The 143251-nt window shown below is 45.8% G+C and overlaps 2 protein-coding genes, 3 long non-coding RNA genes and 1 pseudogene across 16 annotated transcripts; 3 read left to right on the forward strand and 3 right to left on the reverse strand.

Moving 5' to 3' along the window:
* Window positions 1-3135: 3135 nt before the first annotated feature.
* LOC138440997 (uncharacterized) lies at window positions 3136-13037 on the reverse strand. Its single transcript, XR_011257190.1, has 3 exons — window positions 12897-13037; window positions 7990-8140; window positions 3136-5446 (listed from the first exon to the last, which is right to left on the reverse strand). It is a non-coding gene; the product is annotated as an uncharacterized lncRNA (long non-coding RNA).
* Window positions 13038-15959: 2922 nt separating this feature from the next.
* LOC138440999 (uncharacterized) lies at window positions 15960-18098 on the reverse strand. Its single transcript, XR_011257191.1, has 2 exons — window positions 17733-18098; window positions 15960-17427 (listed from the first exon to the last, which is right to left on the reverse strand). It is a non-coding gene; the product is annotated as an uncharacterized lncRNA (long non-coding RNA).
* LOC138440998 (complement C3-like) lies at window positions 16734-53468 on the forward strand. 2 transcript variants are annotated; one of them, XM_069591333.1, is made up of 42 exons: window positions 16787-16981; window positions 17303-17376; window positions 17802-17994; window positions 18923-19085; window positions 19191-19261; window positions 21063-21157; window positions 21261-21343; window positions 21445-21535; window positions 21650-21752; window positions 21883-22009; window positions 22503-22618; window positions 22719-22865; window positions 23783-23992; window positions 24124-24330; window positions 25695-25853; window positions 26390-26519; window positions 28219-28290; window positions 28457-28654; window positions 31103-31214; window positions 31509-31594; window positions 34993-35132; window positions 35231-35443; window positions 37852-37918; window positions 38018-38104; window positions 38839-39042; window positions 39608-39683; window positions 39940-40099; window positions 41072-41170; window positions 44460-44616; window positions 46188-46351; window positions 47823-47981; window positions 48129-48188; window positions 48311-48401; window positions 48542-48593; window positions 49143-49230; window positions 49354-49440; window positions 51408-51513; window positions 51936-52025; window positions 52204-52287; window positions 52786-52869; window positions 53050-53185; window positions 53267-53468. In XM_069591333.1, the coding sequence occupies exons 3-42, from the start codon at window positions 17809-17811 to the stop codon at window positions 53406-53408; spliced, it is 4902 nt and encodes a 1633-aa protein (XP_069447434.1). In that variant the 5' UTR covers window positions 16787-16981; window positions 17303-17376; window positions 17802-17808; the 3' UTR covers window positions 53409-53468. The 2 variants fall into 2 exon arrangements, with proteins under 2 accessions (XP_069447433.1, XP_069447434.1); XM_069591332.1 differs by lacking the exon at window positions 17303-17376 and having other exon boundaries at window positions 16734-16981.
* A 17932-nt stretch (window positions 53469-71400) lies between these two features.
* On the reverse strand, window positions 71401-71935 carry LOC138440667 (C-terminal-binding protein 2 pseudogene; annotated as a pseudogene).
* An 8960-nt stretch (window positions 71936-80895) lies between these two features.
* LOC138441000 (tumor necrosis factor ligand superfamily member 14-like) lies at window positions 80896-88151 on the forward strand. 11 transcript variants are annotated; one of them, XR_011257192.1, is made up of 6 exons: window positions 80935-81289; window positions 83316-83352; window positions 83641-83682; window positions 84313-84780; window positions 86707-86851; window positions 87295-88151. XR_011257192.1 is itself a non-coding variant. In XM_069591336.1 (5 exons), the coding sequence occupies exons 1-4, from the start codon at window positions 81071-81073 to the stop codon at window positions 84738-84740; spliced, it is 726 nt and encodes a 241-aa protein (XP_069447437.1). In that variant the 5' UTR covers window positions 80908-81070; the 3' UTR covers window positions 84741-84780; window positions 87295-88151. The 11 variants fall into 11 exon arrangements, 7 of the variants coding, with proteins under 7 accessions (XP_069447436.1, XP_069447441.1, XP_069447437.1 ...); XR_011257193.1 differs by having other exon boundaries at window positions 87333-88151; XR_011257194.1 differs by having other exon boundaries at window positions 80938-81289; window positions 83646-83682.
* Window positions 88152-95751: 7600 nt separating this feature from the next.
* On the forward strand, window positions 95752-101563 carry LOC138441001 (uncharacterized). The gene is made up of 2 exons (XR_011257196.1): window positions 95752-97099; window positions 101148-101563. It is a non-coding gene; the product is annotated as an uncharacterized lncRNA (long non-coding RNA).
* Window positions 101564-143251: the final 41688 nt, after the last annotated feature.

Consider the following 143251-nt stretch of genomic DNA (forward strand, 5'->3'; position numbering starts at 1 on the left):
ATCATTTTGCTACTTTTACTGTGCTTGTTTCCACCAGGGGCTTTAACACCTCAACAGAACCGATAGACATTCATAATGGAATACATATGTCACTATGTCCTGTTAACTTTTTTGCTCCTTCTCTAGAATCTTTGGAATGGGAACGTTGCCGAGGTCATCGACCCTTTAAAGTCATGAATTATTCTGGGTCTATCATTGTAGATTGGAGTCCAGATCATGGGCAATTCTTAGAAAAATGGTCAAATAAATCTCTTAGGTGGCATCGTGCAAATAGCACTTTGATGGGCAATGGTAATGAAACAGTTAAATGGCAGCAATTTGCACTTGTCCCTCCTCAATTACAATTGCAGGGATATCCGCACATTCAAGGGGATATTTGGAAACTGGGCAGTTTCTGGTAATCTCACTATCTGGTCAGGAAACTACTTTGGATAGTGGTGACTCTTCGGGTCCATTTCACGTTAATTTACACGTTAATAAATCTTATTCCGCAATGGCATGTGTAAAATATCGTTTTGCATTGTTATATGGGAATTGGACCTGGAATGATACTGTGGGGTCTATGTCATGTGATTATTGTAATCTAACTCAATGCGTAAATCAGTCTTGGTGGAAAGAATTTGAAAGATGAGCCTGTAACTCCAATTTTTCGTTAGTAATTGTTAAAACTTGGACAGAAGTATGGTTGCCTGTAAATCTGACTAGGCCATGGTCAGATTCTTTTGCTGTTTCTCATCTAGTAACCACTGTACAGACTTTGCTACATCGATCTCGACGTATGCTTGGTGTGGTCATTGCTTCGATTCTAGCGGTTGCGTCAGTAACTGCAACAGCAGCGGTGGCAGGCCTCGCATTACACCAAGGAATTCAAACAGCTGATTTTGTTCGGGACTGGCATAAAGACTCTCATTTGTTATGGCAACAACAGCAAGATTTGGATGCACAACTTGCTACTGATGTGCTCAATCTTCAACACACCGTTTCCTGGCTTGGAGATCAATTAGCTGTTTTATCTACACGAAGCGTGTTGAAATGTGATTGGAATTCTTCTCAGTTTTGTGTAACACCTGTACCATTTAACATGAGTGAAGGATGGGATAAAGTAAAACGATCCTTGACTGGACATCAAAATCTCACTATGGAGATTATGGACCTGGAACGACAAATTTTGTCTACTTTTAGCAGGACTTTACCTAACATTACGGGGTCTGATTTGCTGAAAAGTCTTCAAGAGGGAATGAATAACTTAAATCCATTAGGGCATGTATCCTTACTAATTGGGACTACCTTTGAGAACACTGTGTTTATATTACTTTTATGTTGTGTTGCTTTTCTAGACTTCCAGCAATGGCAGGAAGGGAAACAACTAAAGTGCGAAGCAGAGAAGATCCAGACCATGCTACAATTTATAAAAGCAAATAAAAAAGGGGGAGATGAAGGGTTAATGCAGCCACAATAGGGAAGCGAGATGCGCCTGCAAACGGGGCTCTCTGCTCGGGCTGAATGCGCTTGCAAACAAGGCGTTCTGCCAAGGAGTCTGGACACAGCCTTGAGTTTAGTGGTCCCTTGCAAACGAGGGAACATTCCCTTCCTGTGATAAGGAAAAAGAAACGGCTCTGGACAGACTCTGCAGTAAACATGAATTTCACTCCCTTTTGCTGTATGATAACATTTATGCACCTGCGCAGTACTGAAAAGGCTTAGCCATGCAATCTGGAACTCCGCCGAGGGGGCTATGTAAAGAATAAACCGCAAGCTTGCGCAGTTCTTTTTCCTCCGGCCGGAGTGGTGGGTGTCTGTCTCTTGTGTGTGTGTCTTGTCTTTGTGTCATTTCACTTGCAATCTCCAACACAAACACTTGCTCAAATTCATAAGAACGTTTGCATGTGAGTTCAAGAGTGAGATTGATCTCTAATTTTCCTGTCTCATACAACTTTACTGGGGCTTTATTTCAAGGTTATGCTGGTATCACAAGATGAATTAAGAAAAGTTCGTTCTTCTCCAAACACAGGGATAGTGCGTGTGATATTGGTGCTATGTCTTCACTCTTAGCAGAAACCACAGTGAAGTCATCCGGGCTTGTAGTTTTCTTGGGGCCAGTTCTTAATTACAAAGACACTTTTTAAAATATGTGCAAGATTATTTACATTTTCTATTTCTTTTGTTTGTTTTTAGTTATGGCATGCAAACTCTTAGTTGCAGCATGTGGGAGATAGTTCCCTGACCAGGCATCAGACCCAGGCCTCCTGCATTGAAAGCATGGAATCTTAGCCACTGGACCACCAGGGAAGGCCCTCTATTTCTCTTTGTGCCCATTTTAGTAAGTTGTATTTCTCTAGAAAGGTCTCTGCTGCTGCTGCTGCTAAGTCGCGTCAGTCGTGTCCGACTCTGTGCGGCCCCATAGAAGGCAGCCCACCAGGCTCCCCCATCCCTGGGATTCTCCAGGCAAGAATTTTCAAAGCTATTAAAATAACATTTTCAAAAATCCTCATATTTTAATAGGACTTCCCTGGTGGCTCAGACAGTAAAGGATCTGTCTACAATGCGGGAGACCTGGGTTCGAGCCCTGGGTTGGGAAGATCCCCTGGAGAAGGAAATGGCAATCCACTCCAGTACTGTTGCCTGGAAAATCCCATGGACAGAGGAGCCTGGGTACGCTACAGTCTATGGGGTCAAAAAGAGTCGGACACAACTGAGCGACTTCACTTCACTTCACTTCATATTTTAATGACTATAAGACATTATGTATGTATGTAAGACAACCCTTTATCGTTCCTAGTATTGGTTATTGTGCTTTCTCTCTCTAGTTACTCAATGTTGCCAGAAGATTATCCATTTGTTTTATTTTACCCAACAACTGGTTTTGTCGATTTTATTGATTATTTCTACTGCAGTTTTTTTCCTATTTCATTAACGTTTATTCTTATCTTTACTATTTTCTCCTTTATATTTTCTTTGGACTTAATTTGGTCTTTTTTAAAACTTCTTTAGGTGCTTTAAGTTATAGTTAATTTTCAGTCCTTCTTTTTTTCTAATGCATGCATTTAAGGCTATAAATTTCCCCATAAGCAAAGCTTTAAACACATCCAAATTTTTCCATGTTACAATTTCAGTATCATTCAGTTCAAAATAATGCAGGATTTCCACTGTGATTTATTTATTTATTCTTTGGGTTGTTAAGGAATATATTTCTTAATTTCAAAATGTATAAGTGATAAAATTAAACAAAGAAACTATGGTTCATTCACAAGAAAAAAGATCTCAATAAAAACTTCCCTGAGGAATTACACATTGGAATTACTAGTCAAAGACAAGAAATTAACTGTCTTGGATATGCTTAGGAAAACAAAAAACTAAATAGTAAATCAGGAAGATGTATACAAACAAAAGGAAAATATCAATAAAAAGACAAAAATTATGAAAATGAACCAAGCAAAAATTCTGCAGCTGTAAAACACAATAATTGAAATGAACATTTCAATAGAGGGGCTCAACAACAGATTTGAACAGGTAGGAGAAAGGATCAGCAAACTTGAAGATAAGGTAGCTGAAATTAGCAAGTCCAAGCATCACGTATAGCAACATACACATCATAAACATAGTCCCATAAGAAAAGAGAAAGTTACCCCCAAAAGACTGAGAGAAATAATGGTCAAAAAATTTCCTAAATCGGATGAAGTACATGAGTACGCAGATTTTAAAAGTTCAAAAAACTAAGCAGGATAAATTCAAAGATAGCATGTTATAGTCAAATTCCTGAAAGACATATTATAGTCAAGTTGCAGAAAGACAAACTTCTGAAAACAGTAAAAAAAAGAAGCAATTATCATGTACCAAGCATCCTCATAACAGTTGCTAAGACTTCCCTGGTGGTCCAATGGTTAAGAATCTGCCTTTCAATGCAGGAGACACAGGTTCAATCCCCAGTCAGAGAACTAAGGTCCCACATGCCACAAGGCAACTAAACCCACATACCACAGCTACAGAGTCCACAACTAAAGAGAAGTGTGTTCCTAGCAAGAAATATTGAGGCAGCCAAATAAACACAATTTTTTTTAAGATAAACAGCTGAAAGGAATAACAACTTTCAACTAAGATTTCTTTACCCAGCAAACTATCCTTCAGAAAGAAAGGAGAAATTAAGATATTTCCAGATAAACAACAGCTGAGAAAATTCACTACCAGTAAAAGAAATGCTAAAAGAAGCTCTTGGAGCTGAATGAAGGCACATGAGATAGTAACTGGCAGTCATAAGAAGAAATAAACACCAGCAAAGGTAACTACTTCAGTTCAGTTCAGTTCAGTCGCTCAGTCGCATCCGACTCTTTGCAACCCCATGAATCGCAGCACGCCAGGCCTCCCTGTCCATCACCAACTCCTGGAGTTCACTCAGACTCACGTCCATCGAGTCAGTGATACCATCCAGCCATCTCATCCTCTGTCTCCCCTTCTCCTCCCACCCCCAATCCCTCCCAGCATCAGAGTCTTTCCCAACGAGTCAACTCTTCGCATGAGGTGGCCAAAGTACTGGAGTTTCAGCTTTAGCGTCATTCCTTCCAAAGAAACCCCAGGTCTGATCTCCTTCAGAATGGACTGATTGGATCTCCTTGCAATCCAAGGGACTCTCAAGAGTCTTCTCCAACACCACAGTTCAAAAGCATCAATTCTTCGGCGCTCAGTCTTCTTCACAGTCCAACTCTCACATCCATACATGACCACAGGAAAAAACACAGAAGCCAATGTTATCATTTTGGTTCATTTGTTGTTGTTTAGTAGCTAGGTCATGTCCGACTTTTTTTCACGGGACACCATGGACTGTAGCCCGCCATGCTCCTCTGTCCTCGGAGTTTCCCAGGCAAGAATACTGGAGTGGGTTGTCATTTCCTTCTCCAGAGGATCTTCCCGACCCAGGGATCGAACCCATGGCTCCTGCATTGCCGGCAGATTCTTTACCACTCAGCAAACAGGGAAGGGCATTTTGGTTCATAACTCCTCCTTTTTTATATATTATTTAAAAGGCAAATGCACCAAACAATCATCATAAACCTATTTTAAAGGGAACACAAAGTATGAAGATGCAGCCCGTGACACTAACAATATAAAGCGGACTGGCACGCCTGAGACGAGGCCTGCTCTCCAGGCTGTGCGCCGTGAAGGCCCCACCTGGCAGCGCGGCCATGCCTCACAGCCGCCAACGTGACCTGCATCCACACCGCACAGCCCCCACGTGCCCAGACCCAGGCCGCAGCTCCTCTGCCAGCACCTTAAGCATCAGCGACCACCGCAGCCTCATGGAGTCCACAGGCAAACTGAAGCCGCCACCATTCTGCCCCGCTGCAGCTTTCTCTCCAACTTTGATGGACAGTGAGGTCGGTCTGCGGCCACCAATCAGGGGTGTGTTGAGGGAGTCAACCAATAGTCGGCGTCGGGAGGCAGGGCCACTAGGCTGGAAGGATAGTACCCCAGGAGAGCACCCAGGTAAATCAAATAAATGCCCCCAAGCTGGGAATGAAAGGATGAAATAAAAGGGGAAAAAATAAATGACAAAGGGAGATTTTAAAATAACTCCCTCTTGGAAATCCCCGGCAGTCCCGTCATTAGGACTCTGAACTTCCCTTGCAAAGGCCACAGGTTCAATCTCTGGTTAGGGAACTACGATCCCACAAGCTAGGTGGGACATGGCCAAAAGAAACTTCCTGTTTCCAGGAACCTCAATATTTGGTGTGCATGCGAATCACCTAGAGAATGTAAGTGTTCATCTTTAGGTCGCGTTACCTAGTATGCTTCTCTGAGGCTAGGAAATACTAGCAAATACTAAAATGAATAGTGGCGATGCTGAGCCCTTGTTTATTGAGAACGATGGAGAATTGAGTAGAGAGGTAAGGCTAGAAAGAGCGACAGGGACAACCGGTAAAATTGCCCTTTCTTTTATTACTATTTTTATTTATTATACTTTAATAACATTATAAAATAATTTTAAAATTGATAAGATATATCAAACTTCCCTGGTGGTCCAGTGGCTAAGGCTCTGCACTCCTAGTGCGGGGAGCACCGTTTCAGTCCCTGGTCCAGAGAGATCCCAGTGCCTGAAGGGCAGCTAAGCCCCTAGCCACAACTACTGAATCCCGAAGGCCACAGAGCCTATGCCTGACAACAAGAGACGGTTCCTCAAAGAGAAGCCAAGGGAAGTCAACTAGAGAGTAGCTACAGCTACCTGCAACTAGAGAAACCCCACCGACAGTAATGAAGACCCAGCACAGCCATAAATGGATACATAAAATTTTTAAAGTTAGTAAGATATATTACTATAATTCTTCACAAAAGAAATGTTCATTGTAGAAAATTTGGAAAAAGAAATCTAGTATAAGAAAAAAATGGTGAAAATCACAGAGATATCTATCCACTGTTAATGTTTGAATGTATTAGCATCCAGTCTTTAAAATATATTCAGGTGAATATATATTTTTATACACAAATTGTTTGTATATTGCTTTCACTTAATAATAATAATACATATATTTCCATATCAACAAAAAAGAGGGATAGTGACAGGAATGTATAAGAGCAAAATGTTTTTATACTATTGAAAATGTTAGTACTATTAAAATAAGTTGTTTTAAGCTTGCTGTGTTAATTGCAATCCCCAAGACAACCACTAAGAGAATAATTTTTGAAAACAAAAGAAAGACGAAAAAGAAGGGCAGTCAAAAATGGTACACTTCAAAAATACACTTCAATAATACCAAAACCCGGCAGTAACGGAGAAAATGAGCAACAAAACATACACAGAAAACAAACAGCCAAATTGCAGAAGGAAATTCTTACATATGAATAATTGTTTTAAAAGCAAATGGATTAGGGACTTCCCTGGTCTAGTGGCTAAGACTCCCAACGCAGGGGGCCCAGGTCCCATTCTTAGTCAGAAAACTAAATCATTCTTAGTCAGGAAACTAGGGAACCACATGCTGTAACTATGAGTTCACATGCTGCAACTAAAAAAAAAAAATCCCATATGCCACCACTAAGACCTGGCACAGCCCAATAAATAAATAATAAAATAAAAGTAAATGGATTAAATTTTCTTAAAAGGCAGAGGTTGGGATATTGAATAAAGAAACACAGTTCATCTGTCCACACGAGAGTTACTTTAGCTACAAAGACACAGACAGGTTGAGTGTAAAAAGATAGAAAAAGATGTTTCATCTAAATAGTACCAAAGGAGAGTTGGAGAGGCTATATTATTGTCAGACAAAATAGACTTTAAAGTTAAAAAAAATTACAAAGCACAAAGAATGTTACATATTGGTGAAGGTTCAATGTGGTAAGAAGATATGACAATTATAAGCATATACATACCTAACAGAAACAAGACCAAGAGCTAACTGTGGCTCAGATCATGAACTCCTTATTGCAAAATTCACTCTTAAATTGAAGAAAGTAGGGGAAACCACTAGACCATTCAAGTATGACCTGAATCAAATCCCTTATGATTACACAGTGGAACTGACATATAGATTCAAGGGATTAGATCTGATAGACAGAGTGCCTGAAGAACTATGGACAGAGGTTTGTGACATTGTACAGGAGGCATTTATCAAGACCATCCTCAAGAAAAAGAAATGCAAAAAGGCAAAATGGTTGTCTGAGGAGGCCTTACAAATAGCTGAGAAAAGAAGAGAAGCTAAAGGCAAAGGAGAAAAGGAAAGATATACCCATTTGAATGCAGAGTTCCAAAGAATAGCAAGGAGAGACAAGAAAGCCTTCCTCAGTGAACAATGTAAAGAAACAGAGGAAACCAATAGAATGGGAAAGACTGGAGATCTCTTCAAGAAAATTAGAGATTCCAAGGGAACATTTCATGCAAAGATGGGCTCAGTAAAGGACAGAAAAGAAGCAGAAGATATTAAGAAGAGGTGGCAAGAATACACAGAAGAACTGTACAAAAAAGATCTTCACGACCCAGTTAATCACCATGTTGTGATCACTCACCTAGAGCCAGACATCCTGAAATGCAAAGTCGAGTGGGCCTTAGGAAGCATCACTACGAATAAAGCTAGTGGAGGTGATGGAATTCCAGTTGAGCTATTTCAAATCTTGAAAGATGATGCTGTAAAGTGCTGCATTCAGTATGCCAGCAAATCTGGAAAACACAGCAGTGGCCACAGGACTGGAAAAGGTCAGTTTTCATTTCAATTTCAAAGAAAGGCAATGCCAAAGAATGTTCTAACTAGTGCACAATTGCACTCATCTCACACACTGGCAAAGTAATGCTCAAAATTCTCCAAGCCAGGCTTTAACAGTATATGAACTGTGAACTTCCAGATGTTCAAGTTGGGTTTAGAAAAGGCAAAGGAGCCAGAGATCAAATTGGCAACATCTACTGGATCATTGAAAAGGCAAGAGAGTTCCAGAAAAAAATATCTACTTCTGCTTTATTGATTACGCCAAAGCCTTTGACTGTGTGGGTCACAACAAACTGCGGAAAATTCTTCAAGAGATGGGAATACCAGACCACCTGACCTGCCTCCTGAGAAATCTGTATGCATGTCAAGAGGCAACAGTTAGAACCAGATATGGAACAACAGACTGTTTCCAAACTGGGCAAGGAGTATTTCAAGGCTGTATATTGTCACCCTGCTTATTTAACTTATATGCAGAGTATATCATGCAAAATTCCAGGCTGGATGAAGCACAAGCTGGAATCAAGATTGCTGGGAGAAATATCAATAATCTCAGATATGTAGATGACACCACCCTTATGGCAGAAAGCAAAGAAAAACTAGAGAGCCTCTTGATGAAAGTGAAAGAGGAGAGTGAAAAAGCCGGCTTAAAACTCAACATTCAAAAAATGAAGGTCATGGCATCCAGTCCCATCACTTCATGGCAAATAGATGGGGAAACAGTGGAAACAGTGACAGATTTTATTTTGGGGGGCTCCAAAATCACTGTCGATGGTGACTGCTGCCATGAAATTAAAAGACGTTTGATCCTTGGAAGAAAAGCTATGTCCAACCTAGACAGCATATTACAAAAGCAGAGATATTACTTTGCCAACAAAGATCCATCTAGTCAAAGCTATGATTTTTCTAATAATCAGGTATAGATGTGAGAGGTGGACTATAAAGAAAGCTGAGCACCGAAGAACTGATTCTTTTGAACTGTGGTGTTGGAGAAGACTCTTGAGAGTCCCTTGGACTGCAAGGAGATATAACCAGTCCATCCTAAAGGAGGTCAGTCCTGAATATTCATTGGAAGGACTGATGCTGAAGCTGAAACTCCAATACTTTGGCCACCTGATGCAAGAATTGGCTCATTGGAAAAGACCCTGATGCTGGGAAAGATTGAAGGCAGGAGGAGAGGGGGACGACAGAGGATGAGATAGTTGGATGGCATCACCTACTTGATGGACATGAGTTTGAGCAAGCTCTGGGAGTTGGTGATGGACAGGGAAGCCTGATGTGCTGCAGTCCATGAGGCCGCAAAGAATTGGACACAACTGAGAAACACACAAGCACACATACACGTTATTGATTTTGCAAAAATAAAAAGGGTTATAAGAGAATACTATGGATAGTTCTGGGCTTCCCAGGTGGTGCTAGTGGTAAAGAACCCCTTTGCCAACACAGGAGACATGGGTTTGATCCCTGGGTCAGGAAGATCACCTGGAGGAGGGCATGGCAACCTGCTCCAGTATTCTTGCTTGGAGGATCCCATGGGCAGAGGAGCCTGGTGGGCTATAGTCCATAGGGTCAAAAAGGGTTGGACATGACTGAGGTAACTTAGCACTCACACACGAATAGCTCTATGCCAACAAACTTAATAACCTAGATGAAATGGACAGATGCTTAGAAATATACAACCTACCAAAACTGACTCAAGATGAAATAGAAAATCTGAATAGACCTAGAATAAGGAAGGAGATTTAATCACTAATCAAAAATCTCCCAACAAAGAAAAGCCCAGATTGGATGATTTCAGTGGTGAATTTTATCAAACATTTAATGAAAATATAACACCAATCTCTCCCAAACTTTTCCCAAAAAAATATCGAAAAGGAGGGAACACTTTCAAACTCATTCTGAGGGAGTTCAGGTTTGGTTCCTAGTTAGGGAACAAGACCCCACGTGTGGCAACTAGAGATCCCGCATGCCACAACAAATGCTGTAAGATCCTGAAAACCACAGCTAAGCCTGATGCAGCCAAATGAAGAAAAATAAAATAATTAAATATTTTTAAATAAAAATATAAAATAGTAGCAAACGATATAGAATATCGGTAGCATATTGAAAGGTGCTTCCCGGGTGGCTCCGTGGTAAGGAATTCACCTACAGTGCTAGGGATGCAGGTTGTATCCTTGGGTGGCAAAGATCCCCTGGAGAAGGACATGGCAACCCACTTTTCCCACTCTGCACCCAGACTTGCCCCCAAGCCTCTCGACCTTGCCCGCATTTGCTGTGTAGCCTGTTAAGTAGCTTAACCTCTCTGTTTCCTTTCATGTAAAATGGGGACCCCAGAGAGCTGAGTGTCACACATCATGATGGGAATCTGGCTCAGCACAGTGCCCTGCAACACAGCCTGACCATTTGTGAATTTCCCCCAACCTCCAGGAGTGCAGATTAGAGGTGCACCTGTGCACACATCTGTGCACACACCTGTGGGCAGGCGCCCATGATGCATTTTGCTCCGCCCCACTTCACCCTTCATCTAGAGCACTCAGAACCTCTTCTGGAGCCCTGAGAAATATTCCTTGGTTGGGACTGCAGGCATGGATGGGCCAGGGGGAGGAAATCAGGCTGGGGTCAAGGGTTTCTGCAAGCGGAAACAGGTCCAGCTAGGGCCCAGATGAATATATATAGCCCAGCCAGACAAGGAAGTGGGAAGGCTGAGGAAATTCTGCAGCAAGGCGATGCCCAGAACAGTTTGCAAGTTCCTCTGCAGGTCTGGCGGGGGTCAGGGGGGAGGGCAAGAGCAACTGGCAGAAGCCTAAAGGCAGGCAGACATTGTTGGACTCTATGCTGGGGCCCATGAGAGGCAAGAAGAGTTTAAAGCAATGAGGGACTTGGTTGTCCAGGGATGATGTTTTATTCTTCGTGTGTGTTAGGGCATATGGCTTTCCCAAGTTGTCCCCTCCCTAATCCCCACAGCCTGGAACTATGTCCCCTTACATGACAAGAGGTACTTTCCATGTGTGATTCAATTAAGCATGTTAGAATGAGGAATGATTCTGGATTGTTTGGATGGATGCACTGTCATTACAAGAGTCCCTGTAAGAGGTGGGGGGCGGGGGGGGGCACTTCACAGGAGGCTCAGATGGTGAAGAATCAGCCTGCAATATAGGAGACCCAGGTATGATTCCTGGGTCGGGAAGATCCCCTGGAGAAGGGAATGGCAACCTGCTCCAGTATTCTTGCCTGGAGAGTCCCATGGACTGAGGAGCCTGGTGGGCTATAGTCCATGGGGTCACAAAGAAATGGACACGACTCTGACTAATACTAGGAGGGTCAGGATCAGAGAATGAGATGTGATGGTGAAAAGCGCTGTGGGGTGTTTTATTTGGTTGAGTTTTGCTTTGGTTTGGTTTTTGGCTGTGTCAGGTCTTGGTTGCTGCACGCAGAATCTTCCAATTGTTGTTGCGGCGTGTGGGATCTTTAGTTATGGCTCTCAGGATCTGTTATTTGCTCCCTGTGGGATCTAGTTCCCCAGCTAGAGATGGAACTCAGGCCCCCTGCATTCAGAGCGCAGAGTCTTAGCCAGTGGACTGAAGATAAGTCCCTAGAGTCATGCATTTGGAAGATGGAAGAAGCCACGAGCCCAGGAATGGAGGCAGCCCCTAGAAGCCAGCATGGCCCTAATACAGATTCTCCCCTAGAGCTTCCAGAAGAAACACAGCCCTCCTGACACCTCAATTTCAGACTTCAGCTCTCCGGAACTGTAGGATAATAAACATTGTTCTAAGCCACCAGAACTGTGATCATCTGTTACAGCAGCAATCAGAAACTCTGGAGCCCAGCTGCCTGCTTCAAATCTCAGCTGCTACCAGCCAGAGGCTCTTAACCAAGTGGCCAAAGCCCTCAGTTTCTTTACCTGTAAAATGGGGATAGTAATAGCACCTAATGGGCTTGCCCAGAGGCTCAGTGGTAAAGAATCCACCTGCCAATGCAAGAGACTTGAGTTTGATCCCTGGGTTGGGAAGATGCCCTGGAGAAGGAACTGGCAACCAACCCCAAAATTTTGCCTAAGAAACCCCACGGACAGAGGAGCCTGGTGAGCTCCAGCCCACGGGGTCACAAAAGAGTCAGACACAACTGAGTGACTAAACAGCAACAGTAGCACCAAAGGCACTCAGAATAAACGAGATGTGCAGAGTTAAGATGCACAAAATCAATAAGACGCTGCCACTGAGAGGCTCACAGTCCTTAGCACGCATTCCGCGATTACGCATCATGATTTTGTAGAAGGGATGCAAAGGTGTGTTTTAGAAAAAAATCCCCAGTTGCTATGGACTAGATGACCTGGAAGAGGTGAGTTTACAGCAAGGAGGCCAGGGACCACAGGAGTGGAAAGAAGGATGGATGGGGAGAGACAACCGAGGGGTCCCAGGGAGGATTACAGGGGATGAGGGAGAGGGAGGAAGAGGGAAATCTGGCCTGGAGGCCTGGAGGGGCTGTCACTGAAATAAGGCAAGAGAGAGGAGAGGCAGAAGTTAGTAAAAATAAAAACACAGTTCAAGTACATCTTGCATGCACCAAGTGCTGGGCGCCTGTCTGAGCACTAGCTTGCCTGATAATAGATGCTGTCATCCCAAAACTCAGAGGGAGGTTCCTTGCTCTGTTCTGCAAGGAACAGAGGCTGGGAGAAGGCAGAGCTGGAGTCAAAACTTCTGGCTTGGAACTCACTGGTGGTCCAGTGGTAAGGACTCCACGGTCACTGATGATGGCCTGTGTTTGATCCCTGTAAGGGATCAAAGATTCTTCAAGGGATCATAAGATTCTTCAAGCTGAGTGGCATGTTCAAGAAAAAAAAAACACAAAAACAAACCTTGGCCCCTGTATTCGCCAAAGTGGAGGGTTCCTGGTATCTCTGCTTGCATATGCATGAGTAGGCGGGGGAAAGGAGCCAGAGGGCAAATGGGTGGGTTCCATCAGGTCAAGGTTAACCCAAGTTACTGAGTAACAAGTAGGGGAGAAGGGGAAGCCTAGGCTGCTGATGGGGAGGGAGAGGTGGAGGTGGGACCAGGCTCTAGGTCCTGGAGAGAAATTCCCAGAAAGCAGTGTAGCACCCATCCTGGAATGGGTGGGGGTGAAGGGTGAGGAAGATGGATGTCCGCTGCTCCTAGATGTGGCCACGCCTGTGTGGGGAAAGGGCGGGTTGGGGTGCACCCAGGAGATAACAGTACTAAGGCAAATGCAGAGAACTGAAGGGGAGAGGGGCACCTGGGCTCCTGTCACTCAGAAATCACACCCATTTCTGGCCCCCTCCCCGTTCTATTTGCACCCTAGCTAGGGTTGCCAGAAAAAATACAGGATGCCCAGTTAAATCTGTATTTCAGATAAGTAACAAATATTTTGGGTTTCTCTGGCAGCTCAGCGGTAAAGAATCCACCTGCCAATGCAAACGACTCGGGTTCAATCCCTGATCCAGGAAGATCCCCTGGAGAAGGAAATGGCAGCTCACTTCAGAATTCTTGCCAGGGAAATCCCGCAGACAGAGGGCCCTGGTGGGCTACAATCCATGGTGTTGCAAAAGAGTTGGGCACAACTTAGCAACTAAACAACAACAAGCAAACATATTCTGTTTGTGTAAGAGTCTCCTAGAGGGGCATCCTCTAGGAGGATGGTCCAGTGGTTAGGACTCCAGGCTTCCAGTGCAGGGGTCCTGGGTTTGTTCCCTGGTCAGGAAACTAAGATCCTGCAAGATGTATGGCATGGCCAAAAAAAAAAAAAAATCGCCTAGATATTCCACTTAGAACCTGCCCAGGCAGCCTCACTCCCCCTGGGTCCACACCAAGAATGCCTCCTTCTCTTTCTCCCCTGCTGGTGTATCTTTCCCATCCTCCTCCTCCCAAACTTCTGGATGCAAATATCCATTCCCCTGAAAAAAGCCTGGAAGAATTCCTCTTGTTTCCTTCCCTCCCAGGAGACCTTGGTTCACTTTCCCCTCCATCCCTCTGGTCACCTCCTGGATATCATGGGTAGGACCCTTCTCAGACCTTCATCACTGTGGGCATGAGCCTTCCCTCCAAGCCCAGGACTTCAAGGCATCTGTGTGTAGTCGGTCGCTCAGTGTCCGACTCTGTTGCCCCATGGACTATAGCCCACCAGGCTCCCCTGTCCATGGGATTCTCCAGGCAAGAATACTGGAAGGCATAGCCATGCCCTCCTCCAGGGGATCTTCCCAACCCAGGAATCGAACTTGTGTTTCTCACAGCATCTGGGTTCTCGTAATTGTCAGGACAGCAGGAACTGGGACTTCCCTGGCGGTCCAGTGGATAAGACTCTGCGCTTCAAATGCGAGGGGTGGGGGAGCAGTTTCGATCCCCGGTTGGGGGAGCTAAGATCCCACCTGCCTGCTGCTCGGTGTGGCCAGAATAAAAAAGAGCAGCAGGAACTGCCATCAGCCCCTTTGTTCAGATGGACTAACTGAGGCTCTGAGGGAGGGGCAGGCAACCCCGCGGGGAGAGCGAGGTCAGCAGGAATTCCTTCTCAAATTCTTGATTCCTTGACAAATCACAGAGCCCTAAGGCTTAAGTCTATAATGGAACCAAGAAACGGGGTGAATGTTTTGGCGGGTGGACGGGGGAGAAAGATAAAGAAAGTATTGGGGAGTGGAGGATCCTAGAAGGTGGCCATATCTCAGTTTCAGAAGTTGAACCCCAGTTCTGTAGGGTAAGCAAGTGTTTGCCTCCCCCCACCCCCTCCTCCTCTTCCAAGGAAAGGGTGTCGCAATCAGATCAGACAGAGTCCAGGTTTGTTGTTTCTCCACGCCTCCCCCTACTCGGGGGGAGGGACACAGGGGGCATGGCCAGGAAAAGAGCACGGTTTACAGGAAATCAGAGTGAGGTCCCTGTTAACCCCTTCAAGGAGGCTCTGGAAAACAGCCCTCTGGGCTTCTGAATCCTCCATCTCTTCAGGGTTCTAGATAGATCCCCCATCCTCCCTACACCTGGCTTCACATTCTCCCCATCCCCCAGAGGCTCAACTTACTAGCAAATTATATTGACACTGAGGCAAAAATAGGGTGGTGGGCCGGGGACAGGGGTGGGGGAGGGGGAGGGGCGGGAGTGAGGAAATTGGCAACTTTGTGCAAGACTGGTGAATATGCAAATCAATATAACTATGGAGGGGAATTTAGCGATATCTAGCAAGGTTACTGTTAGAACACAGCCTTTGATCAGAATTATCTTTTCTCATTGTAGTAAGAACCCTTTGAAGTTGCTTGCTGTTATAACCCCTTTACAGGAGGAAACTGAGGCTCAAGTGGTTATCAGTAATTTCCCCTAGGTTTACCAGTTAACAATCATGAGAACTGGGCAATAATGCAGATTACTCTTTGGAGGGAGCATGGTTTTGTAAGAATAGGAAGTCTGTCTGTCCATCAGTAGAAGACTGGTTACTTTCACTGCCTGTAAGAACAAGAAAGCTCTCTGTGCTCTGATAGTGAGACAATCTCTACTGTATATTGTTTATGAAAAAGCAAGGTGTAACCCACGGAGAACAGGAAGAAGAGTGTGTAGAGCTTTCTGATATTTGTTTTTGAAACGTGTGAATGTTTGTAAATGTATAATATACCTCTGGAGAGAAACGTGAGACTTGGTTACAGGGTCATGTCCGAGACCCTGATGGCTAGCAACAAGAGCAGGAGGAAGGTTACCTTTTAGATATTGAACCATATGACTATATTACCAATTCGTATGCAACAGGTTAAATACAATTTTTAACAATAATAATATCCCGAGGATGTTTTTAAATTTATTTTTTAATTGGAGGATAATTGCTTTACAATGTTGTGTTGGTTTCTGCCATACATAAACATGAATCAGCCATAGGTATACACATGTCCCATCCCTCTTGAACCTCCCTCCCCTAAGAAGGTGTTGATGTAACAAAAGCTAGCCATGGGACTTTCCTCAATTATGACTTTTTAGCCACTCAGGCCTCTTGACGAGATTAGGTGAAGGGAATTCCAGGCTCTCCTTGCCCTAGAAAACATTCTCAGTTGGATAGTGAACTCCTACACGTACTTCAAAGCCCAGCTGAAATGTCCCCTCCTCCAAGAAACCTTCCCTGACTCTCCAAGAAGCTGAGTCCTTCTCCAGTGGAGAAAACACTCCATGGGGCTAGGACCATTGATATTGGACTCTGTCCCCGGACCCAGCCCCATGCCAACAAGGAAGATTCTGGAAGTGGGACATGAGATGCTAGCACAGAGATGGACTCACAGGAAGAGTCTGCTGAATAAATGCATGCTTAAAAGTAGACTGTGGGCCAGGCCCAGATATCTGGACTTGGGGGCGAAGGGTGGCTCTCTGCCCTCTGCTTTCATCTACTACCAAGTGGATGTAACCGGGAAAAGTCCCTGATCACCAGCTGGCCGTGACCCGGAGGGAGGCCAGGGCAGGAGGTTGTTGTGACCCTGTAGCTGAAGAACATGGCCCCGGGTTACCTTATGCCAGGCATGCTGGCACTACAGATTGAAAACTTAGGAAACAGTATTGAGAAATCTGGGGCAGTCCCAGGGAGGAGGGAGGCTGCAGGGAGTAAGAGCTGGTCAGGGGAGGGAGGAAGGCAGGAGCCAAATAAAAGGTAGCCTCCAGCAACCTCAGCTCATTGCCCCCACCCACCCCCCGCCTCACCGCCCTCTCCCTCTGTCCCTCCATCCCTCTGTCCCTCCACTGCCCCAGCACCATGCAGCCCACCTCAGGTCCCAGCCTGCTGCTGCTGCTGCTTCTAGCCAGTCTCCCCATGGCCTTGGGGAACCCCATGTGAGTAGTCACAGCCTGACCCCCCAAAAAGGCTGCTTCGGAGACGAGAGTGTGCATTTGTGGTACAAGGCCCTGCGTGTGTAAGGCGTGCACGTGGAATGAGTGATTCTGCAGGAGAGGTGACTTGGAGTCCTGGACATTTGACCGTCACAGATTCTGGGAGTTTGTAGTTTCAGGTTTTAAGGGTCTAGAGACTTCGCGTGGGTGTATGTGGCTGAGGGAGTGGATCTGGGTCTGGGGTGCCACAGGTTTAGGGAGGAGTTTGGGATGGTCTTGGCTGTCCTGGTGGCTCAGCAGGTAAGGAATCTACTTGCAATGCAGGAGACACAGGAGACGCGGGTTTGATCCCTGGGCCAGGAGGATCCCCTGGAGGAGGGCACCAGCAACCCACTCTGGTATTCTTGCCTGGAGAATCCCATGAACAAAGGAGCCTGGCCGGCTACAGTCTAGAGGGCAGCAAAGAGTCGGGCACCATTGACACCACTTAGCACATAGCACACATGGTGTTCAGGGCTGGGTGTTTAGAGACTTGGGGTGTTTAAAGATTTGGGGATTAGAGCTCCCGGAATAAGCGGGTTCAGTGGTGAGTCTGGAAGTCTTGGAAGAGTTGGCACCTCTCATTTTGGTGTTCAGCAGTTGATGGGATGTGCAGCACCGCCCCTGCCTCCCACCCCCCACCCCCGCCCCGCCCCCAGTTGTCTGCCGGTCACCGGATCCCCTGTGAGACCAGGGACTGGGGCAGAGTGCTCACCCTGGGGAAGGGCTGGCAGCTCGGGCTTCCGGGCATGACAGCTCCACGCCCCATGCTCCCCTCCGGCAGGTATTCCATGATCACCCCCAACGTCCTGCGTCTGGAGAGCGAGGAGACTGTGGTGCTGGAGGCCCACGGAGGACAAGGGAATATTCAGGTCTCGGTCACTGTCCACGACTTCCCGGCCAAGAAACAAGTGCTGTCAAACGAAAACACCCAGCTGAACAGCAACAATGGCTACCTGAGCACCGTCACCATCAAGGTGGGCGCGCCAGGGAGCCCAGTCCTGCTGATGCCGCACCGGCTCCGAGAGTCCTCCACGGAGTCCTCCGAGAGCCCTCCCCCTCTCTGAGCCCCACCCACACTGCCTGAGCCCCGCCCCTTCTGAGTCTCCCCCTCGGCCATCTGAGCCCTCCCTTTTCTGAGCCCCTCCCACTGCTTCGTCCAGAGCTTTCTCTGAGCTGTCTCCACCTTCTTTTTCATCTTAAGTTAATTAATTTATTTTGATTGGGAGACAATTACTTTACAATATTGTGATGGTTTTTGCCATACATCAACATGAATCGGCCACGGGTATGCATGTGTCGCCCCCCCCCCATCCTAAAAACCGCTTCCACATTGCTCCCAACCCTATCCCTCTGGGTTGTCCCAAAGCACTGGCTTTGGGTTCCCGGCTTTTAAATTTATACTGGAGGGTAATGTTGCAGTAATTTCAGGTGTGCAGTCAAGTGATTCAGTGATACATATACATATATATATATATTCTTTTCCAAATTCTTGCCTCATTGAGGCTGTTACGTAATATTGAGCAGAGGTCCCTGTGCTATACAGTAGCCCCTGGTCTCTCTCAAGTCCACCTCCTTCCAAGCTCTAGGATCTCTGAGCCCTTTCCCATTTCTGAGCCCCGGCCCTCCTAGCCCCTCCCTCTCTAAGCCCTCCTCTTCCTTCAGAGGCCCTTCCATCTGAGTCTTCTCTTTGAGTCCCTTCCCCTTCTGAGCCCTCCCTCCTCTGAGCTGCCTCTTGCTTCCCCTTCCCATGCCTCCCTCTGACCCCAACCCCCTCTCTAACCCTCCCCCCATCTCAGTACCCCGTTACTCCCCAAATCTGGGCAAACCAGAATTGATGGGCAGGCTTTGTTGTGAAGAGGGGAGGTGGAGCAGACCCCTAATGATCTCTTGGTTCACTCCCAGATCCCGGCCAGCAAAGAGTTAAAATCAGACAAGGGGCACAAGTTCGTGATTGTTGTCGCGACCTTTGGGAATGTCCAGGTGGAGAAGGTGGTGCTGATCAGCCTTCAGAGCGGGTACCTCTTCATCCAGACGGACAAGACCATCTACACCCCAGGCTCCACGCGTAAGGGGCGGGGAGGGGTGGCTGGAGAGGGTGGGATTGGGGAGGGGCAGGGCTGGAGGAGGGGCAGAGTCTCACCCAACTGTCTCTCTCTCTCCCACCCATCAGTCCTCTGTCGGGTCTTCACTGTGGACCACAAGCTGCTGCCCGTGGGCCAGACGGTTTTCATCAGCATCGAGGTACCAGCCAACCGGGGCCCCAGACCTACCCGGGGCTGAGACCAAGGGAGAGACAAAGAGATCGAGACAGAGAAAGAGCCACCGGCGGAGACCCAAAGTCAAAGAGAGGCATATAGAGAGGTCGGGAGAGGGGGCCGGGAGCCAGGGAGACCACGTGGCGCGATGCTTGCTTGCGCCTGAGGATTCTAGCTCCAGATAGACACCCGGTCACTGTGTGACTCTGGACAGGTCACTTGACCTTTGCGAGTCTGTTGCTTCATCCGAGGCTTGGGATGATGACAGACACTAATTCCCTAGTGCCGCCAGAGGGCGCCCGTGAGCACTTGAGTCAGGCCCTGCCCTCTCCTCAGCCCCCAGCCCTCCAGGCCTCCACTTCGCTGAGAACAAAATTTCAAGTCCTCCTGCAGCCCACAGGACTCTGCAAGACCTTCCCCATCCCCTCCCTGCCCTCGCTTCTTCCCTCTTCTTGGCTCGCTCTGCACCAGCCGCACACCGGTCTCCTCAGGCACAGCCCTGCCCCGGGGCCTTTGCTTGGGCTATTCCCCCTACCCAGGAAACCCTCTTCCTGGAAATTTCCGCACCGACCGCTCCCTCACCTCCTTCAAGTCTTCGTTCCCGTGTCCCAATTTTACAGTGAGATCTCACTGAGTGCCCTGTAAAACTGCAACACCCCCTCTCCTTCTGGCATCGTAAATTGGATCTATACATTTTATTAATTGCACCTTCCCCTAACCTTCACTGAACATAAATTCCAAATGGAGAGTAAGGGATTTTCTGTTGACAGCATGCTTGGCGGGTAGTGGGATAAATAAAAAGTTACTGGAAGGAGGGAGGGAAGGAGAAAGGAGAGAGAAGCAGGGAGAGACGGGGAGGGAACCATACATGTAGGGTGAAGGGAGAGAGAAGGCAGGAAGGCTGGGGCATGTCCTCCTCTGGGGATCTTCCTGAGTATTTCCTGAGATTACACAGAGCTAACAAGGGCCAGGTCCTGAGGGCTGTGAGCTGGCTTTAGAGATGAACAGGACACACATCTCCCCTAGAGGCACCGTGCTCAGCTCCCAGCAAATGTCACCCCGTACCAACAGAAGCATGTTATCCACAGTGACCCTAATTTCCAAGAGAAGCCAGAAAACCGGATTTCTATGTGATGTCTCCTGATGTTTAACTGTTGGCAGTGCATGAAATCACATGTGTATGAGGTCGAGCCATGCAACATTGCTATGTCAAAAAGGCAAATGTGGGCAGTTATGTGTGGTATATGTATGTGCTAATCAAATGCTTAGCACAGGGTCCTGCATCACAATAGATGACACGTGCTAGTTATTATCATTTTTAACATCTGTTTATTAGGTTGTGTTGCGTTGTAACTGCGACATGTGGAATCTAGTTCCATGACCAGGGGTCGAGCGTGCAATCCCTGCATTGGAAGTGTGGAGTTTTAGCCACTGGGCCACCACCAGGGAAGTCCCAAATGCTAGTCATTATTTGTCTTTGGAGAGACGCTGATCATCATCAGCTCTTGCCTATATTAACATGTCCCAAACCAGTGGCATAGGGGTAATAATTATCTTTTTCTAGATATGCTCATTGAGCACAGAGAGGCTAAGTAACTTGCCCAAGGTCCCACAGCTTGTAATTGGCTCAGTGGGGATTTGAACCCAAGCTGACTGGCTCAGGGGCACGTTCTTCACCACTGCCCCTGTGGACCTAACACAGAGAGAATGTCCAGAGGTAGACAGGGAGGGGCGAGCCGAGAGGCAAAGCCTTATCTCTGAAGAGCCATTTCTCTGTCTCCCCACAGACTCCCGATGGCGTCCTTGTCAAGCGGGACTCCCTGTCTTCTCACAACCAGTTCGGCATCTTGGCCTTGTCCTGGAACATTCCAGAACTGGTGAAGTATGTCAGGTCCTCCAGGAGGGGGTTTGGGGCTCCCCTACCCCAGGAGAGGGAGTGGGGGGCTGCCAGGTGTGCCCAGATCACCAGCCTACCTTCCCCACAGCATGGGGGTGTGGAAGATCAAAGCCCACTATGAAGATTCTCCGCAGCAGGTCTTCTCCACTGAGTTTGAGGTGAAGGAATATGGTAAGAGGGCCAGGGAGCCGGGGCTAGGGGGAGGGGGGAGGGGGGAGTGCATCAGGCTGGGCCCAGTGCTGGTCCCCCACCAACATAATCTGTCCCCCCAGTGCTTCCCAGTTTTGAGGTCCAGCTAGAGCCTGAAGAGAAATTCTACTACGTTGATGACCCAGATGGCCTGAAGATCAACATCATTGCCAGGTGAGGGGCAGGGGGAGGGGCCAAGTGCGGTGAGGGGCTTAACCGAGGCCAAAGCTAGTTTGGAGGAAGACTCATCTGCAGAAGCAAAAATGTGAGACTGTCCCTGCATCGCAGGTTCTTGTATGGGGAGCACGTGGACGGAACAGCTTTCGTCATCTTTGGGGTCCAGGATGGTGACCGGAGAATTTCATTGACTCACTCCCTCACCCGTGTTCCGGTACCTAACAGAGGCCCTGTCTGGTCTCCTCCACCCTGAACACCCTTCCTGTCTCCTGTCGTCTGAGCTCACCCCCTGGGCACTCCCCCCAGGTCTCCCCTCCGCCATGAACCCTTACTGTCTCCCCCAGATCAACGATGGTAATGGGGAGGCCATACTGAGACGTCAGGTTTTGCTGAATGGAGTACAGCCCTCCCGAGCTGATGCCCTGGTGGGCAAGTCCATATATGTGTCCGCCACCGTCATCTTGCAATCAGGTGAGGCCCAGTCTGGGGGCGGAGGCCCAGAATGAAAGGGGGATCCAATCTGAGGGGGGTCATGCAATCTGAGGGAGAAGGCCAAGAAGGAAGGGGGCAGGATCCAGTCTGACAAGGGAGGTCTCATCTGAGAGAGGAAGCCCAGAATTAAGGGGCGGCGGTCCAGGCTGGCAGAGGAGGTCTAGCCTGAGGGAGGAGGTGCAGAATGAAGAGGGGCATCCAGTCTTACAGGGGAGACCTCGTCTGAGGGAGGAGGCCCAGAATGAAAGAGGGGTCCAATCTGACAGGGAAGAACCACTCTGAGGCATAAGACCCAGTGCAAGAGGGGAGACTCATTCTGAGGGTGGATATTCAGAATGAAGGTGGAATCAGGTCGATGAGGGAGATAGTCTAAGGACAGAGGCCCAGTACGAAGGCAGAGTGCAGTCTGATGGGGGAAGCCTGGTCCTGAGGGGTGGCCCAGGAGCCCACCCTCATGGCTGGCCCCCCTCAGGCAGCGACATGGTGGAGGCGGAGCGCACCGGGATCCCCATTGTGACTTCCCCCTACCAGATCCATTTCACCAAGACCCCCACGTTCTTCAAACCTGCCATGCCCTTCGACCTCATGGTGAGACCCTGGGCAGGACTGCACCCCTTGACACTGGTCCTGAGCACGATCACACCTCTGGGTCTGCCTAAATGCCCTCCACCTGCCCCTGTACCCACAGGTGTACGTGACGAACCCTGACGGCTCCCCTGCCCGCCGCATCCCAGTGGTGACCCAGGGCAGCAATGTGCAGTCCTTGACCCAGGATGATGGCGTGGCCATGCTAAGCATCAACACACAGAACAAACGGGATCCCCTGACCATCACCGTGAGTTCTGGGCCAGCCTCAGGGGACTTAATTTTGTAGAGTGGGGTCCTAACTTATGCACAAAAGGATCCTGTCCTGGGCATAGAGTGGGTTCCTTTCATTTGCATAAAGGGATGTGCCATCCACAGACATGTTTTCATTTGCATAAAAGGGCTCTCTTTATGTTTTCATTTATTTGATTGAAGTAGAATTGACTTACAATGTTGTGTTAATTACTGCTGTACAGCACAGTGATTCAGTTAGGCATATACATATGTACGTTCTTTTTCATAGTTTTTTCCATAATGGTTTATCACAGGATATTGAATAGAGCTCCCTGTGCTGTGCTGTAGGGCCTTGGTTATCCATTCTGTATGTAAAAGTTTGCACGCACAGATGTGTTTCCATCTGCACAGCAGGGTCCTACCTTCTAGATGTCTTCTGCCCAGATGCCTTTTTATTTTAAATTATTTATTTATTCATTTTATTTATTCATCGGTGGCACCGGGTCTTTGTTGCTGTTTGCCAGCTTCTCTAGTTGTGGTGCTTGGATTTGTCACTGAGGTGGCTTCTCTCTGTTGCAGACCACAGGCTCTAGGGTGCATAGGCTCAATAGTTGTGACACACAGGCTTTTGCTCCACAGCCTGTGTAATCTTCCCAGACCAGGGCTCGGACCCATGTTCCCTGCATTGGCAGGCAGATTCTTATCCACTGTGCCATCAAGGAAGTCCCTGCCTAGACATCTTCTATGCACACTTGTGATGGCATTGGGCCCACCTGGATCATTCGGTTTCTTCCCCATCTCCTTAATATCCTTAACCTAATCTCATCTGCAAAGTCTTTCCCCTCACATGAAATGCCTAGTCTCAGGGGTATGGATGTAGATGTCTCTGGGGAGGGCAGGTGGGCATCATGGCGTCTGTCTTTCCCTGACCAGGTACGCACAAAGAAGGACAATATCCCTGAGGAGCGACAGGCCACCAGGACCATGCAGGCCCTACCCTACAACACCCAGGGGAACTCCAATAACTACCTGCACCTCTCTGTGCCCCGCGTGGAGCTCAAGCCTGGGGACACTCTCAACGTCAACTTCCACCTGCGCACGGATCCCAGCCAGCAAGCCAAGATCCGCTACTACACCTACATGGTCCATGGCTTTCTAGAACTCCCAGCATCCCTGGGAGCCCTCATCCATCCCAGATTCCACCTCCCCCAACCCTGACTCCCACCCATTCTCCCACTCACCTTCCTGATCCTTATACTGAACTGTTCCCCCAGATCATGAACAAGGGGAAGCTCTTGAAGGTGGGACGCCAGGAGCGAGAGCCCGGCCAGGACCTGGTGGTGTTGCCCTTGACCATCACATCAGACTTCATCCCTTCCTTCCGCCTGGTGGCCTATTACACGCTGATCAATGCCAATGGCCAGAGGGAGGTGGTGGCCGACTCTGTGTGGGTGGATGTCAAGGACTCGTGTATGGGCACGGTAAGCTCCCTGGCACCTCTCTGTGCCCATCTGGGGACCCTCCGCCTGGCTGTCCCTCTCCCCGTCTTGTGCCTCTGGCTCTGTCTCTCTCCAGCCTTACGAGTCCATGCCTCTCCCCCATTTCAGAGTACCTGCCCCTCCTCCTTTCCCATCTCATTCTTCCGTCTCTTTCAGCCTCAGTTTCTTCATCTTTTTTTTTCTTCATATGGACCATTTTTTAAAGTCTTTAGTGAGTTTGTTACAATACTACTTCTATTTTATGCTTTTGGTTTTTTGGCTGGGAGGCAGGTGGGATCTTAGCAACCCAACCAGGGATCGAACCTGTACTCCCTGAATTGGAAGGCAAAGTCCTAACCACTGGATCACCAGGGAAGTTCCCTTAGCTTCTTTTTCTCCCAGTTTTATTGAAATGTAATTTACACACAGTACTAAGTTTAAGGTGTAGAGCATGATTTAACCGAGGTACATCATAAGTGATCACCACAATAAGTTGAGTGAATACTGGTCATCTCATAGAGATATGAGATTAAAGAAATAGAAAAAAAAATCTTTCCCCTTGTGGTGAGAATTCAGGGTTTCCTCTAACAACCTTCCTATATAATGGCGCAGCAGGGTTAAGTACATGTATTTATTATGTTGTACATTACACCCCTGGTACTTATAGCTGAAAGTTTGTTTTTAACCACCTTCACTCAGTTCCCCCTCCCTTTACCACACATCTGATCTCTTTTTCTATGAGTATGTTTGTTTGAAGTAGAATTGACCTATGGTCGTGGTTACTCGCTAAGTCATGTCCGACTCTTTGAAATCCCATGGACTGTAGTCTGCTGGGCTCCTCTGTACATGGGATTTCCCAGGCAAGAGTACTGGAGTGGGTTGTCATTTCCTTCTCCAGGGGATCTTCCCAACCCAGGGATCAAACCTGGGTCTCCTGCATTGCAGGTGGATTCTTTACTGACTGAGCTACAGGGAAGTGCCTAATTGACCTATGCCACTATGTTAGTTCCTGGTGTATGACATTTCTACAATCCGAATATCAGTATGTGATTCGATATTTCTGTGTTTCAAAATGCTCACCATGACGAGTCCTGTTAGTAACCACGTGTCACCATACAAAGATCCTATGTGGTTACTGACTATCTTCTTCACACTGTGTATTTGATCCCTATGATTCATTTATTTCGTAAGTGGAGGCTTGCACTCAGTGTCTGCCTTGCTCCTGGTTTTCTCTCTTTTCTGCCTGATGCCAGTTTGGCTTGCTTCTTCCCCTCCCCTTTCAGTCCACCTCAAGACCTCCTCTGTCTTGGGCTTCTTGGGGTCTTACAGGGCTGACTTCCCCCTCCAACCTGCTCCCCCTCCCATAGCTGGTGGTGAAAAATGATGGGAAGGAAGAGAAAAAGCATCGACCCGGGAAACAGATAACCCTGAAGATCGAGGCTAACCACGGGTCCCGAGTGGGGTTGGTAGCCGTGGACAAGGGCGTGTTTGTGCTGAATAAGAAGAACAAATTGACCCAGAGTAAGGTATGCCCCAGAGTCGCTGAGGTTGGTTCAGAGATGGCATTGGGTTGAGGTGGGAATGCTGCTTGTTGTCGTTCAGTCACTCAGTCCTGTCCAACTCTTTTTCAACCCCATGGACTGTAGCCCACCAGGCTTCTCTGTGCATGGCATTTCCCAGGCAAGAATACTGGAGTGGGTTGCCATTTCCTTCTCCAGGGGACCTTCCCCACCCAGGGATGGGACCTGTGTCTCCTGCATTGGCAGGCATATCCTTTACCACTGAGCCACCTGGGAATGGTGATGGAGCGGAGCAGATGGGCTGAGCATAGAGGTCTGAATGGATGTAGACACGGGGATGGGTTGAAGTCAAGCTGAGGTTGAGAATGTGGGTGGACAAAGGTGGTACTGGGAATGGATGCAGTCCAGAGTCCAACTCTGGATCGTTCATCGTGGCCTGCCAGCTTGGGGAGCAGGATAGGGTGGGTGGGGTGGGGCTGGATAGACAAGTTGGCCAGAGGGTGGTGGCACTTCTGACCCTCCGCCTCCACTCCACCCCGCAGATCTGGGACGTGGTGGAGAAAGCGGACATTGGCTGCACCCCAGGCAGTGGAAGAGACTATGCTGGCGTCTTCACGGATGCAGGACTCACCCTCAAGACCAGCCAGGGCCTGGAGACCCAGCAGAGGACAGGTGAGGAGGCAGGGAGAGGCAGGGCAGGTGAGAGCGGGGCCTCCATCCCCCAGATACTGAGAGCAGGCTAAGGGCGGGGCTCTGGGGTGCAGGTTGGGATGTTGAAGTCCCACCTCCACCACCATCTCTCAAATCACTTCTTTCTGAGCCTCGGTATGGGCTGCAATAACACTCCAACATCACGGCGGGGGTGGGGGTGAGGGGAGGCAGCAGTAGGAAGGAAACCAAGGACACATCAGTCAGTCAGTTCAGTCGCTCACCCGTGTCCAACTCTTTGTAACCCCATGAACTGCAGCACGCCAGGCCTCCCTGTCCATCACCAACTCCCGGAGTTTATCTAAACCCATGTCCATTGAGTCGGTGATGCCATCCAGCCATCTCATCGTCTGTCATTCCCTTCTCCTACAAGCATCAAGGTCTTTCCCAATGAGTCAAGTCTTCGCATGAGGTTTCCAAAGTATTGGAGTTTCAGCCTCAGCATCTGTCCTTCCAACGAACACCTAGGACTGATCTGCTTTAGGATGGACTGGTTGGATCTCCTTGCAGTCCAAGGGACTCTCAAGAGTCTTCTCCAACACCATAGTTCAAAAGCATCAATTCTTCGGCACTCAGCTTTCTTCACAGTCCAACTCTCACATCCATACATGACCACTAGAAAAACCATATCCTTGACTAGACAGACCTTTGTTGGCAAAGCAATGTCTCTGCTTTTGAATATGCTATCTAGGTTGGTCATAACTTTCCTTCCAAGGAGTAAGCGTCTTTTTTTTTAAATTTTTTTTTAATTTTAAAATCTTTAATTCTTACATGCGTTCCCAAACATGAACCCCCCTCCCACATCCCTCCCCATAACATCTCTCTGGGTCATCCCCATGCACCAGCCCCAAGCATGCTGTATCTTGCGTCAGACATAGACTGGCGATTCGATTCTTACATGATAGTATACATGTTAGAATGCCATTCTCCCAAATCATCCCACCCTCTCCCTCTCCCTCTGAGTCCAAAAGTCCGTTATACACATCTGTGTCTTTTTTGCTGTCTTGCATACAAGGTCGTCATTGCCATCTTTCTAAATTCCATATATATGGAGTAAGCGTCTTTTAATTTCATGGCTGCAGTCAACATCTGCAGTGATTTTGGAGCCCCAAAAAATAAAGTCTGATACTGTTTCCACTGTTTCCCCAACTATTTCCCATGAAGTGATGGGACTAGATGCCATGATCTTCGTTTTCTGAATGTTGAGCTTTAAGCCAACTTTTTCACTCTCCTCTTTCACTTTCATCAAGAGGCTTTTTAGTTCCTCTTCATTTTCTGCCATAAGGGTGGTGTCATCTGCATATCTGAGGTTATTGATATTTTTCCTGGCAATCTTGATTCCAGCTTGTGCTTCCTCCAGCCCAGCGTTTCTCATGATGTACTCTGCATAGAAGTTAAATAAGCAGGGTGACAGTATATAGCCTTGACGTACTCCTTTTCCTCTTTGGAACCAATGTGTTGTTCCATGTCCAGTTCTAACTGTTGCTTCCTGACCTGCATACAGGTTTCTCAAGGGGCAGGTCAGGTGGTCTGGTATTCCCATCTCTTTCAGAATTTTCCACAGTTTATTGTTACCCACACAGTCAAAGGCTTTGGCATAGTCAATAAAGCAGAAACATAGTAGGTGCCTAACCCATCTGGTTCCCCTTCCACCTGCCTTTAGATCCGCAGTGCCCAAAACCAGCCGCCCGCCGACGCCGCTCGGTGCAGCTCATGGAGAAGAGGATGGATAAAGGTGTGCGCCCTCCGCTGGTTCCCACCCCTTCTGGATCCCAGCTAGAGAGGGAAGGGGAGGGTCTGACCGTGGGGAAGTTCTCCCTGGGCTGTGTCCTGAGTGCCTGCTGCTTCGAGGCCGCAGCTGAGGCCGCGCGGGACGTGGGGGGGATTCTGTGTTCCCATAGTGGGTCAGTACAGCGGCGATCTGCGCAAGTGCTGCGAAGACGGCATGCGGGACAACCCCATGAAGTTCCCGTGCCAGCGCCGGGCCCAGTTCATCCTGCAGGGCGACGCGTGCGTCAAGGCCTTCCTGGACTGCTGCGAGTACATCGCTCGGCTGCGGCAGCAGCACAGCCGCGATGGCACCCTGGAGCTGGCCAGGAGTGAGTCCCGGGGAGGCCGGGCCTGTCCGAGGTGGGAGGAGGAGCCAACCGTTCAAGGGCAAGAGGGGTAGAGCCAGTCCGTTCAAGGAGCGGGGAGTCCAGTCCTAGGGGGAGCAGGTGCCTGTCTGAAGGAAGAAGAGGTCCCTATCCAGCGAGCCCCAGGTGGGGAGGAGGCCTGTCCGCAGAGGGAGGAAGGCGTGCCTGTCTGAGGGAGGAGGAGATCTCCAGTGGGGGAAGGAGATCCCTGTCTGAGAGGGAAGGACGTCCTGTCTGAGGGGGATGCGGGTCTGTCGTAGGTGGAAGAAAGTGCCTGCCTGAGGGAAGCCGGACCTAGCCTAGTGGAGAAGACTCCTCTCCTGAGGGCAAGGAAATTTCCTGCCTGGCTGGATTAGCCTGGCCCTGGCCCCAGACACTCTGAAGTTTGACTTTGCCAGTGCCCAGGACACCCCTCCCTCCCACGGTCTGAGGGAACGTTCTAGAAGATAGAGCTGGTCACACTAGTTGCCAGTAGGAAGACATGAGATGGGTTATAAGCTTGCCTTTACCAAAGAAAACTAATTCATGTTGCCTTCTGAAGAGACCTGCTCAACCTTTGCCCAGTCAATGTTCAATCATTCAGTCATCCATTCGGTTCTGGATAGGACATGTACACAGTCAAAATTCTACATCTCAGGCCACATCAATCTTAAGCAAACCCAGGGCTTCTCTTAGAAGCCCCCTTTAAGCAAAATCAGAGTGATCTCACCACAAAGTGGCCTTTACAGAACTGACAAGAGTCTCCACTGCCATCTGTGCTGAGAGACAGAGGAGCCCAGTGTGGCCTGATCCCACCATTATTCAATTTTTTAAATTTTTGGTTATGCCATGTGGCATGCAGAATCTTAGTTCCCTGATCAGGGATTGAACCTGTGCCCCCTGCAGTGGAACTTCAGGACCTTCACCACTGGACCACCAGGGAAGTCCCTCTCCTTTTCTTTTTGTTTTTTAAAAACATCTTTTAATATGTCTTAATTAGAGGACTTCTGTGCCAGAATGGGCTTTGTTGAAACTGAATTATCTGCAGAACCTCTCAAAAGCAGCCATTGCCAAAGTCAAATATTTCTGAATTCCTTTCGCTGGAAAACTAGCAACCCCTTCAACCCTCTACCCCACCAAAAACATAGTGATTCCCAACATACATGAGCACAGAACTCGACCTTCAGTCTCTTTGCAAATTACAATGACTAGGCATGCTACTCTCTGCTCCAGTGACCCAAGACTTTTCTTTTGCAAAGAAGAAATTTAGACAATGTGTGCATGATTTACACACACATGGATGACTTATTTTCCCCCTAGCATTGTGTCATTTCTTTAGCCAACTGGGGACAATACAGAGGGTTGATTAAGAGTTAGTATCCCAAAGGCACTTTGATAGATTATTCCAGAGTATTGGGCTTCCCTTGTGGCTCAGCTGGTAAAGAATCTGCCTCCAATGCAGGAGAAATGGGTTCCATCCCGGGGTTGGGAAGATCCCTTGGAGAAGGGAAGGGCTACCCACTCCAGTATTCTGGCCTGGAGAATTCCATGGACTGTATAGTCCATGGGGTCGCAAAGAGTCGGACATGACTGAGTGACTTTCACTTTCTTCACTTTTATGGGTGGATTTAAGTATCTATGGAATCCCACCTACTCTGTGGTTAGGCAGAAAAGTGAGAGTATTAATCACTGAGTGACTCTTTGTGACTCCATGGCTGTAGCCCACCAGGCTCCTCTGTCTATGGGATTTCCCAGGCAAGAATACTGGAGTGGGGAGCCATTTCCTCCTCCAGGGGATCTTCCAGACCCAGGGACTGAACCTGAAACTCCTGCATTGACAGGCAGATTCTTTACAATCTGAACCTCCAGGGAAGCCCCAAAATCAAATTAAAATCTGTTCATCATTTTTTGAAGAAAGCTCAGCCAGAATTTAACTCTATTCTAGCCTAGCTTTGTGTACTTGCTGATGGGGTCAAGATGGCTTTTAAAAGCCACAGTCTCTTTGGCAATCTCCATCAAGTCCAGGGAATCTCTCAGCTAGCCCCATTGTTTTCAGGATAGACTTAACCATCACATGGTTAACATAACACAGCAGGCTTGGACCAATGATGCCTTTAGAGGCTCATTCATGCAAATGTTTTCATTCCCTTGAAAATCAAAGAAGGGGAAAAAACAAATCAACTCAATGCAGTGTGGCTTATTTTTACCTTTATACCAACATGGCTGTAAAATATGACATGTAATATTTTTTTATGGAGAAAGGAGCCTCTAGGGGCAAATGTGCCTAGGATCCCTGGAAGTGGTCATGTGACCTTGGGCGTGTCCATGTTAGGAATCCCTTTAGGGGATTATAAAGATAAATATCTAAAAGGGACAGTGGAGGGAGCAGGAGGGGGGATTCAGTCTGTTTTAAACCCCCACCCCCACCCACAGGTGACCTGGATGATGAAATAATCCCAGAAGAGGACATCATTTCCCGAAGCCAATTCCCTGAGAGCTGGTTGTGGATCATCATTCAGGACTTTCAACCACCAGACAAAAATGGGTAAGGCTGGGATGGCCTCACTTCAGCCCATCCCCAGGCCAGCTTCTATGATCACCCTTGACTGGACACTGCATTTGCATGCACCTCAGACCCCCTTCTTGCGTGGAATCATGGTGGAAGCACACAACCCAGCCTAGAAAAATCGAGTTGGGGCTACCTAAATGTACCCACCTCCAGCCCCCTTCCAACCCTGTCCCTTGTGGCCCCTGCCTACTTGGTCTCCCCTTGCACCCTGCTAGATGTCTTCTCTTAATCCTCAACCCCCGCCCCCACCCCCATTTCTCCCTGGACCAGAATCTCCACGAATTTCACGACAGTGTTTTTGAAAGACTCCGTCACCACTTGGGAGATTCTGGCCGTGAGCTTGTCGGACAAGAAAGGTGAGAGAGGATGGTGGTCCGGTCCTCGGAGGCCGGGACCCCAGATCCCCTGAGCATTTTCTCATTCCGTCCTGACAGATCTTTTGTTTCTGTTGGCTGACACTTTGCCCTGTTACTAGAGAGGGATTAGAGTGCAGAATGTGAGTGACATCATGACTTGGTAAATAGACTTTATTTTTAGTGCAGTTTTAGTTCAGAGCAAAATTGAGAGGCTGGTGCAGAGACTTCCTATGTACCATTTTCCCGACCACATACACAGCCTCCCTCACCATCAACATTGTAACAATTGATGGACACATCATTATCTTTGCTAGTTCTTAGCTGACATTACGGAGAAGGCAATGGCAACCCACTCCATTACTTTTGCCTGCAGAATCCCATGGACGGAGGACCCTGGTAGGCTATAGTGCATGGGGTCGCACAGATTCGGACACGACTGATGCGACTTAGCAGCAGCAGCAGCAGCTGACATTAGGGCTCACTCTCGGTGTCTTAATGTTTCTGTGGGTTTGGACAAACGTATAAAAACACACAGGCTTCCCAGGTGGCGCAGTAGTAAAGAATCTGCCTGCCAAAGCAGGAGATGCAAGAAAGGCAGGTTCAATCCCTGGATCAGGAAGATCCTCTGGAGTAAGAAATGGAAACTCACTCCAGTATTCTTGCCTGGAAAATTTCATGGATGGGCTACAGTCCACGGGGTCGTAAAGATTTGGACGCGATTGAGCACACACTTGCATAAAGACTTATATTCACCATATCATACAGAATTATTTGCTATGTGATATATTATTCTATAATATCATATAGAATAATTTGCAACAAGAACTTGGTAGGGGTGATGTTGCCATGATAGTGAGTAAAGCAATTAAAAGAGGAGGCGGGATGAAGTGAGTGATTAAAACATCAGTGGGCAGGCTGTGAAACACAACAAAAAGGGGTATGCACACCCTCCCCCTGCCACTGCCACCAAGGGCTGCGTGTGAGACCCTGACAAACCCTAGTCAAGTATGAATGGTTTAGAGCTGGTCTGGGAGTGGGGCAAGGAAAGTGAGGCACTGACTTTGAATGCAAAATTAAGTGGGTGCCAAAAACTCAGTCATCAAGATAAATTATATTTTCATGCAATAGTTTTCTTAGAAGTCAAAATGAATGCCAAAAAAAAAAAAAATCCAGTAAGTACAAAATACCTAGATTTTAAATAAAGACCAGCACCGTGTTGAGCCCTGTTGGAGCTTGAGGCCAAAGGAAAGACGTGGTTCATATACATATTTTCTGTCCATTTTAAAGGTTATTTTTTCCCCCAGAGCATTAAAGTAGTTGAAAAACTATTAAAAACACTAAAAAAAAAAAAAAGATGTATTAAAACTCACAGCATTAAGTGTATTTCATTTATACCACACCCAGTTACTCTAGTATGTTTATTTAGTTATAATTTATCATAAATTATACTTCAGTGTCATTTTACTTTCCTGGTTTCAAGACTTTTAAAATCTGCTTCTTTGCTTGTCTTGCTTTTCATGGAAGGAATTGTGATTTTCGGACAATTTCTCTTGACCAAGTGATGACGGCAGATGAAATCATATACGCAAGGCACATAGTTTTCCTTCTGCCTGGGACTGCAAAGCCACTCAGCACAGTTCTAGTTTGGGGTCCCCATCCCTGTTTCAAATCAGGGCATCTTCATATTTGCCTGTTGTACATTTCTGTATACCAAGGTTCTGTCTGAGGTTTCCTTTACCTAAAAAATGTTCCTGCAGCTTGAAAAAATAAATGTTAAAAACTACCGTTAGACCCTTGCCCCTTAAGCATGGTCCCTGGACTATTTGCAGTCTGGTAAAGGAGTTTTACCTCAGAGTTTGTTAGACCTTCAGTATTTTTTTTTAACTTTTTAATTTTATATTGAAGTACAGCCGATGAACAGTGTTGTGACAGTTTCAGGTGGGCAGTGAAGAGACTCAGCCATACATATCCGTGTATCCATTCTCCCCCAAACTCCCCTTCCATCCAGACTGCCACATAACATTGAACAGAGTTCCCTGGGCTAGACAGGAGATCCTTATTTGTCATCCATTTAAAATATAGCAGTATGTATAAGACATTTAGGCTCCCCTTAAGGCTCAGTCAGTAAAGAAGCTGCCTGCGATGCCAGAGACCTGGGTTTGATCCCTGGGTTGGGAATATCTCCTGGAGAAGGAAATGGCAACCCACTCCAGTATTCTCGCCTGGAGAATTCCATGGATAGAGGAGGCTGGCGGGCTACAGTCCAGAGTGTTGCAAAGAGTCAGACATGACTGAAGAAACTTAGCATGCATGCAACCAATAGAACTTGAAAATTTTAGACTTAAGAGCTCTTATGGGATAAAGAAGGAGTATTGTTAAAAGCAGGGCACTTCCCAAGCCCAAGTCCCTGAGTCCAAATCCCACATCTTTCTCTGGGCAGCTGTGTGGCCTTAATCAAGTTACTCAGCCTCTTGATGCTCATCCATAAAATGGGCACAACTGAAAGAGTAACTACGCAAAGTGTTGGGATTTTATAATTGTTATAATAGTACTGGACACATTGTACATGTTCAGTGAGTGTGAACTATTATTTTTATTATTGGAGTTGAGCATATTTTAGGGGTCAAAGAGTAAGTGCCTTTTGGAGATGTATAGATGCCTCCTTAAATGACAAAAATCAGGTATCAGAAGTCAATTCTTTTTTAAAAGATGTTTCTTTTTATTTATTTATTTGATTGCACTGGCTTTTAGCTGTGTCATGTGAGATCTAGTTCCTTGACCAGGGATCAAACCTGGGCCCCCTGCATTGGAAACCAGAGTCTCAGCCACTGGACCACCAGGAAAGTCCCTTTTTTAAAAATTGAATTATGGTTGATTCACAGTGTTGTGTCAGTTTCTGGCTTAGTCATTTCTTTTTAAGAGATTTTCTTTTTGCCCACACCATGCGACTTGCAGGATCTTAGTTCCTTGACCAGGGATCAAACCTCCCCAACCCCCCGCCCCCGCCACTATGTCCTATCTATGTGTGTGTGTGTGCTTAGTGGCTCAGTCATGTCCAACTCTGAGACCCCGTAGACTGGAGCCCACCAGGCTCCTCTGTCTACAGGATTTCCCAGGCAAGAATCCTGGAGTGGGTTGCCATTCCCTTCTCCAAGGGAATCTTCCTGACCCAGAGAGTGAACCCAGGTCTCCTGTGATGCAGGCAGAGTCTTTCCTATCTGAGCCACCAGGAAAGCCCCCATATTGTCTACGGGCTTCTGCAAAGACCTTGGGATAGCTCCCGCGGTCAAGTGTAAGCACTGAGACATTGGCAGGGGCAAGAACTTGGACCCAGTCCACCCTGCCCAGTCCCCTGGCCCCACTCCTGACACTCTGCGTTCTGTTTCCACTCCTGGCAGGGATCTGTGTGGCTGACCCCTATGAGGTCACTGTGATGCAGGATTTCTTTATCGACCTGCGTCTCCCCTACTCGGTGGTGCGCAATGAGCAAGTGGAGATCCGAGCGGTCCTCTACAACTACCAGGAAGAAGAATTCAAGGTGCATCCCTGGTGCAACAGAGACATGGAGAGAGCGGGGACTCAAGGGAGCCAGTCTGTGGCATGTTCTCCTGACCCCACACGCTCTCTCCCTGGCAGGTGAGGGTGGAATTGCTCTACAATCCAGCCTTCTGTAGCCTGGCCACCGCCAGGAGGCGCCACCAGCAGACTATAACGATCCCAGCCAGGTCCTCGGTGGCAGTGCCTTACGTCATTGTGCCCCTGAAGGTCGGCCTCCATGAGGTGGAGGTCAAGGCTGCTGTCTACAACTACTACATCAGTGATGGTGTCAAGAAGACCCTGAGGGTCGTGGTGAGTCCTTGGAGTACCTGCTGTCCCTTGTCCTTCAGGAGAGGCTCCAGTTCTCCCTGTGTTGTGAACCCAACTTGGAGACCCAGGCACACCATAGGAGATTCAGGAGTTCTGGAAGTTTGGAAGGAGGGCCAGGATTAGGGTGAGGCAAGTGAGGCGTTATTCTTGCGCACAGAATTTTTAGCAGACACCCAAAAACTTAGAGATCAATAATTTTTTTTCATTAAAATATATTTTAATATCAAATATGACATCTTGTAACATTTTAACACAGGGGTTTTCTTCTGACTTTAAAGATCTTGGGGACAGTTCCTTGGTGGTCTGGTGATTAGGACTCAGTATTTTCACTGCTGTGGCCCTGGATTTGACCCCTGGTCATGGAACTAACATATCATAAGCTAAGATATCATAAGCTATCATAAGTCAAATAAATAAAATTTTAAAATCTTGAGAAGATATATTTCACAGAGCAAATATTGCAAAAGAATAATATACAATTGCAAGAACTAGGACACTTCTTTTGTACCTATGATTCTTACCCTTAAAATATGTATTGACACACAACAAAAAAGAAGACCCACAGGAAAAAAAAGACTCAACCCAGAAAACGAGAAATATGCACTAACAGTCAGACAAAATCATCAACCAAAATGAAAGGATTTTAGCATCTTTCATGAATACTTTAAAGCAAAACATAAGATCATAAACAAGATCAAAATTATTTTAATGCAATATTTTAAGAAGTCAAAATCCATTCCAAAAACCCCTGCAATATACAAAATATCAAAATTTTAGAGACAAATTTGATGGTGTCAAACTATGTCATATTGACGCCTAAAGCAAAAGAAAACTGAGTTGGGCCTGTGTATATTTTTATTGGTTATTTTTTCCCAAAAACATTACAGTAGTTGAAAAAATTTTGAAACATTCAAAACCAAATGTATCAAAACCGACAGTAAGATTTCACATTGAAATGTTTTATTTATACCCAAATCATAACTTATTATAATGTTTCTTTCCTGGCTTTAATGGAAGCAAACATATTTTTTCAACTACTTTAATGTTCTGGAATAAATCTAATCATTAAAACAATGTATTTTAAAAATTACATGAAAGTGTGTCTAGATAGGTGCACACAGTTTTCCTCTTGCTGTGAATTTCAATATGACTCAACACAGGCACTGGTGGGAAGAAACCAGTAGTGTGCTGGAGCCTGTGATACCCAGCTCCCTAGATCCAGTATGTCTACCACTTCCCAAGTCTGCACTCACTGATGGTGGTAGCTTGGAATCCATCATGGTGGAGAAATCTACACCAAGGAAATTGGCAGCACTGCTGATCAAGAGCTTTTCTTCCTAGAGAGCTGGATGCCACATACTGATGAATACAGCATAGGCAGGAACTCAGTCTGCAAAGGGAAAGATGGGAATCACTCCAGGCAAAAGGAGAATGGGTTCTGTGAAGGCAAAAGCACCCACTGTCCTCCAGGGAGGCTTATGTGCATATACACGAGAGCTTGTGTTGGGCCTTTGACTCTAATTAAGATGCCCCTATTTTAATTGGGCACTTACTGTCTGCTAGGCACTGTGTTAAGTAGTTATGTACATTGTTTCATCTATTTTTTCTCTTTCCTGTAATATTTATTCTTGTTTACTCGCTCAAATTTTTTCTTTTACTTTTAAATTATTTGTTTTAAATTTTTTTATTTTATTTAGCCCATTAGGAGGCATTGTTTTAAAAACAGACTCTGGAGCCAGACTATTACGTTCAAACGCAAATTCTGTTCTACTTGCTTTCTGAGCTTGGGCAAGTTACTTTACCTGTCTGTTCCTCAGTTCCTCCATCTTTAATGTTTATTTATTTGGCTTAGTTGTGGCCCAGGGACCTTTTTCTCTAGTTGTGGCATATGGGCTCAGTACTTGCAGCACGGGGGCTTGGTTGTCCCATGGTATGTGGGATCTTAGCTCCTTTATCAGAGATCAAACCCATGTACCCTGCACTGCAAGGCAGATTATTAACCACTGGACCATGAGGAAGTCCCTGCCCCATCTGTAAAATGGGAGTGATAAAAGCGGTACCCACTCCAGTGGGTTGTTGTGAAGACTAAATGAATTAACCACAGGAGAGCAATCATCTAGGCACATAGAAAGATTTCTAAAGGTCTTGTTACTTCTTTGTTAATTTATAATTATATTATGAACTTGCACAACAATAGGCATGAGGTAGATGTTTATATTACCTCCTTATATAGAAGGAAGATGAGGCACAGAGAGGTTAAGTAACTGACCTCAGTCACACAGCTAAGATCTCCGGTGGAGGCCCTCATGCCTTATGCTACAGTAATCCCCAGAATATGACTGACTGTCTGTCTTGTTCATGCAACTCCCCCTGCCCCTAACACCATCCAGCCAGAAGGAATAAGAGTCAACAAAACTGTGGCCATTCGCACACTGAATCCAGAATATCTGGGTCAAGGTGAGTCAGCCATGGGAGAGGGAGTGAGGCCTAGGTGGTGGTGATGAGGAGGGGGTGGGAGGGAGCTGGTGCCATCGGTGTCTCCCATTCACCTGGCAGATGGGGTGCAGCGAGAGGAAGTCCCAGCTGCAGATCTTAGTGATCAAGTCCCAGACACAGAGTCAGAGACCAAGATCCTCCTGCAAGGTGAGATGCCCTTGGACCCCAACCCCAGGAGACCCAGAACAGTGTTGGGAGGAGAGTCATGACCCGAGAGTCGGGAGCCCACTTCCATCTGCTCTCACCCCAGGGATATTTAACCACTGGTCTCCTGCCTCCTCTTCAGCTAGAACCCCTCCTCAAACCACTTCACAGAAGGCTCCAGGCAGTAAACAGCTCCAGTTCAGCAAACAGCTTTTGCTGATAAAGAGGTTTACATGAGCAATATAGTTCAAGACCAGAAATTCCAGATCTAATTGTCTCGGGTGGAGAACTGGGGCAAGACGGAGCTAGAAAGGCACCTTGCATCTTGACAGCTGTGAAGTTTGGCAAGGAGACCCTTGGTTTCCTCATCTGTGATAGGAGTGAATAATAGTATTGATATCTAAGGGTTGTTGAGAGGATTAAATGAAATACTATATGGTATTCTCCTAGAACAGAGCCTGGGGAATAGCATGAAGCCTGATAAAAGTATTCATGACTGTTATTACCGCTGGTGGAACCAGAGGAGCCAGGGCCCAGAGTTCCCCTGTGAAGCACAAGCCCACCCCCACCCTCACCCCCCCACAAATGCAAAACCCCCTCCAGCCATTCAGCCATGAAGCATCTCCATTATTCACATGCCCCCAGCTGTCCCTGACCACTTTGGCCCTAGCTGGTCAGAGCCTGAAAAGTCTGGAAGCAGCCGTGGACTTGAGTGCCATCCTCCTGCCGGGTTGCAGGGACTCCGGTGGCCGAAATGACGGAGGACGCCATCGACGGAGAGCGGCTGAAGCACCTTATCCAAACCCCCTCGGGCTGTGGGGAGCAGAACATGATTGGTATGACGCCCACGGTCATCGCCGTGCACTACCTGGACAGCACCGAGCAGTGGGAGAAGTTCGGCTTGGAGAAGCGCCAGGAGGCCCTGGAGCTCATCAAAAAGGGTGCACGTCCTACCGGCCCCTCTGAGCCTGCTTCACCCCTGAACCCCGCCCCTCTGAGCCTGCTCTACCCCCTGAGCCCGCCCCTCTGAGCCCACTTCATCCCTGAGACCCGCCCCTCTGTCCTTGCTCCGCCCCTGAGCCCCGCCCCACTGAGCCGGCTTCATCTCTTAGCCCCCTCCACTCCTGAGACCCCGCCACTCTCGGGGTCCCGCCCCTCCTCTGAGATTGCCCCCTCGCCCCACTCTGAACCCCTCTCTGAGCTCCGTCTCTCGCCGAGGCCCCCTTGCCCCTGAGAACCCATTTTGAAAACCTCTTCTCTCTGAATCCCCTCTCCTCCAAGAATTCCTTCCCCCTCTGATATTTCCACCTTCTGAGTCCCTCTTTAGCTCTTCGTCCTCCCGCACACCCGCCCCCTACCCAGAGCCCCTCTTTGCTCTCTAGACCGCCGTCCCGCCCTTCACAGAACCTTTATCTTCTCTCTAAGCCCCTTCCCTCCCTGGAGGGCCTACACCCACCAGCCACCCCCTCCACTCAGCCTCTGGTGACACGTCTCTCTTCCCTGCAGGGTACACCCAGCAGCTGGCTTTCAGACAAAAAAGCTCAGCCTACGCCGCCTTCCAAAATCGGCCCCCCAGCACCTGGTGAGTCTCCAGGATCAGCTTGCACATCCTCAGCCTTTCACATCCCTGAGCAGGCCCTGGATCTCAGCCTGGGGTGGTCTAGGTAGGTCTCCACCCAGAGTCAAGGTACCAGCCTGCTGAATGATCAGCATACCATGCTGGGTTATGAGCTTGAAGGAACCAGGCCAGGTCCGGCCCCACTCTGCTCATTGGTTGGCTGGGATGCCAGTCTCCGGATCCCAGAGCCAATTGGCTCACGCTCTCTACCCACCCCCAGGCTGACAGCCTTCGTGGTCAAGGTCTTTGCACTGTCCGCCAACCTCATCGCCATAGACTCCAGGGACCTCTGTGAGACCGTCAAATGGCTGATCCTGGAGAAGCAGAAGCCTGATGGAATCTTCCAGGAGGATGGGCCCGTGATACACCAAGAAATGATTGTAAGAGGCAGAGATTCGGGGCAGGCCAGGGGAGAGGGCACCAGAGCATCACAGGATGGACTGGAGAAAGACTCCACCATCCACCCACTGCCCAATTCACAGCGTGCGGGGACAGGGAAATAAGGGCGCTGAGAGTGTCTCTCCTCCCTTGCAAAGATCAGAGACTTGCAGGATCCAGTGCAAAATGAAACCCCCAGGCTTCTTGTTGCTCTTAAACATAGAACTCCTTAGAGCTATGGTCCTGAGTGTGATCCCCAGGCCTGCAACATCAGCAAAATTACCTGCAAGCTTTTAAAAATGCAGAATGTCAGAAATTCTCAGGCTGGACTCCAGGTGCACTGAATCAGAAGCTTTAGGGGCAACGTCTAGGAATCCGCGTTTTAACGCGTCTCCACCCCCGCCAGGTGTGCTTAAGTTGGAGAATGGATGCGTAAGCCTGACCTTTCAGGCTTCCAGCCTCGTGGCCTTACCCACTTCTCTCCTCACTCCATCTGTACTGCTAGGAACCTTGCTCTCCTTTGTACATGCTGTTCCCCCTGCCTGGCATGCTAAGCCCCACCCCCTTTGAGAGTTGACTTCTCTCTGCTCAGATTGTGGTTCCAGCTATCATCCCTCGGGGACACTTTTCCACGACGGAGTCACACTCCCATAGTCCATTCTCAATGCCACATCGCTTCTGCACAGCACTCATCACTTTCTAATTATATATCTGTCGATGAGCTGGTTGGTTCCTGTCTGTCTCCCCTAGCAGACCGCGAGGGCTGGGGCTAGAATCTGGTCTTCATCCAACATCTCATCCACAGCACCAGCAATATTTGCAGGATGAATGAATGAATACTAAAGAGTCCGGCCCTTCTGGAGAGGGCTGGGGAGAGACCCAGCCCTGCCTTGATCCACTGAGCCTACAGGGGGCGTAGGTTGACATGTGAAGACACTGGTGACCCTGCCTTTGCTTCCACGCTTCTCCTCTAGGGTGGCTTCAAGGACACCAGGGAGAAAGATGTGTCCCTTACAGCCTTTGTTCTCATCGCGCTGCACGAGGCTAAAGACATCTGCGAGGCACAGGTCAACGTAAGTGTCCCCACCCTCCCCTCCCCCACAAAGGACACAGCCACCTGAGGTGAGATGTTGCTTTCAGGGCATTTCCAGTGCTCCCAGTGCACTAACAGTCACCACAGTGGCCATAATAGTTTCCAACAGTTATCTAGCAATTAACTAGATCCCGGGTGGCTCAGTGGTAAAGAATCTGCCTGCAATGCAGGAGACGTGGGTTTGACCCTGGGTCGGGAAGGTCCCCTAAAGAAGGAAATGGAAACCCACTCCAGTATTTTTGCCTGGGAAAGTCCACGGACAGAGAGGCCTGGCGGGCTACAGTCCATGGAATTGCAAAAGAGTTGGACACGACTGAGCGACTAAACAACAAAACAAGAGTCTCATATGTTTAATTCCTATAATCCTTGTAACAGCCCAAGAGATAGGCTACTCTTACTGCCCCCAGTTTACAGAAGAGACAACTGAGGCACAGAGAAATCAAAGATTGGGTCTTTTCTGCCTGCTTTACCATTTTCAGAGAGTTGTACCCAAGCCCAACAAAAAGCCCCTTCAGCTTGCTTTCCACAAGACTCCTACATTCATATTCCTGTGTGTTAGTCACTCAGTCGTGTCCAACTCTTTGCGACCCCATGAACTATAGCCTGCCGGGCTCCTCTGTCCATGGGTTTCTCCAGGCAAGAATACTGGAGTGGGTTGCCATTCCCTTCTCCAGGGGATCTTCCTGACCCAGGGATCAAAACTGGGTTTCCTGCATTGCAGACAGATTCCCTACCACCTGCGCCACCAGGAAAGCCCTTTATATCCTTATGGCTTCCCTAAAGAAAACTGAGGACACAGAACTAAAAATGGGAGGAACATCCTTCCTGGAGATCTTTAAGAGGATTCTTAAAGGGACCCATGTCCATGACCCCAAAGAATTGCCCAGTGGCTCAGTAGTAAGAATCCACCTGAAGTGCACAGGAGACGCAAGAGGTGTGGGTTCGATCCCTGGATTGGGAAGATCCTCTGCAGTAGGAAATAGCAATCCACTCTAGTATTCTTGCCTGGAAAATCTCATGGACAGAGGAGCCTGGCAGGATAGTCCATAGCGTCTTCCATAGGTTCACAAAGAGTCATGACTCAGCATGCGTGATCCCAGAAGGGAAAGGATTAATAATGTTGGCTTTTTGCTGTCCCTTATTCCTCTAGTTTTGGTTCTGAAGCAGAGAAGCTTAGAAAGACAGGCTCCTGAGAGCCTGTAATCACTCCATCTGCTTTGCTCTGGGGTTTTGAGAGTGGGTTGTTTGACTTTTAGTTTCCCTAGTGGGGGACTTGAGGATCTCCCTTTCAGCCAGCTGCTTCTTCCTTCTCAGGACCCCAGAAAAGAGATGGAGGGGAGGGGGCTGCTACCATTAATGCCGGTGACCTTTAAACCAGGTTTTCCTGGTTCCAATCTTGGAGATTTGAGAGAAATTATAGTAGAAAAGAGCTTCAGGACTGTGGGGTCAGATAAAATTGACCTCAAATCCTGACTCTCATGTACCCTTTGTCAGGCCTTATGTGTGCGTTTGTAAAATAGACATAATAGTTTTTGCATTTTTTAGGACTCTCTGAGTTGTCTCAGAGGCCACATGTGTGTCCTAGCTGTCATATGTGTGACTAGATTGTGCAAAAATAAATGGGAAATTTATTTTAGGGATCTAAGAATTTACAGAGTTCAAAAATGAAAGTAGGAATCTGGTGGTCCAGCGGTTAAGACTCCTTGTTTCCACTACAGGGAGCATGGGTTCATCCCTGGTTGGGGAACTAAGATCCTGCTTGCCATGCGTTGCAGTCAAAAAACTTAAAAAAAAAAAAAGAAAAGAAAGTAGCTTCAAGGACTCTGCCAGAATTCTTTGTTCTTTATGTTCTCCCATGTCTTCCAATCCTTTCTTGCCCTATAATTCTCCTTTGCCTGTGACCCAATCTGCCTGGCAGAACATGGCTGTCTTCCTTGAGGAAATAGTCAGACCAAGGCTAGAACTTTTGGATTCCCAGTGAAGGTCTCTGATTGGTTCATCCTGGGTCAGGTGATCACCCCTGAACCAATCAGCTGAGACCAGGAAGTAGGTCTCAGTGGGCAAATATGGCTGCTTCCATTGTGGCCATGTGAATGAAAGGGAGGAGGTGTTCTTACAACAGAGGAGGATAGTTGTAGGAAGGCAGTCAAAAGGGTTGTTTCTACTACAACACAACATTTTCTACAATACAGCAACATTAAAATAAAGTATGGCATAGGCGGTGGAGCCAGACTGATGGTGTTTAAATCAATAGGATACTACCCAGCTTGGGAAAGCCAGTTGTTAAATTTCTAGGAATTTGCAATCTGGTTGCTGAACACAATCATTGTTAGAAATTAAATCATATAAATTCACACTGCAAAGATTAAACACTGAAAACAAGTGATAAAATGTATCACTTCCTAAATATTTTGCTACTTTTTATCATTATTTTCAGGGTTATTTATGTCTATTGTATCTCTGTATTGGAATATTATATCATGTTGTTCCACTGTTCCTCTCTTGCCAAATCTACAGTCAGCAGTGCCACACTGGTGGGTTGAAATCAGGGATGATAGTATTGACACCATGGAAATCAGCAAACACTTCAAATCATGTCTTCCCCTGGTCCCCATCTTTGTGTGTCACTGTATTTAAGCTGTGCAGTAAGATAATGATGAAAGTAATGCCTGCCTCATAGGATTTTATGAGATTAAATGAGCAGCTATATGACTGGGACATTGTAAGAGCTAGCTGATAATGATTGAATAAGAGGTGTTCCCTTGGAGTGCTGAATCTGGCTCATACTAGCTCACGAATGCCTGTTGGGAGTATGTCTTTCCCATTCTATGTTCAAGGACATCACAGTGGTTACTTGAAATTGACCCTGGTGGAAGTTTTTATGCCATTGTAATGGGCAATTTATTGGGTTGGCAAAAGTTCAGGTTTTTCTATAACATCTTGCAGAAAAGCCCGAATGAACTAGTACCACACCCCTGGCCCCCCACCCAGTCCTGTGCCTCCACTAGAGAGCTGGTTCTTAAATATTCACCAGCACACCACTTGGTATTTAGACACACACACCACACACACACCACCCCACACACACACACAGAGCCCATAGTAGGTACTCAGCAACAAAGCAACTCAGAATGGAAAACCCTCAAACATAGATCCAAGGCAAACAGGTCCCAAGGACAAAAGCCACCTGGTCCCAGAAAGTGATCTTCATCAGTTGTCTGTAACAGAAATGCTCCCCTGACCAGAGTACCCAATCCTCTTTGTCACAGAGCCTGGGCCCCAGCATCACTAAGGCAGGAAACTTCCTTGAAAACCACTACAGAGAGCTACGAAGACCATATACTGTGGCCATTGCTGCCTATGCCCTGGCTTTGTTGGGCAAGCTGGAGGATGACCGCCTCACCAAATTTCTGAATACAGCCAAAGGTGAGGGGTAGCCTGGAGGAGTACGGAGGGACCCATGGCTGGGGACTGAGGGTGGCCCTCTCGAGCTGGGGTGCATGGCTCTAAGCTGCACTGGGATGGAACTCTCCAAGCTGAACTGCAATGAATGGCTCTGTGGTGTGATAATTTCTCCTCGTAAACCACATGAGAAGGCTCACTGCATAATTCATTCAACCATGTTGAATGCCATGTGTTGAGCATTTGCTGTGACCCAGCAGTGAGGTGTGATTAAGACCATGAGCATGGACATCAGACAGATCTAAATTGAAATCCAACTCTGCCACTTTCTCACTGTCTGACCTTGTACAAGTCGCTTAACCTCTCTGGACCTTAGTTTCTTCATCTTCAAATGATACCTAGGGCTTCCCTAGTGGCTCAGTGGTCAAGAATCTGCCTGCCAGGAGATTCTTGGGTTCAATCCTTGGGTCAGGAAGATCCCCTGGAGAAAGAAACGAGTCCCATGGATGGAGGAACCTGGCAGGCTACAGTTCATGGAGTCATAAAAGAGTCAGACACCACTTAGTGACTCACAGCAACAACACTGTAACATTATAACCATCTAAAGGGTAATTAGGATTCAGTAAAATAATACCATAGGGAATTTAGCACAGTGCCTAGCACATAGTGGGCAGCTAATCATTGATTCCAGTGATGACACTGTATCATGTTTGTACTCACTGATAATAAGGTATCTCAAGTTTCATATAAATACCAAAGTGGTTTAACACGACAAAAGTATGTTGTTGGTGGACAGCTCTCCTCCATACAGGGATGCAGGGATCCAGGTCTCTATCTTTCCATGGCTCTGCCATTCTGGGGCCTCAGAATCCTGCTCTTTCAGGCTGAAAAGGAAATAGGAAGATTGGGCAAGGGACTAGACTGCTGTGCACATTCCATTGGCCAGAGCTTAGTCATGTGGCCATATACCTGCAAAGGCTTCTGGGAAATGTAGTCCAACTGTGTGCCCAGGGACAGGAGGTCATCCTCCTCTTGGTTCTCAGTGACAGTTTCTGCCACCATAACTTTCTTAGGCACTTGGGACACCACCATGAGTACAGCACAGCCCTTGCCATTATGGCCTCACACTCCAATTGAAGAAAGAAATGAGTTCATAGATTACTATAGAGTGTCAGAGTGCTGGGATCAGAGAAGCACAGGATCCTTTGAGAGACAGGAGGAAGAGGGACCTCCACTCAGTCTTGGGGTGCCCACTAATTGTGCACGGTGGGTAAGATTTAACAAAGTAGATGGAGAATAGGTACTCTATGTAAAGGGAACAGAATATGCAAAGGCTCAGAGGTAAGAATGTGTGTTTCAAGTTTAGGAAATCTCCCACAGTGGGGCTGCAGTGCAGAGCTCATATGGAGGAGTGAAGGTGGATGAGGGAAGAGAATGAGGCAGGAGCCAGCAGATTGAGGCCCTAGAATGTGGGCCAGGACACCTGAATGCCAAGTGGTTTAGGCTATGAGTCTTTTTTTCCTGAGTTTTCTCTGAGCTGTTCACAGGATGGACAGGGTTGTGAGCATTGGGGGTTGGGGGGGTTCTCCCTGCAGAAAAAAACCGCTGGGAGGAACCCAACAAGAAGCTCTACAATGTGGAGGCCACATCCTATGCCCTCTTGGCTCTGCTGGCACGCAAAGACTTCGACACTGTGCCTCCTGTCGTGCGCTGGCTCAACGAGCAGAGATACTATGGAGGTGGTTATGGCTCCACGCAGGCAAGTAGTCCACACATACCTCACCCCGGTAACTGCATCCCAACCTCCTCTGGCCTCAGTCTTCTGAAGAAAGTACCAAGACCAAGAGAGGCAGTGTTTCTCTTCCATCAGCCAGGATGAATGGAATGAAGTCAAGAATCTTTTTTTTTTTAGTTTCAAACCCATCTGTGGATTCTAGACCACATTCTGGATGCCCTGAGCTGTGTTTCAAGCCTCCTTTTCCCTCTTGGTGTCTAGACCATGTTCTCAGGGCCCAGGTCCAGGTGTGAACCTCTCTCTCCTACTGTGGGTTCTAGACCATGTTCCCAGTGCCCCATCTTACTCTGTCTCACTGGTGGGTTCTCGATATAATGTTCATTTCACCAGGCCCCCAATGTTACTCTGTCTCACTGGTGGGTTCTAAATTAGATTGTTAATGACCCTACCCCATTGTCCAAACCTCTCTGTCCTTCTGGTAGGTGGTAGATCATGTTCGCAGTTCCCTATCTTATTCGTCTCACTGGTGGGTTCTAGTTCATGTTCATTTCACCAGCCCCCAATGTTACCCTGTCTCATCAGTGGGTTCTAGACCAGGTTATTAATGACTCTACAGCATTATCCAAGGGGCTTCCCTGGTGGCTCAGTGATGAAAGTATCTGCCTGAAATGCAGGAGACCTGGGTTCGATCCTTGGGTTGGGAAGATCCCCTGGAAAAGGGAATGGCAACCCACTCCAGTATTCTTGCCTGGAGAATTCCATGGATAGAGGAGCCTGGTGGGCTACAGTCCATGGGGTCACAAAGAGTTGGACACAACTGAGCAACTAATACCTCACACACCATTATCCAAGCCTCTGTCTCCCACTGATGGGTTCTAGACCACAGTCTAAGTTCCATCAGGCTCCCAGTGTTACGACATCTTATTGGGAGTTCTAGACCAGGATTTTAGTTATTCCAGTCCCTGATGGGTGCTAGACCAGGGTTCAGTAACCTCAAACTCCAGGAAGCTCAGGCTCCAGTCTAACCACTTTTCTTTCTGGTGGGTTCTCAATCACACTCTCAGTGTCACTTTGGGGTTCTAGATCAGATGGTCAGTGTTCCCAGATTCCAATTTCATTCTTTTATTTCATGAGTGGGTTCTAGACATATTCTCAGTGCCTCTACCAATGTTGTCTTAGACTCTCTCCTCTGGATGTGTCTGCAGCAGCTTCTCAGTGTGGCTGAACTTTCTGTCTTATGTTTGTACACTCTGGTGGATTCTAGCCATGTTCCCAGTGTTGTTCCTAAGCTCTTGTCTGACCTGTCTCACTCAGAGAGTTCTAGGACATGTCCTCAGTATCTGACCAGCCCCCAGTCGTATTCTCACCCTCTCTGGTGGGTTCTAGGTCACCATCTCATTGCCCCAGGTCTGATATGAGTCTCTTCATCCCTCAGTGGTTCTCACCACTTTCTCAGTCATCTAAATCCACCCCCTTTCTCTGTCATGGGTAACAGGCCACTTTCATGGTGTTCCAAGCCTTGGCCCAATACCAGAAGGATGTTCCTGATCACAAGGAGCTGAACCTGGATGTGTCCATCCACCTGCCCAGCCGCAACTCTTTGGTCAAGCATCGTATCCTCTGGGAATCTGCCAGCCTCTTGCGCTCAGAAGAGGTAAAGTCACCTGGCCACACCCTCATCACTTTCATCCTCCATGCCAGCCGGACTTTCTAGGAGGCAGGAGGGAGGGTCGATGACCATCACAAATGGGGGAAGGCTTGGTTCCAAATACTCTCTCTTCTCTCTCCCCACTCCTTGCAGACTAAGGAAAATGAGCCTTTCACAGTGAGAGCTGAAGGGAAAGGAGAAGGCACCTTGTCGGTAAGGAATGGGAACCTACACTTTCTTGACCCACCACCTTCTCTAGGCCCCTCTGCTCCAGTATCCCCTTTCCTTTCTGAGTCAAATGGACTGACACCTCATCTCCCCTTCTACTTCATCAGGTAGTGACCATGTACCATGCCAAGCTCAAAGGCAAAGTCTCCTGCAAAAAGTTCGACCTCCGGGTTTCCATACGCCCAGCCCTCGAACCAGGTGAAAGGAGTGGAGACCCTGTCTGTTACTCTTCCCCCAACCCTGTTCTTCTGTCTGCCTCCCTCCTGGATCAGAACCCGGGAACTACACCCCTCCCACTTCCCCACCACCATCCATCCTTCTGTTTTCTGTGTTTCTAGTCAAGAAGCCTCAGGACGCCAAAGGTTCCATGATCCTTGACATCTGTACCAAGTAAGAGATGGTTCACTGGGATTCATCTTGGCCATCCCTCTGTCTCTAGCAAGACTTCTTACAAATAATAACTGTGATGCTTAACGCTTTCTGAGAGTATATTGTGCATCTAGTCCTGTGCTGAATACAGACAAGAAGTCCTCCCTTTGCTTGGCAGTGTGAGATTAGCAACGTGGTCTTGATGTCCAAACATGGTGCTGGGGGACTGGTGACATTAAATTAGACCATGATAACGGAATCATACAAAGTGAGACCTGCCCACGTTCATTTCCCAGAACTGAGGCACACAGAGAGGTTAAGTAACCCCTCAGATGTTACAGAGAGCTGGGATTTGAACCCGGGCCAGTTGGGTTCCAGAACCTGAAAAATGAATCACCTTGATCATTATGTAGCTTTCCCTGTATTCCCTTTAGGAGAATGTTTCCTACATTTGAACCTCCCTCTATGCTCCTATGTGGGAACTAGAGGCCTCGCTCTTTCATATGACCCCCTTGTCTGGGCACTGATCCCACCTTGGGGGCCAACCCCCTCTCCCTCTGCCCCATCTAGGTACCTGGGAGACCAGGATGCCACTATGTCCATCCTTGATATATCCATGATGACAGGCTTCTCACCTGATATTGATGACCTGAAACTGGTATGAAGGCCTTGGGCTCAGGGGCTGGGATCCATGGGCAGGAGCCCAGGGTCTGGAAGAAGCTAGAGTGGCAGGGGGAATGGGGATGCAGGAGGGATTTTTACAAACCACATCCTTCCCCAGCTGAGCACTGGTGTCGACAGATACATCTCTAAGTATGAGATGAACAGAGACTCCAACAAGAACACACTCATCATCTACCTGGACAAGGTAAGGCTTCCATTGGGATCCTGAACCTCTACCTGGCTGACCTTTCCTTCTCCACTGGCCTCGTGCCCAGGTGGGGCCAGGGAGACAGGGTCTGGACTGCTGGGTGTGGGAAGACAGGGGCATGTAAAACAAGGCCAACCCACTTTCTGTAAGCATCTCAACCTTCTGACCACTCATGTCCCAACCACATTTTTCACTTGTCCCCTCCAGCTTCTCACCAGAGTCTTAACCACTGAGTGGAAAAAAAACCCACTTGTGGTTTTTAAAACAGCAGTGCTTGATGGAGAGAAAGAGCTTCTCTTGTTCCCCAGCCCCTAGCATTTCTCTCTTCTCTTATTTTCCACCATTCTTCCCTTGTTCTGTTTATTTATATGACGGAGCTGGGTCTTCATTGTGGTGCATGGGCTCTTGGCTGTGGCATACCACAACCACTGACCCACATGCCATAACTGGAGAAGTCCACATGCCGATTTGCAGGCCGACCAACAGTGCACAAGGCTTCCCAACATTTGTTATTTGTGTTCTTTGTGATGATAGCTATTCTAGCATCTGTAGGGGCTATCTCACTGCAGGTTTTGGGGTTGTTGTTGTTTTTTATTTTTTGGCTGAACTGGGTCTTCTTTGCTGCATGTGGGCTTTCTCTAGTTGCGGTGAGTGGGGGCTACTCTTCGTTGCAGTGTGCGGGCTTCTCATTGTGGTGGCTTCTCTTGTTGCTAGAGTGTGGGCTCTAGGGTACAGGCTCAGTAGTTGTGGCGCACGGTCTCAGTTGCTCCGCAGCATGTGGAATCTTAGTTCCCCAACCAGGGATCAAACCCGCATCCCCTGCATTGGAAGGTGCATTCTTTTTTTTTTTTTTTAATTTTTTATTTTTTAAATTTTAAAATCTTTAATTCTTACATGCGTTCCCAAACATGAAGCCCCCTCCCACCTCCCTCCCCACAACATCTCTCTGGGTCATCCCCATGCACCAGCCCCAAGCATGCTGCACCCTGCGTCAGACATAGACTGGCGATTCAGTTCTTACATGAAGGTGCATTCTTAACCGCTGGACCAGCAGGGAATTCCCTGCCCTTGCTCTCTTTCTCTCTACTATGACTTTTCTCCAAATATACGTGTCATCACATATACACCTGTGTATGTATCAATATGGGGCTTCCCAGCTCTCTCTGTGGTAAAGAATCCACCTGCCAATGCAGGAGACTCTGGTTTGATCCCTGGGTGGGGAAGATCCCCTAGGGAAGGAAATGGCAACCCACTCCAGTATTCTGTCCGTGGGAAATCCCATGGACAGAAAAGAGCCTGGCAGGCTACAGTCCATGGGGTTGCAAACAGTTGGACGCCACTTAATGACTAAACAACAACAATGTCTCAGTACATATATGTGTATATCTGTCTCCTTCCTCCCTCCCTCACTCCCTTTCTCCCTCTTTTCTTTCTTTCTCTTTAATTTTTCCAATTTTATTGAGCTGTAATTGGCGTATAACACTGTGTAGTTTTAATGTGCACAATGCAAGGATTTTATATATTTATATACTGAGAAATAATTACCACAATAAGGTCAGTTACATCCACCCCCTACATAGCTATAATGTGTGTGTTGGTAACTTTTTTAAGACCTACTCTTTTGGCAACTTTCAAGTGTCTAATGCAGTCTTGTTAACCACAGAATGTTTTTAAGGACATATATAGCAGTCCTTGGCCAGAGCTCAATCACGTGGCCACAAGGAACTGAAACATGCTGAGAAGTACAATCTAGCTTTAGCGAGGGTGGGGTGGGGTGGGGGTGGGGTAATGGATTTGATGAACTGCTTATTAATCTTTTGTCAAAGATTCCTGCCCACTGCCACCCGCCCCCCATCTTCCCCACCTAGATCCCTAAGCTTCTCCACCACTTTCCAACCCCCAGAATCCCATGCTGGACTTCCTTCCATGTAGGCCCTGCCACTGACCAACCTCCTTCTTCCCAGATCTCACACACACAGGAGGACTGTCTGTCCTTCAAAGTTCACCAGTACTTTAATGTCGGACTTATACAGCCTGGGGCAGTCAAGGTGTACTCCTATTACAACCTGGGTGAGCAGCCATCCTACGACCTGGGATCTGGGAGTTAGACTCTGGGGGTCTTGGGGATCTGAGGGTTAAGAGTCTGGGGGTCCCAGGTCTTGGAGTTAGGGCTCTGGGGTCCCCAGGTGTGGGAGTTAGGGGTCTGTGAGTTAGGGATCTGGGGGTTAAGGGTTTGGGGGCCCCTGGGATCTGAGAGCTAGGAGTCTGGGGTTCCTGGAAATCTGAGGATTAGGAGTCTGGTGGTCCTTGGGTCTGGGAGTTTAGGGATCTGGGGGTCCCCAGGTCTGGGAGTTAGGAGTCTGGGTGTCCCAGGGCTGGGGACCTGGCATCTGGAGGTCTGACCAGCTGGAGTTGGATAACTGAGCCTCCAGGTGTGGTGTCTGGGGTGGAGGCCCTAGCCCTCTGACCCCTCCCCATCACCTCTGCCACAGATGAAACTTGTATCCGCTTCTATCACCCGGATAAAGAGGACGGAATGCTGAGCAAACTCTGCCACAAAGATACCTGCCGCTGTGCAGAGGGTGAGTGCTCAGGCGCCAGGAGGGTGCCCATATCCACTGGACCCCGGCTCCCTTGGAGTGGGGGATTGACCCAAGAGGTCTGAACCAGGGGACCAGGCGTACCCCTGGGTAGTGGGTGCCCTGAACAGGAAGTGGGTCTTAGACGGTGTCCCCACCTCGCCCCCCACCCACCCCTCAGAGAACTGCTTCATGCACCACACGGAGGAGGCGATCACTCTGGAGGACCGGCTGGACAGGGCCTGCGAGCCGGGCGTGGACTATGGTGAGTGGGGCGCCAGGCAAGAGGCGCGGAAAAGGTGCACGCATGCGTGCTTGTGTGTGAGCGGCAGTGTGAAGGCAGGTGTGGTCCTGGCTGCGTGTGGTGACTGTGGTTGTGGGTGACTGGTGTATGTGTGTGTGTGTGTTGTGAGGGGCTCTGATTGCACGGGGAGACATGGTCATGAGTGGGGTGGGTTTGTGGGCGTGTGTGTGACAGGTGGTTGGGAGTGGATGTGGTTGTGTGTACCACCATGTTGTGGGGAACCTGTGGGTCACGGTGGATAGGAGTCGCTATCATCGTGCCTCTGACAGTGGTTGTGGAGGGCTCTGATTGTGTGCATGGCTGTGAGTGTAGCCCGGTGTGTTACACTGCGGTGACGGGAGTGGCTAGCAGGGACGTGGGCATGCCTGGCTGTGATCGTCGCTTGGGAGGAGCCAGGTGAGGGCGCCCCACAGAGAGCCCTGCCCAGGAAGCCCCACTGTCCTCCCCACCCCTCAACAGTATACAAGACCAGACTTATCCAGAAGAAGCTTGAAGAGGACTTTGACGAGTACATCATGGTGATCGAGCAAATCATCAAATCGGGTTAGTCCTGTGTCTACCTCCCCGTTCCCCCAGCCCCTCCCCTTCTCCTCCCCCCACTCAGCTTCCCTTGCCCTCCCCACCCTCTCCCTCTCCCAGCTCATCTTGCCTTCCCCTCCGTCCTCATACCCAGTCCCTCCCCTCCCCCTCCCCCAGTTCAGCTTCCCTTTCCCTCCTCTCCAGGCTCCGACGAGGTGCAGGTTAAACAGGAGCGCAAGTTCATCAGCCACATCAAGTGCAGGGAAGCCCTTAAACTGAAGGAGGGGGCACACTACCTCGTGTGGGGCGTGTCCTCTGACCTGTGGGGCGACAAACCCAAGTGAGTTCCCGCCCCGTGCCTTCTGGAGGCTGCCTCCTCCCACCCTCCGCGCCCCCTCCTGACCCGTCTGTCTTCCCGCAGCATCAGCTACATCATCGGGAAGGACACCTGGGTGGAGCTGTGGCCCGGAGCTGAAGAATGTCAAGATGAGGAGAACCAGAAACAGTGCGAGGACCTGGCCAGCTTCACGGAGAACATGGTTGTCTTTGGCTGCCCCAACTGATCCCACACACACACCCTCTCACACACACTGTCCACCCAATAAAGCTTCACTTCTGTTTCACATGTCTCCCAAAGTCTGGAGGTCTTTGAGAGGGGGACAGAGGCAGCTTCGACCCCCCACTGCCTCACTTGCCAGCTCAGCTCCATCCTGCAGGAACTTGACCTGATTCCCACTTCATTCCGTCCTGCAGTTCACCTCCACATTCACGGGCTTCCTCATCTCCAGTTCCCATGCCTGCCTCACCTGTTCCTAACCAGAAGTGCATATGCCTCTTCCCCATATTGCAGGCGGATTCTTCACCATCTGAGCCACCAGGGAAGCCCAAGAATAGTGGAATGGGTAGTCTATCCCTTCTCCAGGGGAACCTTCTGACCCAGGAATCCAACCAGGGTCTCCTGCACTGCAGGTAGATTCTTTACCAGTTGAGCTTCCCTGACCAGGGATTGAACCCTGCATTGGGAGCATGGAGTCTTAGCCACTGGACCACCAGGGAAGTCCCTCTTCGTGTTTTCTTACCAGCGTCCTTGCCTGCATCTTCACCTGGGTATTTACCTGGCTTCTTGCTTGCACCTCCCCTGCATCTCTACCTGTGTCTTCAGCATCAGAACCCTCCGTCCTTCTCTGCCTTCTCACCCTCATGCTCACCTGTATCCTGAGCTCCCATCCTCACCTGCTGGGACCTTCTTCGCATTTGCCCTCCTCCTCAGCTCACTTTCACTCCATTTCCAGTCTCACCTGCACCCCGTGTGCCACCCTCTAGACTCACCCTGCTGGTCACCATTTTGTAGATGGGCCTGAGCAGACTGTTGGGACTGTGTGAGGCGGCTGGGCCTGGAGGGGGCGGTCACAGGCAGGTCAGCCTGATGTTTCCGCCTGGAGCCTGAGGGACCAAGTCAGAGATCCGACTCATCAGCCAGCGACTGAGGAGGGAGTGCAGGGGTTCTTGTGGTCACAGCTCATCAGAAACACAGAGGCTGTGGCAGCAGCCACAGAGGATGAGGCCACCGGCTGCCCAAGGGCCCTAAGTGCCTATCCACCTGTGGCCCCTTGAGGATGGTTGAAGGTGAGATCCAGGCTCCAGCTCTGGGTGAGACCATCACAGGAAAACACCTCTGAACCTGGAAGTCACCCCTGCACAGCCCCCTTCCCCTAAGACCCCAGGTTCTGGAATTCCCCACCCCCTTAACTCCAGGAGTGTGAGGGGAAATTGACTCATAGCCCATCCCTACTCCCTCCAGTCCCTGATTGCCAGAGACTCCTGTCAAGGGGACACTCAAAAATCCTCCTTAATCACTAGGTGTCCCAGCTGATGTCTACCGGCCACTCCCCTCCCCATCACTCTCCTTCGTGGACAGTTTCTCATTTCTTTTCACATTCATTTCTCCTTCCTTCTGGCTTGGAATTCAAGTTCCTCGTTTCTTTAATGCATTGGCTGTTTTTGTTTTGTTGTTTGATTTTTTTTTTCCAGCATCTATGGTTCGAGGCTGTGAACATAGGGTTTGAGGATCTCACGTTTCTAAAGCTAGCGTGGAGTTGATCTCAGACAGTGAGGGTGTCCAAATAAGAAAGGGCAGGGCGCTGTGGAAAGCCTGCCTGTGATGCAACCACCTTCAAAGTCATTTAGACTGAGGGATGGTTCAGTTTACATGTCACTTTTTGCTAGGCTATGGTGACCAGTTGTTGGGTTAAACACCAGTCTAAATGTTGCTATGAAGGTGTGGGTTTTTTCCCTTGAATTTTTTTTTTTACTTTTTTTGAAAACTGGGCAGAACACTAAATATCCACCTTTACAATAAGCAAATACAGTAACAGTAACTCACACTAAAACAAACCATATTGGAGAAGGAACTAGCAACCCACTCCAGTATTTGTGTTGAAAAATCCCATGGACAGAGGACCTTGGCAGACTGCAGTCCAAAGGGTCACATAGGGTTGGACAAGACTGAGCAACTAAGCACGCACATGGCTGATTTGTGTTGCTGTATGGCAGAAATCAACACAACATCGTAAATCAATTATCCTCTAGTTAAACATAATTTTAAAAAACATATTCTGATAGCCATATTTTTCTGTTTGGGACTGTTCTCAAGTTTTCTTTTGTTAATATTTATACATTTATTTGGCTGTGCCAGGACTTCAGTGGCAGCATGTGGAATCTAGGTCCCTAACCAGGGATGGGCCCCAGGCCCCCTGCACTGGGAGTGCGGAGTCTTAGCCACTAGACTACGAGGGAAGTCCCTGTTTTCAAGTTTTTTTTGTCTCAAAAACATGAATGTCCCAATCCAAAGGCTCAAAATAGGCGATCTTTTAAACAAAGAGGCAATGATTGACAAAAAGCTATGAATACAACATGTAAACAGTTGATACAGACCTAATAGGATTTGTCAAAATCAGTCACATCTAATAACACACCTGAAGTGTTTTTGTATAAAATACCATGTGAAGAAAAGAAGACTTTATCAATGTCTAAAAAAAGTGGGTTTGTTTATAGACATTCTGACAAGTTGTCTTAAGAAGTGTTTCCTGAGACTTCCCTGGCAGTCCAGTGGTTAAGACTCTGTGCTCTCAGTGTAGGAGGCACAGGTTTGATCCCTGAACAAGGAACTAAGATTCCACATGCTTTCCTGAGACATAAGTTAACGCAACATTATTCTTGAACCTTTTCAGTTCAACTTCCCACTCAATAAAATAGCAGAGGATCTGAAACTGAGAAAGTATATTTGAGTACAAACAGCTTGTGAAACTTAATAAATTTTAAACTTTTTAAATTTATTCTTTAATTGGAGGAAAATTGCTTTACAATGTGGTGTTGGTTTCTGCCATGTGTGCTTTAGCGCTCAGTCATGTCCTACTCTTGTGACCTCATGACTGCAGCCCGCAAGACTCCTCTGTCCATGTGGATTCTCCAAGCAGTAATACTGGAGTGGGTGGTCATGCCCTCCTCCAGGACATTTTCCCAATGCAGGGATTGAACCCAGGTCTCCTGCATTGCAGGCGGATTCTTTACCATCTGAGCTACCAAAGAAGCTCTGTTTCTGCCATACAACAATGCAAAATTGGCCATAATTATGCATATATCCCCTCCTTCTTGAGCCTCCCTCCTCTTGCCCCAGCCCTCCCCTCTAGGTCCACAGAGTGCCAAGCTGGGCTCCCTGTATTATACAGCAACTTCTCACCAGCTATCTGTTTTACACATGGTAGCAGATATACATATGTATGTCAATGCCTCTTTCTCCATTCATCCCATTCTTTCCTTCCCTCCCTGTGTCTACAAATCATTTTTTTTTCTTTTTTGCATTATCAGCAGGTCTTACTGAACTACCAACCAACTTGCCCACTCCATATGCATTTCAGATGGGTGAGGCTTCTCTGTAGAGGAGCCTATATTGTCTTTGATCCTGTGCTCAATGTTGTCTAACAGAACAGTTTTCTCCCCATTTTGCAGTACTTTAGCCTTCCTATTAGCAAAAGAGGTGACCAGCCCCATAGACCAGAGGGACTACAGTCACAGGATGGGGATTTCCTCTTACTTTTTGTTTTCTGACCGAGCTCCATGGCATATGGGAGGGAGCTTAGTTTCCAGACAGGGATTGAACCCATGCCCCCTGCATTGGAAGTGCAGAGTCTTAACCACTGGACCACCAGGGAAGTCCCTCCTCCTCTTACAATTTTTTAGTGTGATGTTTGGAATTCTTTTGTTGTTGTTTGAGTTTTTGGTTTGTTTTCTTGCTTGTTTGGGGTTCTTTTTGTTTCTTTGTTTGTTTTTGATTGAAATAAGAGCTTCCCAGGAGGCGCTAGTGGTAAAGAATCTGCCTGCTAATGCAGGTGACACAAGAGACGTGGGTTCAGTCCCTGGGTGGGGAATATCCCCTGGAGGAGGAAATGGCTACCCACTCCAGTATTCTTCCCTAATGAGGAGTCCCATGGACTGAGGAGCCTGGGGGCTTACAGCCCACGGGGTTGAAAAGAGTGGGACACGACTGAGTGACTGACACTACTACTCTACTAAAGTTGACTTACAGTGTTGTGTTCAGATGTTTGGGACCCTTGATGCCAAGTCTATTTACTTTATTGTTTGGGGTTCAAGTTTATACACCCTTTCTGTGTTTCTGGTCTAGAGAAGATCCTTTAACATTTGTTGGAGAGCTGATATGGTGGTGCTGAATTCTCTCAGCTTTTTTTTTTTTTTAAACAGAACTTTATTTTTTAAATATAAATTTATTTATTTTAATTGGAGGCTAATTACTTTACAATATTGTATTGGTTTTGCCATACATTGACATGAATCTGCCACAGGTGTACATGAGTTTCCCATCCTGATCCCCCCCCCCCACCTCCCTCCCCATCCCACCCCTCTGGGTGATCCCAGTGCACCAGCCCCAAGCATCCTGTATCATACATTGAACCTGGACTGGCGATTTGTTTCACATATGATAATAGACATGTTTCAATGCCATTCTCCCAAATCATCCTAGCCTCGCCCTCTCCCACAGAGTCCAAAAGACTGTTCTATACATCTGTGTCTCTTTTGCTGTCTCACATACAGGGTTATTGTTACCATCTTTCTAAATTCCATATATATGTGTTCAGTTCAGTTCAGTTCAGTCACTCAGTCATGTCCGACTCTTTGCGACCCCATGAGTCGCAGCACGCCAGGCCTCCCTGTCCATCACCAACTCCCAGAGTTCACTCAGACTCCCGTCCATTGAGTCTGTGATGCCATCCAGCCATCTCATCCTGGGTCATCCCCTTCTCCTCTTGCCCCCAATCCCTCCCAGCATCAGAGTCTTTTCCAATGAGTCAACTCTTCACATGAGGTGTCCAAAGTACTGGAGCTTCAGCTTTAGCATCATTCCTTCCAAAGAAATCCCAGGGTTGATCTCCTTCAGAATGGACTGGTTGGATCTCCTTGCAGTCCTAGTATACTGTATTGGTGTTTTTCTTTCTGGCTTACTTCATTCTGTATAATAGGCTCCAGTTTCATCCACCTCATTAGAACTGATTCAAATGTATTCTTTTTAGTGGCTGAGTAATACTCCGTTGTGTATATGTACCACAGCTTTCTTATCCATTCATCTGCTAATGGACATCGAGGTTGCTTCCATGTTCTGGCTATTATAAACAGTGCTGTGATGAACATTGGGGTACACGTGTCTCTTTCAATTCTGGTGTCCTTGGTGTGTATGCACAGCAGTGGGGATTCCTGGGACATATGGCAGTTATAGTTCCATTTTTTTAAGGAATCTCCACAATGTTCTCCATAGTGGCTGTACTAGTTTGCATTCCCACCAACAGTGTAAGAGGGTTCCCTTTTCTCCACACCCTCTCCAGCATTTATTGCTTGTAGACTTTTGGATAGCAGCCATTCTGACTGACGTGAAATGGTACCTCATTGTGGTTTTGATTTGCATTTCTCTGATAATGAGTGATGTTGAGCATCTTTTCATGTGCTTGTTAGCCATCTGTCTTCTTTGCAGAAATGTCTGTTTAGTTCTTTGGCCCTTTTTTTTATTAGGTCATTTTTTTTTTCTGAAATTGAGCTGAAGGAGTTGCTTGTATATTTTTGAGATTAATTCTTTGTCAGATGCTTCGATTGCTATTATTTTCTCCCATTCTAAAGGCTGTCTTTTCACCTTGCTGATAGTTTCCTTTGTTGTGCAGAAGCTTTTAATTTTCATTAGGCTCCATTTGTTTATTTTAGCTTTTATTTCCAATATTCTGGGAGGTGGGTCATAGAGGGTCCTGCTGTGATTTATGTCAGAGAGTGTTTTGCCTATGTTCTCCTCTAGGAGTTATACAGTTTCTGGTCTTACGTTTAGATCTTTAATCCATTTTGAGTTTATTTTTGTGTATGGTGTTACAAAGTGTTCTAGTTTCATTCTTTTACAAGTGGTTGACCAGTTTTCCCAGCACCACTTGTTAAAGAGATTGTCTTTTCTCTATTGTATATTCTTGCCTCCTTTGTTGAAGATAAGGTGTCCATAGGTGTGTGGATTTATCTCTGGGCTTTCTATTTTGTTCCATTGATCTATATGTCTGTCTTTGTGCCAGTACCACACTGTCTTGATGACTGTGGCTTTGTAATACAGCCTGAAGTCAGGCAGGTTGATTCCTCCAGTTCCATTCTTCTTTCTCAAGATTGCTTTGGTTATTCGAGGTTTTTTGTATTTCCATTCAAACTGTGAAATTATTTGTTCTAGCTCTGTGAAAAATACCTTTGGTAGCTTGATAGGGAGTGCATTGAATCTATAGATTGCTTTGCGTAGTATACTGATTTTCACTATAATGATTCTTCCGATTCATGGACACGGTATTTTTCTCCATCTATTAGTGTCCTCTTTGATTTCTTTCACCAGTGTCTTACAGTTTTCTATATATAGGTCTTTTGTTTATTTAGGTAGATATATTCCTAAGTATTTTATTCTTTTCGTTGCAATGGTGAAAGGAATTGTTTCCTTAATTTCTCTATTTTCTCATTATTAGTGTATAGGAATGCAAGGGATTTCTGTGTGTTGATTTTATATCCTGCAACTTTACTACATTCATTGATTAGCTCTAGTAATTTTCTGGTGGAGTCTTTAGGGTTTTCTATGTAGAGGCTCATGTCATCTGCAAACAGTGAGAGTTTTACTTCTTCTTTTCCAATCTGGATTCCTTTTCTTTTTCTGCTCTGATTGCTGTGGCCAAAACTTCCAAAACTATGTTGAATAGTAGTGGTGAGAGTGGGCACCCTTGCCTTGTTCCTGACTTTAGGGGAAATGCTTTCAATTTTTCACCATTGGGGATAATGTTTGCTGTGGGTTTGCCATATATAGCTTTAGTATGTTGAAGTATGTTCCTTCTATTGCTGCTTTCTGGAGGGTTTTTTGTCATAAATGGATGTTTAATTTTGTCAAAGGCTTTCTCTGCACCTATTGAGATAATCATATGGTTTTTATCTTTCAATTTGTTAATGTGGTGTATTACATTGATTGATTTGTGGATATTGAAGAATCCTTGCATCCCTGGGATAAAGCCCACTTGGTCATGATGTATAATCTTTTTAATGTGTTGTTGGATTCTGTTTGCTAGAATTTTGTTAAGGATTTTTGCATCTATGTTCATCAGTGATATTGGCCTGTAGTTTTCTTTTTTGTGTGGCATCTTTGTCTGGTTTTGGTATTAGGGTGATGGTGGCCTCACAGAATGAGTTTGGAAGTTTACCTTCCTCTGCAATTTTCTGGAAGACTTTGAGTAGGATAGGTGTTAGCTCTTCTCTAAATGTTTGGTAGAATTCAGCTGGGAAGCCGTCTGGACCTGGGCTTTTGTTTGCTGGAAGATTTCTGTTTACAGTTTCAATTTCCGTGCTAGTGATGGGTCTGTTAAGATTTTCTATTTCTTCCTGGTTCAGTTTTGGAAAGTTGTACTTTCTAAGAATTTGTCCATTTCTGCCAAGTTGTCCATTTTTTTGACATATAGTTGCTGATAGCAGTCTCTTATGATCCTTTGTATTTCTGTGTCATCTTTTGTGATCTCTCCATTTTCATTTCTGATTTTGTGCATTTGATTTTTCTCCCTTTGTTCCTTGATGAGTCTGGCTAATGGTTTGTTAATTTTATTTATCTTCTCAAAGAACCAGCTTTTGGCTTGGTTGATTTTTGCTATGGTCTCTGTTGTTTCTTTTGCATTTATTTCTGCCCTAATTTTTAAGATTTCTTTCCTTCTATTAACCCTGGGGTTCCTCATTTCTTCCTTTACTAGTTGCTTCAGGTATAGAGTTAGGTTATTTATTTGACCTTTTACTTGTTTCTTGAGGTATGCCTGTATTGCTATGAACCTTCCTCTTAGCAGTGCTCTTACAGTGTCCCACAAGTTTTGGGTTGTTGTGTTTTCATTTTCATTCATTTCTATGCATATTTTGATTTCTTTTTTATTTCTTCTGTGATTTGTTGGTTATTCAGCAGCGTGTTGTTCAGCCTCCATATGCTGAAAATTTTAATTTTTCTTCTGTAATTGAGATCTAATCTTACTGCACTGTGGTCAGAAAAGATGTTTGGAATGATTTCAATTCTTTTGAATTTACCAAGCCTAGATTTATGGCCCAGAATGTGATCTATCCTGGAGAACGTTCAGTGTGCGCATGAGAAAAAGGTGAAATTCACTGTTTTGGGGTGAAATGTCCTATAGCTATCAATTAGGTCTAACCGGTCTATTGTAGTATTTAAAATTTGTGTTTCTTGTTAATTTTCTGCTTAGTTGATGTATCCATAAGTGAGTGGGGGTATTAAAGTCTCCCACTATTATTGTGTTATTGTTAATTTACCCTTTCATACTTGTTAGTATTTGCTTTACATATTGCAGTGCTCCTATGTTGGGTGCATATATAATTGTCATATCTTCTTGGATTGATCCTTTGATCATTATGTAGTGTCCTTCTTTGTCTCTTTTCAAGGCCTTTGTTTTAACATCTATTTAATCTGATATGAGTATTGCTACTCCTGCTTTCTTTTGGTCTCTATTTGTGTGGAATATCTTTTTCCAGCCCCTCACTTTCAGTCTGTATGTGTCCATTGTTTCGAGGTGGTTCTCTTGTAGACAACATATATAGGGGTCTTGTTTGTTTGTTTGTTTGTTTGTTTGTATCGATTCACCCAGTCTTTGTCTTTTGGTTGGGGCATTCAACCCATTTACATTTAAGGTAATTATTGATAAGTATGATCCCGTTGCCCTTTACTTTATTGTTTTCGGTTCAACTTTAATACCCTTTCTGTGTTTCCTGTCTAGAGAAGATCCTTTAGCATTTGCTGGAGAGCTGGTTTGGTGGTGCTGAATTCTCTCAGCCTTTGCTTCTCTGTAAAGCTTTTGATTTCTCCTTTGTATCTGAATGAGATCCTTGCTCGGTACAGTAATCTGGGCTGTAGGTTTTTCTTTCATCACTACAAGTATGTCCTGTGCCATTCCCTCCTGACCTGAAGAGTTTCTATTGACAGGTCAGCTGTTATCCTTATGGGAATCCTTTTGTGTGTTACTTGTTGTTTTTCCCTTGCTGCTTTTAATATTTGTTCTTTGTGTTTGATCTTTGTTAATTTGATTAATATGTCTCTTGGGATGTTTCGTCTCGGGTTTATCCTATTTGGGACTCTCTGGGTTGCTTGGACTTGGGTGATTATTTCCTTCCCCATTTTAGGGAAGTTTTCAACTATTATCTCCTCAAGTATTTTCTCATGGTCTTTCTTTTTGTCTTCTTCTGGGGCTCCTATGATTCAAATGTCGGGGCATTTAACGTTGTCCCAGAGGTCTCTGAGGATGTCCTCATTTCTTTTAATTCGTTTCTCTTTTTTCCTCTCTGTTTCATTTATTTCTACCATTCTATCTTCTACCTCACTTATCCTATCTTCTGCCTCCGTTATTCTACTGTTGGGTCCCTCCAGAGTGTTTTCGATCTCATGTATTGCATTATTCATTATATGTTGACTCTTTTTTATTTCTTCTAGGTCCTTGTTAAACCTTTCTTGCATCTTCTCGATCTTTGTCTCCAGGCTGTTTATCTGTAACTCCATTTTGTTTTCAAGATTTTGGATCATTTTCACTATCATTATTCGGAATTCTTTATCAGGTAGATTCCCTATCTCTTCCTCTTTTGTTTGGTTTGGTGGGCATTTATCCTGTTCCTTTACCTGCTGGGTATTTCTCTGCCTTTTCATCTCGTTTATATTGCTGTGTTTGGGGTGGCCTTTTCATGTTCTGGCAGTTTGTGGAGTTCTCTTTATTGTGGAGTATCCTTACTATGGGTGGGGTTGGACGGGTGGCTTGTCAAGGTTTCCTAGTTAGGGAAGTTTGTGTCGGTGTTCTGGTGGGTGGAGCTGGATTTCTTCTCTCTGGAGTGCAGTGAAGTGTCCAGTAATGATTTATGAGATGTCAATGGGTTTGGTGTGATTTGGGGCAGCCTGTATATTGAAGCTCAGGGCTATGTTCCTATGTTGCTAGAGAATTTGCGTGGTATGTCTTGCTCTGGAACTTGTTGGCCCTTGGGTGGTGCTTGGTTTCAGTGTACGTGTGGAGGCATTTTGATGATCCAGCAGATGTTGGAAATTTGGTCTCTGGTTCCTCTGCCTTTCCTAAAACCAGCTTGAACATCTGGAACTTCATGGTTCACGTATTGCTGAAGCCTGGCTTGGAGAATTTTGAGCATTACTTTACTAGCGTGTGCTGCTGCTGCTGTTGCTGCTAAGTCACTTCAGTCATGTCCAACTCTGTGCGATCCCATAGACGGCAACCCACCAGGCTCCTCCGTCCCTGGGATTCTCCAGGCAAGAACACTGGAGTGGGTTGCCATTTCCTTCTCCAATGCATGAAAGTGAAAGTGAAGTCACTCAGTCGTGTCCGACTTCGTGACCCCATGGACTGCAGCCTACCAGGCTCCTCCATCCATGGGATTTTCCAGGCAAGAGTACTGGAGTAGGGTGCCATTGCCTTCTCCGACTAGCCTGTGAGATGAGTGCAATTGTGCAGTAGTTTGAACATTCTTTGGCATTGCTTTTCTTTGGGATTGAAATGAAAACTGACCTTTTCCAGTCCTGTGGCCACTGCTGAGTTTTCCAAATTTGCTGGCATATTGAGTGCAGCACTTTCACAGCATCATCTTTCAGGACTTGAAATAGCTCTACTGGAATTCCATCACGTCCACTAGCTTTGTTCATAGTGATGCTTCCTAAGGCCCACTTGACTTTGCATTTCAGGATGTCTGGCTCTAGGTGAGTGATCACACCATCGTGATTCTTTGGGTCGTGAAGATCTTTTTTGTACAGTTCTTCTCTGTATTCTTGCCATCTCTTCTTAATATCTTCTGCTTCTGTTAGGTCCATACCATTTCTGTCCTTTTTTGAGCCCATCTTTGCATGAAATATTCCCTTTGTAGCTCTAATTTTCTTGAAGAGATCTCTAGTCTTTTCCATTCTGTTGTTTTCCTTTCTTTCTTTGCATTGATCGCTGAGGAAGGCTTTCTTATCTCTCCTTGCTATTCTTTGGGACTCTGCATTGAAATGGGAATATCTTTCCTTTTCTCCTTTGCTTTTCACGTCTCTTCTTTTCACAGCTATTTTTAAGGCCTCCTCAGACAGCCATTTTGCTTTTTTGCATTTCTTTTCCATGGAGGTGGTCTTGATCCCTGTCTCCCATACAATGTCACGAACCTCTGTCCATAGTTCTTCAGGTACTCTATCAGATCTAGTCCCTTAAATCTATTTTTCACTTCCAGTGTATAATCATAAGGGATTTGATTTAGGCCATACCTGAATGGTCGGGTGGTTTTCCCTACTTTCTTCAATTTAAGTCTGAATTTGGCTTAAATTCCTGAATAAGGAGTTCATGATCTGAGCCACAGTCATCTCCCGGTCTTGTTTTTGCTGACTGTATAGAGCTTCTCCATCTTTGGCTGGAAAGAACATAATCAATCTGATTTCGGTATTGCCCATCTGGTGATCTCCATGTGCAGAGTCTTCTCTTGTGTTGTTGGAAGAGGGTGTTTGCTATGACCAGTACGTTCTCTTGGCAAAACTCTATTAGCCTTTGCCCTGCTTCATTCCGTATTCCAAGGCCAAATTTGCCTGTTACTCCAGGTGTTTGGGCGATAGTTTTAAAAGGTCTTGTAGGTCTTCATAGAACCGTTCAACTTCAGCTTCTTCAGCATTACTGTTTGGGGCATAGGCTTGGATCACCATGATATTGAATGGTTTGCCTTGGAAACGAACAGAGATCACTTTGTCGTTTTTGAGATTGCATGCAAGTACTGCATTTTGGACTCTTTTGTTGACCATGATGGCTACTGCATTTCTTCTGAGGGATTCCTGCCCACAGTAGTAGATATAATGGTCATCTGAGTTAAATTCACCCATTCCAGTCCATTTTAGTTCGCTGATTCCTAGAATGTCGACGTTCACTCTTGCCATCTCCTGTTTGACAACTTCCAATTTGCCTTGTTATTGTTCTTTACAGCTTTGAACCTTGCTTCTATCACCAGTCACATCCACAACTGGGTATTGTTTTTGCTTTCACTCCTTCCCTTCATTCTTTCTGGAGTTATTTCTCCACTGATCTCCTGTAGCATATTGGGCACCTACTGACCTGGGAAGTTCCTCTTTCAGTATCCTATAATTTTGCCTTTTCATACTGTTCATGGGGTTCTCAAGGCAAGAATACTGAAGTGGTTTGCCATTCCCTTCTCCAGTGGACCACATTCTGTCAAACCTCTCCACCATGACGCGTCATCTTGGGTGGCCCCACACAGCATGGTTTAGTTTCATTTAGTTAGACAAGGCTGTGCTCCACATGACCAGATTGGCTAGTTTTCTATGATTATGGTTTCAGTGTGTCTGCCTTCTGACGCCCTCTCGCAACACCTACCATCTCACTTGGGTTTCTCGTACCTTGGGCATGTGGTAAAACATTTATTCCTGCTTTATTGACTATGCCAAATCCTTTGACTGTGTGGATCACAATAAACTGTGGAAAATTCTGAAAGAGATGGGAATACCAGACCACCTGACCCGCCTCTTGAGAAACCTGTATGCAGGTCAGGAAGCAACAGTTAGAACTGGACATGGAACAACAGACTGGTTCCAAACAGGAAAAGGAGTACGTCAAGGCTGTATATTGTCACTCTGCTTATTTAACTTATATGAAAGTACATCATGGAGAAGGCAATGGCACCCCACTCCAGTACTCTTGCCTGGAAAATCCCATGGACGGAGGAGCCTGGTAGGCTGCAGTCCATGAGGTCGCTAAGAGTTGGGCACAACTGAGTGACTTCACTTTCACTTTTCATTTTCATGCATTGGAGAAGGAAACGGCAACCCACTCCAGTGTTCTTGCCTGCAGAATCTCAGGAACGGGGAGGCTGGTGGGCTGCCGTCTATGGGGTCACACAGAGTCGGACATGACTGAAGCGACTTAGCAGCAGCAGCAGAGTGCATCATGAAAAACGCTGGGCTGAAAGAAGCACAAGCTAGAATCAAGATTGCCAGGAGAAATATCAATAGCCTCAGATATGCAAATGACACCACACATATGGCAGAAAGCGAAGAGGAACTAAAAAGCCTCTTCATGAAAGTGAAAGAGGAGAGTGAAAAAGTTGGCTTAAAGCTCAACACTCAGAAAACTAAGATCATGGCATCTGGTCCATCACTTCATGGGGAATAGATGGGGAAATAGTGGAAACAGTGTCAGACTTTACTTTTTTGGGCTCCAAAATCACTGCAGATGGTGACTGTAGCCATGAAATGAAAAGACACTTACTCTTTGGAAGGAAAGTTATGACCAACTTAGATAGCATATTGAAAAGCAGAAACATTACTTTGCCAATAAAGGTCCGTCTAGTCAAGGCTACGGTTTTTCCAGTGGTCATGTATGGATGTGAGAATTGGACTGTGAAGAAAGCTGAGTACTGAAGAATTGATGCTTTTCAACTGTGGTGCTGGAGAAGACTCTTACGAGTCCCTTGGACTGCAAGGAGATCCAACCAGTCCATCCTAAAGGAGATCAGTCCTGGGTGTTCATTGGAAGGTCTGATGCTGAGGCTGAAACTCCAATACTTTGGCCACCTCATGTGAAGAGTTGACTCATTGGAAAAGACCCTGATGCTGGGAGGTATTGGGGGCAGGAAGAGAAGGGGATGACAAAGGATGAGATGGCTGGATGGCATCACTGACTCAATGCATGTGAGTTTGGGTGAACTCTGGGAGTTGGTGATGGACAGGGAGGCCTGGCATGCTGCGATTCATGGGGTCACAAAGACTTGGACATGACTGAGCGACTGAACTGAACTGACCTCATGGAGGCGTTTGGTGAAGTCCTATCAATTAATGTTCCATGGAGTCAGGAGTTCTCTGGAGTCAGGAGTTCTCTAGTGTTCTCAGGATTTGGACTTAAGCCTCCTGCCTCTCATTTTCAGTCTTATTCTTACAGTAGCCTCAAGATTTCTTCATCTATACAGCACTGATGATAAAACATCTAGGTTAAAGATGAAAAGTTTCTCCACAGTGAGGGACACCCAGAGAGGTTCACAGAGTTACATGGAGAAGAGAAGAGGGAGGAGGGAGATAGAGGTGGCCAGGAGGAAAAATGAGGGGATCAAAAGAGGAGAGAACAAGCTAGCCAGTAATCACTTCCTTATGTGCTCTCCACAGTCTGGATGGCTCAGAGATGTTCACGGAGTTATACAGAGAAGAGAAGAGGGAGGAAGGAGACAGAGGTGGCCAGGAGGATAAAGGGGGGAATCAAACGGAGAGAGACAGATCCAGCCAGTAATCAGTTCCCTAAGTGTTCTCCACAGTCTGGAACACACAAAGAGATTCACAGAGTTGGGTAGACAAGGGGGAGGAAGGAGATAGAGGCGACCTGGTGGAGAAAAAGGAGAGTCCAAAGGGGGAGAGAGCAGTCAAGCCAGTAATCTCACTTCCAAGTAAAAATGGGTACTGAAGATTGGGTTCTTAAAGGCACAAAATTGATAACAAATACCAGAAAGCAAAGATTAAATATCTAGAGTAGAGGTTGGATTCTCAAAAGTACAATATTAAAGGAAAAAACAAAGTCACAAAAATTATAAAATATATATATATGAATTTTGCTTTAAGAAATAGGATCTTTTTTTGCAAAGTAATAGTAGGTTATAAAAATGAAAATTAAGGAGGGAGGTGGGAGGGGGGTTCATGTTTGGGAACGCATGTAAGAATTAAAGATTTTAAAATTTTAAAAATAAAAAACTAAAAAAAAAAAGAAGAAGAAGCTAGCCACTAAGTACACTAATTAATAATGCCTTGATGCTTCCCTTCTCTTGAAATCACTCAATAAACAATGAGTTGCCACTAAAAAAATAAAAATAAAAAAAATAAAGGAGGAATAGAGGACTTAAAAATGAAAAAGAAATTTGTAAAAATTTAAAAACAATAATAGTAAAAATATATCTAGGACTTGCTCTGGAGCTGTTACAGACAGTGTCGGGTCAGTTCATTTTCAGATAGTTCATTGATAGTTCGGCTTATGCTTCTCAAGATCTATAGGCCCCTTCCTATGTAGTCGGTGCTAACTACACGGTTTTAATCTATTGCACCTGTCATTTCCAAAGTGGCTCCCTCTGTTTATTTTAGCCTCTTCTGTTTGCTGGTGTCTTCAGTGTCTAATTTCTGCCCTGACACAAGGGGGGCGGTGGTGGTCACTTTTTTAGGCTCACTTGTTAAGTCGTGCTGTGGGGAGGGAGGAACACTGCAAACAAATATCACTGGCGTCTGTGGAGAGTGCTGGCAGTGTCTCAGCCACACTGGGTTTGCCCCTGCTCGCGGTCTGTGTGCTTTCCCAGTCTACACTGCTCAGGCTCTAGGTTGCTCTGCTGGGAACTGTCTGATGTGGGCCCTAGGTCGCGTGCATTTCCCAGGTCTAAGCCGCTCAGGTTCAGGTTCTTGGGTACTCCGCAAAGGCACAGACTTGGTTGGGCCTGCGTTTTGTGCCCTTCCCAGATCCAAACAGCTCAGGTAACCAGGTGCTTGTCAAGTGCAGTTGCATCTTATCACCTCCCCTGTCCCAGCTGCTCGGGTTTCTGGGCGTACAATGGGCACACCTTCTCAGGTGTGCCATGTGTCTCTTCTGGGGAGCTGACCTCTGCCTGCGACCCTCCCAGCGGATGTCAACCGTCCAGAATCCCAAGAAGTCTTGGTTAGCAATGAAGTTTGCTTACAGCTTGGTATAGGATGCCTCTCTGGGGCCACAATTGCCCCCTTCCGGCTCTTGGTCCCCTCACCTGCCTGTCTCCGGCTAGCTCTGCTCACTCCTTTGTTCTGAGAGTGGGCCTGGCAGTGTCTTAGGTTAGAGCTTTTCACAGGATAGCTATCCCACAGTCTGGGTTGCTGTCTCAAGCTAGTTCCCTTAGATTGCCCTCGGGGCATTCAGGCCGGGTCCTTACTCTAAGCAATGCATCTCGCGCCTCCCTGTCCAGGCCCCCCCCCCCCACACACACACACACACACCGCTAGTGGGGGATGCCAGCGTCTGGACTGTTGCTCTTCTGGGAGTTTCTGTTAGGCAGGTAATCTGTGGGTTTTAATTATTTATTTATTTTTCCTCCCGGTTATGTTGCCCTCTGAGATTCCAAGGCTCGCCACAGACCCACCGGAGAGAGTGTTTCCTGGTGTTTCAGAACTTCTCTCTTTTTTAAGACTCCTTTCCCAAATGGATCTCTGTCTCTACCTCTTTTGTCTCTCTCTTTATCTTTTATATTTTGTCCTACGTCCTTTCAAAGACAATGGGCTGCTTTTCTGGGTGCCTAATGTCCTCTGCCAGCATTCAGAAGTTGTTTTGTGGAATTTGCTCGGCGTGCAAATGTTCTTTCGATGAATTTGTGGGGGAGAAAGTGGTCTCCCTGTCCTATTCCTCTGCCATCTTCTGTGTCTCCCCTGATGCCAAGTCTAGAGCAAGGTGTTCAGGACCTGCTGTGCAAAAGGAACAGATAAAGGACTTCTTGGTGACTGATGCACAGATGAAAGACTTCACATACAATAACAGAAGTTGGTTGTTACTAAACCACATCCTAGACTTTTTCTGTGCTTCCACAAGCAGATAACATCTTCTTCAGTTTGCCCACGCCTCCAGCTCTTTCGTAGTTTTAACTCTGCAACATCCATGGTGTCTATGTACAGAATCAGCTAAAAAGACTGTCAAATTCCTTTCCTCTTGAAAGTGAAAGTCACTCAGTTGTGTCTGACTCTTTGCTGCCCCATAGACTATACAGCTCATGGAATTCTCCAGGCCAGAATACTGGAATGGGTAGCTGTTCCCTTCTCCAGGGGTCTTTCCAACCCAGAGATTGAACCCAGGTCTTCCACATTGCAGGAGGATTCTTTACCAGCTGAGCCACCCAGGAAGCCCAAGAATACTGGAGTGGGTAGCCTATCCCTTCTCCAGTGGATCTTCCTGCTCCCAGAATTAAACCAGGGTCTCCTGCATTGCAGGTGGATTCTTTACCAGCTGAGCTACCAAGGAAGCCCCAGAGCAAGCAGTTGACCCCGACATGATCAATTTTTTAAAAAATTTTTATTGGAGTAGAGTTGATCTACAATGTAATGTTAGTTTCAGGTATACAACAAAGTGAATCAGTTATATGTATACATATAGTCGCTCTTTTTTAGATTCTATTCCCATATAGGTCATTCATTACAGAGTATTGAGAAGAGTTCCTTGTGCTATACCGTAGGTCCTTACTAGTTATCTGTTTTACATACTAGTGTGTATGTTGATCCCAAACTCCCAATTTATCCTTCCCTTCTTTTTCCTCCCTGGTAACTATATGTTTGTTTTCTACATCTGTGACTCTATTTTTGCTTTGTAAATAAGTTCATTTGTACCATCTGTTTTAGATTCCACAAATAAGTGATATCATATGATATTTGTCTTTGTCTCACTTGCTGCATTCAGTCTGACAATCTCTAGGTCCATCCATGTTGCTGCAAATGGCATTATTTTATTATTTTTATGGCTGAGTAATATTCCATTGTATATATGTACCACATCTTTTTATCCATTCATCTGTCAATGGACACTTAGATTGCTTCTACAACCTGGCTATTGTAAATAGCATTGCAATGAACATTGGGTGCATGTATCTTTTCAAATTATAGCTTTCTCCAAATCTATGCCTAGGAGTGGAATTGCAGGATTTTATGGTAGCTATATTGTTAGTTTTTTAAAGAATCTCCATACTGTTCTCCACAGTGGCTGTACCAATTTACATTCCCACCAAAGAGTGTAGGAGAGTTTCCTTTTCTCCATACTCTCTCCAGCATTTATTCTTCATGGATTTTTTGATGATGGACATTCTAACCAGTGGATACCGCATGGTAGTTTTCACTTGCATTTCTCTGATAATCAGTGATGCTGAGCATCTTTTCATGTGCTTTTTGGGCTATCTGTGCGTCTTCTTTGGAAAAGTTCATCTATTTTTCACCTGGTCCCAGGTGTATCTGAAGGATTACCTTTTGTCAGTCTCTGCTATCGCTTGTAGGGGGTGTTCTGGATCATCCCTGTGTTTTGCGGGTTTGTTGGGAGAGGGAGCTTGGGGAGGCTGTGCCACGGTGGAGAGGTTGTGGGTTCCAGGAGGCCTCCAAGAGCTGGTCCCTCCCATGGCTGCAGGAAATCATCCTGGAGCCCTGCCCATGATGCCTGGCGGGCATCTGCAGTGGCAGCACAGCACTCTGGATGAATTTCTTGCTGCTCTATATGGACCAGGCTGCTGTTGTGACCAAGAACTCCTTATTCACACAATTTCTTAAACCTTCTGGGATGCAACTTGTGATTGCCAGGTAGGTCTCTGCTTGCTCTACCATGACGTGGGAGGTGTACAAATGAGAGATCTTTCAAGGACCCTGAGCAAAGCTGTAGGGCTCTGATGAGTGCACAACCAAGGGCCTCCCCTCTATCCTGCCTTCCTTGAGGTTTAGACCTAAGGATTTCTCATCCACCAGTCCTTCAAGTGTCTCATTCACTAGGGATGCTCCATACCTCATCTGCGCTTTTTTTTTTTTTTCAGAACACCTCAAATTTTACTTATGGTACAAAAGTATTTCATAAGCGCTATGTTGGTAGAGAAAAACACACAGCCTATAGCTCATCCTTTAACACAGCCTAAGCTCATCCTTTAAAACCAGAACAGCCAAGTGAAAAATCAGTATTTTTTTTTTTTACTGAAAGTCAGTATTATTTTTACTTCAAAAATTAAAACACAAACAGAAAAGAAAAATTAAGGTATACACTGGGAACGGAACTACCATGGTTTTTGTTTCTAGGGATGTGACATCCCTGTTTTCCGGTCAGTGATGTTCTGCCAAACACTGTGCTAAACCAGTGTATGAAACCCAAGCAGACAGACGACCAGTGAGGCTGTCTGCTGTCTCCTACTGGTGCTGAGGTCGACCAGTGGAACACTATCAGGATAAAGTTATTTTGACAGCAAGAAGGGAGTGCAGAGGGCTTCCCTGGTGGTCCAGTGGTTAAGTATCCTCCTTGCAATGCAAGGGACACTGGTTCAGTCCCTGGCCTGGGAGGATTCCACATGCCATGGAACAATTGAACCTGTGCACCACAACTACAGAGCCTGCACTCTGGAGCCCACGAGCTGCAACCACTGAAGCCCATGTGCACAGAGTCTGTGCTCTGCAACCAGAGAAGCCACCACAATGAGAAGCCCTCGCCACGCAATGAAAAGTAGCCCCCACTCGCTGCAACTGGAGAAAGCCCGAGTGCAGCAACAAAGACCTAGTGCAGCCAAAAAATAAATAAGTAAGTAGATATATTCTTTTTCTTTTTATTTATTTTTATTTTGTTCTTTCTTTTTCTTTTTAAAAGAGAGGAAAATGCAGAGCCCTTAACGCAACAGAAAACCTAAAGAGCTGATATACATGGAAAGCGGTTTAAGCAAACTTGTGCAAACACCAACCTGCTTGAAGAAAAGGATGCCTTTTAGTCTACTTCCACCATGCATTCATTAGTGTCAGTAATATAGGACCACCTGCTTTATAGTAAAGTCATTGATGAGGTGGTGGTTATGTCTGTTGAGATTATAGTGCAAGGAGACTGCTCTGATAACAGTAAGTCCTGAGGGGCATAGACCATCTGCAGGCCCAGGGACTGCTCAGTCCTGCCCTGCAAGTAAGGGTCATAAAATATGATGCTGAGGAACTTTCCTGGGGGTCCAGTGGTTAAGGCTCCAAGCTCCCTAGGCAGGTGGCCTGGAACCGATCCCTGGTCAGGGAATTAGATCCCACATGCGGCAACTAAGACCAAAGAATGTGGGGGATGAGCGCTGCTCCCCCAGATCAGCTTGATGTTATGTAATGGTGTGCCTTCAGCAGCTTGCCCTGGAGCCTTGATGCCTATCAGCAGGGTCACCCTCAAGGGCCTTGAACTTCTCGAGGTTCTCGCCGATGAGGGTGATGATATGATACATCGTGGCTCCATGGGGGATCTTAGTTCTCTGACCAGGGATTGAACCCGTGCCCTCAGCAGTGAAAGCATGGAGTCCTAACAACTGCACCATCAGAAGTCCCCTTAATGTCTATTCTTACTTCAGGGGACAGCCCTTCTACAAAGGGCTATACAGTAAATATTTTAGTCTTTGAGGACCGAGAGATAAAATTAAGGCTATTAAGAAGGTATTCATAAAATGAAGGATGCTTCCAGCCTGCTTTATGCCCCATTTACTTGGGATGGGCCATCCAGGGTTGGAAGACAGGATTCCTGTCCAGCTGCTGGAGACATTCTCTGGATAAAGAGTGACGGGCCTGAGGCTTGGAGATTGTCAACTACAGATTGGCACTTGCCAAGGGCATTTGCCACCTGCCTCTGCAGAGATGGAATCCTGTGCTGCTGCAGTTTCTGACTCTCCACATGCCTTGAAGGCAGTTCTGGGTGGAGAGAGAGGCACTCTGTGCTCCAGAGAAACTGGTGGGACATGTCTTTAGATAGTCAGATGTTTTCAGAAACTGATTTCATGATCCCAGTCCTTGTATCTCCTCACATCTAGTGAGTGAGTGTTAGTTGCTCAGTTGTGTCCACCTTTTTGTGATCCCATGAACTGTAGCCCTCCAGGTTCCTCCGTCCGTGGAATTTCCCCAGCAAGTATACTGGAGTGGGTTGCCATTTCCTCTTCCAGGGGATATTCCCGACCCAGCGATCAAACACGGGTCTCCTGCACTGCAGGTGGATTCTTGACTTATATCTAGAAAAGCACTAAATCCCTTCATGATGACATCAGCTCCTCATGACTAGCAGAAAACCTCATGTGAAATGAATGCTTGACTGCACTGAACTCCCCCTTCACCAAAATCTTATATATTGACCTTCTTGGATGACTGCTCTTTGAAGCAGTCTCTCAGAGCTATCCAAGGTGCTGTCCCCTATGTTTCAGTCCTCATTTTATCTCAAATGAAACTTACAACTCTCATGTTGTGCATCCTTTTTAGTAGACAAGATCCAGGTGAGTGGAGAGGGTGTGGGATGACCACCAAGGCCAATTTCTCTCTGCTCCAGTGATGCCCAGTTTCCAGCCAACCTCTCTTTCCCAAGGCCAGGCTGTCTCATCTGGGTGAGCTGGCCAGAGTTGAAGCAACATGCTGAGTCACCAACCCCCAGAATCAGATGCACCCAGCCAATGCCTAGTAACTGCCAACAGAAGACACACCAACATGTAGGTGGCAGCCCATGTGATGATTACGCAGCCCAAGCTTGCTCTGCTCACCACATGACAGGCCAACGAACAAAAAGAGGTGTTGAGGCAAAGACCACGACTTTATTCGGAAAACTGGCTCACCCCGAAGATGGCAGACTAATATCTCAAGGTAACCATCTTGTTGGGGTCTGGATGCCAGGTTCTTTTATCTAAATAGAGAGGGAGAGGAGGTGAGGAAGTAAAAAGACCATTTATCTTGCAAAGTAGGAGCAGGTGTGTTAATTTCTTCTTTTCTTGCAGCCATTCACAGGTGGGTAGGGTCAGATTATCTCTCTGTGAGCTAAACAAAGGCACTTTAGTTCAAGTCAGGCAGAGGGGCAGGGTCCTCTGAGGCAGTCAGTCCATAATGTATGATTATAAGAACAAAAGCAAGTCACAGTTCCTGCCAGCTCACCCAGATGAGACAACTGAGGCAGAATCAGTTCTTTCCTACAACACAACCAGCTATGAAGCCTGGGTAGTGGTGAGTGTCGGCTGCCATTTAGGAAGCCAGCTGGAGGCAAAGGAGGGAACAGGGACAAGAGGAAGGAGCCCCATCTGTGACTCCAGGACACTAAAGTATGAGCCCTTGAGAGCAACTCCTGTGGCTTCACAGAAATATAAGCCTGGGCTGACTCTGCCCACGGGCCATAATCTGTCAACCCTCATAAGCTCAATATGAGGTCATTGGAAGATTTGTACTGATGTGAGAACTGGACAGCGGCGGCTGCGTGGCGCAGGGGTGGCCAAGAGGAGCTACCCCACGTCCAAGGTCAAGAGCAGAGGCTGAGAGGAGCTACCTCACGTCCAAGGTCAGTAGCGGCAGCCAAGAGGAGCTACCCCACGTCCAAGGTCAGGAGCGGCGGCCGAGAGGAGCTACCCCATGTTCAAGATAAGGAGCAGCAGCTGTGCTTTGCTGGAGCAGCCCTGAGGGATATACGTCCAAGATAAGAGAAACCCAAGTGTGGCAGAGAGGAGCTACCCTACATCCAAGGTCAGGAGTGGAGGCTGAGAGGAGCTACCCATGTCCAAGGTCAGGAGTGGCGGCCATGAGGAGATACCCCATGTCCAAGGTCAGGAGCAGCGGTTGCACTTTGCTGGAGCAGCCCTGAAAGGATATATGTCCAAGGTAAGAGAAACCCAAGTAAGATGGTAGGCGCTGAGAGAGGGCATCAGAAGACAGACAGACTAAAACCACACACAACTAGCCAATCTGATCACATGGACCACAGCCTTGTCTAATTCAGTGAAACTAAGCCATGCCATGTGGGGCCACCCAAGATGGATGGGTCATGGTGGAGAGGTCTGACATAATGTGATCCATTGGAGAAGGGAATGGCAAACCACTTCAGTAGCCTTGCCTTGAGAACCCCATGAACAGTATGAAAAGGCAAAAAAAAAAAAAAAAAAAAAAAAAAGGTAGGACACTGAAAAATGAACTCCCCAGGTCGGTAGGTGCCCGGTATGCTACTGGAGATCAGTGGAGAAATAACTCCAGAAAGAATGAAGGGAAGGAGCTAAAGCAAAAACACCACCTAGTTGTGGATGGGACTGGTGATAGAAGCAAGGTCCAATGCTATAAAGAACAATATTGCATAGGAACCTGGAATGTTAGGTCCTTGCATCAAAGCAAATTGGAAGTGGTCAAACAGGAGATGGCAAGAGTGAACGTCGACATTCTAGGAATCAGCGAACTAAGATGGACTGGAATGGGTGAATTTAACTCAGATGACCATTATATCTACTACTGTGGGCAGGAATCCCTTAGAAGAAATGGAGTAGCCATCATAGTCAACAAGGGTCTGAAATGCAGTACTTGGATGCAATCTCAAAAAAGAATGATCTCTGTTCGTTTCCAAGGCAAACCATTCAATATCACAGTAATCCAAGTCTATGGCCCGACCAGTAATGCTGAAGAAGCTGAAGTTGAATGGTTCTATGAAGACTTAAAGACCTTTTAGAACTAACACCCAAAAAACATGTCCTTTTCAGTATAGGGGACTGGAATGCAAAAGTAGGAAGTCAAGAAACACCTGGAGTAACAGGCAAATTTGGCCTTGAAGTACAGAATGAATCAGGGCAAAAGCTAATAGAGTTTTGCCAAGAGAACATGCTGGTCATAGCAAACACCCTCTTCCAACAACACAAGAGAAGACTCTACACATGGACATCACCAGATGGTCAACACTGAAATCAGATTGATTATATTCTTTGGAGCTAAAGATGGAGAAGCTCTGTACAGTCAGCAGAAACAAGACCAGAAGCTGACTGTGGCTCAGATCATGAACTCCTTATTGCAAGATTCAGACTTAAATTGAAGAAAGTGGGGAAAACCACCAGACCATTCAGGTATGACCTAAATCAAATCCCTTATGATCAAACAGTAGAAGTGAGAAATAGATTTAAGGGACCAGATCTGATAGAGTACCTGATGAACTATGAATGGAGGTTTGTGACATTGTACAGGAGACAGGGATCAAGACCATCCCCAAGAAATGCAATAAAGCAAAATGGCTATCTGAGGAGGCCTTAAAAATAGCTGTGAAAAGAAGAGAAGTGAAAAACAAAGGAGAAAAGGAAAGATATACCCATTTGAATGCAGAGTTCCAAAGAACTTCCAGATGTTCAAGCTGGTTTTAGAGAAGGCAGAGGAACCGAGATCAAATTGCCAACATCTGCTGGACCATTGAGAAAGCAAGAGAGTTCCAGAAAAACATCTATTTCTGCTTTATTGACTATGCCAAAGCCTTTGACTGTGTGGATCACAATAAAGTGTGGAAATTCTGAAAGAGATGGGAATACCAGGCCACCTGACCTGCCTCTTGAGAAACCTATATGCAGGTCAGGAAGCAACAGTTAGAGCTGGACATGGAACAACAGACTGGTTCCAAATGGGAAAAGGAGTACATCAGGTCTGTATATTGTCACCCTGCTTATTTAACTTCTATGCAGAGTACATCATGGGAAACGCTGGGCTGGAGGAAGCACAAGCTGGAATCAAGATTGCCAGAAAAAATATCAATAACCTCAGATATGCAGATGACACCACCCTTATGGCAGGAAGTAGAAGAACTAAAGAGCCTCTTGATGAAAGTGAAAGAAGACAGTGAAAAAATTGGCTTAAAGCTCAACATTCAGAAAACTAACATCATGGCATCTGATCCCATCACTTATGGCAAATAGATGGGGAAAGAGCGGTTGACTTTATTTCTGGGGACTCCAAAGTCACTGCAGATGGTGATTGTAGCCATGAAATTAAAAGACGCTTACTCCTTGGAAGAAAAGTTATGACCAACCTAGACAGCATATTAAAAAGCAGAGACATTGCTTTGTCAACAAAGGTCCATCTAGTGAAGGCTATGGTTTTTCCAGTAGTCATGTATCGATGTAAGAGTTGGATTATAAAGAAAGCTGAGCACAGAAGAATTGGTGCTTTTGAACTGTGGTGTTGGAGAAGACTTTTGAGAGTCCCTTGGACTGCAAGGAGATCCAAACATTCCATCCTAAAGGAAATCAGTCCTGGGTGTTCATTGGAAGGACTGATGATGATTTGAAGCTCCAATACTTTGGCCACCTGATATGAAGGGTCGAATCTTTGGAAATGCCCTGATGCTGGGAAAGATGGAGGGCAAGAGGAGAAGGGGGTAACAGAGGATGAGATGGTTGGATGGCATCACTGGCTCAACAGACATGAGTTTGGGTAAACTCTGGGAGTTGGTGATAGACAGGGAGGCCTGGTGTGCTGCGGTTCATGGGGTCGCAAAGAGTCAAACATGACTGAGAAACTGGACCATGGGGTCACAAAGAATCAGACACAACTTAGTGGCTGAATGACAACACAAACATGGAAGAGATGAGAGCTGACTTAAGTGTTTAAAAGCTGATGCCAGGGGATTTCCCTGGAGGTCCAGTGGTTCAGACTTCACGTTTGCACTGCAAGGGGCATGGGTTCATTCCCTGGTTGGGGTGCTAGGATCCCACATGCCCCATAGTGTGACCAAAAAATTAAACTATAATTCTTTTTAAGGCTGGTGCCAGCAGTTCCTGTCCTAGGTATATACCCAAAAGAATTGTGACCTGGAACCCAAACACATGCAGACACATGCTCGTAGCAGCATTTTTCAAAATAACAAAAAGGTGCAAATAATGTAAATATCCATTAATGGGTGAATGGATAAGCAAAATATGGTTCATCTACAGACTGGAATATTACTCAGCCTTAACAAGGAGTGAAGCACTGAACACACACTACAGTGTGAATGAATTTTAGAAACATTATCCTCAGTGAAGGAAGCCAAACACAGAAGACCACGTAGTGTGTGTTTCTTTCTTTCTTTTTTTTTGAAATGTCCAACACAGGTCAATCCATAGAGCAGGAAAGTGGACTCATAGTTGCCAGGGTCTGGGGATGGGGGAGTTGGGGAATGGCTTCTTGATGGTTATAAGGTTTACCTTTGAGACACTGAAATGCTTTTGAACTAGCTAGTGTTGCACAACACTCTAAATGTACTAAATAGCACTTGAGTTGCTTGCTTTAAAATGGTTCATTTTGGGACTTCCCTGGTGGTCCAGTGGTTGAGAATCTGCCTTCCATTGCAGGGGACACAGGTTCAATCCCTGGTCAGGAAACTAAGGCCTCAGGGCAGCTAAGCCCTCAAGCAGCAACTAGAGAGGCCTGTGCACAATTACTGAGCCCAAGAGCCGCAGCTAGAGAAGCCACAGGGAGCACCCAGCAAGGTCAAAAAAAAATTTAATATAAATAAACAGTTCATTTTATGTTGTGTGAATTTACAACAATGAAATAAAAAAGAAACAAATAAGCAAGGCCATACTAGCTTGAAGGTTGAGAATGAATCATAAGATGGCACGAGGTACAGCAGTGTATCCGGCTGGGAAGCTACTGTACCAGTCCAAGCAAAAACTGATGGGTCCCTTAGTGTTTTAGTCTGCTGGGGCTGCTATAACAAGCTACCCTAGACTGAGTGGCTTAAACAACAGACATCTATTTCTCACAGTTCTAGAGGCTGGAAGTCTGAGACCAGGGTGCCTGCATGGCTGAGTTCCAAAGCAAGCCCTCTTCCTGGCCTGCCCTCCATCCCTCTCTGTCCCCACACAGCAGAGAGGGAGACAGAGCAAATCTCTTACAACTCCCCTTATAAAGGCACTAATCCCATTCAGGAGGGCTCCAACTTTGTGCCCTAGCCTTTCCCCAAGGCTCCACCTCTAAGTACTATCACGTTGGAGGTATTCACATATCAGTGTAGGGGCTGGGGAACAGTCTATAGCACTTAGGGTGGTAGCAGTGGGGATGGAAATGGGTGGCTGGATTTGGGATCTGGTTCAGAGTTTGAATCCATAGGGCTTGCTGAGGGTGGAACGTCATGACAGGATGGAGGAGAGGTCCAGGAGGACTCCCAGGACTTGGCTTTAGTCAGCTGAGTGGACAATAGCTCCACCCTCTGACTGTGAGTTTCAGTGGGACTTCACTGGTGGTCCACTGGCTAAGACTCCACTCTGAATGCAGGGGGCCTGGGTTTGATCCCTGGACAGGGAACTAGATCCCACATGCTGCAACTAAGAGGTCGCATGCCACAACTAAAGATCCCGAATGCTGCAACGAAGATCAAAGAGCCCACATGCTTCAACTAAGACCCAGCACAGCCAAATAAATAAATAAATACTTAAAAACAAACCACACACACACACACAAACTTGCATGCGTGCACACAGGAGTGTGTACAGACACACAAGCACTCAAGCACGGGCATGCACGTGCACCCGCACACATCTGCATGCATCCACTACACACATAGGTGCACACTTGCAGCTACACACACGCATCCACACACTCGTGCACACACATAATCACACCCACACACAGGGACACACACAAACCACTCTTTGTGGGCATTTCCCATCGCTGTATTACCATTTCAAGCACTCTATAGTATTTTCTTGCTACGCTGGTCTTTCTCACTCCGCTAGAATAGGAGTGCTTTAAGACCACGGACATCTGTCTCTCTTGCTCACAGCTGTGCCCCCAAACCTAGAACAGTACTTGGGACACAGGAGGTGCTCAGCAAACACTTGGCAACCCTGTGGTTGATGCCATCAGAAGGGAAAGCTGGGGCTTTTTGTCTCCCATCCCCACCTGAGTCACGTCTCCAGATGCCTCTGGAAAGTGTGAGAGGCTCTGAGTGTGAGTGAGATGGGGCCAGCCTGGGGGTGGGGAGAAGACAGGAAGGAGAGGAGGGCATGTGGGGGAAGGGGAGGGGCCGAGCCCCAGCTCTAAACGCAGCCCCAGGACCCACGAGTGCCTGCTGGCAGTGTGAGAAGCCCAGGCGTGTTGGGCAATCGTGGTTTCCTCCCTCCTGGCCTGAAGGATTCACCCAGGCCAGCCAGACCCAAAGCATCTTGGGGCCTCATCCACTCAGGCATGGAAGAGACAGTTGCAAGGCCCTCAGTGTTCGCGGTGGATGGACAGACAGACATCCCATTCAGGAGGCTGGGGCACAGCCGCAGGAGACAGCCCTGCAGTGCTGCCCAGCTGGGACTGGGCCTCGTGCTGCTGTTGTTGGTGGCCGGACTGGCTGTCCAGGGCTGGTTCCTGCTGCAGCTGCACTGGCGCCTACAGGCGGTTAGCGGGCCCCTGCAGGTAAGCACCACTGGGGTGGGGTGGGGATCTCCAAGCCAATGTCACTGAGCATCTGTACGTATGTGTGCAAAGATGGAGGACAGACTAAGAGCAGTCCCAGGCAAGCTAATTCACCTCTGGAACCTCAGTTTCCTCATACATGAAATGGGCATGATAATAAGAGTCTCCATAGGGAATAAAACAGAATATTGTGTGTGTGTCACAGGCAAAGTGAAGTGAAGTCGCTCTGTCGTGTCCGACTCTCTGCGACCCCACGAACTGTAGCCTACCAGCTTCCTCATCCATGGGACTTTCCAGGCAAGAATACTGGAGTGGGTTGCCATTTCCTTCTCCAGGAGATCTTCCTGACCCAGGGATTGAACCCGGGTCTCCCGCATTGTAGGCAGACGCTTTACCGTCTGAGCCACCAGGGAAGCCAATCAATAAATGGGAACTGACTTTTTTTTTAAATTGAGATATAATTGACATAGCATATTGTGTAAGTTTAAGGTGTACAACATATTGATTTGTATATAAATACTGCAATGGCATCACATAATTATAATTTCTTCTAGTGATGGGAACTAACAAAACCTAGGTGTTTAGGAGCAGACTTCTCAGCTGGCTCAGTGATAAAGAATCCACCTGCCAACGCAAGAGACACAGGACATTCAATTTTGATCCCTGTGTTGGGAGGATCCCTTGGAGGAGGCAATGGCAACCCACTCCAGTATTCTCGCCTGGAGAATTCCATGGACAGAGGAGCCTGGTGGGCTGCAGTCCATGGGGTTGCAAAGAGTCAGACACAACTGAAGCAACTAGGCACACATACCTCTAGGAAGCTTAATGTTTTATAAAACAGTTGTGTTGTCTGTATCCCCCAGAACTGCCATCCTGACATGGCTAGTTGTTTGTTTAAAATATTTATCTGATTCCTCAGTTTGACCATTTTTAAAAATATTTTAATTAAAAAAAATTTTTTTGGCCATGTCACACAGCAGTGGGGTCAGACCTTCGCCCTTAAATTGGAAGTTCAGAGTCTTAACCACTGGACCACCGTGGAAGCCCCTGACCTAGCTAGTCATTACCAGCAGTACCCTGATCACTACTATCGGGGCTGTCACTAAGCCACTTGTCTCAGTCTGTGCGCATGCCTCTCTGCATCCGTTTCCTATGACCGCGGATGTCTCGGCCACACCTGTAGGTCTCTGTGTCCCATGCCCTGCCCATGCAGTCTCGGCCTTTTTTGTTTCCGGGTCCTTTTTCTGCTCATGGCTGGACCTGATGGCCACAGGCCCACTTGGACCTGTGCTGCTATCCCACACACGTGTACCAACACAGCCACTTCCTCACTCGTCCAAGCCTGTGTATTGATGTTGTGTGTCTCTGTTACTGGGTCTCTGTATGTGCAGACCCAAGTGAATCCGTAAACCCTGCACCCATGTATCTGCCTCCATGTGTGTCTTGTCAGTGAGTCCAGGTCTGTGTCCATGTGTCTGTATTCACATGTTTGCATTTATCTACAAGTGTCCAGCCATTCAGGTGACTGTGTATCTTCTGTGTGTGTGTGTGCTAAGTCACTTCAGTCCTGTCTGACTCTGTGACCCCATAGACTGTAGCCTGCCAGGCCCTGGAATTCTCCAGGCAAAAATACTGGAGTGGGTTGCCATTTTCTTCTCCAGGGATTGCCATTGCCTTCTCCAGTGGGTTGCCATTTCCTGATCCAGGGACTGAGCTCCCTAGCACTTATGTAATAAACATTTCTATAGCACTTGCTCTGTGCCAGGCATTGTATTACACTTTTCACATGGGAATTCAAACCAGGCATTTTCCATGTGTCCATTTACAAGAGGGGAAAACTGAGGTCCTGGCTGGTTAAGAGCCTGCTGGGTGCAGGGAGTAGGGGTGGGGCCTGCACGTGGTCTTGGAGTCGACAGAGGGCAACGTCTATGCCCGTGGTCTGTGTGTGCCTCTTGGCCACGAGTCTGAGTGATACCAGGGCGTGGGCCCCACAGATCCTCACCATGGGGCTGCTCTGTACTTTCAGGACAAAAGTGCAAAACACTGGGAGCAGCTGCTGCAAGGTGAGTCAGGGTCCTGCTTCCTCCGCCCGCCCCCCGCAACCCGCGCCCAGGAGGGGACGGTATGGTTCCCATGCTGCCCCCACCCCCTCAGTCCATTGCCCAATGCAATTTGCACAACTGGCCCAAGCCCCACGGAAGCCCCTCCCCCTGGCCGGAGAAGCAGAAGTTTGGGTCATTCCGGAAAGGGTGAGGTTGACACCAGGAGGTGGACTAGGTGACCCCTCTGGAGGCTGGCCCTTTACCCCCCACCACGACCTTCACCTCTGACCTCTGATTCTCTCTCTCCAGAGCAGAAGCCCAAGCAAGACAAACCAGCAGCACACCTCACAGGTGAGGGGTCCTCAAGTCCTGGCAGGGGTAAGAGGGTTCAGTGTGTCTTGGGGCGACCAGACAGACCCCCCCAGTGGTGGCTGAGTACTCCTTTATTCATTAGTTCTTCAAAGCTGCCCAGAGCACAGACACTGCCTGAGTCCACGAATTTCTAATTTCATTTATTGAATAAACCCTTGTAGGGTGCTTACTTTCTGGCTCACACTGTGATGGGCTTTCCACCTCTTCATTCATTCGATCCTTAGCCAGGACTATTCATCGCTCCATTTTCCAGAGAGGGAGACTGAGGCGTACAGAGGTTATAACCTGCTGGGCCATGATGTGTTTTGCTTAAATCCTTAGTTCTGCCACTTAACAATTTCTGACGGTTTGGGCGAATCCATTGCTCTGTGCCTCGGTTTCCCCGCCTGCAAGAAGGGGGTGAAAGCATTAAGATGGAGGATAAGCAAGTTATTTTGCCACTTACTGTGCTCCAGTTCCCCTGCCTGTAAAGTGCGGATGAAGTGAGTGCACACATTTAAAGCCCAGCACAGAGCAAGGTGGCGCTCAGAGAGGGCTGGCGCCTGGCCCGGGGTCCCACTGCGAGCAGGAAACGTGCGCTCACCAGCCCTGCTCTGTCTCCCTCCACAGGGGCCGACTTCAGCCGGACTGGCAAGGAAGGCCCGCTGCGGTGGGAGACGAAACTGGGCCTGGCCTTCTTGAGGGGCCTTAGCTACCGGGATGGGGCCCTGGTGGTCGCCCAGGCCGGCTACTACTACATCTACTCCAAGGTGCAGCTGGGTGGTACGGGCTGCTCCCAGGGATTGACCGGCTGCCTGCCCATCACCCACGGGCTCTACAAGCGCACCGCCAGCTACCCCGAGGAGGTGGAGCTGCTGGTCAACCGGCGGTCGCGGTGCGGGCGAGCAGACGGCTCCCAGGTGTGGTGGGACAGCAGCTTCCTGGGCGGAGTGGTCCACCTGGACGTGGGGGACGAGGTGGTGGTACGCATGCCGGGCGAGCGCGTGATCCAAGTCCACGACGGCACACGCTCCTACTTCGGGGCCTTCATGGTGTGAAGGACGTGGTCGGGGCTAATCCAACCTGCGTCTCCGACAAGTAAGAGACCTCAGAGGATGCCTCTGGACACAGAAGAACATGAGTGGAGGTTTTTAGAGCGGGCCTGGGGGACACCCAAAGTTGACAGGTGGTGAGTTCAGTGGGGACTAGCGAGAATGCAGCTGCCCCAAGAACCAGCAGGCACTTCTGAAGGATCAAAGGAGACTGCAGGCCCTGCCTGGACAACACTGGGGGGTCTGTTAGCCCCCAGGCAGGGGCTAAAGCTGATCTTGATATTCAGGAAGGGGTGAGGGGTGGCTATTTATACTCCCGATTCAGATCTAAGGGACATGGTGATGGTGGTGGTGGTTGGCTAAGACAGGAAATTGTATTTATACTTTTGATTCAGATTAAAGTGGGACATGGGGGTCCGGGGAGTTGCCTGAGAACAGAAAATTTCTTAACACCCTCTACCCTCTCACAAGTGTGGGCGGACTCTGGTGGGGAGGTGGAGAGGATTTATCATCAAGACTCACCCACCTTGGAGAGCCCAGCCCAGCCCAGCGCTACCCATGGTCATAGTCATGACCCAAGTTCCACCCATGGGGCTTGCGGCCACACCACAGCCTGGCCACGAAGCTACCCTCAGAGAAACAGGCGTAGGGACGTGCTGGGAGGTGTTCAACAAACAGCTGTCCCAGGAGGGGACACCCATTTCCATGGTGTAAATTTTCCCTCTGTGGTTCGTTTCTGGCTCCCGGTGTATATCATCCACAGGTTGGCTGACACCCAGCACTGCTGTTTCAGCACCCAAGCCAGAGGCTGCTGCACAGGCACTTAGAAGATGTTTCAAGGGAGAAAAAGAAAAAAAGAGAAAGAGAGTGAGAGAAGCAAGGGGGAGAAGGGAGGAAAAATGAAAGACAGGTGGAAAGAAAGAAAAGGTGAAAGAAGAGAAAGATGGTTAGATAAAGACAGAAAAGAAATAAAGGTGGATAGGAAGGAAGAAAAGGTGAAAGAAAGGAAGGGTGAAAGGAAAGAAAGATGGACTGATAAAGAAAGAAAAGGTGGAAATGAAGAGTGAAAGGAAAGAGAAAGAAAAGGTAGCAAAAGTGAGAGAAATCCACTGTCATCGCAGCTACAGCATCCCAGAGAATCACAAGCTCAGCCACTCCTTGACAACCTTAGACGCATACACACCAAACATCAGATTCCCACACAACCTGGAAGTCCTAGACGGCAGAGCAAACCCTCAGTCACAGACACTGCATTACAACCATGTACCACACAGTCACACACAAGTCATCATCACAGCCCGTCACCCCCACTGGGCCGTACAGTCACACCACGTATGACACATGGGATGCGATGCTTCCATGTCAGACTTCCACATGCTGCATCACAGTCACACCCATCACACACACTCACAGCCTCACAATGACAAACACACATAGCCAGCCACAGCCAGCCACCTCACATCCTGGGGTGAGGACCAGACTTAGTCTGTAGCCCTTGGACCACTGGCCTTGGAAATAAATGCTGAACGTTGCAGCTGGTCTGTCTAGTTCTTAAGGGGCAGGTGGCTCATGGAGGCCCAGGGACAGATGGAATGACCCACAGAGGTCACTTTTACAGCTGAGAACTCTGAACCCAGCTGACCCAACTCCATGCAGGAGGTTTAGCAGGGAAGCCAGAGACCTGGTGCCCAGGTGTGCTCTAGCCTCAAATCCACAGTTCCTGAGAAAGCAGAGGCTACACACTTCAGTACCCTTCTTGCCGACATTCAGCACAGACTGGCACTCTACCCAGCCAGCTGGGAGCTTGGGGTAACAGGGCATCCAAGAGTGTGGGGAGGGACAGGTAATGATATGCTTACAGACCTGATGTTTCATGCAAATGAGCATGGACCCAGGAAGCAAGGTTTCCCTGGACCCTAGGATCACAGCTCAGACCCCAGAGAATGACTCACTTTTGTTATTGTTGACACAGTTGCCTGGTAAAGGAGGGAAGGGAACCGGCTTTGCCATCTGATGGTCTTGGGTTCCAAGTCTACTCTGTCATTTCCTGGCCATGTGACACAGGAGCAAACCCCATCACCTCTCCATGCCCAGTTTCCTCATCTGTGAAATACTAGGTAACAAGGATTCTCACCTCCTGGGCTTATTGTAAAGATGAAATCAGATGAGGAGGGACTTTCCTGGTCCAATAGCTAAGACTCTGCAACTCCCAATGCAGGGGGCCCCGATTCAAGCCCTGGTCAGGGAACTAGATCCCACATACTGCAACTGAGAGTTTGAGTGCTGAAACTAAATATCCCTCGTGCCACAACTAAGACCCAGTGCAGCCAAATAAATAAATTTTTTTTAAAAAAAGAAAGAAACAGTGAATTTTAAAATTAGATGAGGAAAAAAGCCACTTGGTATGGTGCCTGGTATGCAGGAAGAGATCCATAAGTACATGAGTGTCATTTAGAGATATTAAGGAGAGCATCTGTCAGGCATGTCCCCTGCCCCAGACATCTTGTGCAAGTCACATCTTTTAAATTTATTTTTTAAATGGAGGATAATTTCTTTATAGAATTTTGTTGTTTTCTGTCAAACATCAACGTGAATCAGCCACAGGTGGCGAGTCGCATCTTCATCTGCACCTCTGGGCAGGAGTTGCTGTTGCCCCCACTTTCCAGATGCAGCGACCAAGGCTCAGGTGCCTCCCCCACCCCACTCTGCCCACACCAAGGGCACCCAGCTTCATGCCTCCCTGGCTGGGCTGGTGGGAGGAGAAACAGCCCCAGGGGCCCAGCCTCCACCCATGCTGGAGTTTCCTTTACTCTCTTCGTGGTCTTTCTGTTTCCGTGGCTTTGATGAGAAGGCTGGGGTGTGTGCGTGTGTGTATGAGGGGGACTCATCAAAGTCACCAGCAGCCACCAACATCTGCCTGGGGATGGAACCTCTACAGAGTTGAGCCTCCTAAGATCACCTTTGGGAGGGGCTTTGATTTCAGATAAAGTGCGGGAGCAGGAAGCCCCAGCCCAGGCCAGTGACCTATTTACAACTTCTTAGAAGCCTATCTACTTGACTTCTGCTAACACCACCGATATCTTTTCCGATTTCACCCTCCCCTCACCCCAATGCTTTCTCAATACCCAAAGTCTCCTGTCTTCACTCAATACAACCCCCGACCCCCAGCCGTGGAACAGAAAACTCTTCTCCTTCTCCCCATCACTTGCCAGGATCCAGAGGTAATAGAAGGAAAAATCATAGCAATTAAATTGCTTCCTACTTTCCTTTGATGACCGTATGCCCCTCCCTGCTGCGTTACTATGGCATACAAACACTGAGATGCATCGTCTCCAAGAAACAGAACCTGCATGACTGGGGAAGAACCTGCATGCCATGTGGCCCAAACAAAAATAAAGTATCAAAACGTCAAAAAAATTTTTTCCGATTCTTTTCAGTTATTACATAAGGTGATCTTACGTCTGTAGATGTAAGATCACGTCTAATCACCGAGTGTGTTTCTCAAACAGCACTTAGTACCCAGTGTTTAAAGGTTACGAAACTTTGCGCAGGACAAATCGAGATTTCTTGGCAAGTTGGGGGCTGTGACGGCAACCCAGGTTGGGTAGCAGCTGCCCTCTGTGGAGAGGACGTCAGCTGACCAGCTCACCAGCCTCCACTCCTCTCCATGGTCTTCCACTTGAAGACTGAGTGTCAGCTGCCTTTCATCATCACGTCTGCACAGCTGGTTTTCTTAAAACAATAATGATCCTTAATTATAGGTCATACTAATGCACGCACCGCATGCCAGGCACTGTGCTAAGTGCACTGCTGTTCTTCACTCGCGAAGTCATTCATGTCTGACTCTTTGTGACCCCATGTGTTGCAGTGCGCCAGGCTTCCCTGTGCTTCACTATGTCCATTGAGTCGATGATGCTATACAACCATCTAATCCTCTGTTGACCCCTTCTCCTTTTGCCTTCAGTCCTTCCCAGAATCAGAGTCTTCCCGATCGAGTCAGTTCACCACAACTCGAAAGCGTCAGTAATTTGGCATTCAGTCTTAATTCACAGTAACTCACTGAATTCTCACAATGACCCTATTGCGGGGAGTGGTGGTCAAAGTTGTATTGACCTAGTTGACTAATGCAACTAGGAGGACTCATGCATCCTAGTTGTCTTAGTTCCTGTTGCTGCTTAAGGCAGTACTAAATTGGTGACCCACAGAGATGTTATGGGGAGGGAGGTGGGAGGGGGGTTCATGTTTGGGAACACATGTAAGAATTAAAGATTTTAAAATTAAAAAAATTAAAAACTAAAAAAAAAAATTGGTTATCTTACAGTTTCAGAACTCAGAAGTCAGAAATGAGTCTTAAGGGACAAAATCAAGGCTGAGTCCCTTCGCTGTTCACTTGAAACTACCACAACATTGTTAATTGGCTACACCCCAATACAAAATTAAAAGTTCAAAGAAAAAAAGGAATTAGAAACATAAAAAAAAAAAGAATGAAGGAGGGATCGTGTCTGATTCTTTATTTTTAATTGAAGGATAATTGCTTTATTGTGTTGGTTTCTACCAAACGTCAACATGAATCAGCCATAGATTTACCTATGTCCCTCCCACCGTCTGATTCTTAAGCCACACACGCACATGGTGCCCAGCTTCTTCTGATCCACCCACCCCATTTGTGTCCCTATAGTCTCTCTAAAGTGGTGCATTCTCTGCTACTCCTGAGCCTTGCTCAGGAGGCTGGTATTCAGGCTGGGTTTAGGTACAGGAAACTCTTTGAGGTGCTCTGTGGCTTCAGCTGCCCAGAGACACCATTGACTCATTTCCTCTTCAGGGACCTGCAGTCTCTCTGCAACGGGGAACAGGACTCCAGCCTCTTCTAGTTTTCCATCCCCTTCCTCCAGAATTTCTCAGGGGAGGGTGACTTTCCCCTTTCCAGGGTTGTTTTCTCCAAAAAGCAGAGCACAGAAACTGCCTACTCTGTAATGGATGCTGAATTGTGTTCCCCCCAGAATTCACTTGTTGAAGTTCAAACCCCAGTATCTGCCAATGTAATTATATTTGGAGATGGCACCTTATGGGAGAAAATTAAGGTGATTCGAGTGGGCCTTCATCCAATGTGACTGGTGTCCTTATAAGAAGATCTTTTTTGATCCACCTCTTGAAGTAAGGAAAATAAAAACAAAAATAAACAAGTGGGACTTAATTAAACTTATGAGCTTTTGCACAGCAAAGGAAACCACAATCAAGATGGAAAGACAACCCTCAGAATAGGAGAAAATATTTGCAAATGAAGCAACTGACAAGGGATTAATCTCCAAAATATACAAACAGCTCATGCAACTCAATATCAAGCAGACAAACAACTCTTTCAAAAAAATTGGCAGAAAATATAAATAGACACTCCTCCCAAGAAAACAGATGGCCAAGAGGCACAAGAAAAGATGTTCAACATCACTAATTATTGGTGGTGGTGTTCAGTCACTAAGTCATGTCCAATACTTTGTGACCCCGTGGACTGTAGCCCACCAGGCTCCTCTGTCTATGGGGTTTCCCAGGCAAGAATGGCAGTGAGTTGCTATTTCCTTCTGCAAGGGATCTTTCTGGATCAGGGATTGGACCCATGTCTCCTGCATTGACAGGTGGATTATTTACCACTGAGCCACCAGAGAAGGCCATCCATCGACAGCAAAATGGCTAAAGAAGATGTGGCACTTGTATACAATGGAGTATTACACAGCCACGGAAAGGAGCCAAACCGTGCCATTTGCAGAGACGTGAATGAGCCTCGGGACTGTTGTACCAAGTGAAGTAAGTCTGAAAGACAAAAGCAAACATATATTAACACATATATGCAGGCTCTAGAAAAATGGTACATATGAACCTATTAGCAAGGCAGAAATAGATACACACACACGTAGAGAACAAACGTATGGATGGCAAGGAGGGAAGGTGGGGTGAGATCAATTGTGACACTGGGGTTGACATATATTCACTACGATGTATAAAACAGACAACTAGCGAGAACCTACTGTACCGCACAGGAAACAATACTCAATGCTCTGTGTTGACCTAAATGGAAAAAAGAATCTAAAAAAGAGTGGAGATATGTGTATGTATAACTGATTCATTCTGCTGCACACCTGAAACTAAGGCAACATTGTAAAGCGACTATACGTCAATTGAAAAATAATTTAAGAAAAAGAAAAGATTAGGACCCAGACACACACAGAGGTAAGACCACATGAAGACACAAAGTGGTCTCTGCAAACCTAGGAGCAAGGCTTCAGAAGGCAACAACACTGCTGACACCGTGATCTTGGATTTCCAGCCTGCAGGACTGTGAGAAGATACATTTCTGTTGTTTAGGTCACTCCAGCTGTGGTCCTTTGTTATGGCAGCCCCATGAACTAATATATCATCCTAACCCTCCCCACAACCCCATTACCTGGGAAGAGTTAAGACGTGCCAACTGCTGGGCTTCCTCGGGGGCCCAGTGGATAAGAATCTGCCTGCCAATGCAAGAGACATAGGTTCATTCCCTGGTCCAGGAAGATGCCACATGCCCTGGAGCAACTAAGCCTGTGTGCCACAACTACTGAGCTTGTGCTCTAGAGCCCAGGAGCCATGAATACTGAAAGCCCATGTGTCCTGAAGTCCATGCTGTGCAATAAGAGAGGCCACTGCAATGAGCAGCTCGTGCACTGCAACAGGAAAGTGGCCCCCACTCGCCACAACGAGAGAAAAGCCCCTGAAGCGACAAAGCAGAGTCAAAAATAAATTTAAAAAAATTTTTAAAGATATACCGAATGCTGAGTTGAGTGGCTCCTGGCACAACTAGGTGCTCCGTAAACACTGGCCATCATTGCTGGGCTTCCCCGATGGCCCAGCAGTAAAAGAGTCAGCCTGCAATGCAGGAGACACACAGGAGATGAGAGTTCAGTCCCTGGGTTGGAAAGATTCCCTGGAGGAGGATGTGGCAACCCACTCCAATATTCCTGCCTGAAAATTTCACAGTCAGGGGAGCCTGGCGTGCTTCAGTCCATGGAGTCACGACAAGTCAGACACAACTGAGCACATATATCGTTGCTGATGCTATTATTTATTTCTCCTGTCCCTTTCCCATTCAGGTAGTAGCTGACTTTGCATCTTCATTTCTGGAAAGCAGGAATTACCTACTAGTCTCCTCCTGGCATTGATCTCCAAAAAGCACAAAGTGATGAAGAGGTTTGAGGTTTGGCCAGAACTTGCCGGGGGTCGGGGGCGGGTGTGAGGATGATTTTGAAGAGCCACCCCAGCTTCGAGCTTCCCATGAGACCCACTGAAGTCTCTGTCATCGGAGCCCAGCTCTTCCCTCTGCAGAGTCCCAGTGCCCTCCCACAAGCTGAGCCTGACAGCATTCTACAATTAATTAACCTCCAGCATGCAAATCTCCCTTGCAGGTCTGTTTTACAGAAACCCCAAATTGATGTTTTCTATCTGCAGTACTGGAAAAGCCTCCCAAGAGTCCCTTGGACAGCAATGTGGCTCTGATGTGGCTCAGAGGCTGAGGAAAGGGAATTGGGACCCCTGCCCGGAAACTGAAGGCTGGAAAAGTAGTCCATTCTGATGAAGGGGGTCTAGAAAAAATTCGACCTATTGTGGGAGGGGAGAAAAGTCATCTGCAGGGGATGGAGACCTCAGACCTGCTGCACCTGCTGGTGCAGCTGGAGTCTCTCTAGAAAGCACAGGAACCAGAAGGTGAGCTCTGCGGAGGCAAGGTATGTGTCCGTCCTGTTCCTCTCTTTACCGGGACATGACAGGTTCTCAAACCATCACGGCTGAGTAAATTGACTCTGACTTACTTCGACAAAATGCTACAGAAGTGACATTCTAGGAATTCTAGAATCTAGTCTGCAGGAGGCCAGGATGAATTGAGAGAGTAGCACTGATATATATACATTACCATGTGTAGATTATAATAGATAGCTAGCAGGAAGGTACTGTATAACACAGGGAACTCAGCTCGGTGCTCTGTAGAAACCTAAAGGGGTGGGAGGGAGGCTCAAGAGGGAGGGGATAAATGTATACTTATAGCTGATTCATGTTGTTGTACAGCAAAAATGAACACAATGTTGTAAAGCAACTATCCTCCAATTTTAAAATATATCCAATGATAAACCATAACGGAAAAAATATTTTTAAAAGAATGTACATATACACGTACAACTGAATCACTTTGCTGTATAACAAATTAACAGCATAGTAAACTATATGTCAATAAAAAATAAATGAATTAGGGAAAAAAATTTTTAAAAAAAGGAGGCCAAGTGGCTTGCAACGTTTGCCTACTCGGAGACCTGAGTGGCCGCGTGAAGAAGTTCAGTTGTCTGGTGAGAGACGATGGGTGGCCGGAGAGCCCTGGAGGACGAACGATGTGAGAGTAAGTCCTTATAGTTAACACCAGCCCCAGATGAACTGCCCAGATCCACAGAGCTGAAACTAACCATCCCTGTCAAGCCCTGTTGGGTCGATTTGCAGGGTTATGAGCAAATAAAACACTTGTTTTACACCACTAATTTTGGGGTGACGTTCTGCATCAGTAGGTAACTAGTAGACTGTGCAAGCCCTTTTCTATAACCATGCAGATAGGTAGGCAGACAGAGAAGCATAGATGGATAAATAGGTGGATGTTTCAATGGGTTGATAAATGATGAATGAATGGGTAAATGAGTGAAAGTGGATGGGTGGGTGGATAGATGGATGGATAGTTGAGTGGATGGATGTGTTGAGGGATGGATGGATGGTTCATTGGATGGATAAATGAATGGATGGATGGATGTGTGGATGGGCAGTAGATAGATGTGTGGGCAGACTGAATGTATGTACGGCTGGATGTACAGATAAAAGAGTGACTAAGTGGATGATGAATAAATGTACACAAACATTATCTAAATCAAACTCTAACCTCAGTAAGAGCCTATTTTGGCAAGCACTAATTCATATCGTGCAGGCATCCACTGTAGATGTACTCCAATCTTAGATCAAAAATCTGTATAAGTAGGAAGCCCCTTCAAAAAAAACCCAGGGATAATATGTATGCTCCATGAGATCACAAACAGATGGACATGACTGGGCACACACGCACGCAATATGTATGTCAGATTTTATCTAGTTTAGAGGATGCAATAAGTTGTCACAGATCTATCATCCTGATGGCTGGAAAGTCCTCTGAGAGCATCTTTCATGTCTCAGGAGGAAGCCAGGCAGATGGTAAACTATTCCAAGGGCTGATGTGTCTATACCAATACTAGTACCACACTGCCTTCACGAATATGATGAGTACAATAAGCCCTGCTATCTGGGAAGACAGAGCTCTTCTTATTCTGCATCTTCAGGATTCTCTTGGTTATGTACAGTACTTTACTCTGCTTGTCAAATTGCATGAAAAACAAAGTTGGGATTTTTACTAGAACTGCACTGAGACATATATAGGTAGGACTGGCTTGTGTTGTGGTATGGCAGAACCCAGCACAAAGTGGTAAAGCGATTATCCTCCAATTTATTTATTTTTATTTTTTTTTAATCCTCCAATTTTAAAAAAATTTTAATTTAAGAAAAGGACTGCATTGAATCTGGAGATCAAATTGGAGAGTACAGATACCTTTGTGACAGATAATTTTGAATGACTGAATCATTCAATCAATGAACACGGTATTACTCTCTTTTTATTTAGGTCCTCTTGAATGTTTCTGAATAATAATTAATAACATTCTCCATAAATATCATGCACCATTTTATTTCTAAGTGCTTTATATGTTTGTGCTATAATAAATCTCATCTCTTTTTTAAATGATATCTTCTAACATCTGTTGCTGGTATATATCATGCAATAGATATTTGTAATCATCACAACGACATTGAAGAAAAAGTCCCTGAAATGGGCATCCTTGTCTTATTTCCGATCTTTGAGTGAATGCTTTTTAATGGTTTTATCATTAGTGATGAATCTACTGTAGGGTGTTTTAGGTGGCCCTAATTATATTAAGAAAGATCCCCTTCTGTTCCTAAGAGATCTTTTTAAAACAGAAGTAAATGTTGAATTTTATTAAATGTTTTCTCTGCCTCTCTCAAAGTATCACATGATTTTTCCCCTTTAGACTGACAATGTTGTGAATTCTGTTCCTCAGTGTTCTCATGTTAATCCAACCTTTTATTCCTGGAACAAATCCAACTTGATCATGATATATGTTTAATACATTACGGAATCAATTGATATTGTATAGAGGATTTTTGCATCTCTAAGTTTAAAAGGGAGATAGTCTGTGGGTTTTCTGACTCATATCATCCTTGTCAGGGTTTGGTATTAAGGCGGTCCTGGACTCATGAAAGAAACTGGGTGTGTGGGGTTTTTTTTCCTCCCTGTATTCTGAACTAGTTTGTATATGGTTAGCATTATTAGTTATACAGATAATTATTAATAGTTGGGCTCCTTTGTGAAAACATCTGGATCTGGTGCCTTATTTGTGAGGAAGGTGTGGGTGTCTGGGTTTGGATATGGGAAGGTTTAAAAGTTTTTATTCAATGTCTTTAATGAGCTTTCAATTCTTTGTTGTTGTTCAGTCGCTGAGTCATGTCTGATTCTTTGTGACCCCATGAACTACAGTACATCAGGCTTCTCTGTCCTTCACTCTCTCCCATAGTTTGCTCAAACTCATGTCCATTGAGTTGGTGATGCCTTCCAACCATCTCATCCTCTGTCGCTCCCTTCTCTTCCTGCCCTCGATCTTTCCCAGCATCAGGGTATTTTCCAGTGAGTCAGCTCTTCGCATTAAATGGCCAAAGTATTGGAGCTTCAGCTTCAGCATCAGTCCTTCCAATGACTATTCAGGGTTGATTTCCTTTAGGATTGACTGGTTTGATCTCTTTGCAGTCCAAAGGTCTCTCAAGAGTCTTCTCCAACACCACAGTTTGAAAGCATCAATTCTTCGGCACTCAGCCTTCTTTATGGTCCAACTCTCACATCTGTACTTGGCTACTGGGAAAACCACAGCTTTGACTTTACGGACCTTTGTTGGCAAAGTGATGCCTCTGCTTTATTTCAATTCTTTAGATGTGTTTTTTAGTGATCTGGGTTAAGCTACATTTTTCTAGAAATGTGGATATTTTATCTACATTTTCTCAGTGATGGGTGAATAGATGTTATATTGGTGAATAAAATGTTCATCATTCTCTGTGTCTTAATGCTTCTTCAACCTCTGCAGCCTCAATAATTTATGTCCCCTTTCTCACTGATAATACTTTTTAATTTTTTTTAAATTTATTTTTGGCTGTGCTGGGTCTTTGTTACTGTGTGCAGACTTTTCTCCAGCCGAAAAGAGCAGAGGTCACTCTGCAGTTGTGGCGCACAGGGTTCTCACTGGAGTGGCCTCTCTATGCCGGCTTCCGTAGCTGCAGCTCTTGGACTCCAGAGTGCAGGCTCAGGAGTTGCAGCACTTGGGCTCAGTTGCTCCGGGGCTTGTGGAGATCTTCCAGGACCAGGGATGGAACCTGTTTCCTGCACTCGCAGGAGGACCCTTTACCATTGAGCTACCAAGGAAGCTTCTATGTTTTCTTAACGTTTCCTCAGCATCTGCAGTCTCTGTAATTAGGTCCTCTTTCTCCTTGATAATATTTCTAATTTGAAGTTGATCATGTTTCTTCTTTTCAAAACACTAAATATTGGCCATTTAAATTTTTTGAGGAATCGCCGCACTGTGTTTGCATTGTGGCTACACCATTTTACATTCCAACTGGCTCCTCAAATATTTGCTGTGTATTTTTCAGAGGGTCTGTGCATGTTTCATGATCAAACTTGTTTACTGTGTGGTTCAAATCCAGATCATTACTATTTTTAAATTGAAGTAGAACTGATTTACAATGTTTCCAGTATACAGCAAAGTGATTCAGTTACACACATATATAGAGAGAGATTCTTTTTCAGATTCTTTTCCATTGCAGGTAATTACAAGATACTGAATACAGTTTTCTGTGCTATAAATAGGTCCATGTTGATCATCTATTTTATATATAGTAGTGCATATCTGTTAATCCCTGATTTCCGATTTATCCCTCCCTCCCTTTCCCCCTTTGGTAAGCATAAATTTGCTTTCTATGTGAGTCTATTTCTGTTCTGTAAATAAGTTCATTTGTATCATTTTTTTAAAATTCCATGGAACTTCCCTGCTGGTCCAGTGGCTAAGACTTGGAGCTGCCAATGCAGGAGGTTGGCGTCAGTCCCTGATCAGGGAACTAGATTCCACATGCTACAAATAAGCGTTTGCACACTGCAACTAAAGATCCATGATCCCATGAGCCACCACTGAGAGCTAGCACAGCCAAATCAATAAAACACACAGGTAAGTGATACATGTGGTATTTGTCTTTCTCTGACTTACCTCACTTAGTGTGATATTGTTATTAAGCCCATACACATTTAGAACTGTCATATTTTCATGACAAAGACTTAGTTATACCTAGTAAGGCTTCCTACATTAAAGTCTATGCAGTTCAGGATTTCCTTGGTGGTCCAGGGGTTACAACTCCATGCTTTCTCTGCAGGGGGGCAGGTTCCATGCCTGGTTGAGGAACTAAGATTCCACATACTACATTGCCCAGCCAAAAAAAAAAAAAAAGTCTATGCCATCCAATAATAATAGACTTAAACAAACTTTCTTTCTGGCTGTTGACATCCTTTAATGGCAACTTGTTACATTGTGTAAGTTTAAATGCAAGCAATATGTTTCTGGATTTTAATTTTTCTTAGCCAGCCAGAAAATATTTGTCTTTTAATTCAAGTATTGTACCGATCCCCTGGAGGAGGGAATGGTGACCCACTCCAGTGTTCTTGTCTGGGAAATCCCATGGACAGAGGAGCCTGGTGGGCTATAGTCCAGAGAGTTGCAAAGAGCTGGGCATGACAGCACACACTCTGCCTCACACTGTACTGATGCTGTCCAATAGCAATGTAAAGTGTGCCATCTCTCTAATTTAAATTTTCTAGCAGCCACAATCAAAAGATGAACAAAATGGTGAAATTCATTTTAATAACGTTTTATTTAACAACATATCCAAAATGTTATCACTGCAAAAAAGAATCAATATAAGTAATATTTTACTTTTTCAAAAATCCCAGGTCTCCAAATTTTGGGGTGCATTTCACACTAACAGCACGCCTCAGTTCAGACCATGCCCATTTCAAATGCTCAGTTGTGACATACGGCTTGTGCACTGTATGGACTCCTGTAGATTTAGACTATCTACATTGATTGCAGTTCCTAATGTGTTTGGATTTATTAGGTACTTTCTGGTGGCCCCTCAGTTGCTATATTTCTTTTTCTCACCTTCCTTGCCTTGTTTGGAATATTGGTCATTCCATTTTTCTCTTACACTTAGTTTAGAAGTTAGACATCCTATTTCTGTTCTTTTGGACATTTTCTGAGACACTTTATCTTTTAATTAATTTTTTACTGAAGTGTAGTTGATTTACATTGTTGCATTAGCTTCTGTAGACACTTTCATTTAGAAAGGCAATCTATCCTTATTCAGTCTTCCTCTCCAAAAGCCTCCAAAATGCTCTGCCCATGTCCACTCTCGCCCCCTACAGGCCATTCTCCATAGAGCAGCTAACGTGAGATTTTTGGTAAACTTTTTTTTGTTAATATGTAAAATGTACAAAATCATGTAAAGACATCTGTTTAACTGAAAACATTTTGGGATTAAAAAAGTCTTTTTAAAAACTATTTCTGAAATGAAAATTACTAATCAAAGGGAACAAAAGTCAACTCAAGTATCACAGAGAAGCAAAGAGTAACCAAATTGTAAATTCACTTTTTCAAAACATTGTTTAAACTCTTTAAAAAGTTGTTAAACATTTAAACGAATGTCCATCAACAGAAGAGTGGATAAAGAAGATGTGGTACATATATACGATGGAATATTACTCAGCCATTAAAAAGAATAAAATAATGCCATTTGCAGCAACAATGGGTGGACCTAGAGATTAAAATACTGAGTGAATTAAGTCAGATAGAGAAAGAGAAATATCGCATTATACGTGGCATCTAAAAGAAGAGATACACAAATGAACTTATTTACAAAACAGAAACAGACTCACAGACTGAGAGAGCAAACCTATGGTTACAGGGCTGGGTGCAGGTGGAGCTTTAGGGGGAGGGATAGTTAGGGAGTTAGGGATTGACATGAACACACTGCTGTAATTAAAATGGATAACCAGCAAGCATCTACTGTAGAGCACAGAGAAATCTGCTCAATATTCTACAACCAAACTGGGAAAAGAATTTGAAAAAGAAGAGATACTTGTATAACTGAACTGCTTTGCTGTACACCTGAAATTAACACACTGTTAATCAGCTAAATTCCAATATAAAAGAAAAAGTTAAAAAATAAACCATTGCATTTATTTTTTAACTAAGGTAGGACTAACATGCAAAACAGCCATACATGTTTAATGTGTATATTTCTATGAATTTGAAGATAAATACCCTTAAAACCATCACCATAAACAGTGCTATAAACTTAACCATCACCTCTAAATGCTTCTTTTCTGTATTTTTTGATAATCTAACATAAGATATACTCACGTAGAAAAATGTTTAAGTATACAGTACAGTATTTTTAACTCTATGCTGTGCATAACTCTGCGACCGACTCGTGCCCAACTCTGTGACCCTATGGACTGGGGTCAGCCAGGCTCCTCTGTCCACGGGACTTCCCAAGCAATAACACTGGAGTGAGTTGCCATACCTTCCTCCAGGGAACCTTCCTGACCCAGGTAGCCAACCTGTGTCTCTTATGTCCCCTGCAGTGGCAGGCGGGTTCTTTACCCCTAGTGCCACCGGGGAAGCCCTCATAATGCTCTATAGTAGATCCCGGGACTTATTCATCTTCCATAACTGAAAGGCTACACCAGGTAAACAGTAACTCCCCATTCTCCCTCCCTGGCACCCACAATTCTATATCCTGTCTATAAGTTTGACTACAAATCCCTCACATAAGTGGAATTATACAGTATATGTCTTTCTGTGTTTGGCTGATTTCAAGTAACATTTATAACCTCCAAACTCATCCATGTTGTAGCAAAGGGCAGAACTTCCTTCTTTCTTAAGGCCGAAAAAGACTCTACTGTGTGTGTGTGTGTGTACATATATATGAAATATTTCCTTTATCCATTTATTCACTGATGATCACATAGGTTGTTTCTATAGCCTTGCTATTGTAAATAACTCATCAATGAATGTAAAAGTACAAGTATCTCTTGGAGATCCTGACTCCAATTATTTTGAGTTTATATTCAGAAGCAGGACTGCTGGATGGTAAGGTAGTTCTATTTTTAGTTTTATGAGGCACCTCCATACTGTCTTCCATTTGGGCTGCACCATTCTGTATTCCCACCAACACACACACACACTCTCCCTACCAAGCTATTGATTGGGATTTCATTGAACCTGTAGATCAATAGATGTTGATGTAGAATTAATGTTTTCATGGGGACTTCCCTGGCAGTCCAGTGGTTAAGATTTCGTGCTGCCAATGCAGGGGGCACAGGTTCAATATCCAGTCAGGAAACTAAGATCCCATGTGCCATGCAGCATGGATAAAAAAAGAAAATGTTTTAACAATATTGTCTTCCAATCCATGATCACAGTATATTTTTCTATTTGTTTAGATTTTAATTTTCTCAGTAATGCCTTTTTATTTGCATTTGTGTTTATTCTGTGTAGGATTCTTGCAGTGCTCTCACTAGACTCAATCATAGGTATTTAATGTTTTTTGATATGATTGCAAATGGCATCATTTTCAAATGTCTTTTTCTAGAGTTGTTGGTACCAGGAAACACAATTGATTTTTGTGTTTTGATTTTATATCCAGTGACTTTGCTATATAAATTATATATTAAATCTGTGCATAGATTTTTTCAGTTTTTTACATATACAATAATGTGATCTGCAGATGGCGACTTTCATTTCTTTCTTTATGATTCTTTTGCTATATTCTTTTGTCCTATTGTACTGACTAGGACCTCCAGTGCAGTGCTAGTAAGAAGTGGTGATATGTGTGTGCATGCTAAGTCACTTCAGTCATGGCTGACTCTTTGCAACCCTATAAACTGTGGCCCACCAGGATCCTCTGTCCATGGGATTCTCCAGGCAAGAATACTGGAGTGGGCTGCCACTTCTACTCCAGGGGATCTTCCCGATCCAGGGATTAAACCTGCATCTCTTACATCTCTTGATCTGGCAGGCAGATTCTTTACCACTAGTGCCACCTGGGAAGCCAGAAATGGTGACAGTAATTCCAGTTTCACTACCCCACCCTTAAATATGTTTTTGCTTCAGATATTTTGTTGATATTCTTTAGCAGAATAAGGGTGCTCTGTGCTTTCAGACTGTGGTGCTGGAGAAGACCCTTGAGAGCCCCTTGGACAGCAAGGAGATCAAACCAGTCAATCCTAAAGAAATCAATCCTGAATATTCATTGGAAGGACTGCTGGTGAAGCTGAAGCTCCAATACTTTGGCCACCTGATGCCAAGAGCTGACTCACTGGAAAAGACCCTGACACTAGGAAAGATTGAAGACAAAAGGAGAAGGGAATGGCAGAGGATGAGATGGTTAGATATCATCACCAACTCAATGGACATGAATCTGAGCAAACTCCAGGAGATAGTGGAGGACAGGAGAGCCTGGCATGCTGCAGTACATGAGGTTCAAAGAATCAGACAAGACTGAGCAAACTGAACAACAATAATATATTTCTAGTTTGCTGCAAGTCTTTGTCATTAAAAATTGTTAAATTTATCAAACGCTTCCTCTGCATCATTTGAGATAATTTTATTTTTCCTCTATTATGTTCATATTATTCATTACAATAATTGATTTTTGAATAGGTTAAACCAACCTTGCATTCTTGGAAGAAACCAATTTGGTCACGATTTACTACTCTTTTTACATGTTACAAACACTTGCTCAAATTCATAAGAACATTTGCATGTGAGTTCAAGAGTGAGATTGATCTCTAATTTTCCTGTCTCATACATATTTACTGGGGCTTTAAATCAAGGTTATGCTGGTGTCACAAGATGAATTAAGAAAAGTTCTTTCTTCTTCAAACATGGGGATAGTGTGTGTGATATTGGTGCTATGTCTTCACTCATAGCAGAAATCACAGTGAAGTCATCTGGGCTTGTAGTTTTTGGGGGGCCAGTTCTTAATTACAGAGACACTTTTTAAAATATGTGTAAGATTATTTACATTTTCTATTTCTTTTGTTTGTTTTTAGTTATGGCATGCAAACTCTTAGTTGCAGCTTGTGGGAGATAGTTCCCTGACCAGGCATCAAACTCAGGCCTCCTGCATTGAAAGCATGGAATCTTAGCCACTGGACCACCAGGGAAGTCCCTCTATTTCTCTTCGTGCCCATTTTAGTAAGTTGTATTTCTCTAGAAAGGTCTCTGCTGCTGCTGCTGCTGCTGCTAAGTTGCGTCAGTCGTGTCTGACTCTATGCAACCCCATAGATGGCAGCCCACCAGGCTCCCCCATCTGGATTCTCCAGGCAAGAATTTTCAAAGTTATTAAAATGATGTTTTTAAAAAGTCCTCATATTTTAATGACTATAAGACGTTATGTATGTATGTAAGGCAGCCCTTTATCTTTCCTAGTATTGGTTATTGTGCTTTCTCTCCCTCTTTACTCAATGTTGCCAGAAGATTATCCATTTGTTTTATCTTACCCAACAACTGGTTTTGTCAATTTTATTGATTATTTCTACTGCAGTTTTTTTCCTATTTCATTAATGTTTGTTCTTATCTTTACTATTTTCTCCTTTATATTTTCTTTGGACTTAATTTGGTCTTTTTTAAAACTTCTTTAGGTGCTTTAAGTTATAGTTAATTTTCAGTCTTTCTTTTTTCTAATGCATACATTTAAGGCTATAAATTTCCCCATAAGCAAAGCTTTAAACACATCCAGATTTTTCCATGTTACAATTTCAGTATCATTCAGTTCAAAATAATACAGGATTTCCACTGTGATTTATTTATTTATTCTTTGGGTTGTTAAGCAATGTATTTCTTAATTTCAAAATGTATAAGTAATAAAATTAAACAAAGAAACTATGGTTCATTCACAAGAAAAAAGATCTCAATAAAGACTTCCCTGAGGAATTCTACACATTGGAATTACTAGTCAAAGACAAGAAATTAACTGTCTTGGATATGCTTAGGAAAACAAAAAACTAAAGTAAATCAGGAAGATGTATACAAACAAAAGGAAAATATCAATAAAAAGTTAGAAATTATGAAAGTGAACCAAGCAAAAATTCTGCAGCTGTAAAACACAATAACTGAAATGAACATTTCAACAGAGGGGCTCAACAACAGATTTGAACAGGTAGGAGAAAGACTCAGCAAACTTGAAGATAAGGTAGCTGAAATTAGCAAGTCCAAGCATCAGGTATAGAAACATACACATCATAAACATAGTCCCATAAGAAAAGAGAAAGTTACCCCCAAAAGACTGAAAGAAATAATGGCCAAAAAATTTCCTAAATCGGATGAAGTACATGAATACACAGATTCAAGAAGTTCAAAAAACTCTAAGCAGGATAAATTCAAAGACAGCATGTTATAGTCAAATTCCTGAAAGACATATTATAGTCAAGTTGCAGAAAGATAAACTTCTGAAAACAGCAAAAAAGAAGCAATTATCATGTACCAAGCATCCTCATAAAAGTTGCTAAGACTTCCCTGGTGGTCCAATGATTAAGAATCTGCCTTTCAATGCAGGAGACACAGGTTCAATCCCCAGTCAGAGAACTAAGGTCCCACATGCCAAGGCAACTAAGCCCCCATACCAGAACTATGGAGTCCACAACTAGAGAGAAATGTGTTCCTAGCAAGAAAGATCTCAGGCAGCCAAATAAATAATTTGTTGTGTTTTTTTTTAAGATAAACAGCTAAAAGGAAAACCTTTCAACTAAGACTACTTTACCCAGCAGACTATCCTCTGTAAGGCTGGACCCCCGGGCCATGATGAGCCGCCCCTCCTCTCTCCCAATGGCAAGAAGGTCCCTAATGGAAGGGTCCTCCCAGATCCCAGGGACCAATGACAGCACACTTCACCGGCTAAAGCCGCCCCACCCCAGCCACGTAGAAGGACCTGTCAGCCCGCGACGCCTCGGCCTGGCAACCTATCTGAACCCCCGTCCATCTAGCCTGACCATCCCTCACAACGAATGTATAAAAACCACCCCCAACACGGTCCGGGCTCGGACTTCCTCGACCTGCCTCGTTCGGGTCAGGGAACCCCGCCCAGGAGTGCTTCCCATTAAAGCCTGTTAGACACTATTTTCGGTGTCCTGGTCGTCTTTTACCTAACATTTGGCGCTCAACGTGGGGCCTGAGGCGAGGGCCCATTCCACGATGAGCGGGATTTGCGGCCCCCCTTGGGCCTGGCCTGTGCCAGACCAGGTCACCCCGTCCCCCCTCCAGGACCATCCAACCGTCTGGCAGGATACAAGGTAAGTTCCATTGGTCGGGCACTGGGGGCGTTGCTCCCATTGCGATTATGCCTAGGATGTCTCGGTCCTTTTAAATTGTGGCCTCGGCCGGAACCCTCCTCCGCAGGCCAGGCCTGCTCTTCCTCGGCGCCAGTCAACTCAAAGACGTCCGTCTTGGCTGAGTGGCCCTCTCCTCCCTGGGTTGACGGCCCGTTCAGGGACACCTGACCAGACCACTCCCAGCCGCAGTAACGATTGGTCCAGGACCTTCGTTTCATATTCGCCATGGGGGGCGGCTGCCTCCAGGGCCGACCAACCCTGATTTACACAGCTAAGATGTTTACTTGCCAACCTCAGAACTCTACATATCTCTGGAAAAATTCGCTCCAAACACTTAACCTTCCTTTGTTCTGAGGCATAGCCCCAATATTCTTTAGATAACGGCTCACAATGGCCTCCAACTGGAACTTTCGATTTTAACATCCTCCCTGACTTAGATAATTACTGCTGGAAGACGGGAAGATGGTCTGAGGTACCCTACGTACAGGCTTTCTGGCTGTTGCGCTCCCATCCCACCCTATGTACCTGCTGTTCCCCTTCTGAAATTCTCCTAACCATGGCCCTTCCTACCCCTACACCAACTCCCCCTCTATCGCCCTCACCAACTCCCTCCATATCCACTCCTCCCCCATCGTCCTCACAGCCCAGCGCTCCTGTGACTATGCCTCTCGCTGCTCCCTTGGCTCCGCCTCAATATCCACCCCTTCCTCCATGCCCACCCCTTTCTGGCTCACCAGTCAGCTCACACACACACGGTCCCAGACCGCTCCCAATCCGCCGCCAGCTCCCCTGCTTCCTCTCCGCCAGGTGGCCAGCCCGGAGGGTCTCACCCATGTCCACATACCCTTTTCACTCCAAGACCTTGCCCATATCGAACAGCGGCTAGGCTCCTACTCGGCCAACCCCTCCAACTACACCAAAAACTTTACCCAGCTGTCTCGGTCTTACACCCTCACCTGGCAAGACATATTTGTCATCCTGGGGTCCACTACTACCCCAGAGAAAAGAAAGGCCATTTGGGCCACAGCAAGAGTGGTACCAGGCCAGAGATACCTAGCCAACCCAGCAGACCCTGCCCAGCCACCTGGAGCGGCTGCTATTCCAGATGTAGACCCAGATTGGGACTATCAAGAGGGACAAAGAGGGAGAGCCAACATTCGGTACATGGTAGAATGCCTATTGGAGGGAATGGAGACCACCTCCCTAAAAGTAGTAAACCTACTTTGTAGGGAACAAGGTATACGGAAGGTTGAGAAGTGCTTGCAAACGAGACTCTCAACCAGGGCTGAACATTCTTGCAAACGAGATGTTCAGCTAAGAATCCTCTGTTTGTTCCCGTGGGAAAAGAACATTTCTTGCACACAAGGATGTTTCTCTGATTCCTCAAAAGGAACAAACCCAGGGACAAAACGAATTCTAAGTTGATAAGGAAGTTCCCCAAAACAAAGTCTTAGCTGCAGTAGATAAGTTAAGGTAAAGGTTATCTCGCCCTGCGCCTGCGCACTGTATAGTCGCTCAATTATGGTGTTTGGCAACTTGCCCTGTAGATTGTTGTACAAAAGATATAAAGTAAAATAGCTGTAAGAAGCAAGTAGTAAAAGTAAAAAGATTCAAACCACTCTGCCGTGTTGGTGTTTCATTCCGTTGCCAGCATCTGGCGCCCAGCGCAGGGCACGACGGAACCTAAAGGGTAAGCACCCCAGGGCAAAACGCTGAAAGGGGGACTTTCGGGAAATAGAAAAAAAAAAGAGGAAAGAAAAGAACCAAAAGGGTAAGCACCCTGGGGCGAAACGCTGAAAGGGGGACTTTCGGGAAAAAGAGAAAAAAGAGAAAAGAAAAAAAAAAAACCCGAAAGGGTGAGCACCCCGGAGCAAGACGCTGAAAGGGGGACTTTTGAGAAAAAGAAAAATAAGAGAAAAAGAACAGAAAAGAGAGAAAAGAAAAAGGAAAGACCATGGGGAATTCCCCGTCTTTAAAGTCACAATATATGGAGCTGGTTAAGGGGCTCCTGCATTCTATAGGAATTAAAACGTCTACTCGCCGCTAGAGTGAGTTGTTCTGTCTTACGGAGCAGCATTGCTATTGGTTTCAATATCAAACAGAAGTACAGATGAATTTGAAGGAATGGAAAGTGGTGCAGAAAGAGTTCAGAAGGCAGCATCAAAAAGGAAATGTGATTCCTTTAAGGCTGTGGACTCTATGTAGCGCTATAACGCAGGCTTTAAAATTAATGGCTGGTGATAGTGAGGCCATCTCGTGTTCTCTTAAGAAGGAAGATCCCCTGTATGAGGATGTGCCTATGAGTGAGGAGAAGGAAGACGAAGGTGAAGGGGGGGCTTCACCTCGGCCTCCACCCAAACCTCCGGATGATAGTAAAGATTCATCCATCGAGACAGATAGAGATGTGAGTTCTGGGGAGGATTCAGATTCTGTAGAGGCAATGACTACTGCCTTTCGGAAGGTTTTATCAAATAAAAAACGAACTTCCAAGGCTGTTAACCCTTCTGCACCACCTTACGCATCCCTATTTCCAGTAGCTGCCGACAAGGCTGAGGTAGGGAGAGAGAGTCAATGGTTTTGGAAGTACGGGGCAAAGTATATTTTGGGAAATGCTTATTAATGACTCTCGTCCTTTAATGTCACTGATTGTTGAAGATAAACAGTTTGAAGCATTAGTGGATACAGGAGCAGATGTTTTGGTTATTTCTCTCCAGCAGTGGCCTAATGACTGGAAAAAAAAAAGTCCTCTTGTTTTAACAGGCTTAGGATCTATAGCAGATGGGTGGAGAAGTGCTCAATCTTTGTCATGCCAATTGTCTAATGGAAAAAAAGTGTTTATTTCTTTTTACATTGTTAATATACCTATTAATATCTGGGGAAGGGATTTTTTATTTTCTATAGGAACAACGCTCACCATCTCGTCGGAAAACTTGTAGCCACTGCTCAGATTCCTCGAGCTCTCCCATTGAAATGGTTAACTGATGTCCCTAAATGGGCTGAACAGTGGCCGCTTCCAAAAGTGAAGCTCGAGGCTTTAGAACAATTAGTAAAAGAACAGCTTCAATCTGGCCATATTGAACCTTCCACATCTCCTTGAAATTCTCCTGTTTTTGTCATTAAGTTAGCAAATGTATAAAACCTATGGGGGCTTTACAATTAGGTCTCCCTTCTCCTGCCTTGATTCCACAGAATTGGTCTTTGATGGTTTTAGATTTAAAAGATTTTTTTTTTAATATTCCTTTGCAAATAAAAGATAGAAATAAATTTGCTTTTACTATTCCAGTGTATAATCATGGGCAGTGTCAGGTAACCTTACTATATGGAGGGGAAATTTTACTTTAAATATTAATGATCCTAAAGGGCCATTTCAAGTTCATTTGCATATTAATAAATCTTATTCTGCTATAGTATGTGTAAAATTTCCTTATTCTTTACTGTATGGGCAATGGATTTGAAATAAAATTTTGGGAGTTATATCATGTTCTGATTGTAATTTGACTCAATGTATAAACCGTTCCTGGTGGAAAAATGTTGAAAATAAGATGGTCCATTCCAGTAATTACTCTTTGGTCATTGTGAAAGCACGGACTGAACTCTGGTTGCCTGTTAATCTTACTCGACCTTGGTCGGATTCTTTTGCTGTCACTCATCTTGTGAATGCTGTACAAACTCTTCTCCATCGATCTCAAAAAATGCTTGGCACTGTCATCTCATCAATTCTCGCTGTGGCTTCAGTAACAGCAACAGCAACTGTAGCAGGTCTTGCTTTGCATCAAAGCATACAGACTGCTGATTTTGTCAGGGAGTGGCATAAGGATGCTCATTTATTGTGGCAACACCAGCATGATCTGGACGCTCAATTGGCTACTGATGTATTACATTTACAACACACTGTTTCCTGGTTAGGAGATCAAGTGACTGTGTTAGCTACAAAGAGTGTGTTAAAATGTGATTGGAACTCATCTCACCTATGTGTAACACCTGTTCCCTTTAATATGAGTGAGGGTTGGGAAAAGGTGAAAAGGTCTTTAGTGGGACACCAGAATTTAACTGCTGAAATTATGGAATTGGAACAAACTATATTGTCAACTTTTAGTAAGATGCTGCCTGATATTCTTGGTTCTGATATACTGAAGAGTCTTCAAGAAGGATTAGATAACCTTAATCCTTTAGGGCATGTATCTACATTGTTAACAACATCCTTTGTGAATACTTTGTTAATTGTTGCTTTATGTTTTATTGCTTTTGTAGTCTACGGGCGCTGGCGAAAAGGGAAACAATTGAAAGAAGAAGCTTTGCATATTTAAGCGCTTATTCAGCACCTACAAGAAAAGAAAGGGGGAGATGTAGGGAACAAGGTATAAGGAAGGTTGAGAAGTGCTTGCAAACGAGACTCTCAACCAGGGCTGAACATTCTTGCAAACGAGATGTTCAGCTAAGAATCCTCTGTTTGTTCCCATGGGAAAAGAACATTTCTTGCACGCAAGGATGTTTCTCTGATTCCTCAAAAGGATCAGACCCAGGGACAAAACGGATTCTAAGTTGATAAGGAAGTTCCCCAAAACAAAGTCTTAGCTGCAGTAAATAAGTTAAGGTAAAGGTTATCTCAGCCTGAGCCTGCACACTGTATAGTCGCTGAATTATGGTGTTTGGCAACTTGCCCTGTAGATCGTTGTGCAAAAAATATAAAGTAAAACAGCTGTAAGAAGCAAGTAGTAAAAGTAAAAGGATTCAAGCCACTCTGCAGTGTTGGTGTTTCCTTCCGTTGCTAGGATCGATGTAGGGAACAAGGTATAAGGAAGGTTGACAGTCTCGTTTGCAAGCACTTCTCAACCTTCCTTATACCTTGTTCCCTACACTACTTAAACTAGATGATGTGACCCAGGGCCCCGATGAGAACCCAGCAGCCTTTCTTAACAGACTGACAGAGGCTCTCACGACCTATACCCGGATTGCCCCCAGATTCTCCGGCGGGGGTCACCACCCTAGCCAACCATTTTATATCCCAATCAGCTTCAGACATCAGAAAAAAACTCTCCAAGGCTAAGGATGGGCCTCAGACCCCCCTCCGAGCCCTGGTAAAAATGGCCTTTAAGGTTTATAATGCCTGAGAGGAAGTGACCGAAGCCAGCCACAAGGCAAGGCTTAAACAAAGAGCCAAACTCCAGGCTAACCTCCTTGAGAGACACACCCAAGCACTGGTAGCAGCCCTGCGGCCGGCCACGGGACAAAGGTGTGTCCCCAGAAGCCACCACCAGGAGCCTGCTTCAAATGCGGTCATGAGGGCCACTGGGCCCGCCAATGCCCAAACCCCTGGCTCCCGGCAAAGCCGTGCCCTCGCTGCAAACAGCCAGGACACTGGGCGAGTGATTGTCCCCGGCGACTCAGGCCCCGGCCTTACCGGGCCGAGGTCTGGGCTCCCAAAAGGACATTTCCTCCCTGCACCCCGCCTTAGAACTTCTCTCCTTTGATAAGGATTGACGACACCCAGACTCAGGGACCCCCCTAACCCAAGCCGAGCCCAGGGTAATGCTTCAAGTGGCGAATGAGTCTATCAATTTCTTGATGGATACGGGGGCTGCTTACTCGGTCCTTCCCTCCTTCAGGGACACCTTGCATCCTTCCTGGGTCTCGGTGGTGGGTATAGATGGCACATCTTCACGACCCTTGCAGACTGGGCCACAGCCCGCGCACACTCTTTTCTGATAATCCCTTCATGCCCCACTCCCCTGCTGGGGCAGGACATTTTAGCTAAGCTTAGGGCCACCATTCACCTACCGCTCTCACTTTCCCAGTCTCTCACCTTGCCCCTACTCCTCCTCTGCTCCCCCGAGGCTCCAGTTGTCAACCCTAACATCTGAGACACTGAAATCCCTCTGGTAGCAACCCATCACACCCCCATCCTGATTAAGCTACGTGATCCTTCCTGATTCCCAAGCCGCCCTCAGTTCCCCATCTCTCAGACTCACCTACGAGGTCTTAAACCAATCATAGCCCATCTCTTAGGCCAGGGCCTCCTAGTCCCCACGACCTCGCCCTGCAATACCCCCATTCTCCCGGTGCAGAAAACTTCTGGCGGCTACCGATTGGTCCAGGACCTTCGACTGATAAATGAGGCCGTAATCCCTGCTCATCTGATTGTCCCCAATCCTTATACCTTGCTTTCTGACATCCGTAGCAGTACGACTCACTTTACTGTCATAGACCTCAAAGATGCCTTTTTCACTATTCCCTTACCCCCAGACTGCCAATTCCTCCTGGCTTTCACATGGACCGACCCAGAAACCCGACAGTCCTCCCAGCTAACATGGACAGTCCTCCCCCAAGGGTTTAGAGACAGCCCCCATTTTTCTGGCCAGGCTCTGGCCTGGGATCTGGCCACATGCTTTCTGGCCCCTAGTGTCCTCTTACAGTATGTGGGTGACCTTCTGCTCTGCAGCCCCTCACAAGCTCTCTCTCAGACACATACCACTACTCTTCTTAACTTCCTTAGCTCTAAAGGATACTAAGCATCTCAACAAAAAGCCCAACTGGCCCAGACCTCTGTGACTTACCTAGGTCTAAAGATTACCCCAACTAAAGCTCTAACTACTGACAGACTCAGCCTTCTCTGAGACCTCTGCCCCCCTTCCACCGGGGAAAAAATCCTGTCCTTTTTGGAGCTAACAGGATTCTTCTGGCACTGGGTCCCCAACTATGCTTCACTGGCTAAACCCCTCTACACAGCCACAAAAGTCACCCCTACTGGACCGCTCTCTTCAGAAACGTGAGGTCCAAAAGGCTTTCTGCAACCTCCACTCAGCTTTGCTGTCCTCTTCCCCACTCTTTCTGTTCAATCCCAATCTCTCCTATCACCTGTATACTGATGAAAAAGGGGGCATAGCCTTTGGAGCCCTCACACAGCCTGTGGGCCCTGAAGTGCTGCCAGTGGCATTTATCTCCAAACAGTTAGACCCCACCGCCCAGGGATGGTTCCCCTGCCTGCGTGCCCTGGCAGCAGCAGCTTCTCTATACGCAAATGCAAAAAAAAAAAAAAACTATTTCTAGATCAACCCCTAACTATATTCTCACCATACCGCCTGTCCAACCTCCTGGCTTCCAAATTCCTGTCAGACCTTAATGACTCTCAGCTCCAACAATTCCACCTGGTCTTTCTGGATAATCCCCAGGTTACTTTGTGCCGCAGCTCCCAGCTAAACCCCCTATCTTCTCTCCCCTTGCTTCCAACCTATCCTTCAGGCAAAGACACAGGACCTCACTCATGCATAGAGGTCGTAGACACTCTCACCCACCGCCCCCAAACCATTTTGCTACTCCACTACAAAACCCAGACCTCACGCTATTTGTAAATGGCAGTACAAAACGAGACCCTACTGGTCCCCAGGCCGCTGCATATGCAGTTGTGACCACTAATGAGGCTCACCCGCTACCGGAGGGAACCACCTCCCAAAAGGCAGAACTAATAGCACTCACTAGAGCCTTACACCTGGCAACGGGAAAAAGGGTTAACATCTAAACTGACTCCAAATATGCCTTTTTGATTGCACATTCACATTCAGCTATTTGGAGAGAAAGGGGATTCCTCACCACCAAGGGATCACCCATCTCTAATGCCCCCCCTTATCGCCAAGCTCCTGGAGGCCATCTCACAGCCCACTCAGGTAGCCATCCTACACTGTAAAGGACATCAGACGACTCACGACACGGTTTCCCTAGGCAACAATAAGGCTAACCAGATGGCCAGACAGATAGCCTTACAGCAGGGGGCCTCTGCCAATACTATTTCTTAAGACCTCCCTTACACCTAACTACTCAAAGGCCAAAATGGAGGTCCTCCTCTCACAGGAGGGCACTTCCAAACACCCCTTGGGATGGATCACACTCCACAACAAACTAGTCCTACCCGAAAAACAGGCAATGTCCATTATCACCCAGATCCATGACTCTTTACACATTGGGCCCCACATACTTTTGACCTTCCCTAGCCCTCTCTTTTCCCTGTTACACCTCCAACCTACCATTCAGGCAGTCCATCATCACTGCCTAATTTGTGCCAAGACCTCTCCTCAAGGAGGACTCAAGCCACCACAAAAAAAATAAATAAATAAAACCTCACCAGCTGAGGGGACACCTGCTGGGACAGGATTGGCAGATAGACTTTACTCACATACCTAGACATCAGACCTTCCGGTATATGCTGGCCTCACTCATCAGGCAAGGCAGAACGGGCTAACAGCATCCTCAAGGCTCATCTGACCAGGTTAATGGCAGAACTTTGCCTCTCCTGGGTCAATATCCTGCCAGCAGCCCTGACCCACATACGGACAACTCCTCATGCCAAGATGGGTTTGACACCTTTTGAACTGCTGTACGGTAGGCCATATCTACTGACCAACCTTCCGGATCCCCCAACCCCACCTCTGGGGACTTACTTGCCCTATTTCACCCTCCTGAGGTCCCTACTCAGAGAACACGCTGACTGTGTCCTCATTCAACCTGTCAGAGACCACGCCCAGGAGATCCCGTCCCCCACTTCGGCACCAGGAGATCAGGTCCTCTTAAAGAAGCTGATGCCTCAACCCCTTCAGTCCTAGTGGACTGGGCCTTTCACGGTGGTCCTCACCACCCCTACGGACATGAGCCGAGGTACCACATCACACGGCTCAAGCAGGCTCCACTACACGGCCTGCCCTCTCCCAAACCCCTAGAGACTTACACCTCTAAAATCTCAGGACCTACCAAGATCATCATTACTAAGACACCCCTGCCTCCTGCTGGTGAGTGACATGCCCCATCCAATGCTTGTCTGGCCTCATCCGCTGTGGCTATTGCCAATCACAACTCTGGCTATACTCTTTGCCATTAGACTGGCTGTCACAGCCCCCCAGGACTGGCCACTCACACTTCGACTTTAACTGGCCCTTGCTTACCTTATTATCTGTTCGCTACTCCTGGGGTGGCCTGACCTGGCCATATGTCTCTCACCCTAGCCTGCCTTGAAGACTTTATCTTGACCCTACTACAGGACCTTTGGCTGGCTACCCCGATTATTGACTGTGACTCCTTCATTCAGACAATTTCTGAACTGCACTTACAGGGGACCTTCCTCCTTTTTCAGTTCAGTTCAGTTCAGTCGCTTGGTCATGTCCGACTCTTTGCGACCCCATGAATCACAGCACGCCAGGCCTCCCTGTTCATCACCATCTCCCGGAGTTCACTCAGACTCACGTCCATCGAGTCCGTGATGCCATCCAGCCATCTCATCCTCGGTCGTCCCCTTCTCCTCTTGCTCCCAATCCCCCCAAGCATCAGAGTCTTTTCCAATGAGTCAACTCTTCACATGAGGTGCCCAAAGTACTGGAGTTTCAGCTTCAGCATCATTCCTTCCAAAGAAATCCCAGGGCTGATCTCCTTCAGAATGGACTGGTTGGATCTCCTTGCAGTCCAAGGGACTCTCAAGAGTCTTCTCCAACACCACAGTTCAAAAGCATCAATTCTTCGGCGCTCAGCCTTCTTCACAGTCCAACTCTCACATCCATACATGACCACTGGAAAAACCATAGCCTTGACTAGTTGGACCTTAGTCGGCAAAGTAATGTCTCTGCTTTTTAATATATTATCTAGGTTGGTCATAACTTTTCTTCCAAGGAGTAAGGGTCTTTTAATTTCATGGCTGCAGTCACCATCTGCAGTGATTTTTGGAGCCCAAAAAAATAAAGTCTGACACTGTTTCCACTGTTTCCCCATCTATTTCCCATGAAGTGATGGGACCGGATGCCATGATCTTCGTTTTCTGAATGTTGAGCTGTAAGCCAACTTTTTCACTCTCCTCTTTCACTTTCATCAAGAGGCTTTTTAGCTCCTCTTCACTTTCTGCCATAAGGGTGGTGTCATTTGCATATCTGAGGTTATTGATATTTCTTCCAGCAATCTTGATTCCAGCTTGTGTTTCTTCCAGTCCAGCGTTTCTCATGATGGACTCTGCATAGAAGTTAAATAAGCAGGGTGACAGTATACAGCCTTGATGTACTCCTTTTCCTATTTGGAACCAGTCTGTTGTTCCATGTCCAGTTCTAACTTTTGCTTCCTCACCTGCATACAGATTTCTCAAGAGGCAGGTGAGGTGGTCTGGTATTCCCATCTCTTTCAGAATGTTCCACAGTTTATTGTGATCCACACAGTCAAAGGCTTTGGCATAGTCAATAAAGCAGAAATTGATGTTTTTCTGGAACTCTCTTGCTTTTCCATGATCCAGCAGATGTTGGCAATTTGATCTCTGGTTCCTCTGTCTTTTCTAAATCCAGCTTGAACATCAGGGAGTTCACGTTTCACGTATTGCTGAAGCCTGGCTTGGAGAATTTTGAGCATTACTTTACTAGCATGTGAGATGAGTGCAATTGTGCGGTAGTTTGAGCATTCTTTGGCGTTGCCTTTCTTTGGGATTGGAATGAAAACTGACCTTTTCCAGTCCTGTGGCCACTGCTGAGTTTTCCAAACTTGCTGGCATATTGAGTGCAGCACTTTCACAGCATCATCTTTCAGGATTTGAAACAGCTCAACTGGAATTCCATCACCTCCACTAGCTTTGTTCGTAGTGATGCTTTCTAAGGCCCACTTGACTTGACTTTCCAAGATGTCTGGCTCTAGATTAGTGATCGCATCCTCCTTTTTACAAAATCTCAAATTGACTTCTTCTCTTTTATCACTCTCCTCCTAATATCATAGCTTAACATGCTCTTGCCACTATTCCTCCTGGCCATGATAACACAGGCAGGACAACCTACGCCCTGCCCCTGGGGCTGCACCGAACGAGACTGCTAGGGAACTGGGTTCACAGCCTACACTTATGTCCACCGAGACTGTTATGCCTCACCTGCCCAGTTGTGCTCCCATGGGGTAAATGGTATTAGATGGCCAAGAGCCTTGAAACTGTCAAATCAAGCTCAGCCTCTAACTGGTATAAAGCTAAAAACAAAGATCTCTGTTTTACCATGCAAACTTACTAAGGAATGACAGATGGGAAGGGGGCCCAAGATCAGAGGCAAAAACAAATCCAACATAAGGTCCAACAGGACCTCATAAAGTTGGCAATTGAAGCCTCTGATCCACAGCATGAGCCCAACAAACTCCTAGACCAGGTTCATCAGGCACTCAAACCCCTAGATTTTTCATCCCAAGTTTTCACCAGCCTCAGTGACACCTATCAGACCCTGACTGAAACCTCACCAGACCTCTCATGTGGGCTCTGTCTTCCCTTGAGACCCCGACCATTCTTTGCCCAACCGATTCCCAGCAAACGAGTAGAGGCCCAAAATCTCACTTGAAATGCCACTAAAGTAATCTTGCCAATGGGGCCCTTGACCACTGAGATACTGTACCTCCCAGCCAATGCCTCTTGTGTTCTGGCCAACGACACCTCATTAACCACAGTGGCCTGTGACAACTCGAGACGAGACCCCTTATCCCCAAACCCTCCAGTATGCGGAAAACCTGGGATATTCTTTCTCTGAAATCAAACCACCTTATTACAATGTTTCCTGCCCAACTGGACTCAGCCTTACACCCCAGTCTTCCTTACTCCCTACCTGACCATTCTGACACCACAGGCAATAAAAGACCAGATCCAGCCAACCCGCCGCCACCAGAAGCCATTGGCTGCAACTCCCCTGCTCCTCAGGGGAGGTTTATTCATGGCCTTAGGACTGGGGGCAAGAAGATTGGGATCAGCCACGCACTTCTACTATAAGCTGTCCGCAGACCTCAATCGAGACCTGGACAAGGTGGCAGATTCCCTAATGACATTACAAACCCAGGTAACCTCTCCGGCAGCAGTGACTCTCCAAAATCGAAGGGCCCTAGACCTGCTAACTGCTGAAAAAGGGGGAACCTGTCAATTCCTAAGGGAAGATTGTTGTTTTTTTTCTTTAATGCCTCAGGGATGGTCCAGAACAAGGTTCGAGAGCTGAGAGAGAACACCAGACTTGGACAGGCCGAGTCAGATGGTTTCAATTTCTTGGGATGGTGGAAGTCGTCTTGAGCAAAATGGCTTCTCCTGCTTCTTGGGCCCCTAGCAGCCTTGCTCCTCATCCTGTCGATAGGATCTTGTATTTTTCAGATCATCCTCTGGAGGGTCAGGGAGCTGACCCAGACGGCTACTGGACAGATGTTGATGGTGGCCGCATACTCCAAACTCCCATCCAGAGACCCTGAGCCCCCCTAACGGTCACTGGGATCCGGCCACGACCCTCAGCCCCAAAGATGCCCCAGTTCAGAAGGAAGTAGTCAGAAGCTGAAAGGTTGTTGTTGAATCACTACACTGGGCTTCTTGGCCTCTGGAGAAGAATTCAATCTGGGGCCAGAGACGAGGCTTGATCGCTCAGAGCTTTTGTGTAATAAAGTTTTATTAAAGTATAAAGGAGATAGAGAAAGCTTCTGACATAGGCATCAGAAGGGGGTAGAAAGAGTACCCACTTGCTAGTGTTAGCAATGGAGTTATATACTCTCCAGCAAATCAAAAGAATATCTGGAGGTTGTAAAGACCTCATCAGACCTACTCCCATAATTTACATTTTAAGATAACGGAATTAGCCAGAAGGTTTAATCCAGAAACTGTCCTCAGGCAGAACACATAATACATTGTTGTTATATAATCCTTGTAAAGAGCAGGTCTACTCCCATAATTTACAGAATTAGCCAGAAGGTTTAATCCAGAGACTGTCCTCAGGCATAATACATTGTTGTTATATAATCCTAGGTAGAGAAGGAAAAAAAAGTTTGTCCTTTCTTCCTCCTTGAGAATTCCAGACCCCTCTCTCCTTGGCGACCCCTAGACTTCTTATCAACCTGCCTAGGAAATGACTCTCGCAAAGCGATAACGGCACCCCTTATCCTATCAAAAGGGTCAAAATGTAAGGCCGGACCCCGGGGCCATGATGAGCCGCCCTTCTTCTCTCCCAACCCTCCTAACAAAAGGGTCCTCCCAGATCCCGGGGACCAATGACAGCACACTTCACTGGCTAAAGCCGCCCCACCCCAGCCACGTAGAAGGACCTGTCAGCCTGCGACGCCTCGGCCTGGCGACCTATCTGAACCCCTGTCCATCTAGCCTGACCATCCCTCACAACAAATGTATAAAAACCACCCCCAACATGGTCCGGGTGCGAACCCCGCCCGGGAGTGCTTCCCATTAAAGCCTGTTAGACACTCTTTTCAGTGTCCTGGTCTTTACCTAACATCCTTCAGAAAGAAAAGAGAAATTAAGATATTTCCAGATTGTTATGCACAGAGCCCATATCTCCACACTGACCGAGAGAGCAAGTCCACCACAGTAATGCAAAGGCAAGAAGGGAGTTTATTTCTAGCGCGCTAGGGCCCAAGTCTCATCCAGCACAGTGGAATCCGACAAGAGCCCCGAACAAAGGAGTATGGCGGCTTATATACAGGCAGTTCTTTGTCTCAGTTACAGGAGTAGCTGGCGTTACATGATTAGCCAGGCAGAATGAGCGCATGTCCTGTCTCTTTCTGGTTGGTGTGTGCGGGAAGTCTTCCTAATTTGGTCAAGGAATGTTCTGTTAAGGAAACATGACTCAGGTCCTAGAGCCCGTCGTTTGGTCCCTAACATCCCCCCCTGTCCTTAGATCATATAGAGGAATCTTTCTCTCGGTCCTGAGACACAGTTTGATATTGTTGCTGAAGCACAAACAGCTGTACTGTATTTATGCGTTCTTTTTCCCAATCGGAGTATGGAGATACGGGTCCTATAAATGAGAAGTTAAGCAAGTCCCGATTTCCTACATCCCACCGTCTATACCCTGGAGTCTCCGACCCATCATTGGAAGTTACGAAGTGCCAAGATTTACAATAAGAGTCCTGTATCCCCTCACAGATCTTCCAGTTATGCCTGGGCGCACCTGGACATGCCCAGAATGCATGATTCTGGAGTTTGCCCCTCTTCCAGGGTACATTCACCACCGGCTTAAGGTCAAAGTATAAGTCTGGCCGCCAAGTATTTGGTGGATGTATTGTGGTGGTGGAGTTAAGCATCTCACATGTTAGTCCATTTTGCAGTTTCCAGGTGATTCTGACGGGTTGGTGCGGGTTCACGCTGGCAGCTTCGGAGCAGAGTAACATGGTCATCCATAAGATGGTCCAAACGAGTTGTCTTCGTCCTGTCGACGACCCCGGAGCTTCAGCCTCAGGGGAGTGGACGGGTACAGAGACGCTTCCCATTCTTTTTTAGCGTCTTCCTGCTCTGCTGAAGTAGCTGGGCATACGTGGTTGCAATGCACCCAAGGCCCGATACCGTCGACCTTTAGGGCAGTTGGGGTGGTAAGAAGAACAACATAAGGACCCTTCCATTTGGGTTCTAGTGCCTTGGTTTGGTGCCTTTTGACCCATACCCAATCTCCTGGGCCAATGTCATGTGAGGGAATAGTTCCCTTATTTTGACCCACATGTATTTCCCGGAGCAGTTTTCAGACACGAGAGTGCACCTTGCTTAAGGCCATCAATGCCTCTTGGAACTGTCCCAACGTGGGAGGTGGTAGTTTCTCCCCTTCAAATATTGGACATACAGGGGGAGGTCTCCCATACAGAATTTCAAATGGGGTCAGATTAAGTTGATAAGGAGTATTATGCGCACGGAAGAGGGCAAAGGAAAGGAGGGTCACCCAGTCCCCGCCAGTCTCTATAGCCAATTTAGTTAAAGTTTCTTTTAGGGTCCGATTCATTCTTTCTACTTGCCCTGAGCTCTGTGGACTGTATTCACAATGTAACTTCCATTTAGTCCCCAGGGATAGGGCAAGGCTCTGAACTATTTGACTCACAAGAGCAGGTCCATTATCAGAGCCGATGGTCACCAGCAGGCCAAACCTGGGAACTATTTCCTCTAAAATCTTTTTCACCACTATCATCACAGTTTCTCCCTTTGTAGGAAAAGCCTCCACCCACCCTGAGAAGGTATCCACCAACAATAACAAGTACCGGTAACCATACTTGTCTGGCCTTACCTCGGTGAAATCTATTTCCCAGTGTTTCCCTGGTCCTTCTCCCCGATACCTCAGTCCTGCATGTTGTCCTTTTCCTGGCCTCATCTGTTGACATGCCTTACAAGCATGCGCTATGTTCTTTACAGTTGTCTGGTGCCAGGGAAATCACAGGCACGCAGTTTGAAAGAGCATCAGAGTGTTCTTTTCTCCCAGATGAGTAGACAAGTGTAAATGCTCACATAGTTGCCGTCCCAACTAAGCAGGGAGTATCAAGTAGCCGTCTGAGTCTCAGTACCATCCATCTTCACCTTTTTGAAGGTTGGTGTGTTCTTGGATCCAAGCAAGGTCTGTGGATGAATACTCAGGGGTTGGGGGCAGAGTTCCCATACCTGGAGGTGGAAGTCCGATCGCCAACACAGGGGTGATGAAATCATCAGCTACTTTTCGAGCTGCCAGGTCTGCAGCACGATTCCCTCGTGCCGTGGGGCTGTCACCCTTCTGATGTCCAGGTACGTGTACTACTGACACAGCCCAAGGCATCTGTACAGGCTCTAAAAGTCTACGGATTTCAGGCAAATTTTTAATTTCTTTTCCTTCAGCTGTCAAAAACCCCCATTCCCGATATATCGGGCCCTGGATGTGTACCGTGGCAAAAGCATAGCAACTGTCAGTGAAAATAGTTATTCTTTATCCTTTGGCTCTCTCTAATGCTTGAATCAGGGCAATTAACTCTGCCTTTTGTGCTGAGGTATCTAGGGGAAGGGCCTCTGCCCATATCATCTGTCCAGAGTCATCTACTACTGCGGCTCCCGCCCGTCTCTGTCCATCTTTCACATAACTGCTGCCATCTGTGAACCATTTTAGCTCACTGTTATCCAGTGGAGTATCAGTTAAGTCCTTTCATATTGCTGTTACCCCAGCCAGTATCTCATCACAATCATGGAGGGGGCTATTTTCCTCCAGATTGGGCAAAAGAGTGGCCGGATTTAGAGTGCAGGGCATTTGGAAATGAATCCGTGGGGTGTCAAGTAGCAAGGCCTGGTAGTGCCTCAAGCGGGCATTAGAAATCCATTTACCTGGGGGTTGCTTTAAAACTCTCTCTATGGCATGAGGAGTGTAGACCAAGAGTCTCTGTCCATAAGTCAGTTTATCAGCATCGTGGACTAAGAGCGCGGTGGCCACGATGATACGGAGGCAAGGTGGCCATCTGGCTGCCACTGGCTCCAGTCTCTTGGAAAGGTAAGCTACAGTTCGCTTCCATGGTCCCCATCTCTGTGTTAGTACCCCTTTTCTTATCCCCCGCTTTTCATCTACAAATAATTGGAAAGGCTTAGATGGATCAGGGCGGGCAAGGGCCGGAGCTTCTAGCAAGGCTTGCCTGAGCTCTTGGAAGGCCTCTTTCATTGGCTCAGTCCATTTCCAGTCTTTGTTTTCTTTGGTCCCTTCATACAGGGGCCTGGCCTTTTCTGCAAACCCCAAGATCCATAACCGGCAATATCCCACAGTTCCCAGAAATTCTCTCACTTGTCTAGGGTTAGCCGGCTCAGGGATCTGGAGGATGGTTTCTTTCATAGCCTGTGTTAGCCACCTCTGGCCCTGTTTTATCTTATAACCGAGGTATGTAACCTCTTGCTTGGCAATCTGGGCCTTTTTGGCACTGGCCCTGTAACCTAAAGTCCCCAAGGTTTGGAGAAGGTCACCTGTTGCCTCTTGGCACTCTTTCTCTGTAGCCGCTGCCAGCATAAGGTCATCAACATATTGTAATAAAACAATGGTAGGGTGTTCAACCCGATACTCATGGAGGTCTTCATCTAGGGCCTCATTAAATAACATGGGCAAGTTTTTGAAACCCTGTGGTAAGCGAGTCCATGTCAGCTGCACAGCGGTCTGACCACCATCTTCCTGCCATTCGAAGGCAAATATCTCTTGGCTTGCGGGGGCAAGAGGCAAACTGAAAAAGGCATCTTTTAAATCTAAAACAGTATACCCAATGTAGTTTGGAGGCAAGTTGCTTAGCAATGTATAAGGGTTAGGAACTGTAGGATGAATATCACTCACCCATTTGTTGACTTCTCGTAGATCTTGAACCAGTCTAAAATCAGTTCCCCCAGACTTTTTCACAGGCAACAGGGGAGTGTTCCATGGGGACCGGCACCTTTTCAGGACCCCAGCGTCTATGAGGTGTTGTATATGAGGAGTAATTCCTCGTCGAGCCTCTTGACTCATGGGATACTGCCGTACCCTCACCGGGGAAGCACTGGCTTTCAGTTCCACAATGATAGGGGGCCTCTGTTTGGCCAGTCCCATTCCTGCTGTTTCAGCCCAGGCCTGAGGGTATCTTTGAACCCATGGTTGTACTTCAGGGCTTATTGTCGTTGAGGCCTCTGGCAAGTAGAGTCTGTATTCATCTTTTAATGCCAGAGACAGGACCTGAAGAGGATGCCCGGTCCCATCTAAAACCGACACTTGTCCGTGGTCGAAATGAATTTGGGCATTCACTTTAGACAGTAAATCCCTTCCCAACAAGGGCGCTGGACACTCAGGTATCACCAGAAAAGAATGGGTTACCTGGTGGGCCCCCAAGTTCACATGCCGTTTTGTAGTCCATCCATATCGTTTAGTCCCAGTTGCTCTCTGCACCCAGCTACTTTTCTTAGACATGGGTCCCATCTTTTTGGTTTAAGACTATTGGGCTCCCGTGTCCACCATGAAGCCAACCGGTTTCCTCTCCACATTTATAGTTACCCAGGACTCGGGGAGGGCCTTTGAGCCCTGACCCCCCTAGTCGCTATCCTCACCCGCATAGAGGATATGACTGTCTGGAGAGGGAGTCTCATTCTTGGGGTTCTTGGGCCCCTCTTTTAGATTTTTCTTGGGGCATTTATCTTTCCAATGTCCAAACTCTTTACAAAACGCACATTGGTTTTCCTCAAGCTTACGCCTTGTCGTTTTTCCTTCAGTTTTTGAGTCCAATTTTTCCCCTTTTTGGAACCTGTTTTTGTTTTCAACCCCAGCAAAAAATATCTGGGCCAGCTCTTTTTTATTTTTACGGTTTTCTTCAGCTCTAAATTCTTTCTTCTCTTCTAATGTGGTCCTCTTTCTCTTCTGGGGTCTCTCTATGATTAAAAACTCTCTCGGAAAAATAAAAAAAAAATTTAAAAAAAACCTCTCTCGGCTGCCCTCACTAGATCTTGCAAGGATTGTTCACTTAACCTCTCTATCTTTTGTAACTTTCTTCTAATATCGGGGGCTGCTTGATTTACAAATGCTAACATAACTGCCGCTCGTGACTCATCTGCTTGTGGGTTCATAGGGGTATACTGTCTAAAAGCTTCCATTATCCTTTCAAGGAAGGCTGCCGGGCTCTCATTTGGCTCCTGCCTCACTGAATTTATTTTGGCCAAATTAGTTGGCTTCCTGGCGGCCACTCTAAGGCCGGCCATGAGTCTGGCGGTACACTCGGAGATGCTCCCTACCTTCAGCGCATTCGAAGTCCCAGTTGGGTCGCACCAAGGGGAACCCCTCCTCAATGAGGTTAGGCTGTATTGTGGGCCTCCCATCCACCTCTGGCACATTCTTCCGAGCTTCTGACAGGATCCGCTCACGCTCCTCTGTAGTGAAAAGCACCTATAACAGTTGCTGACAATCATCCCAAGTGGGATTGTGAGTAAAAAGGATAGACTCTAAAAGATCAATAAGACCCTGTGGTTTTTCAGAGAAGGAGGGAGTCTGGGTTTTCCAATTGTACAAATCACTAGTGGAGAAGGGCCAATACTGATATGTCCGCTCTCCACCCTCTCTGGCTGGCCCCGCCTGGATCAGAAACGCGTGAATGGTGGAGGAGGGGACTTCTAGGTCTTCTTCTTCCACTACGCTGGCCATTTCCCTTGTTCTTCCCCGACTTCCCTGGGCGGGGCCCCCTTCTCTGGGAGGAGCTGAAGGCTCGGTTCTCCTCCTGGCTTCTCCCAATGAAACCTGTGGAGCCTGTGGAAGCAAGGGCGGATGTGGATCCGCATATGGGGGTGGGAACAATTCAGTCTCCAGATCTATCAGATTAGGATACAGAGAAGATTCCTGGAAGACCGGCTTTAGTCAATTCTCATCCTTTTTTTCCTTCATTTTCTTTGGAAGCCTTCATGACTAGCACCTGTGGGCTTGGCAAGGTTGGAGTTGGGGAAGAGGGACGGGGAGGCTTAGGAGGTTTAGAAGGAGCGAGAACAAATGGTTTAAGCCATTCTGGTGGGTTTCTCACTAGATCCTGCCAGACCAGAATGTAGGGAGTCTGATCTGGGTGCCCGGCAGGACTAGGAGTAAGCACCCTCTCTAACTGCCTGGATAATTTGGGGATTGAAGGTTCCCTCTTGTGGCCATCCGACGTCAAAGGTGGGCCACTCGGTGGAACAGAAAGTCACCAGTTTGCTCTTCTTCACCAGTAGCGAAAGATTCTGAGCTCTAGACTTGAAATCAGAGAAGTGGTCAGTCATCAGAGACAGCGGAGTAGAAGTAGTCTGCCCCATGGGTACAGAGAACACGAACAACAACGAGACTCACATGGACAGTGCCGGCACACAGAGACACAGAAACGACACAACAAACAGATTCCAACTCTCAATATTACTTTCAGTCCTCTTTACAGCACTAGAAACCCCTTTTCTACTTGCAAGTGTCTTACCGTCAGGACGTCCTCAGTGCCAGCTGCCCTCCCGGTACGCTACCGGGGACTCGGCCTCACGCTGGACTTGCCTCTGCACTTTACACCCAGATACCTCCCCAATATGATACTGGGCCCCAGACTTAATCTGGGTTTCTGCAACGTTAGCACCGGTGCTCAGAGCTCTTATCTCCTAACGAGGTTACTCCCTTCTACCAGGAGAGTTGTCCTCCCCGGTGGGACAGAGATCCCGGACGAGCCCCCAAATGTTATGCACCGAGCCCGTATCTCCACACAGACCAAGAGAGCAAGTCCACCACAGTAATGCAAAGGCAAGAAGGGAGTTTATTTCTAGCACGCTAGGGCCCAAGTCTCATCCAGCACAGTGGAATCCGACAAGAGCCCCGAACAAAGGAGTATGGCGGCTTATATACAGGCAGTTCTTTGTCTCAGTTATAGGAGTAGCTGGCGTTACATGATTAGCCAGGCAGGATGAGCACATGTCCTGTCTCTTTCTGGTAGGTGGGTGCAGGAAGTCTTCCTAATTTGGTCAAGGAATGTTCTGTTAAGGAAACATGACTCAGGTCCTAGAGCCTGTCATTTGGTCCCTAACACAGATAAACAACAGCTGAGAAAATTCATTACCAGTAGCCCTGCCATAAATGTTAAAGGAAGCTCTTGGAGCTGAACGAAGGTACATGAGATAGTAACTGGAAGCCATAAGAAGAGATAAACACCAGCAAAGGTAACTACTTAGGTAAAGGTAGAAGCCAATGTTATCATTTTGGTTCATTTGTTGTTGTTTAGTAGCTAGGTCATGTCCGACTTTTTTTCACGGGACACCATGGACTGTAGCCCGCCAGGCTCCTCTGTCTGCAGAATTTCCCCGGCAAGAATACTGGAGTGGGTTGTCATTTCCTTCTCCAGAGGATCTTCCCGACCCAGGGATCGAACCCATGGCTCCTGCATTGCCGGCAGATTCTTTACCACTCAGCAAACAGGGAAGGGCATTTTGGTTCATAACTCCTCCTTTTTTATATATTATTTAAAAGGCAAATGCACCAAACAATCATCATAAACCTATTTTAAAGGGAACACAAAGTATGAAGATGCAGCCTGTGACACTAACAATATAAAGAGGACTGGCACGCCTGAGACGAGGCCTGCTCTCCAGGCTGTGCGCCATGAAGGCCCCATCTGGCAGCGCGGCCATGCCTCACAGCCGCCAACGTGACCTGCATCCACACCGCACCACCGGCTCCAGTGACAGCCCCCACGTGCCCAGACCCAGGCCGCAGCTGTTCTGCCAGCACCTTAAGCATCAGCGACCATCGCAGTCTCATGGAGTCTGTAGGCACCGACTAAAGCCGCCGCCATTCTGCCACGCTGCAGCTTTCTCTCCAACTTTGATGGACAGTGAGGTCAGTCTGCGGCCACCAATCAGGGGTGTGTTGAGGGAGTCAACCAATAGTTGGCGTCGGGAGGCAGGGCCACTAGGCTGGAAAGATAGTACCCCAGGAGAGCACCCAGGTAAATCAAATAAATGCCCCCAAGCTGGGAATGAATGGATGAAATAAAAGGGGAAAAAATAAATGACAAAGGGAGATTTTATTTATTTTTTTTAATTTATTTTTTTTTTTCAAAGGGAGATTTTAAAAAAGCTCCCTCTTGGAAATTCCCCGGCAGTCCCGTCATTAGGACCCTGAACTTCCATTGCAAAGGCCACAGGTTCAATCTCTGGTTAGGGAACTACGATCCCACAAGCTAGGTGGGACATGGCCAAAAGAAACTTCCTGTTTCCAGGAATCTCAATTTTTGGTGTGCATGCGAATCACCTAGAGAATGTAAGTGTTCATCTTTAGGTCGCGTTACCTAGTATGCTTCTCTGAGGCTAGGAAATACTAGCAAATACTAAAATGAATAGTGGCGATGCTGAGCCCTTGTTTATTGAGAACGATGGAGAATTGAGTAGAGAGGTAAGGCTAGAAAGAGCGACAGGGACAGCCGATAAAATTGCCCTTTCTTTTTTTACTGTTTTTATTTATTATACTTTAACAACATAAAATAATTTTAAAATTGATAAGATATATCAAACTTCCCTGGTGGTCCAGTGGCTAAGGCTCTGCACTCAGTGCAGGGAGCACCATTTCAATCCCTGGTCCAAAGAGATCCCAATGCCTGAAGGGCACCTAAGCCCCTGGCCACAGCTACTGAATCCCGAAGGCCACAGAGCCTATGCCTGACAACAAGAGACGGTTCCTCAAAGACAAGCCAAGATAAGTCAACTAGAGAGTAGCTACAGTTCCCTACAACTAGAGAAACCCCACCGACAGTAATGAAGACCCAGCACAGCCATAAATGGATACATAAAATTTTAAAAGTTAGTAAGATATATTACTATAATTTTTCACAAAAGAAATGTTCATTGTAGAAAATTTAGAAAAGGAAATCTAGTATAAGAAAAAAATAATAGTGAAAATCACAGAGATATCTATCCACTGTTAATGTTTGAATGTATTAGCATCCAGTCTTTAAAATATATTCAGGTGTATCTATATTTTTATACACAAATTGTTTGTATATTGCTTTCACTTAATAATAATAATACATATATTTCCATATCAACAAAAAAGAGGGGTAGTGACAGGAATGTATAAGAGCAAAATGTTTTCATACTACTGAAAATGTTAGTACTATTAAAACTAAGTTGTTTTAAGCTTGCTGTGTTAATTGCAACCCCCAAGACAACCACTAAGAGAATAATTTTTGAAAACAAAAGAAAGACGAAAAAGAAGGGCAATCAAAAATGGTACACTTCAAAAAGTCAGTAATACCAAAACCAGGCAGTAACGGAGAAAATGAGCAACAAAACATACACAGAAAACAAACAGGCAAATTGTAGCAGGAAATTCTTACATATGAATAATTGTTTTAAAAGCAAATGGATTAGGGACTTCCCTAGTCTAGTGGCTAAGACTCCCAACGCAGGGGGCCCAGGTCCCATTCTTAGTCAGAAAACTAAATCATTCTTAGTCAGGAAACTAGGGAACCACATGCTGTAACTACGAGTTCACATGCTGCAACTAAAAAAAAAAAAAAAATCCCATATGCCACCACTAAGACCTGGCACAGCCCAATAAATAAATAATAAAATAAAAGTAAATGGATTAAATTTTCTTAAAAGGCAGAGGTTGGGATATTGAATAAAGAAACATGGTTCATCTGTCCACACGAGAGTTACTTTAGCTACAAAGACACAGACAGGTTGAGTGTAAAAAGATAGAAAAAGATGTTTCATCTAAGTCGTACCAAAGGAGAGCTGGAGAGGCTATATTATTGTCAGACAAAATAGACTTTAAAGTTTAAAAAAAATCACAAAGCACAAAGAATGTTACATATTGGTGAAGGTTCAATGTGGTAAGAAGATACGACAATTATAAGCATATACATACCTAACAGAAACAAGACCAGGAGCTGACTGTGGCTCAGATCATGAACCCCTTATTGCAAAATTCAGACTTAAATCGAAGAAAGTAGGGAAAACCACTAGACCATTCAAGTATGACCTGAATCAAATCCCTTATGATTACACAGTGGAACTGACATATAGGTTCAGGGATCAGATCTGATAGACAGAGTGCCTGAAGAACTATGGACAGAGGTTTGTGACATTGTACAGGAGGCAGTTATCAAGAACATCCCTAAGAAAAAGAAATACAAAAAGGCAAAATGGTTGTCTGAGGAGGCCTTACAAATAGCTGAGAAAAGAAGAGAGGCTAAAGGCAAAGGAGAAAAGGAAACATATACCCATTTGAATGCAGAGTTCCAAAGAATAGCAAGGAGAGACAAGAAAGCCTTCCTCAGTGAACAATGTAAAGAAACAGAGGAAACCAATAGAATAGGAAAGACTGGAGATCCCTTCAAGATAATCAGAGATGCCAAGGGAACATATCATGCAAAGATGGGCTCAGTAAATGAGAGAAATGGTATGGACCTAACAGAAGCAGAAGATATTAAGAGGTGGCAAAAATACACAGAGGAACGGTACAAAAAAGATCTTCACTACCCAGATAATCACGATGGTGTGATCTCTCATCTAGAGCCAGACATCTTGGAATGTGAAGTCAAGTGGGCCTTAGAAAGCATCGCTATGAATAAAGATAGTGGAGGTGATGGAATTCCAGTTGAGCTATTTCAAATCCTAGAAGACGATGCTGTGAAAGTGCTGCATTCAGTATGCCAACAAATTTGGAAAACTCAGCAGTGGCCACAGGACTGGAAAAGGTCAGTTTCCATTTCAATCCCAAAGAAAGGCAATGCCAAAGAATGTTCAAACTACAGCACAATGGCACTCATCTCACACGCTGGCAAAGTAATGCTCAAAATTCTCCAAGCCAGGCTTTAACAGTATATGTACCGTGAACTTCTAGATGTTCAAGTTGGGTTTAGAAAAGGCAGAGGAGCCAGAGATCAAATTGCCAACATCCACTGGATCATTGAAAAAGCAAGAGAGTTCCAGAAATAAAACATCTACTTCTGCTTTATTGATTATGCCAAAGCCTTTGACTGTGTGGGTCACTACAAACTGGAAAATTCTTCAAGAGATGGGAATACCAGACCACCTGACCTGCCTCCTGAGAAATCTGTATGCATGTCAAGAGGCAACAGTTAGAACCAGACATGGAACAACAGACTGCTTCCAAACTAGGAAAGTACACCAAGGCTGTATATGGTCACCTGCTTATTTAACTTATATGCAGAGTACATCATGCAAAATTCCAGGCTGGATGAAGCACAAGCTGGAATCAATATTGCTGGGAGAAATATCAATAATCTCAGACGTGCAGATGACACCACCCTTATGGCAGAAAGCAAAGAAAAACTAAAGAGCCTCTTGATGAAAGTGAAAGAGGAGAGTGAAAAAGCTGGCTTAAAACTCAACATTCAAAAAATGAAGGTCATGGCATTCAGTCCCATAACTTCATGGCAAATAGATGGGGAAACAATGGAAACAGTGATAGATTTTATTTTCTTGGGCTCCAAAATCACTGTCGATGGTGACTGCTGCCATGAAATTAAAAGACGTTTGATCCTTGGAAGAAAAGCTATGTCCAACCTAGACAGCATATTACAAAAGCAGAGATATTACTTTGCCAACAAAGGTCCATCTAGTCAAAGCTATGATTTTTCACATATAGATGTGAGAGGTGGACTATAAAGAAAGCTGAGCACCGAAGAACTGATTCTTTTGAACTGTGGTGTTGGAGAAGACTCTTGAGAGTCCCTTGGACTACAAGGAGATATAACCAGTCCATCCTAAAGGAAATCAGTTCTGAATATTCTTTGGAAGGACTGATGCTGAAGCTGAAACTCCAATACTTTGGCCACCTGATGCAAGAACTGACTCATTGGAAAAGACCCTGATGCTGGGGAAGATTGAAGGCAGGAGGAGAAGGGGACAACAGAGGATGAGATGGTTGGATGGCATCACCTACTTGATGGACATGAGTTTGAGCAAGCTCTGGGAGTTGGTGATGGACAGGGAAGCCTGATGTGCTGCAGTCCATGAGGCCTCAAAGAGTTGGACACAACTGAGAAACACACAAACACACACACACACATTATTGATTTTGCAAAAATAAAAAGGGTTATAAGAGAATACTATGGATAGTTCTGGGCTTCCCAGGTGGTGCTAGTGGTAAAGAACCCCTTTGCCAACACAGGAGACATAGGAGACATGGGTTTGATCCCTGGGTCAGGAAGATCACCTGGAGGAGGGCATGGCAACCTGCTCCAGTATTCTTGCTTGGAGGATCCCATGGGCAGAGGAGCCTGGTGGGCTATAGTCCATAGGGTCAAAAAGGGTTGGACATGACTGAGGTAACTTAGCACTCATACACGAATAGCTCTATGCCAACAAACTTAATAACCTAGATGAAATGGACAGATGCTTAGAAATATACAACCTACCAAAACTGACTCAAGATGAAATAGAAAATTTCATAGAAATCTTGAATAGACCTATAATAAGGAAGGAGATTTAATCACTAATCAAAAATCTCCCAACAAAGAAAAGCCCAGATTGGATGATTTCAGTGGTGAATTTTATCCAACATTTAATGAAAAATTAACACCAATCTCTCCCAAACTTTTCCCAAAAAAATATTGAAAAGGAGGGAACACTTTCAAACTCATTCTGAGGGAGTCCAGGTTTGGTTCCTAGTTAGGGAACAAGACCCCACGTGTGGCAACTAGAGATCCCGCATGCCACAACAAATGCTGTAAGATCCTGAAAACCACAGCTAAGCCTGATGCAGCCAAATGAAGAAAAATAAAATAATTAAATATTTTTAAATAAAAATATAAAATAGTAGCAAACGATATAGAATATCGGTAGCATATTGAAAGGTGCTTCCCGGGTGGCTCCGTGGTAAAGAATTCACCTACAGTGCTAGGGATGCAGGTTGTATCCTTGGGTGGCAAAGATCCCCTGGAGAAGGACATGGCAACCCACTCCAGTATTCTTGCTTGGGAAATCCCAAGGACAGAGGAGTCTGGTGGGCTACAGTCCATGGGGTTGCAAAGAGTTAGACACAACTTAGCAACTGAATAACAGCAGCAGGCATGTTAAAAGGATTACACAATATGACCAAGAGAGATTCATTTTCAGGGTGGAAGAATGGTGTGGCCTATAAAAATCAATCAGTGCAATACACCACTTTTTTTTTTAATAAGGGAAAAAGACACATTATCACCCCCATTGATGCAAAAAAAGCTTTTGACAAAATCCAACACACTTCATGATAAAAACACTCAATAAACAGGGAATACAAGAGGACATCCTTAACATGATAAAGGCCACATATGAAAAGCTCACAGCTAATATCATACTTAATGATGAATGACTGAAAGCTTTTCCTGTAAGATCAGGAAGAAGACAATTACAATTTACCAATTCTATTCAACATAGTACTGCAAGTTCTAGGCAGAACAGGTAGGTAAGAAAATGATATAAAAACCATCCAAATTGAAAAAGAAGTAAAATTATCTCCATTTACAAGTGAAGTAATTTTATATTTAGAAAAACCTTTTACATACATTATTTAAAGTTAGAGGTAATAAAATGAATTCAGCAAATTGAAGGATATAAGATCAACATGTACATTGGTTGTATTTCTATATAATAGCAATTTACCACCCAAAAAGGAAATTTAAAAATCAATTCCACTTACAACAGTTTCAAAAAGAATGAAATATTTAGGAATAAATCTAACCAAGGGGAAGAAAACTGGAAGCTATAAAAAAACACTGTTTAAGAAAATTAAGGAAGACCTAAATAAATGGAAATACATCTCATGTTCATGGATGGAAAATTTTAAATTGTTAAGGTGGCAATAGTACCCAAAATGATCTGTATATTCTGTGCAATCCCTGTCAAAAATTTGTGCAGGCATAGAAAACTGGAATTCATATGGAATCTCAAGGAACTCCAAATACCCAAAACTATCTTGAAAAAGAGCTGTAGGATTCACATGTTCTGATTTTAAAATGTACCACAAAGCTACTGTAAGTAAACCAGTGGGGATACTGACATAAGAATAGACATATAGACCAAAGAAATAGAAGAGTGAAAAACTAGAAATAAACTCTCATATGTATGGTCAACTGATTTTAGATAAGGATGCCAAGACCATTGAATGGGGGAAAGAACAGTCTTTTCATCAAATGGCACTGGGCAAACTGAATATCCACATGCAAAAGAATTAAGTTGGACTGTTAACTTATAGCATATCCAAAAACTAGTTCAAAATGGATCAAATACCTAAACTTAATTAAGACTATAAAAATCTTAGAAGGAAGCAAAGGGGAAATTATTTGTGGCATTAGATTTGGCCATGATTTCTTCTTTTCCTTTTAATGACTTTACTAACATATAATTCACATATCTTTGGGCACTTCCTTATGTTGGGGCCCTGGTGTGAGAAGCAGCCAATGACTGGTCACGTTCAAAAATTCTTTATTAAACTCGCTATTCAGGGGATGGAGGTCACACGCATCTCTAGTCAGGCTGTGGTAGTTTGGTTACTCTTGGTTTACACAAAATCTGGAAGGAAATTGAAGCACTGAGAACATGGAAAGAAGCTACACCTACATAGCAGGCAAATGAAGCGATCCTAGCTACCCACTCCAGTGTGGACAGATGTCAAAAAAACATGGCTGAGCAAAAGTTTGGGGGTCAAGGTTGCCCTCTTCACATTGTACTGGTTGCCCAGGCACCTTCCTTATAAAGAGGTCTGACAATGACTCCCGATCAGCATAGTCATCCATACATCAGGGAGCGGGGGAAATCTTAAAAGCTTCTCTCTACTCCGGCTCAATAATCATACTTTCCCTCTGTCCCTTACCTTTCCCTCCTCCATATCTTCGGTCTGTAGAAGGCACCAACCTTTTGTTTAGGGTTCTGGTAGTCATGAGATGACCCCCAGGTTTGTGCTTTTCCAGCTGACTCTTCACTGGCACACCATTCCTGGAGAACCTAGAACAGAAGAAGATCAGTGCTTTCTGCTTCTTGTCTGCTCTGTCTCACCACATAAATGATTAAGCCTTAACTGTTACTTTCATTTTAACTCATCTTAATGGGCTCCTTGGCATGAAGTGATGGGGCCGGATGCCATGATATTAGTTTTTTGAATGCTGAGTTTTAAACCAGTTTTTTCACTCTCCTCTTTCACCTTCATCAAGAGGCTCTTTAGTTCCTCTTCGCTTTCTGCCATTAGGGTAGTGTCATCTGCATATGGGGGGAAAATGGAAACAGTGATGGTCTTTATTTTCTTGAGCTCCAAAATCACTGTGGACAGTGACTGGATCCATGAAACAGAAAGACTCTTGCTCCTTGGAAGAAAAACTATGACAAACCTAGACAGCATATTAAAAAGCAGAGACATCACTCTACCGACAAAGGTCATATAGTCAAATCTATGGTTTTTCCAGTAGTCATGTATGGATGTAAGAGTTGGACCATAGAGAAGGCTGATGCTGAAGAATTGATGCTTTCAAACTGTGGTGCTGGAGAATACTCTTGAGAGTCCCTTGGATTGCAGGAAGATCAAACCAGTCAGTCCTAAAGGAAATCAACCCTGAATATTCATTAGAAGGACAGATGCTGAAGTTGAAGCCCCAAAACTTTGGCCACCTGGTGTGAACAGCCAACTCATTGGAAAACACCCTGATGCTGGGAAAGAATGAAAGCTGGAAGACAAGGCAGCAACAGAGGATGACATGGTTGGATGGCATCACTGACTCAGTGGACAGGAGTTTGAGCAAACTCTGGGAGATGCTGAAGGACAGGGAAGCCTGGCGTACTGCAGGCCACGGGGTCGCAAAGACTCGGAAATGACTGAGTGACTAAACACCATCACCACCAACAACAAATGGGTTACTTGGACAACACCTGGCAGCTCAGCTCTCTCCAGCTCATTTGAACTGTTGAATTGGACTTGTGCTTTTCAATCACCTTCTTGTAACCTTGTTGAATGCCAAACATCACACATAAAAAATTAGGCAAAATATGAGTCCCTGGAAGATATAACCACTCATCTCCAGAGAGGATTGTTTTTTCCTTTTTTTTTTTTAAAGCGGCTAAACTGGAGCCCCTAGCTTTTCCAGATCTCTTTAATTCACCGAGAAAGTAAGAGAAGTCACTCAGTCGTGTCCGACTCTTTGCGACCCCATGGACTGCAGCTGACAAGGCTCCTCCGTCCATGGGATTTTCCAGATAAGATTACTGGAGTGGGTTGCCATTTCCTTCTCCAGGGAATCTTCCCAATCCAGGGATTGAAACTGGGTCTTCTGCACTGCAGACAGACTCTTTACCATCTGAGTCACCAGGGAAGCCCTTTAATTCACCCAGGGATTGAGTTAATCTGATCCTGGAGCCATTAATCCCTGTGAGAACTGAGTTTTGCTCACTCTACTAAATGCCTCAGGGGTTCCCCAGGGCCCCTTCTCCTCGGTGGACCTAAACTCATTTTTTTTTTTTGTCTCTCCAGTTTCCGAAGTCTGTCGAAAGCTCCACTTCCCCCACCTGTGGGTCATCCCTTAACATAACGTATTGATCAACCCCCATGTGAAAAGCAGGTGCAAACCTCTGAATCTCATGCTGCATCTTGGCTCTGCAACTTTTCTCAGTCTTGCTGGTCCTCCCAATGTATCCAAACAGATTCTTTTCATATATGTTATTTAGGTTTTCTAGCTGCTCAGATGGGCAGGGTGGGGAGGGGGAGTAGGAGAGACCACAGGCTCCAAACTTTGAAAACAGAATGTGCCATTTAAAAAAAAATTACAAAAACCATCACAATATTGTAAAGTAATTATCCTCCAATTAAAATGAATAATTAATTTAAAAAATAAAAATCATCTAAGAATAAAAGAAAAGAAAAAAAAAAGAGCTGCAGGAAGAAAGGTGAGAACCTCACACCTCAGTATTTTGACTCCCAAACTAGAAGCTCAATATTTCCCCTAAAAATTCTTTCTCAGATTTGTTTTGGGGTCCACAGGGAAGGAAGAGTCTTACAGTCACAAGTCAACTTTAAATGACTATTACATTTGAAAAAGATCGAAATGTACCTTTTGGGGGGGAAAAGGGGGAAGCCTCAGTGTTCATTCAAAAAAACCAAAGAAATTCCACATGCATTTTATGTCCTAGTGAATTGTGTAAACTTTATTTTTGCTGAAGATCGTATGTTTAATCAATCTTATGTTCTCATACCACTTCTTGAGAAGGAGGCTCAATTGGAAATTGTATCATTTCCTTCCTAATGAAGGCCAAGTGCTTAGTTAAATAAAAAACTGATGACATTTTTCAAACAACAACAACAAAAAAGGAACAACCAAAGGCTATGTAACACTGAAAATGAAAATATGGGTGATGAAATTATAGCAACAGAGTAACATTATTCATCTGTTACTTAAAACTCGAGTTTGAGATATGTAACATGAAATTCTATTGATTGTGGAAAGACTATGTCATTGTACTCTCCTTGTGGTTATGGAAATTAATACATTTATAGCTGCATACTGATTGAGCTATAAATATGCCTTTGCAACCTTTCCTTACTGTATCATTTCCCAGGGGCCGCTATTAACAAAGTACCACAAACTCAAAGGCTTAAAACAACAGAGATTTGTCCACTGATGGTTCTAGAGGCCAAAAGTCAAAGATCGACGTGTTGGCAGGACCGTGAAGACTGTAGAAGAGGTTGTTTCCAAGTTTCTCCTAACTACTGATGGCCATCTGTGGCATTCTTTCATTTGTAGCTGCATCTCCTATGTTTCTCCTTTAACCTCACACTACTACCACCTTCAACGACATTTCCGATGCTGGGAGTGTGGGTTTCCCCCCACACCACGCAATTCTCAGACACCAGCTGGCCGTCTTACAATTCAACTCAATTCTGACACTTTCTACCCAGGTCAGAACTCACAGGTTAAGTGAACTCAGGCCACAAGACGCCAGTTTTTTAACGTTTATTTTTATTTATTTTATTTTATTTATTTGGCTACACTGGGTCTTTGTTTCGGCAGGCAGGATGTTTTAGATCAGGCGTGTGGGATCTAGTTCAAACCCGGGTCGCCCTGCATTGGGAGCAGAGTCTTAGCCCACCCCAGGGAAGTCCCTCAGAAGTCCCTAAGTCCAGGTTGTCATTTGTGCTCCTGACTGAAGGGCTATAGCTCAGAGGTTCTGACAACCCTTTCCTTGGTTTCAATTAATTTGCTAGAGTGGCTCGCAGAATGTGGAAGGATATTTTACTTGCCATATAAGGAAGATATTTTACTTCAGATTATGGGTTTATGATAAAGGGCTATAGCTCAGGAAGAGCCAGAAGGAAGGGATGCACAGGGCAAGGTGTGGCGAGAGAGCATGGAGCTCCTTCCAAGCACACCACTCTTCCCAATGTCCACGTGTTCATCAACCCAGAAGTTCTTTGAACTCCAGCCTTTGGGGTTTTATGGGGCCTGCATTACCTAAACATGACTGTTTCATTTGTTGGCCACTGGCGACTGATTCAGCCTCCAGCCCCTCTCTCCCTCTCCAAGATCAGGGGGTGCGATTCAAAGTTCCAAACTCCAAATTATGTAGTTGGTTTCCCTGGCAAGCAGTCACCTTCACTAGGGGCTTTCCAAAAATTATTTCATTAATAACTAAAGACACCTACGTCAAACTCCTCATTTAGGAAATTCCAAGGGATTTTAGGAGTAGTGCACAGGAATGGCAGAGAAGGCAATGGCACCCCACTCCAGTACTCTTGCCTGGGAAATCCCGTGGACGGAGAAGCCTGGAAGGCTACAATGGCAACCCACTCTAGTGTTCTTGCCTGGAGAATCCCAGGGACAGAGGAGCCTGGTGGGCTTCCGTCTATGGGGTCGCACAGAGTCGGACACGACTGAAGCGACTTAGCAGCAGCAGTACAGGAACGCGGGATGAAAACCAAAGTATATATATTTCTATTATGAATCGAATATCACAATCTGTTTCTCTTCTTATAAGAATACCATCCTGGTTGGATTGAAAGCCTATTCTAAAGACCGCATCTTACATTTTTCATTATAAGAGCAAGAACACTGTTTCCAAATAAAGTATTCACAAGGACCAGGGGTTAGGACCAGAACATATCTTTTTTTAGGGACACAATTTAACCCATTATGAAGTGAAGTGAAAGTCGCTTAGTCATGTCTGACTCTTTGCGACTCCATGGACTATACAGTCCATGGAATTCTCCAGGCCAGAATACTGGAGTGGGTAGCCTTTCCCTTCTCCAGGGAATCTTCCCAACCCAGGGATCAGACCCAGGTTCTTACAGTCACCATCAATTTAAGAGACTCTTGAAGGAGGTCGACAAGGTGATGAAACAGAAATACAAAGACAGTTGTGGGGAATTCCATGATTTCACTGCCAAGGGCCCGTGTTCAATCCCAGTGGGGCAACTAAGATCCCACCAGCTGTGGGGCGCAACCAAAAAAAGACGGCTATGCGTCTCACCAGCAGATTCGGCCGTTGGTGTTCTAAACCGTCGGAGCAGTGCTGAGGCTGTTTGTCTCGCGTTTCTGTTTTTCTTTTGTTACCCTTCAGTGCCACAGGGTAATCCCCTTTTCCCTTCTAAAGGGCAGTTTACACAGTTCAAGGAGTTCCGCCTCTTCAGTATTATCTGTGACTTCAGGCAAAGTCAGATCCACACATTTAGGGGCAATTTTGATACAGTTGTGGCTTCTCATTCCCAGGTCAGTACAGAGAGGACTTGAAATTACATTTGTGCATCCGTTTGCATTGTCCACGATTTGGGAGCTAATGGAAAGCAGTTTCAAGGAGTCTCTTGGGGGTGCCAATGATCCTCGGCATCTTGCCCTGGGTACTGGGGATATAACTGTTTTCAGTTTGTGAAAATGAGTCAAACCTGTGTGCTTATGGTATATGCACTTTTCTGTATGTATGTTATGCTTCGATAAAAACTTTCTGCAACTTTATTGAGATATGATTGCATATAAAGGACAAGATGATGAATTGATACACACATACATTGCAGAATGATTACTACAATAAGGTTAGTTAATACATCTATCACCTCACATAATTACAATTTTTGTTTGTGTGGTGAGACTATTTCTGATCTACCCTCTTAGCAGCTTTTAAGTAGATAATTATAGTATTGATAATGACGATCACCACACTGTTCATTAGACCCCCACAACTTACTCATAACCAGATGTTTGTTTCATTTGACCAACATCTTTTCATGTTCAGCTCGTCTTTTCATTTCCTCCACCTTTCAACCCCTGGTAACCCCCATTTTGCTCTCTGTTTTTCTGAGTTTGATTAGTTTAGATGGCAAAAAGTTAACACTTTTGTTTTTGGTTGTAATAGAGTAACAGGGATCAGATTTACCCACTTGCCTTAAACAGGTAAAACACTGTCCAGATTATTTCCATGATCACTGTGAAGAGATAAAAGGGATTAAGTAAAGACTTCCTAACCACAGGAGTTCCCTGGCAGGCCAGTGGTTAGGACCTCACATTTTCACTGCTGAGGTCCCAGGTTCAGTCCTTGGTCAGGGAACTAAGATCCTGCAAGCTACATGGTACGGAAAAAAAAAAAAAACCCACTTCTGAATAAGGACACTAAAAACATGAACCATAAAAGATTGATCTAACAAACTTCACAAAAATTAAAAAGGTCTGCTCTTCTAAATACACAATTCAGAAAATAAAAACTTAATCATAGAAAGAATTTATTTTATATCATGCATCTAGAGATGGATTTTTAAAATTAATTTATTTATTAAACTATAATTGACTTACAATATATTGTGTTAGTTCCAGGTGTGCAGCTTCAGATTCTTTTCTATTATACTGAATAAATTTTTGTAAGATATTGACTATAGTTCCATGTGCTATGCAGTAAATCCTTGTTGTGATCATCTTTTAATTATTAAACAGTAACTCCTTTTTATTTTATTGAAGGCAACACCAAAGAAGAATTTCAGAGACTTGAAATGTATTATTGCTTTAGTAGTGTTCCCTCCTTAATGGATTCTGTTGGAAGAACCAATATATCTGGGTAAAGATTCAATTTTGATCCTACTCACTTTAAATATGACATTTGATTATTGGTAGTGGTCAAATTTCCAAATGCAACTAATTGAATGAATTAATTCATGCAACAGATCTTCCTTGAGAGTTAGGCACTCTTTCAGTTATTAGGGATATAATAGTGGGAAAATATGCCAAGAGTCCTGCTTTCATGGAGCTTACACTCTGGTGAAGGGAGACAGAACAATAAACATAATCAATAAGTAAATGATGTACTATGTGAGAAAGTTAAATCCTATAGAAAAAGGAGGAAGTCAGAGTTAAAGGCACTGGAACTGCAGAGGGGTGGGTATAGTACTCTTAAATAGAATGGTCATGGCAGGTCCCAGAGATGGATTTGAACCCAGAATATATTTTACAAATTCTTACAACTCAGTAATTAGAAGACAAAACCTCGGTTGGGAAAAAAAAAAAAAAACTACCAAGAAATTGGATACAAATTGTCCCAAAATGAGATACCTACATGAAAAGGTGCTTAATATCACTAGTCCTCAGGGAAGTGCAAATTAAAATACAATAAATTGGGACTTCCCTGGTGGTCCAGTGGCTAAGACTCCACCCTCCCAATACAGGGGGCCCAAGTTTGATCCCTGGGCAGGGAATTAAATCCTACATGCCCTGACAAAGAGTTCACATGCCCCAACTAAAAAAGATCTCACATGCTCCAACTAAAAAAGATCTCACATGCTGCAAACAAGAGCAAAGATTCCAAGCGCTGCAACTAAGACCTGGCACAGCGAAATAAATCATTTTTTGAAAAATACAATAAATTACCACAAGAATGACTAAAACTAACCTTACAAACCATACCAAGTATCATTGAGGATGTGGAGGAAACAGAACTCTAATTTGCTGGTGATGAGATAGATTGGAATATGGGATGGACACTTGGGGAAAGTTTCATACAGAGTTAAACATACATCTACCATATGACCTACAATCCACTCCTCGGAATTTTCCCAGAGAAATGATAGCACATACCTGATAAAGACTTATACACAGTATTCATACCGTTGTTATTCATAATAACCCCATAACCTCACTGGAGGTCCAGTGGTTAAGATTTTAAGCTCCTGGGGCTTCCCTGGTGTCCAATGGTTAAGCACCCACCTGCCATTGCAGGGGACACTGGTTCAATCCCTGATCCAAGAAGATCCCACATGCCCATGTGCCACAACTGCTGAGCCCGCATTCCACAACAAGAGACGCTACCTCAGTGAGAGGCCCACGTACCACAAAGAAGAGTAGCCCCTGCTCATCATAACTAGAGAAAGCCTGTGTACAGCAATGAAGACCCAGTGCAGCCAAAAATTAAAAATAAATTAAAAGAGGAAAAAGACTTCATGCTCCCAATGGATATAGGTTCAACTTCTGGTCTGGGAACTAACAGCCCATAAGTCATGCAGCCATAAATAAATAAGCAAATAAAACAGTTTTGGTTTTAATTTTTAACAATCTAATGGCCCCAAACTGAAAACAACACAAATACCCATCAGCTGATGAATGCACACAAAAAAGGGAAGCGCATCAACACTTCGGAGCACTATTCAGCAATAGAAAGGCACAAAATATTGATACACGTAACATGGTGGACACATCAAAAGCATGATGCTAAGAGAACTGTGTCAAGCATGAACAATTACATACTGCACGATTCTGCTTATGCAAAATTCTTGGAGAGTTAAAACTACAGGAGCAGAAGGTAGACTGGTGGCTGCCTAGGAGTGGAGTCTAGAGAATAACCACAAAAGGGCCAAGAGATAACTTTTGGGGGCTACATAAATGTTCCAGAGTTTGATTGTGGTGCTGTTGTACGATCCTACACATTTTTTAAATATGTATGTATTTATTTGGCTGCACCAGGTCTTAGCTGTGGCACACAGGATCTTCGGTCTTCACTACAGCACTTGGGTTCTTTAGTTGAGGTATTTGGGCTCTATTTGGCTGACCAGGGATTGAGCCCGGGGTCTCTTGCATTGGGAGCAGGCATCTTGGCCACTGGACCACCAGGAAAGTCCCTGACCTTCCACATTTGATAAAACTCATCACACTGTATACTTAAAATGGATGAATTCTTATTGTATGTAAATTATCTCTCTATTAAATATAAACCTTTACATTGATGGTGGCAAAAAAATGAAAATAAAGAATACTGATGAGTTCATTGAGCAGTTAAACCTTGTCAGCAGGGTCTTATTCTCTAATGAAATTACTACTCAGTTGACCTTTGAACAACCTGGAGGTTAGGAGCACTGACCCTCCACTCAGTCAAAACTCTGAATATAATTTATAGTCAGCCTTTGGTACAGATGGTTCCTGTATAACTGTGGTTCTCTGTACACTTGTTTCCACATCCACAGATTCAACCAACCTTTCTCTGATCCCGTTGTATTTATATCAGAGAGGCAGCAGTGAGCAGTGGCTTGAATCAAAAACTTTGTTCCCTTCCCAAGAATTGAACCTGGGAAGCCTGGATGAAAACCAGAAATCCTGGCCACTAGACCAGCAAGGGTAGAGGCTAGAAGCAAAAATTTCCCTGACTCTTTATTTCAAAGTAAGAATTTTTCAAGGAGGCAAAAACTGTAAAAAACAGGTGCAATTTTTTTATTAGAGACACAGTACCACAAATGGGAAAGCTTGCAGACAAACAGGTTATTTCAGACAGAAACAGGGTAGAGATACACAACTGGAGAGAAAGGATGTGGGCTCCCCTCTAATGAGGAGGAGTGCAGTAAAGAGACGGCTAAGTCATTTGCATAACACAGTTCTGGGTCTTTGTTTTATAGTTGTTTAGTCGCCCAGTCGTGTCTGACTCTTCACAACCCCATGGACTGCAGCATGCCAGGCCTCCCTGTCCCCCACCAACTCCCAGAATTTGCCCAAGTCCTTATCCATTGCTTTGGTGATGCCAGCCAACCATCTCATCCTCTGCGGCCCCCTTCTCCTCCTGCCCTCAATGTTAACCAGCATCAGGGGCTTTTCCAATGAGTCGACTGTTCGCATCAGATGGCAAAATTATTGAAGCTTCAGCTTCAGCATCAGTCCTTCCAATAAGTGTTTAAGGTTGATTTCCTTTAAGTTTGACTGATATGATCTCCTTGCAGTCCAAGGGAATCCCAGGAGTCTTCTTCAGCACCACAGTTTGAAAGCATCAATTCTTCAGCACTCTGCCTTCTTTATGGTCCAACTCTCACATCCATACATGACTACTGGAAAAACCATGGCCTTGTCTATATAGACCTTTGTCAGCAAAGTCTTTGATTTTTAACACACTGTCTAGGTTTGTCATAGCTTTCCTGCCAAGAGTCAATTGTCTTCTGATTTCATGGGTCTTTGTTTACCTTTGGCCAATTATCTGGTTTCGTTTCCCATAATTGACCTGTCCCAGGACCCTCCCCAACATGCATGTGAAACTTTTTTCCTAGATCAATTCCAGCCCAGCCTATGGGGGTTCTTGGCATCACCTATTATGGGGTGCCCTTTTTGACCCCTTTGGAGCCTTTCTGCGCATGTGCAGTGTCTCCCTTGCCCCCAGGATCAGAAATATGCAACCTCTTGATATTTTATTCGAACAGGGCTTAGCCCCTGTCTGTGGCTGCCATGACTTTTTAAATGTCCACAGGCTGGCAAATTCAACTGTTGTACCCTGCTCCAGTCGCTATTTCCATCTTGAAGTAAAAACAAGAGGCTAGCTAAAAAATATCTAGCCTAGAGCCTGCCTACCCACTTCCTCAGGAGATGCAAACAGGAGGCTAGTTGTAAATGCCAAGCATGGAACCCATCTGTCTCCACTCTCATACTGTACGTAGCATTTGCAATTGGAAAAGTCTGCACTCTTCATGTTTGGGAATGCATGTAAGAATTAAAGATTTTAAAATTTAAAAAATAAAAAACTAAAATTAAAAAAAATTAAAAAAAAATCAAAAAAAAAAAAAAGGAAAAGTCTGCACTCATGCATAAATGGATGCATGAAGTTCAAACCTATGCAGTTCAAGGGTCAACTGCACTTTTCTCCAAAAAAGTAACCACCGTTAGTCAACTTTCCCTTTCCTTGCCTTTGAAGATCACGCCCAAGAGGGTGATCCTTCAAAATCACGTCTCTCTTGCTTACCCCCATCACAGTCACACAAATGGCATACTAGTGGGTTCAGATTCTTCAGAAAACCGACTAGCTTTTCACACATTCAGAACACTAAATGTGAGGTCATATATATATTTTTAAATGACTACAATTTTTGTCAGTCACACCTCAACAAAGCTGGGAGTAAGTCTTCAGAAACTGAAAAATCACGTTAGTTCTATTCCTCAGGTCTCAGCTTCAGCTTTCTGGCACTCTGCCTATAGAAATGACCTCAGCAATTTCTTCCCGTTTTGCGTACAGATGCCACTTCTCCCGTGAAGAAGTGGGGCCCACACCCCATCTCCTTGGATCTGGTTTGATCTTGTTGATTGGCTCTGACCAAAAGAACACAATGGAAGTGACATAGTGCCTATCCCAGTTCTAGGTCCTAGAAGAACTGGCAGCTTCCACTTTTTGCCTTCTTGGGTTCCAGGCACCATGTTAAAGAAGTTTGGGAGAATTGGGAAAGACAGTTGGTCAGTTTCTTACAAAACTAGACACAGTCATGTCACATAATCTGGTAATCACATTCCT

Source organism: Ovis canadensis, chromosome 5, assembly GCF_042477335.2.
Source record: "Ovis canadensis isolate MfBH-ARS-UI-01 breed Bighorn chromosome 5, ARS-UI_OviCan_v2, whole genome shotgun sequence".
NCBI lineage: Eukaryota > Metazoa > Chordata > Mammalia > Artiodactyla > Bovidae > Ovis > Ovis canadensis.

Coding starts and splice junctions, on each gene's coding strand:
- LOC138440998 (XM_069591332.1), top strand. CDS start 16,905: ATGCAGCCCACCTCAGGTCCCAGCCTGCTGCTGCTGCTGCTTCTAGCC. Junction 21,158..21,260: donor AACATTCCAGAACTGGTGAA/GTATGTCAGGTC, acceptor CCTTCCCCACAG/CATGGGGGTGTGGAAGATCA. Junction 48,594..49,142: donor ATCCTTGACATCTGTACCAA/GTAAGAGATGGT, acceptor TGCCCCATCTAG/GTACCTGGGAGACCAGGATG.
- LOC138441000 (XM_069591335.1), top strand. CDS start 81,071: ATGGAAGAGACAGTTGCAAGGCCCTCAGTGTTCGCGGTGGATGGACAG. Junction 81,290..83,315: donor CGGTTAGCGGGCCCCTGCAG/GTAAGCACCACT, acceptor CTGTACTTTCAG/GACAAAAGTGCAAAACACTG. Junction 83,683..84,312: donor ACCAGCAGCACACCTCACAG/GTGAGGGGTCCT, acceptor CTCCCTCCACAG/GGGCCGACTTCAGCCGGACT.